The 144,179-nt window shown below is 32.7% G+C and overlaps 11 protein-coding genes across 23 annotated transcripts; 4 read left to right on the top strand and 7 right to left on the bottom strand.

Annotated features, from left to right (window-relative positions):
- Window positions 1-11,571: 11,571 nt before the first annotated feature.
- Window positions 11,572-14,347, bottom strand: LOC105340761 (putative ankyrin repeat protein RF_0381). Its single transcript, XM_011446968.4, has 3 exons — window positions 13,120-14,347; window positions 12,811-13,015; window positions 11,572-12,574 (listed from the first exon to the last, which is right to left on the bottom strand). The coding sequence occupies exons 1-3, from the start codon at window positions 14,171-14,173 to the stop codon at window positions 12,256-12,258; spliced, it is 1,578 nt and encodes a 525-aa protein (XP_011445270.2). The 5' UTR covers window positions 14,174-14,347; the 3' UTR covers window positions 11,572-12,255.
- Window positions 14,348-14,489: 142 nt separating this feature from the next.
- Window positions 14,490-21,523, top strand: LOC105340771 (protein unc-93 homolog A). 5 transcript variants are annotated; one of them, XM_034481753.2, is made up of 6 exons: window positions 14,490-15,107; window positions 16,030-16,094; window positions 17,063-18,501; window positions 18,784-18,919; window positions 20,128-20,259; window positions 20,359-21,523. In XM_034481753.2, exons 1-6 carry the CDS (start codon window positions 15,052-15,054, stop codon window positions 20,586-20,588), a joined length of 2,058 nt encoding a protein of 685 aa, XP_034337644.2. In that variant the 5' UTR covers window positions 14,490-15,051; the 3' UTR covers window positions 20,589-21,523. The 5 variants fall into 5 exon arrangements, 4 of the variants coding, with proteins under 4 accessions (XP_034337644.2, XP_019927890.3, XP_065935156.1 ...); XM_020072331.3 differs by having other exon boundaries at window positions 15,031-15,118; XR_010711982.1 differs by lacking the exons at window positions 14,490-15,107; window positions 20,359-21,523 and adding exons at window positions 15,286-15,821; window positions 19,259-19,496.
- A 4,279-nt stretch (window positions 21,524-25,802) lies between these two features.
- On the bottom strand, window positions 25,803-58,650 carry LOC105340725 (1-phosphatidylinositol 4,5-bisphosphate phosphodiesterase gamma-1). Of its 8 annotated transcripts, XM_066079090.1 has the most exons (36): window positions 58,246-58,650; window positions 55,162-55,311; window positions 51,272-51,365; window positions 50,927-50,974; window positions 50,247-50,328; window positions 49,408-49,485; window positions 49,024-49,073; window positions 48,007-48,055; window positions 46,720-46,821; window positions 46,385-46,500; window positions 45,800-45,885; window positions 44,867-44,987; window positions 44,538-44,623; window positions 44,118-44,200; window positions 43,815-43,875; window positions 43,388-43,458; window positions 43,028-43,135; window positions 42,341-42,355; window positions 40,444-40,619; window positions 39,662-39,982; window positions 38,419-38,596; window positions 38,128-38,190; window positions 37,185-37,268; window positions 36,143-36,246; window positions 35,594-35,736; window positions 35,190-35,338; window positions 34,949-35,045; window positions 34,376-34,475; window positions 33,633-33,906; window positions 33,389-33,500; window positions 32,783-32,950; window positions 32,058-32,146; window positions 31,648-31,832; window positions 31,088-31,113; window positions 30,390-30,418; window positions 25,803-28,963 (listed from the first exon to the last, which is right to left on the bottom strand). In XM_066079090.1, exons 1-34 carry the CDS (start codon window positions 58,412-58,414, stop codon window positions 31,101-31,103), a joined length of 3,825 nt encoding a protein of 1,274 aa, XP_065935162.1. In that variant the 5' UTR covers window positions 58,415-58,650; the 3' UTR covers window positions 25,803-28,963; window positions 30,390-30,418; window positions 31,088-31,100. The 8 variants fall into 8 exon arrangements, with proteins under 8 accessions (XP_065935162.1, XP_065935160.1, XP_065935161.1 ...); XM_066079088.1 differs by lacking the exon at window positions 31,088-31,113; XM_066079089.1 differs by lacking the exon at window positions 30,390-30,418.
- A 154-nt stretch (window positions 58,651-58,804) lies between these two features.
- On the bottom strand, window positions 58,805-66,749 carry LOC105340714 (borealin). Its single transcript, XM_011446892.4, has 10 exons — window positions 66,620-66,749; window positions 65,988-66,125; window positions 65,724-65,821; window positions 65,225-65,255; window positions 64,702-64,819; window positions 64,157-64,244; window positions 63,984-64,069; window positions 63,501-63,608; window positions 61,625-61,754; window positions 58,805-60,654 (listed from the first exon to the last, which is right to left on the bottom strand). The coding sequence occupies exons 2-10, from the start codon at window positions 66,121-66,123 to the stop codon at window positions 60,520-60,522; spliced, it is 930 nt and encodes a 309-aa protein (XP_011445194.2). The 5' UTR covers window positions 66,124-66,125; window positions 66,620-66,749; the 3' UTR covers window positions 58,805-60,519.
- A 3,141-nt stretch (window positions 66,750-69,890) lies between these two features.
- LOC105340704 (15-hydroxyprostaglandin dehydrogenase [NAD(+)]) lies at window positions 69,891-77,619 on the top strand. Its single transcript, XM_011446882.4, has 7 exons — window positions 69,891-70,140; window positions 71,358-71,481; window positions 72,389-72,501; window positions 74,222-74,318; window positions 74,790-74,866; window positions 75,805-75,953; window positions 76,600-77,619. The coding sequence occupies exons 1-7, from the start codon at window positions 70,048-70,050 to the stop codon at window positions 76,724-76,726; spliced, it is 780 nt and encodes a 259-aa protein (XP_011445184.2). The 5' UTR covers window positions 69,891-70,047; the 3' UTR covers window positions 76,727-77,619.
- A 914-nt stretch (window positions 77,620-78,533) lies between these two features.
- LOC105340693 (thrombin inhibitor rhodniin) lies at window positions 78,534-80,236 on the bottom strand. The gene is made up of 4 exons (XM_011446872.4): window positions 80,109-80,236; window positions 79,691-79,811; window positions 78,907-79,113; window positions 78,534-78,693 (listed from the first exon to the last, which is right to left on the bottom strand). The coding sequence occupies exons 1-4, from the start codon at window positions 80,143-80,145 to the stop codon at window positions 78,609-78,611; spliced, it is 450 nt and encodes a 149-aa protein (XP_011445174.3). The 5' UTR covers window positions 80,146-80,236; the 3' UTR covers window positions 78,534-78,608.
- Window positions 80,237-82,645: 2,409 nt separating this feature from the next.
- LOC105340682 (uncharacterized) lies at window positions 82,646-85,258 on the top strand. Its single transcript, XM_011446861.4, has 4 exons — window positions 82,646-83,008; window positions 83,305-83,400; window positions 84,101-84,288; window positions 84,866-85,258. The coding sequence occupies exons 1-4, from the start codon at window positions 82,759-82,761 to the stop codon at window positions 84,944-84,946; spliced, it is 615 nt and encodes a 204-aa protein (XP_011445163.2). The 5' UTR covers window positions 82,646-82,758; the 3' UTR covers window positions 84,947-85,258.
- Window positions 85,259-86,025: 767 nt separating this feature from the next.
- LOC105340661 (uncharacterized) lies at window positions 86,026-89,486 on the top strand. 2 transcript variants are annotated; one of them, XM_066079095.1, is made up of 4 exons: window positions 86,026-86,798; window positions 86,893-86,988; window positions 87,638-87,861; window positions 87,961-87,981. In XM_066079095.1, the coding sequence occupies exons 1-4, from the start codon at window positions 86,459-86,461 to the stop codon at window positions 87,964-87,966; spliced, it is 666 nt and encodes a 221-aa protein (XP_065935167.1). In that variant the 5' UTR covers window positions 86,026-86,458; the 3' UTR covers window positions 87,967-87,981. The 2 variants fall into 2 exon arrangements, with proteins under 2 accessions (XP_065935167.1, XP_065935166.1); XM_066079094.1 differs by lacking the exon at window positions 87,961-87,981 and adding an exon at window positions 88,653-89,486 and having other exon boundaries at window positions 86,056-86,798; window positions 87,638-87,822.
- On the bottom strand, window positions 88,969-91,197 carry LOC136273429 (uncharacterized). Its single transcript, XM_066077833.1, has 5 exons — window positions 91,141-91,197; window positions 90,945-91,019; window positions 90,427-90,546; window positions 90,265-90,300; window positions 88,969-90,137 (listed from the first exon to the last, which is right to left on the bottom strand). Exons 1-5 carry the CDS (start codon window positions 91,195-91,197, stop codon window positions 90,087-90,089), a joined length of 339 nt encoding a protein of 112 aa, XP_065933905.1. The 3' UTR covers window positions 88,969-90,086.
- Window positions 91,198-99,225: 8,028 nt separating this feature from the next.
- On the bottom strand, window positions 99,226-109,343 carry LOC117692774 (uncharacterized). Its single transcript, XM_066077776.1, has 9 exons — window positions 109,235-109,343; window positions 108,978-109,139; window positions 106,745-106,783; window positions 106,526-106,570; window positions 104,334-104,363; window positions 103,972-104,079; window positions 102,950-103,042; window positions 102,498-102,614; window positions 99,226-100,616 (listed from the first exon to the last, which is right to left on the bottom strand). The coding sequence occupies exons 1-9, from the start codon at window positions 109,308-109,310 to the stop codon at window positions 100,291-100,293; spliced, it is 996 nt and encodes a 331-aa protein (XP_065933848.1). The 5' UTR covers window positions 109,311-109,343; the 3' UTR covers window positions 99,226-100,290.
- A 10,130-nt stretch (window positions 109,344-119,473) lies between these two features.
- LOC136273750 (uncharacterized) lies at window positions 119,474-126,561 on the bottom strand. Its single transcript, XM_066079096.1, has 4 exons — window positions 126,538-126,561; window positions 124,665-124,781; window positions 124,387-124,479; window positions 119,474-122,758 (listed from the first exon to the last, which is right to left on the bottom strand). The coding sequence occupies exons 1-4, from the start codon at window positions 126,545-126,547 to the stop codon at window positions 122,430-122,432; spliced, it is 549 nt and encodes a 182-aa protein (XP_065935168.1). The 5' UTR covers window positions 126,548-126,561; the 3' UTR covers window positions 119,474-122,429.
- Window positions 126,562-144,179: the final 17,618 nt, after the last annotated feature.

Consider the following 144,179-nt stretch of genomic DNA (forward strand, 5'->3'; position numbering starts at 1 on the left):
GAAGAAGAAAAGAAGAAAAGGAAATGAATGAAACGATTTCCAATCAATTTTCACCTCAGAATTTTTCCCTACGTGTAGAACAAAGAGAGCCCCTGACATCCAGTCTTGGAGAGGATGAATGACTTCTGGTAGCTGCCAGAAACCCGGGGTCTGTGACTGTGGAGGGCGAGGGACGGCACACTGAACGGCGGATACGTGGGAATAAGGTAAATATTTATTCAGCCCTCTCGTCTGTCGTCGCTCAGATTCTCAGTCTTTGCCGTCTGCTACCGGCAATTTGGCAACGATTCACTTTCAATTTTCTTGGAGGAAATCTCGAGTTAATTTGAGATCAGAATTCCATTTCATTGCATATGGTTTATCCCCTTCACACTCCTGTTGGGGCATAAAAAGTCGCGATGTACGTCATGTTTCTAGGTTCTGAAATATATAAAATTATGAAGGACTTAATGTCAGTTCTGGTCTGAGTGATGGCAAGGCTGGAGTCATGGATTCGAACCGAAGCCTGCAATTTGTCAGTGATCCATGTGTTTCACACGTATTGGGGGGCTTTGCAATCATTTTTTAACTTCGTTAATGGTATCCAGTAATGTCTCTAAATTTCATTGTTGAATTAATAGTTTCAAGATATTTATTTATTTATCTTGATTAAAAATTCAAAAATTTGATAAAATTTGTTTTGATTAATTTTGTAAAAAAAAAAAAAAAACCCTCACATTATCTCAGTTTCAGTTTAGTTTGTTCGTCTTTATACGCGTTAAATACATTGTTAATTTTTGTTTGGCTCAAAATATTGGCTCAAAAGTTATCAGTGATTTGCATGGATTATATCCATACAATCCATGTCTCTAAATCTTTGCAAAATGTCAAAGTACTATTATGCATGGATTATAATTATTCAATTCATGTCCCTGAGTTATTTAGAAAAATGTCAAAATACTATTTCGATCATTTATGTACAATGTAAATTATATGTTAATCTATTGACCAATATTCTGTACGTATATATGAAACATGTTTACTTCATAACACGTATGGAGTGAGCACCTCTTGCAGTAAATATATTTTTAAAACAAAATATGTATGGTTGAGGTTGGTGAAATCTCAGGGTTTTTTAAATTTTTAAATCCATAATAATAAAAGAGTTGATCAGCAATGTAGAATGCGCTACTTAAATATTATTTCAAATAAAGGATACACATTAATTATATATGAGTGAGGCGTTACTAGGATTAGAAAACATGTAGTAAGACTGTCATCCATCCATACGTATTTTGTATAATTAATTTGTAAATATAAGTATGTAAATATATGTATATTAGATATGTTCTTATTCATAACGATTTCCGGAACAGAAGTTGGAAGATACTTCCATTTAAACATTCTGTAGGTTTTGATTCAATAAACACTAATAGGCCTATCAAGCAGAAACATTTTACTGTACAGAGTTTCAGTTTTGATTTTGAGGAGCCTGAGTATATAGGATTATGCATGTAATTATGTATTCAAATACTGTATAAGTATGTTTATTATAGCAAAAATGTTCTCATGACTTGTCATTTGTAACAAACTACAATTCTCTTCAAATTTCTTACAGTGAAAAGATTAATTGTTATCGTTTTATATCAGAAAAATAATGGAAAAATATCTACAGACAGACATGTAACATTGTTTGATGTAAGATCGTTGTTCATTATCGACACTTAACGGTAAATAACGAGGCCAACTCAATGTGATGCAGTGGGTGTGCTTATATCATTAATAACATTTTATTAAAGTCTAGCAACAAAAACTTAAAAGCAAAACATTTCCATGGGTTCGTTATAGTTTAAAAACATGTTTACTTTTAATCAAAATCGTTTTGTTTGTGCATTTGGTTTCTTAATAAAAAATATTTTCTGAAGTGAAGAAAAGCAAATTAAGATACTACACGTAGAGTTCAAAACAAATTCAAATGAAGTAAACGGTTAAGAATTTTGAACATCCTTAGTTACTTAAATCTAACAAATGTTCGATTCAATGTGTGATAAAAACTAAATTTTACTAATAAATGAGGACTACTAGTAGTTGTGAACTTATAATATTAGAATATAGAGCTATTAACCCGTACAAAACTCGAGCCCCCCCCCCAAACAACCCCAAAACAAAACAAACCAAACCAAAAATAAAATGTTTTAGAAGTGTTATACCTCATTTTATTACTCCGCACTTTCTTAAGACAATATCAATGAAATTGATACTTATTTTCAATTTATATTTTCCTCTGATATAATAGTTAGGCGGACAAAAACATTTTTTTTATATTATCAACTAGCGCAGGAATTAACTCTACACATTAATATAGATCAATGCTTCATAAACATGTACATGGACATTGCCTTTATTCTTTTTGTTGCAGCTGACAGGAACAAAACTATGAACATATTATGAAGCGGGTGTATACTGCATCATATCTCTTTTATAAATTTTGTTTTTTAGGCCAAATCTCACTTTTTCACTGTCCAAAATACAATTTCAGATAAAAAAAACCTGTTGCCCCCCCCCCCCCCCATTCAACCTTTCCGTTTTAACCATGCATCATCTATTCATAACGACGTAGATTTGTTAACACAATCTGTTTATGGTTTACAAATTAATGTGTAAGGTTTACTACCAATCTATATTGGTATAAAATGTATGTAATTCAAAGAGGCTAGCATGTACATACTTATTTGCATATCGTTAACCAAACTTGTCAGATCCAAGATAGATGCTTGATGATTAACTTGCCCTGCAATATCCGTCATGACGTTAATTAGTCAACCCGCGTTCTTGGTTACCTCGTTCTGGAAAGTTCTATCCGACAATCAAAACTAAAATCGCGCATTCAAGAAACGAATAGACTCTTTTCATTTTTTTTTTACATTTCTCATATCTTAATTTCTATGGATACCCTAAATAATTTCCTAGTAAATATATTCGCTTTTTACGTAACCATTCACTATAATTTCATTTCAAACATATATTTCAAAGCAAACTGACTTTGATCCGCGAAAGCGTGTCCACCACCTTACTCCCATTTTTGCTATTTCAGACTGGTTTATCGAAAACGAAAAAAGGTCTTTAATTTATTTCTCAATTATTACTTTTCAGGTAAAATTCAATTATAGCTCACGGACATCAACTCATACGTAATGAAATACTAAAGGTGTAAGCATTTACTCTGGTACATACATTTCGTAGTTTATTGGCAAAATGTCTTAATTTATAAGTATAGTTACATTTTGAATGTATCTTAATTTTCAAATACAAAGCAATTCAAATTATTGCTTCAACAGACTCAAGAGAAAATAAAGCAGGTACAGTCATATTTGTTTAAAATTACCTTCACGTCTTTACAATTATCATGAAAACTAGTTTGATTAAAAATCCAACAAATGTATGAAATATGTCTGAAATATGTGTGTATGTGGATTTATGTGTAAACAAAAATATAAAAATTAAAAAAAAATCCAACATTATTAACCATTATCTTACAGTAAAATGACACATTCTTTGTTAGATTTCGAAAGAGTAAGTGTCTCATTTGAAACATCTTCAAATTCAGACATGCCACACGCACTTGTAGTATTGTTTATGCTAGTTATTTTTTTTTTCGATTTGTAAATTAAAATGTTTCAGTTCTTTTATAAGGAATCTTCATTTTCCAAAAAAAAATACGCCATGAAATATTCAATGGATGCACAATCAAACATAACATATTAAAAAGATCTAAGAACTCACTCTGTCAATGTAAATCATATGTAAAACATTCTGTTAAAATAAAATTTCTTATGATATTAAATTTTCATTTAACCGAATACATATAATATCCTTTCCTTCAATTTATTGTTAACGAAAGTGTCAGGAAATATATGTACATTTAAGGAATACGGTATCATTTTTGGATGTATGTTGGGATATATAATTCGGGTTGGTCACGTGATCAAATCCCATATAGCCCGAAGGGCTATTGCTTTGAAGTACTAGTATCATTGAAAGAATTTACATCTTGAATCACGTAAAACTGTAGGCACTTCTCGTTTACAAAATCAGGACCTTAATAATTTTTTTAGATTAAAATTAAAGCAATGAACATTGTTCTTTTAAATGAAAAATATTCTAAATTTAAAATTTGGTGTTACCTAACGCATAATTTGTATGTGCATATACATAAAATGATGAAAGAAGTGTTTGTTTCAAGTTGATTTGGTTGCAGATCAGAAATTCGGTGCCAATTTATACATGGATTGTATATAAATAACAATGTTCAGAAGAGTTTTTTAGACCTTATGTTATTTTGGATAATAAATAATTTGTGAACATCAAATTTACAGTTAAAGTATCTATAAAAATTGACCGCTATCTACCGAATCGGTTCGTTTTAACTATTGCTGTAGGAAATTAGAAAACAGACTGATTTGAAATATTTATTGAGTATGAACAAATTTTAATTTTAGGATTATTGTTATTTTGAATTTGTTTACTCTAAATGTCAAAAGTTATGACATATAAAGACTGAAACAAAGAACAATGACTGAGAGGAAATGGAGAACAGAACACGTGCTCACGTAAACTTGCTCGGATAAAATTATTTAATATAATCCTCAGAATGTCATCTGACTCCCATAAGATGTCAAACGCTCTAAGAAAAACAGTGCAATCCACTCATTGTTTGTATATTCATATGTTCATGCACAAACATATTATTGTAAAAATACATCTGTCATAATTAAACAACAACAACAAAATATATGTATTTGTTCTCTGTCATTAAATAAGAATTGTTAACAACCCCCCCCCCCCCCCCACTACATCTGAGACGCGGTTGACATTACTCTCTTGAACCTATATTTTATAGAGAATGTGATGGTCAAGTAAATGCATTATCATCATAACAAGACAGTTCTCTTCATTGTCAGGAGGAATCAGAAGGAAAATTTGACTTACCGCATGCTTCCAGATTTTTTTATATAGTTCAGTTTTCCATATAAATATAATGTTTGACGCATCAGTGCAATTACAGCAATTATAGAATAAATATTTTGGTTGCTGAAAAACCTGTTTACTGTTGCAAAGTATTTTTATAAACAATAACAAAAATGTGTACAAAAATAACGTTGACCAGGTACTTTCTGTTGCAGATAAGAAACTTTTACAACTTATGAAAGAAGAATATCCATTCTGATATGATTTATTATTAATAATAATAACAATTTACAAATATTGAGATCAATAGTTATGAAAACTTTTGAATCTGTTGTCAATTTTCTTAAAACTATTCTATCCACATTGATCTGTTCGTATTTTAATTACTCAGTATTGGAGAGCGTAATCAACAAATGTTTTAAATATGCTGTGGGTGTTCCTTTGTTGAGTTTTCAGATGGTGATTATTAATGCCTTATTTTTTTTAACTTTGTTTAGAAGCTGGAAGTTTAGACCTTATCTATTTATCTCCTTTAGAAGGAAATTAGTCTATTGTATAAAGGGATAGCAGAATACAGAACGAAAACCTAGTAAGTTGTCTGAAACAACTGTATATTATATATGGCGTAAAATATATATTAAAACCGTAGGAAAACTATTAAAATTTAAAGTTGAACACTAAGTATGTATGTTGTTAATTAAATAAATAATAATTTATGACCACAAAAACATGTCATACATTTTAGGGTGGAATTAGCCTCCTTTAATGTAGGTAATTTATAGAACCGTAACTCAGAGTGAAAACAAGTTAACTATTTATCAACGCTACAAGTTAAAATAATTACAAAAATTGATTTCTATCCACCGAAACAGTTCATTTTAACTATTGGAGGAGGAAATTATAAAACAGGCTGGTTTAAAGTATATATTGAGTATAAACTTGTTTTGATTTTGAGGTTATCGTTATTTTAAAATTGTTCACAAATACATGTATTAGGTTTTACCATAAAGACTGACACATAGGAATGGTGACTGAGGGAAATGAAGAGAACACGTGGTCACGTATACCTCTGGTAAAATCAATTAATATTATCCTCAGATGTCATCTGACTGCTCTATGATATTAAACACTCTATGAAAAACAAAGTGCAATCCACTCATTGTTTGTATACTTATATGTTCATGCACAAACATATTATTGTAAAAATACATCTATCATAATTAAACAAAAACAACAAAATATATGCATCTGTTCTCTGTCATTAAATAAGAATTGTTACCCCCCCCCCCCCCACTACATATGAGACGCGGTTCACATTACTCTATTGGACCTATATTTTATAGAGAATGTGATGGTCAAGTAAATGCATTATCATCATAACAAGACAGTTCTCTTTATTGTCAGGAGGAATCAGAAGGAATATTTAACTTACCGCATGTTTCCAGTGTGATTCTTTTATATAGTTCAGTTTTCCATATAAATATAATGTTTGACGCATCAGTGCAATTAAAGAAATTATAAAATAAATATTTTGGTTGCTAAAAAAACCTGTTCACTGCCGCAAAGTATTTTTCTAAACAATAAATTTTTTTTTTACAAAAGTAACGTTGACCAGGTACTTTTTGTTGCAGATAAGAAACTTTTACAACTTATGAAAGAAGAATATCCATTCTGATATGATTTTTTATTAATAATAATAACAATTTACAAATATTGAGATTATTAGTTATGAAAACTTTTGAATCTATTGTCAATTTTCTTAAAACTATTCTATCCACATTGAACTGTTCGTATTTTAATTACTCAGAATTGGAGAGCGTAATCAACAAATGTTTTAAATATGCTGTGGGTGTTCCCTTGTTGAGTTTTCAGATGATGATTATTAATGCCTTATTTTTTTCAACTTTGTTTAGAAGCTTGAAGTTTAGACTTTATCTGTTTATCTCCTTTAAAAGGAAATTAGTCTATTGTATAAAGAACGAGAACCTAGTAAGTTGTCTGAACCAACTGTATATTATATATGGCGTAAAATATATTAAAACCTTAGAAAAATATTAAAATTTAAAGTTGAATACTAAGTATGTATTTTGTTGATTAAATAAATAATAATTTATGACCACAAAAACATGTCATACATTTTAGGGTGGAATTAGCCTCCTTTAATGTAGGTAATTTATAGAACCGTAACTCAGAGTGAAAACAAGTTAACTATTTATCAACGCTACAAGTTAAAATAATTACAAAAATTGATTTCGATCCACCGAAACAGTTCGTTTTTACTATTGGAGGAGGAAATTATAAAACAGGCTGGTTTAAAGTATATATTGAGTATAAACTTGTTTTGATTTTGAGGTTATTGTTATTTTAAGATTGTTTACAAATATTAAGTTTTACCATAAAGACTGACACATAGGAATAGTGACTGAGGGAAATGAAAAACAGAACACATGGTCACGTATACCTCTGGTAAAATCAATTAATATCATCCTCATGTCATCTGACTGCTATATGTTATTTAACACACTATGAAAAACAAAGTGCAATCCACTCCTTGTTTGTATTTTCATATGTTCATGCCCATTTGTTTGACGCCTTTAGTGCATTAAGGAATCTTTAAAATAATAAATGTTCACTGTCGCAAAGTATACAACAATAAAAAATGTGTACAAAAGAAACATTGACCTTTTTTCGGTTGCCGAAAAGAAACTTTACAACTTATGAAAAAAGAATATCCAATATTTTATACTTTATAATTTTTTTTAAATAATAATTTACAAATACTGATATCATTATTGAAGATAAGACACATTTTTTAAGATATGGATTATTTTCTAAAAACCTTCTATCCATTATGTTTAAGAATGTGGTGCATTACTATCGCTAGGAAAAAAGCTATTTTTAAATAACTTTTATATTCATACCCATATATTTTAAGATTAAGATTACTTATGTCATCATTAATACTGCATCTCCTTGAAAATTATGTCACTTATTAGTATAGGGATGGCAATCGATTGCAGAATTCCTATCGGTTAATTGCAATTCGGTTCGACGATTAACCTGTTACTTTTATAAAAATACGCAGATTTTTGACATATTATTGTTATTTTTAATAATTGTTTTCAATAACACAGAAATCACGTTAGGAATGTTCTGTTTATGTGTATCAAAATATACATTATATCTGATGACAATTATTCAATAAGAAATCTTAGACAGGCAGCATACAGTCATGAAATAGTTTCACCGACTAAGTCGCAATTTTGCAGACAATTTGACTTTTCAAAACAAAGTCTGCATTGGACAAGTTATAAATCTCTGTTTGAAATGATGATGATCCTTTCAGACAGTAGATCATGTTCATGAACCGTATGTACCCGCTATAGACAATTGTATTTTCTATGTAATAATTGATGTCGTATTTAAAAAGGAAAAAAGTAAGCTAAATACATTAAACGGTTAAGTAAATGATAATTGTTACGTTACTCAGCAGTGATTTTAGTATTATTCATTAATGATTTATGAAAAGTTGCACAGGCAAGGCAGTGGCATGTTTAAACAGCCATTATAATTACCATCTATTTACCAAATTTTCCTCCAAGAGCTTACATGTATGATCCGTTCTCGGGTTTTAACGGTCTCAAATTACACTTGATTAGATAAAAGTCTCAAAGGACAAAAAATAAAATGTATTCTATATAACGCGTTAAAATGTTCAGTATTTTTATTTCATATGACTAACCGATTACTGATTTTGTAACCGGTTACCACTGTTTTGAGCGAGAATAATCGGCAAACCGGTCAGAAATTGCCAAAGTAAATTTAAGAATAAATTAGATTTTTGATCTTTTGGGACTATTATCTAATCAATTTAGGTTAAAGACTAGCAAGACCTCGGGTTCGTGGAAGAAAAGTGGTCAGTATGACTGTGTTTATTATAATGACTTTATAATATATGCCATTGCCATGTCTGTTAAGCTTTTCATAAATCATTAATGATGATACTAATATCACTGCTAAGCACAGTCACAATCTAGGTACACGTGTTTCCGTTACGACATCAATTTATTTAAAAAAAAATGCAACTGCTTCAGCAGGCACATACTTATTACAACTATCCAAAGTTCAAATTCATTTCAATCGGAGATCCATGACTTGTCGTTGGCAGACAGTAAGGCCTTGCAACCTAACATGGGCATGAAACTATTTCATGACTATTAGCTCGTTGTTTATTAAAATTTCTTTTTGAGTAATTATTTAGTTTTATCTATTTACATAAAAAAAATATTCTTATCGTGCTTTTTGTGTCATTTGTAACAAGTTATTGAAAATGATAACATGTCAAAAAGCTGTGTATTTTGATACCGCAACGAGTAACCGGTTAATCGGTCGGAGCGAATTGCGATTTACCGATTAGCAATTCTGCAATCGATTGCATCCCTAAAAGATTTACATGTTGTAAATTATAGAATGAGAATCTAGTTAGTTGTCTGAAATTGTGTTCAAACCCACTGTAAATTATACATACAAAAAATATGCTAAAACCGTAGGAAAATACTAGTATTCAAATTTTAAAATTAAAATTTGCATTTAAAAAAATAATTGATGGCTTATGACTAATAAACATATCAAAAATTTTAAGGTAGATCTACTGATCAATTTGTTGACAACCCAGCCTTCTTCAATATCTAAGTTAATCAAAGAACCGTAACTCAGAATGAAAATAAAGAAAAAAACATGGGTTCACGATTTACCTTCCTTTGATTGATACCATTAATTTTCATTAAAATGTCATCTGATTACCTTACCGATATTGAGTGTCATCATAATTAACATTTCAGTGAATACATTTTTCTGTTTGCATGCAAATTAAAAGAAACCCAACAACCAAATGGTTGGGTTTGTTTTCTGTTATTTTATATGTACAGTTGAAAAAAAAATACCCCTCAGATCAAATGTTCAATGCCCATTACATTTCGTGTTCTTTTAATTGAATTGATATATGTGGTGATTAATTTAAAAAATAGAGACCATTCTTCTAGTTGTCAGATTAACTTTTTGACTAACCTTATGGCTATCATTTTCCTAAACCCTTTTTAAAATAGATGATAGAAAGCCCCCTCTCTTATTATTGTGCGAAACAAATGAGTTAAATAATTGTTATATATATAATTAATAAATAGAAGAATTGGTAACAACGAACCATGACTTCGTCCATAGAATAATACACACCGACAGTATAAGTAATACATACATATATACCCATACAAATATATCATTATTTCAATATATACATTTTTTTGAATTGTAAAGAAACGATAAAGTATAACCACATGAAAACTGCCGTTTAAAGACAGACATCCTAAGAACAGTTGTTACTTTTCACATTTTTTGTTGAACAAAGGTGTATGCATAAATGTGAACACAAAGCATCATAAAATTTAAAGACAAATACAATACAAACTACAAGTCTATAAAATATCATTGTTGTTATTTTCAATCAGTTGATACCGTAAACAATAAAATTACCAAAAACGCCGGAATCTATTCACTTCTTCAGCCCGATATTTGTTGCTAGCCAAGGGTTTGCAATCTGTTCATCTTCTTTTAAAGATAGATGGAACAGTCAATAAAGTGGTTTCATTTTCATTTGCTGTACCCTATACAGCTTGTGAGATTTCTATTCTGGGGGCTATTTAAGGAAGCGATATTCTGCAGTTAGTTGGTTTGGTCTCATCGAACCTGTGTTTGTTTTTTCCATTTTGTATAAAAGAAAACTATGACCACGTTTATAACTCAAATAGCACTTTACGTTGTAGCCACACAAGTACGAAAACAAAATTTACGATTCGTTGCATTACAGTAGTGAAATTTTATATTGTTGATCGTTTTCTCAACAAAATGTACAGAATGTAAGGTCAACAAAATATGATGAACTATTGTACTAATTTAGATTTTTAGATTAAATATAAATGATTTAAAGAGCAAATTTAAATCAAAAATGTAATATTTGACAGATGTAAACGTTATCATAATAAACACACACACACAACATCTTGTAAGATAATCATTGCAACATAAATGCAATGTTATTATACACATGTTTTTTGCATATCCTTGGTTTTGCTGACTCATTTTTTATATGTTTTTCAGTGGCCGTGGGGTACGGACAGTCAGGAGCACACACTTAATCACACACCTAATCACACACCAAATCCATGCACCTGGTTCACCACTGGAAGTTCAAGTGTATTTAATGCACAGATGTTAAAAACACTGAACTGCACCCAAAATCATTAAATTTGTACTTGAAACATATTTTTTAAAAACCTTTAGAAATTGCTGTAAAAATATAAACTGTCAAGTGATCTTCACTTGAATGCTATCAGCTTAATGAGGATGAGTAATTGGACAATACTTGGGCGTTCACCAATAATTCTCACTAAATGAGTTTTGTTTAAATTTTTGGTTGCAGATTTTGTGATTGTAAATCAAAAGTTTTATTTTCAGTTGCCTTGACTTTTTATACTTTAATTTGTCGTAATTGCAATATTTTTAAATGATGAAGTGAATGTACGGAAAGGCAGTTGGGATAATGTGTAATAAAAAGAAACAAAATTAGGGTTTCACATTTGGTTTCAATTTAACAAAATATGTAACCTGATGCAGTTATATTTTCAAAAAACACGATTACCAATAATAACGACAGCATGAATTGTAATGGAATAGTATAATTGTTGGTCTGAAACATTTAGTGTACTTTTCACGATCCCATACAGGTCGAAAGTGCCAATGCCAACATACAAGTCAATAACCGCAAAACTAAATAAATGTTAATCGTAACAAAATATCAACATAGAAAAGGTAGATATAATTTTTCGGTATACAAAACGAGATCTAATTTTGGATTCCCCTGACTTAAGTTTAATGGAATTAATTCTTGTCTAAAACATTAAAAAAAATCAAAAGGATAACATAAAAAAAACCACATAACATATATGAAAACGTTCAACGAATGATATGGATATTAACAACACTGTCTTTAAACAAATAAACTATTTCTATAAACAAGAAGTAAATAGATGTTCAGGTATCTCAATTATTGCACTATATTTAAAAACTTTCAAAATGCTTTTATGAATGACTAGCAGTTCTCCAATCATTTTAGTAATGTCATTTGAAATGTCATCAAAACATAGAGAAAACGATAAGCGTCCCACCAAATATAAACAAGCGTCGAAACACACCACCAAATGTAAACAATAGATTTTCACATGGAAATCTTAAATTCCCAAATTAGGATTTTTATCAGTCTTGGAATGAAAGAAAATTCTTAATTGAAGCTGGTAATGGCAAGCTTTGAATGCTTGTTAGAATTTCAGATCCAACAGAGCATTGAAGAAGGTGTTCTCGTATACTTTGCCGGCAGATATTAGTCAGTGGGCGTACTGAGATGGTCAGTTCTTGCATCAGTTGGTGGAATTTTGACTGCTCCGGTGTTTTTCCTGGCAGAAACATCCATGATTCGCTAGATACATCCCAGCCACATTGGATGAGGTACTCGGCAGCCTCGAGAAAGCCACGCCAGACCAGGAAACACAGAGGTGAATTGGGCGAGCCAGGCGTTCTTATGTAAAAACAATATATAAGGTTAGGATAACTGATCACAAGTACATTTTAGGGATAGCTATATAAATTATCTCTTTATACATTTTGGAAATTAAATTCAACCTTTCAATTCGATAAACTCTTTCTACTTATATTTCAAAAATAACATTTTAGAGGTTTACCTCTTAAATTCTACCTTTCAATTCGATAAACTCTTTCTACTTATATTTCAAAAATAACATTTTAGAGGTTTACCTCGATTGATCAGCAGATGATCGTTTTTCCATGCAAAGACTAGATCCTGCTTGAACAAGGATTTTCATGGTGGACAAACTGAAGTTTCCTAAGACAGACTGCATGACGCAGTTATGGAGAGGAGTGTATCCATCTTTATCTGTGACGTTCAGTTTAGCACCCGATTTGATCAACATCAACAATATTGCATCACGTCCATCTTTGTCTGTTGGAAAGAGAGAAAGAGATGTTTTACAAAAAGAAACTCATGCTTGAATTTAACGCCAAATATATTCATAATAACAGTTTTCTTGCAAACTTGTTACTAACTTTTTAGTTTTTGACATTTATGAAGCGCCGTTGCCTTGTTTGCACCAGTAACATTCGGATCTGCTCCAGCATCTAATAAAACTCGTACAATATCAACGTTTCCCAGAGAAACTGCCATTAAAAGTGCGTAATCTTGGCGGGAAACCCGATTGCACTTATTTGGATCTGCTCCAGCTTGCAGTAAGCTCTTCACAATTTCTACATTTTCAACCATAACACCACTGTAGAGAGGCATGTAAGAATTATCGTCTTTGACATTTATATCAGCCCCATGTTTAAGAAGGATTTCAACGTTTTCCTCTTTGTTATTATATATTGCGTAGTGAATAGCTCGTCGTCCACAGTTTTCAGTGACGTCAACGTGTGCACCAAGTCTAATGACGTACTCAAGAACGTGAGGATCGTCTGCTTGCGCAGCGTAATGAATGGCTTGTCTGCCTTCAGAATCTTTGGTTTCAATGCTAGCCCCTTGATTTATGAGCAGCTCTATAATTTTTAAGTGTGATTTCAATACAGCTCTATGTAGGGGTGTTTGTCCACCTTGTCGAAGTTTTGTCTTCATGTTGACTGACACTGTTCGCGACTCAATAAACGCCAACACAGCATCAAAGTGACCATGATCAACAGCAACATGGAATGGAGTTAGTCCTTCTTTATTTGTTCTTGCAGAATAAACATGGGCTCCTTTCTCTATGAGAAAATTTATCATGGCCACGTTTCCAGTCTGAGCAGCAAAGTGCAATGGCTGAAAGCCATTCTCATCTGACCAGTTGACAAAAGATCCAGCTTTTAACAGAAATCGAACGATATCTATATTCCCAGAGATAACAGCGTACTCTAAGGCCCGCTTTTGGTTCTGGTCAATGTACTGCACCGACGGTTGTCTATGTTGACTTTGGAATAACTCTTGAACTATATCATATTGGCCGTTCCTGGCCGCCATACATAGACCCTCATTAACATCGTAATGTTTGTTGTGTTCCTGGTTTCTCAATAAAGTTATAACAGCTTCCAAATCGTCGGATTCAATTGCCTCAAGAAGTCTACTATTCATTTTCCTCGGTTTATGAAAACTTCATACTCTAACTCACGATTGCACGTAAAACATCCAGTTTACTCATGATTAATTCACTCAAGATCTCTTGTTTTGGAACTCTTTAGTGTTAGAGTAAGGAAAGGTGCATCGTATTTTTTTCATTGTTTATTTTCTTCCTTTGTGAATATCCATTTTTATACAATTAACGATACAATAAATACAATTAGATTTATTTCAATAGTCCCTCAATTTTCATGTTTGAATGGACAAAATATTTTTTAACACTTTTCTACACTTTCTGTTTGAAATGTATTTTATCATTGTTTCATTTCAGGTGTAAAGCATGAACAAGCATTCTATAGCTGTGTAAAGTTAGTTTACAGTTCATTTTTTTATTCCTTCAAATTTTATCAGTTTGCTGCAGTTTATGGGGGAAATGAAAGGCGCTTAAATAATATTTATATTTAAAACACACACACACACACAAAAAAGAGTAAAAAGTTATATATTAATTCAGTTGAATTATATATAGGTATTTTTTTGAAATACAAAACCTGCAAAATTTTCTAGGTTCATTTCGAACAAATAATTTGAAACCAGAATAAACTGGATTTTTTCAGATTATATGCAAATTAAGAGGTCGCAGAACTATCGTGGGACTGAATCATTTTTTATAAAGGGGGGAGACAGACATAAAATAGGGAATAAATGGCGGTTAAATCACCTCATTCTTCCTTGAACCTGCTTGGAAAATATTATTTTCCGAGTTTAACAGATCGGAAATAAACTGCCTATCAGCTATTTACAATTATCACCCGGAATCCTAACAATCAATACAACCAGTGCATCCATGAGCGTTTTCAAGTAGAACGCACCACGATACCGAGCATGTGCGCATGTTTGTGGCTTTAAGAATATCATTCCGTCAGCCCGACAAGGGACTGGAAACCCGGTAAGCAATATGTACGTGGTGTATATAATGTAACAATTAATTGAAAGGTAACATTATATCTGTTATACACTTTCTTTTCTGTTAGTGTCTGTACAGAATATATAAGGTATATGACGTCTTGATGTGAAATATGTTAAATTTACTTTACATTTCCTTTATATGTCTGTCCTGCTTCTATTTCCACAGATGTACATGAAGCGGGTTGAAATCTATCCTATTTTTTATCATGTATGATGTATATGAAATATATGAAATGAACTTTTGACCTACTTGTTCTGTCTTTACTTCACTGTACAAAGCCAACGCATATCGATCGTCTGCTAATAAACCCTTCAAGCGATCAGCTGTTCATTCTATTTTTAACTAGGAAAATGTGAACCAACGAACGAAAAATAAAATTCAACCAACCAAAACATTTAGACAAAATAAAATGATAGCCTTGATAAAAATATGGTGAACAGAGGGTATTATAATGTTAAACAATATACAGGTCATTGATTTCTGTACTGCACTGCCGTGCTCCAAATACCCGTCCTTGAACCTCCTAATTGTTATGCATATAATTAACTTGACCGCGCAGTCTCCACAACTGGCTAATAAACGGATATATATTTACGGGAAGCGCGATGATTTCGCTGTGGATTTCTCCCAACAGACGACAACTCTGAACTTGCACTGTATTAGGTACTCAGCATTGATTAAGGATCTTGAAAGGTATTTAGTCGGGGCGTCGTGTGACATAAATCGTTTTTAGAGTACTATGTAATTCGCGCGTGTGCCTATTGAGGGTCGGTCTAGATGGTTTTTTTAGGACAAAATATACTGGTTGTTATGGTGCTAATCTACTTGAGTGTCTTGTGCAGCCAGGAACAACAGTAGATAAATTGATCAGACATTCTCATACTTTCTTCTTTTTCCACAGATCCTTAACTGTACGCGCTTTGTTTGTGTCCAACACAGTGAAAACCATGGAAAACGGCTCCACGGGTAAGGATAAATTGAATTGTTGATTGTCGTTGAGAATTTAACAAAGCTTCCGAGGTCTGTGTGGAGAACTCACTAAAAATGAAATTAAATTAATTATTTCACGTAAAGATGAAATGAGTTAGTAAGTTTAATAAATCAAACATGCCTTGCTCCAGAAAAAAATCTTTTTTCTAAAACGCTGAACTTTACTTCAGAATGATTTTTTCTTCTTAGTTTTAAGTTAAAAATAGATCCAAGGAATAGTAATTTGCAATTGATAAACGGAGTAAATCATTAAAAGTGTAAAAGATTTGGGCATTTTTTAAATTCCTATTTTAAAAAAAAACTGGGTTATCTGGTTGCGTTTGATAAAAGGACTCAACTAAATATAGATATTGTGCGTTTACAGAATATGTCCATTAACTAGAGCAATTTTTTTTCTCGAAGGTTAACTTGTATTTTAATATAGGGAGGAAACGTTTGCCTTTTATTCTTTGTTATGTAATGTTTGGCACATGATTTCTTCCATTACTAACGAAAACTTTCTCTTATAAATTATAGATTAATAGTTTATAACTTGATAACTTGTAATAGTTTCATACCGCATTAATTAATAAACATCAATGCAGGTAACATTAATGCAATAGGATAACATTTAGTATGTGATTAAATTTTAAAAATTAAAGATAGGTGTTTGAAATGTTCGAGCGCTGTTAAATGTATTTGGAATTATCAGATAAGTTGATACCCTAATATACAGTTTATAGAATTAATCAGAAAAGGAGAAGTTAAAAGAGTTTATCAAGTGAAAACAATTTAAGGTAAGCTGTCTCACAGAGTTGCGTTGCAGTACAAGGATACAAGAGATTAATGTAAGTAATGGCAGAAATCATGTGCCTTGAATGTTTGCACGGGTATTTGTCTGGTAGACAATTTACCCAATGGCTATATAGCAAACACTAGGGTCCCTTAAAATAATCCAATTGCAGGCATAATAACAGAGGCTAACGAAGAAACCAAGGAAATGTTGTCGCCTGAAAAAGAAACTGGCACTCCTTTACCAGACGAGAGCGGTATTCCTGATAGTATGAACGACCCTTCTTACACTGATTCAGTCAGTAGCACAAATAGCCGCACGGCGCTCCTACAAAACGACAATTTTAAAGATGACAAAGTCGTAAACAAATCTTTTTCTGAGAACGAACCATCATCCAATCACAGCTCATTTTGGGACATAAGCGATTTTGGTCACGAAATTTCAGGGAAAATTTCGATGAGAGAAAAGAGACGTGAGAGAGAAAAGGGACATGGTCTTTTAGAGAGTATAGCTTATATAGATCCTTTAGTTCCGCCATCCCCTGATGTCAACAGACTCCGAAGTATATGTCGAAATGCAGTGCAGTCGCTCAGTCAGGAAGTGGTGTACAGATCGATGTCTGTTCTTGCTGTGAACGAAAAAGAACAGAATAATTTTGGCGAGAAAGGAACAGTAGAAGCAGTCGAAATAGAGGTAGAAGAAATCGGATTCATCAACAATCACCTCAGAAATCTGATTTTTCTAAGCATTGGTATATCTCTTGTCAGCACTGCCACTGGTTCTCTCCGAAATCTTTTGAGCAGCATGCACCACGAAAGTGGTATTGGGTTATACTCTCTAGCCGCAAGCTATGGAGCATTTACGTTCTTTAGTCTAATTTCTCCATTTGTCGTTCAGAGATTCCGTCCTAAAATTTCTCTTGTTGCAGGAATATTTACACAGCTCATATATGTCACTGCAAATTTACTTCCAACCTTTTATATATTTATACCTGCATCCTTCCTTCAAGGAATGGGAAGCAGTCTATTGTGGAATGCAATGAGTACATACACGAGTTTTCTTGCAAGAGCGTCAGCAATCAAAAACGAAAAGAAAACGGAGGACGTGGCCAGCAAATATTTTGGAATTTTTTTCTTTTTCCATCAATTTTCGTTCGTTGTTGGAAACCTGATCTCCTCAATTGTCCTGCTCTTTGGTCCTGGAAGTCAGGAACAAACTAGCACCATAACTACTCGAAACATCCTCAACATATCTTCATGGAATGAATCTCAGCATGACTTAAACATGCTCCACCAAAACACTGTAAATATATGCGGGTCAAAGTTCTGTAGCCATTATAAAATGGAAAACGCCAACATGAACGTTACTGAAGAAACAACTGGTACCTTACTCGGGGTGTACGGGATGTGTGTCGTTGTTGCACTTGTTGTTTCCCATGTGTTGCTAGACCCTATTGTAACTTACCAAACCTCAGGGTTCCATTGTCATCAGATGTTCAATCAAGTCAGGTCCGTCTTGAAATGCATTATCCACAGAAAATTCCTCCTCATTATACCTATATTGATGTATAGTATGATGCAACTAGGGTTCGCAGCAGCAGAGATGACAAAGGTATACTAAACCGACATGTCACTGATGTAGAATTGTTTTAATTAAAATTCATACAAACATGAAAATGTATCGAGTCTAGATATCAAAACAAAATTCTAATGAGGGTTATGTACAAAGGTCGACGCAAAAACATACTGAGATAAGGTTTTTTTCAGTTCTGAATTTCAATAGTTAATTACAATTGGTTTTTCTCTATTAGTGTGAACAGATCTGTTAAATAATAAAAAAAAATTAACCATTAAAGTTGAATTTAATACACTTTTTTTTTTTTTTATACTTTAGGCGTTTGTGTCTTGTTCACTTGGAATCCACATGGTCGGCTATACAATGATAGCATATGGTGTATTTGGAGGCTTCAGTTCTTGGATTAGTGGTATCCTGTGTGAATATGTCGGAAGAGTTGCGCTTATTTCAGCAGGTAGGTTTTGTTTTTAAAAAAAATAAAAATATGTATACTTACTTCCAGCAGAGCGAAATTAATGCCTTTTTGTTTCCAGAACCCATTTTCTTTTCTATTGTAGATCCACAGTATTTGGGGATTGAGCTTGTTTTCTGTTCCAGATCTTGTACTCATCAGAATGTGTGTAATTGAAGTTGAATGCAAATATGTTTTAGTTAAATTCCAGTACGATTTGTTGGAATCGTTCAACTTCATGTGCAAACATCTGACCAGCAAAGAAAGAAGAACTTGTTATCTAACATGCATGTCTTATTTACAGATCCTTTATTTGTTAAATCAATTACCTTATCCTTGCAGCTCCCGCTCAATTAGTTAAATTAAAAAAGACCCTTAACCCAATAGGGTTTCCAGAGAGAGATATCCAAAGTTCATTTGACCAATTAAAGATGGACTTCTGGGGATGTTTATCTGCGACATAGTTATTTCCTTTTCCATCAAGTGCATTTCACATATTTTGATGACGTCATGGATTAATGATGCTTATGTCATCAGATATACTCATGGATGGTTTAAGAGTTTTAGTTTTGGCAGAGTGGTGAGTATACCTTTCCTTGGTTCTACCCGGTGAAGCCCGAAATTTTGATGTCATTTGTGAGGCGGCTCCATACACTTTAACATCAGTCAAATTTTTCAGCATTTTTTACAAATTACCTCCACAAGCACATACAGAAAAAACACACAGGGAATTATTTTTCAGCGCAAGAGTGAGCACTGGCATCATTAATCAGAAACGTTTAACACAGCATATTTAGCAAAATCAAACAATACTTGCTTATTCACTTATAGTTATAATAAATCACGAAGACGAAAGTTTTGCTTGAAAACATAACAATTTATGAATACAAAAGAAGCCGAGATTCATTTATATACACGAATTGCAAGATAATACATGTACATAACTAAAAACATAAAAAGAATGGTAAAATTTTTTATTATTTTTATTGAGTCTCCATGATATGTTGAGCCAAACTTACTTAATTCAATATAGAAATATAATTGCGTCACTATTTTTTTCCAGGAAGTAAAGAAGATTTTTTAGACTATCAAGTGATGGAACCGCCTCCTTTAATCTTGGGTGGGACCTATAACCTCACTTAGACCCTGAAAATCAGAGAACCCTCTATCATATTCTATGTAGACTAATTTATTTCCGTTTCTTTTGCTAGCCGCCTGTTTGAACCTAGCTCTTCTGCTCTTTATGGTTGTGTGGGAGCCGAATCCAGAATATCCAGTCATATTTATCACCCTTTTAGGAGTGTGGGGTGTGGGTGATGGAATATGGATGTCACAAGTTAACAGTATGTATTTCTCTTTTTAAAATCCGACGGCTTTTAAAATATTATTTTTTAACATTTTAGCTATGTTGCTTAAAATCGGAATTGTTTATTATCATGTAGGTATTGTAAGTGCCCTTTTTCCTGACAAACTCGAGGATGCATTCGCTAGTCTACGAGTTCTACAGGGTTTGGGAGCCACTCTTTTGTTCGCCTATTCGAACAGCCTGTGTGTTCTGGAGAAAATGTACATTCTCGCAGCTGTATGCATCGTCGGTACAGCTCTGTATATTGGTGTGGAGATTACCGAGAAGAAAAAAATGACTAAAAATGAAAAGACCGATACGCCTTAAACAAAATTCCTTCCATAAGCAAGTAAAGATAACGTAATTCACATGTTTTTCAAAGCTTTAACGTCGGCTTTTTGAGGTTGCATTTTATTGATATGAAAAAAATGAGGAAATTTAAGCATTTTGCATACTAAACTATTATATTGTACATATAAGATCAAACGCCAAGTTGTAGCATTAACGTGCATATTTATATGTCTCAGTGTGTTTAATGGTTTCACTATCTCACAGAATCATGCATTGCATAGTTGGTGCCATATCATTGTTTTGCTGATCATGAAAGCAGAACCTTAAGTTTAATTTTTTTGCTATAGAGTGATTGTCTTATTTCACTGGCAAAATTAACTTCGATCTCTGCATTTATCAATGAGAGGTTTCGAAGTACTACATGTAGAATATTATTTCTACGCGAGTGTTTTCGTTGAATATTTTTGGCAGGATACTTTGCAATTATGTTTGTTCAAACAATCAGGAGGTTTTTATCATTGAAAAATTTAACTAGTTTACAAAATTAAAAAAAAAAGAAAAATGTAATATAATATTATGAAAGCTTACGGTTAGAAACTTTCCATTGATTTAAGATTTGTCTTTAAAGATATATCAATTATTTCAAGTTATCCTGTGCCAAAAATGTTCAATAGGGCATTACTATGTAATGTAATTTCAGCATATCCATTTCTGTGAAATATAGAATATGAGAAAGGAAAAGAATGCTGACACGCATTACTGGCTTCTTTAATTAGCTTGAACAAACGAATCGTTTGACAGCATTTGACAGTTGTAATTGCTCGCAGGTTTTTTATTTATCATACTGATATAATGTAGAAAGAGTGTCAAATTATGTGCATTTTATTTTTATACCAGTTTCATGACCTGTAAATATTATCATTTTAAAATGCATTCATCTCGGAAAAAATAAAAAATGTACCTGCACGTGATCACATTTTTGTTGTTTTTATTGTTCCTGTATATATACTGTAAATAAGTGATTCATTATTTTGGCCATGGACTTTTGTGTATACCGCACAGGTTAGAGTCATTTTAAAAAAACAGGCTGATGTCAAATCTACAACCTTTTGTGATTGAGAAAATTAAAAATAGTTAGCAATACATAAGTTGTACACTCATATCTATATATACATTGTTGGCTTTAGATGATAAAGTTGACGATATGCCAAAATTGAAAAATTATATCTATTGTGCAATAAAAACATTTTTTTTGTGTGTGATTTCTTCGTTGGAGTTTCTTGGTGTCATTAAGTATGAGTATTATTATTATGCTTTTGGATAAACCTTCTCTATCTATCAAGACTTTCCGTTTGCATAGCACTACCAATATGGCGGATAAAGTGAATTACAGAGATAAAGATAAATTATGCAGTGTCCGGTTACTGTCGAGAGTCCACGACCGAAGAATGAGTGTAACTAGAGCGAGTAAAGCCTAGACAGGTCAACTTGACAGTCGTAATAATGGTGACTAACCACCGTGTAGGATTTAAAGCTGGTATTCATTTAAGACAATGAAGAGCTGGAATGATTCATGATTCAAACGCGGTTGTTGGGGCTGTATACATGTATATAAACCGCTGGTACACTTTAATTAATATCGTAATCTACACATTTAAGTTTTTGTGTATTACTCTCCAATATTACTTAGATCCAATAAAAAAATTTCATGTATCCATATTGATTATGTCTGGCATATTTTGTATACATATTGACACACATAATGGTACCATATATATGGCACGCCAAATTCACAAAAATGAGCAAAACAGTTTCACAGTCGATAAACTAGGTTCATCGGGTGTAAACTGCAATTTACCGGCAGAAATTGATTTACTACGTAATGTTAAATTGGTCATAGGAAAAACCCTACAGCTTCTTTATTTAAAAGGCTAAAATTGAAAGTCATAATTGCGCACCTTGTACGGTTTTTAAAGTAATGCACAGTTTCTTTTTCCGCTTATTTTAATTTTAATAATTGGGTCAACGATACAATATTATAATCTAAATGCAAAACCATATAAACAGTTGTTAATCTTTTTTATAGCTTTCAAGAATGGCAGAAAGACCAAGCCTTGTATGTATATATATATGTGTGTGTGTGTGTGTGTGTGTGTGTGTGTGTGTATGTATATATATATATATATATATATATATATATATATATATATATATATATATATATATATATATATATATATATATATATATATATATATATATATATATATATATATATATATATATATATATATATTACCTTTTTTGTGAATTTGGCGTGCCCTACATGTAGGTTAAATGATAACAGAGTTTCAATTTTCATTACTTGTCATCTTTTTGTCTGACGAAAACACTTCAAACAGAAATTATACGTTAGCAACCCGTGTTTTGACTCTTTTTTACATATTGATCTTTGCGAATATTTTTTTTCCGATTACCTTACCAATTAGGAATTTATATTTATATTTTCAAATGCAAATTCTTCACCTTGTTTTTGAAGGGCATTTGTAAGAGACTATTATTTTAAAGATTAGCATACATTTCTTTTTAGCAATTAATTGATAATTGACAGGAATGAATTATGTGTACATATAAGGTGTTAAGGTGGCTCGACCCATCAATATATTAGTTTAAGCAGTATTTTAAACAAAAATATACAAATGAGTACTTAATTGAAAACAGGTTTGAACAACGGGCAAAAATAGCCTATATTTGTATATCCATTTTTACAGATCAAAGTTTAAATCTATACTTATACATTTTGTCAATAAACTAAAAATCCTTGAAGCAGAGTAACTGCTTACATTTTTGGTATTTCAACACGTGTGATATGATGTTCTTAAACTACCGGTATAATCAAATCATGGTTGATTACTCCAGACCAATCGGCCGCACGCATGCCAACACCTTCTCAAAAAGTAAAATTCAAAACTGTATAAAATGGTATTGCTGTTGCTTATGTCGTTTCTTTTGTAGTGTTAGTTGTACAGTAGTTCTAGATTTTGTTTTCTTTGATTTTATATATACCGTATATAATCTATTTTTTGCTTGGTCCCAATAAAAAAGGAATTGGTTGTCCCAAAAGTTTGACAATATCATATATATATATATATATATATATATATATATATATATATATATATATATATATATATATATATATATATATATATATATAACACGGACATCCAAAAAGATAGAGGTAGGATAAGGTGCCTAGGAGGAGTGAGCATCCTCTGCTGACCGGTCACACCCGACAATTGCTTTATGTTTGTGATATGATTTTAGGTGTTTTTAAAAACTTAAAAAGCCAAATAACGACTTTCATTTTTATAATTAAAAAAAAAATACTGAAAAGAATATCCAACCCTCTTGATATGCATTATTAAATAATTATATAAAGCATTTACAATCGATTGATAACAAGTTTAAGGAACTTTATAACCTCGTTTTTAGCCGGGCTCTGCTGAAAGCAGAGTCCTGGCTGTGGGCAGGCAAATCGCCAATGTTACTATAAATAGCACAACTTCAAAAGTAAACAAAAAACCAAACAGCGCCAAAGTAAAAGCTTCCGCTATACCAAATAGTTACACAAAGAGCCAAGTTTTGTCAAAAGTGCTTGCATTTTGTTTCTTTTTTTTAATTTTGAGAGAATTGTCTTTCTTTTTTAGTTTTTTTTTTTTTTTATTAATAACGTGTTTTAAAATCAAGACTATGCATTTTGGACACATACAATGCGCATGAATTTCCATGAACTACTTTAGTGTGCGTAGGAGAAATGGGGATTGAATATATAACGCTTGTTGCAAAATTCAAGGCAGCAACTGTAAACTTTTTTCTACTAGACAGGCATATTTTTGTTAATAGTCGCTTACAAAATTTGGTCGCTATCTGACGCTTTGTCGACATTAAAAGCATATGAGAGAGAGAGAGAGAGAGAGAGAGAGAGAGAGAGAGAGAGAGAGAGAGAGAGAGAGATTTTCAGTCTTTCCTACACAATATGCATAAAGACACACCAAAAGAGCCCGGATTCATTACTTTGATTACTCTTTCCCATTTTCCCGGTTTCTCTGAATATAAAGAAAAATCATTTTATCATAACTGAAATCTTACAGTATATAATAGTTCTTTTAATTGTGAAATCCGTGATAGACTTAGTGAATATATATTCCAACTTTAATTAATTTCATGCATGTTGAAAAAAAACCATGTAATCTTCATGACAAACACCCTTTTAAAGTAGATTCTGGTAGTAAAAATACTAAATACATTGTTCAATCGCACTATATAACTTCTTAAACATGAGTGCTGCAAAAGGGAAAACAAACTCAGAATTAGCTGAGATAATGAAAGGGAAAACAAACTCAGAATGGAATAGTTGAGATGAAGATTGGATTACTATTAATAGTAGTTGAGGTGAAGAAAGGGAAAACAAACTCAGAATTATCTGGAAAAAAAGGAAAACAAACTCAGAATGGATAAGTTGAGATGAAGAAACGGAAAACAAACTCAGTATTGTTGAGATGAAGAAACGGAAAACAAACTCAGACTTAGTTAAGAAGAAGAAACGGAAAACAAACTCAGAATTAGTTGAGATGAAGAAAGGAAAAACAAACTCAGAATAGTTTACTAAAGTAGTTGAGATGAAGAAACGGAAAACAAACTCAGAATAAGTTGAGAAGAAGAATGGTAAAACTAACCCAGATTAAGTTGAGACGAAGAAAGGGAAAACAAACTCAGAATTAGTTGAGAAGAAGAAAGGGAAAATTAACCAAGAATAAGTTGAGAAGAAGAAAGGGAAAACAAACTCAGAATTAGATACGTAATGAAGGCTTCATCCATACATCGAGTTCATTTACATTGGTGTTGTTTTTCTATAAACAGTCGCACTAAATTTAGCAAGCGCTGGTATAAACCGGTATATATCTAGCAAATGGAATGTGAAACTCCTCTACCAGTTTGGAATCTGAGTAGGGGTTGGCCTTGAAAACGGACACATGTGGCCGTTCACCTTTGTACAGAGTAATGCAGAATGCTCTATACACGCAAATAACTTTTGGTGTTACCTCAACCATTATTCCTGCAAAAAGAGAAGTTTTTGGCTCTGTGTTCAAAATTGTCTAATAGATTTTGGCTGTTTATGATAACTCAATTTCAAACGGACACAAAACATGGATTATGGTGTTGTATAAATAACAGCCCAACGCATAATCGTTTTTATGTATTTATTGACATCAGAATTAATATACAAACTGACATTATCACCTAACAATGAATTGTTTTATGATATCTTTTTCTTTATCTCTCCTCAACTCTTCAAAAAAAATTATCAACATTTTACATATCGAGTAAATATTAATCAGCAATATAAGGAACAATGAAAAAAAACATTGTAGAACATGAATTCATTAAGTATTGTTTGAGTAAAATAAAGAAAGGACTATAAAGTGTACCGGTGGGATAAAATTATCATAACTTATGTGTTATCATAATTAATATCGGCAATGTGTCTGATTCAGAAAGAAAAAATGAGATGAAGCGTAAGTAACATTACAGTACACGTTTGTAAATAATCTCAAAAACATAACAATAAAATTTGGCCTGGTACTTGCTACAGAGTATGTAAAAAAGAAAAGAAAAAACAACATAAAAACATTTCCGGTTGGCCAATACATACCTTTGGGGCAAACAAAGGGGAGCAACTGTGTGTATGACTGTTTTCTCGTTATATTGCGCTGCTGCTAATCAGTATTTCTTTTGAACGATAAATGAATAAACTTGTATGTATACAGCAGTTTCAGTGCGTGGTGATTTTTTCACAGTATAAATACATAAACATGTCATCAAGTTTTGGGCCATTTTGAATGAATAAGGAGTCGATTAAATATTATTATCGATGTGAACAATGCATTCTAATCTGATGAAGGAATCAGTGTAATGCCACTGCTTATCAATCAAAGTAGCCTTCACAAAGACATCTGCCTGATCTTTCTGAAACGAAATTATAAAAAACAAAATCGACGGCCGTTAATCTATCGTCTGTTCAATGCGGTAATACCGATTACGATATAGTTTCCTTATCAATCTTGAAACTTTTTATAGAACAAGTTCTTCCACCCTTACAGAGTTAAATTTTTTAATCTCATAAAAAAATCAATTACCAACTTCCTGGTTAAGTCTTGCGATGCGTCTAAATTAGGTGAAAAAGTTATGTTAACAAATGATTTCAGAAAAATGAATGCACCAAACAAATTATGTTCCATATTCCAAACATCGATAACTTTAAGACTTTAAATCCAAGCTACAATTAAAAAGTTTTAACCCCTGAACAGTGTATAAACACAACTAAATAAGCTCTGGTCATTTTTTTTTTCTTAAAAAATAAGTTTGTGCCATTTGATGTCACCTGTGGTAATCACGAACACACTGAAAAATACATGCATGCATGCAAGTGGTCTAAAAATGTGGCCCTTGGGGTAGTATATCAGTGACACTGCAGATTTCTTATATATCTATCGATCTGAGAAAGTAAACATTTCAAAAGACAATTCAATTTTCGAAGAAGCAAAAGAGTCAAAACTCCAGAGATATCTTTAGCAGATGTGTCTTGATAATTTTACACTTTGTTTCCCCATGCAGATGGTCCAAATCTATGAAGCCATCCCCCTGTTTCTCTTTGATTTTGTGTCTTCTCTTGCTGCAAGAGAGAAGTGCAGTTTTCTTTTGGAAAAAGAAAATTGTATTGCTACTCAGTGGTAAATTTGACTACCAACACAAATTTCTCAGTTCATAATAATAAGAAATCTACAATTGACATGAAAATACTGTTCCCTGATATGAAAATTAAATACACTACTTCACCGATAATTCACCTAGAAAAAAGGATTTCTTAATAAACATATTTACTGAACAATGTCATATCATTCAAAAAATTTACGAAACTGTAACAAACCATAAATTTGAAATGCTTTTAAAGTAACATACTAATGTATCTTGTCAATTAGGCTATATCTACAATAAACACTGCTATCAGAAAGAAAAAAAAACTTACATAGTTTGACAAACTTAATTCAACATACAATTAAGTTGGCTCAAAATGGACAAGTTTCTTGTATTTACTAAGTAATTATATCATATTCATACCTGTGGAAATTAACCTATCAAGTTTATGGTACTTAGGTAGAACAATGCTGTATATTGCTATTCTATAACAATGCTTAATCAATAATTAAAACAAACATCTTGAACAAAGAGGACATAATTATGTGTAATGTATTACTGTGACAACTTGGTTTTACATTATACTACTGTTGTGGTGACTGAAAACTCTTTTGGATAGTGGGCTTAAATAAAATACATTTTACTAACAATGCTGCATTACACAAAAAAAAAATCATCAATATTTGAATTATTAAATACATGTAAATTACACTCTAGGCTTAGTATTTATAATTATGTACATAAACATCGTCAAATATGAAAAACAAAAATTGAGAATTAATCGGTAAAGATTTATTGATCTACAGGTTCATCATAAATAATCAAAATTGCTTTAATTTCTAATTAGCACTTATATAAAAAAAAAATTATGATGATGATGACCATTTTGACTCGTAAAAGGTCATTTCCAGGACAACAAATACATAAATATTGTTCTCAATTGAGACAATTTTATTTCATACGACCTGGCCCGATTACCAGGTCATTAAACACGGCATAGTGTCATTTAGAGGGGAACTAGTACATGAAGGTACAACTATGAATTCATATACTGTTGAGACAAATAAGTATCTACAATTGTTCGACTATCAACAACAAAATCATGAAATCACTCGCTGGTAATGAAAATGTACAAAGTTATTCCACTCAGCATTAGTGCAAATACATGCATATGCACCAGTATATATACTCATGTACATCCTAAATACAACAATTTGTAAATCACAATTTACTTTAAACATTAAAAAAAAATTCCCGTCATGTTACCCACCCCTATGATACTCCCTCCCTGCACCCAGAATAATTCATAATAATAATAGTAATAAAAACAAACATAAAAAATAAAGAGTCATAAATCAATGCACATTGTTTATCACACAGTTTTGAAGTCTGCACAAAAATGGAGAGAGAGAGAGAGATAGAGAGAGAAAAAACAAGGCAAGGCAATCGGAGCACTAGACAAAAAAATGTCTCAACATCTATAGTACATCAGCAGATACAAGTTAAGAGGTCATTGCTATGGCAACAGAGTGTATCACAGGTTAGATGGTAAGGTCAATAAGGGGATGAGTTGTGTGTGTTTTTGGTCAAGGTCGTGAAATCTCTAACTGTTTGAACTTCTACTGTACACAATGGGTCGTGTGCTGGCGAATCTGAAACCAAGAAAATGTTATAATAACCAAAAAATACTGAATGTTCATATGTACATAAATATATTGTAGAGCAGTAAACATCATGAGGAATAGACAAAATTATTGGGAATAATAATATTTGTAATTTTTTAAAGCATAAGGACTGAGTTATACTTGGGTTGTTAATCATTCAACAAATTTTATCTTTACCATCAACATCAAAGATTTCCAAATATTATTTTTTACAAATTGAATATTATTAATAACACTGTCAATTCAACAAAATATTCATCCTGTTTTTCATAATTAATTTTTTTTTATAATTTGTATGATTGTTGATATCCATATTTTTTTTAAAAATAAATTCTCTCCCTTCTTTCTTTCTTACTTCCATTGCTGTAATATCTTCACTTGTTGGATAAAACATGGAAAGCAATTAAGTAGAGTACTGTTGCTAATGGTGATAATTAAGGAAAGGAAATAGTGGGCAGAGAATGCACAGAGACAGTGAGAAGTAATTACATAAAGATTTTATAACAAAGGAAAAATCTATAAAGGAAGTAGAGAAATTAGTTGATTGATTTTCTCTGGAGATACTTTTAAAATATAAGCTCATATCTAAATTAAAAAAAAACTTCCTAATATACAGGAAAATGATTTTTTCCCCTCTCACTTAAATAGCTGTGAGTTTTTAAAGATATTTATATAACTACCGGGTATGTTATATCTAGTATACTGATATTATAAGCAATTATTCTGTTCTTTGGTGCACACATTTTTACCTGTGATGCAGCTATAGAAGGTATACAGCAAAATTAAGTGCAGAGAAAAAACCATTAAGGTGGGTATATGTACACAGTTGTCTTGGGTTTACCTGTGGTTTAAATGTCTGCCCTCACTGATACTTTGCTCAATGAATGAATGAAAGCTGGAACAATCAAAATTAGAGATGATCTGTGTCCACTGTGTAACAAATTGCTGATTTATGAGTTTATTAAACGAAGATTCACCAGATTTATGGGTTTCTTTGGCATATTTCCTAAGTACTGGAGATGATTTTACCACTATGCCCCTTTTTAATAGTTCCCTTGTGAACCAAATCGTAATTTTTTTTTCATTCATTCAATGAACCCTTTCACATCACAATGTAATGTTTTGATGGCAACAATGTGTCTCTTCAAATATCCTCCATCAAAGACTGTTCATACATGATATTCTGCAAATGCATGATATTTCAAGAAAAGCCCCTGAAAAGCTAAAAACTGACAAGCAGCAAGAGCAAAATGACTTGTTAATTTCAGATTCATTGTGAAATTCTTGCATATGACACAAAGCTAGCAAAGAATACAAATCTATGATTATTCCAAGTATTACAAGCAGAGCAGTGAGAATGTTATAATTCATCTGTAGAAAATACTTCTCTGCACTTTGATAATAACAAACTCACATTAAACAGGGGGCTTCTAATAGTGTGGTCTGAAAAGTGTAGTGGAAACAATTTTTCAAATATCTTAATATCATTTTTTTAAAAATCTAAATGCATATGAAGCAAAACCAATATCTACTAGTTTCCACAACTGTGTCCTTTTGTCCTGAAAGAAATAACTCGATATAGCTCTATAAGGTCAGTCTTTTGTACTTTGAATAAAGTAAATATATTTAAACTTTTTTTTTATTGTAGTTACATGCAAACTGGGTAAAAATCATGATAGAAATGCATTGTTTCTTCAAAACATGTGTGTGATTTTGTTTGATGAAATAAGATACTTATGCATTCCCCAACCCAAATGGAGAAAGCTTGAAAAGGTTTAATGATATCAGTACATATGTTTCATACGAGTTTTTAAAAAATCTGACTGCTTCACATTCATGACTTGATACATGTGCATGCAAATACTCTCTAGGAATCTCTTTGAAGAATCCTTATCCCACCATAAAAAAAGCAGTCTACCGTACTTGAATTCTATGATCATTTAAATGGGTGTATTATGTAAAGCACTATACATTCAATGTTTTGGCAAACTCCATATCATTCAATAACATATTGAGAAGCTTGTCATGTGCACATCAGCCCAACGCAGCATGCCGCTTAAATCCTGGTCTGTAATACGTTTTGTTGATGGAACCAGCCATACATTCACTTACCCACTTTATCTCACTACTTTTTAGCACTAGAATTTTTTAGGTACAAAAAGACATTTTAAAGTAAATTTCATAGGGTATAAAACAGAAAAAAGAAGTATATAAAATATATATAACCAACAATTTTATATCAACTTCACCAATCTATCTATGGTAGAAATACAGTACAATACTCGTGCAAAAATTAAAATTTCTATCCATCTAAAGATCACACTCAAAAGATGAAGACTGAGTAATTTTAACAGATCGTGCAATGTAAAACTCAATACACTTATTTGATACTTCAAGTATTCATGAGATTTTCCATGTTAATGTTATTAACCAACAAACGATGCATACCGGTATATTTTAAACAGTAGTCATTTGTTAAATGGTAGGTTTATATATTCTTTGAATTCGGGTTTCACCATTTGTTTTTTTTTTTTTCATGCAAGATAAAAAAAAAATTTCATCCCAATACATGTAATCCCATGAGTCTTTACTCTGTATCTCAAATAAAAATTAAAACAACTTTACAACAACAATCAACAATTCAAATCTAATCCAATCAGAGGACTGCTTACTTTCTCTGTCGCCTCTCGGCACTCTTCTGGAGCAGGCTCTGTTCCGTCTCGCGGAGGTCCTCCTCCAGTCTGGACACTCGCTCCATGTTCCCTGTTCGCCTCAGCTCATTAATGTTAGTGACCAGATCGTCCTTCCTGTCTCGTAGATCTTGTATGCATGAGTATATATCACTGTCGTCAGACTCCTGTTAAAAAAAAAAAATTCAGCAGATTTAAAACAAAAAATAGGAACTTGCATTATCAGGTGCAGTACATATATATGTACCTGGGCATGAAAAAGATTTTTTTTGCAAATTGTCAATAGCTATGTACATGCTCACATACTGATAGATTTTTTTAAAGTCATTCATTTATTAAATTTTTGGACTAAAATGTATGTCTATATTAAAAAAGTTTTTTATTCATCTAACCTTTGGATTTCTCTTGTCCACATGGATCAATAAAGCTGCCATTTCCATCTCCTCAGAGAAACCATTCTTTAGAGGAACACTGCGGTAACCTTAAACAAACAAAAATAAAATTAGAGTACTGTAAACCAACTTATATTCAAATGAGAGATAAATTTGCAAGGTTTGAGAAAAAAGAAGTACATTTCTTTAAGTTACTATATTAAAGATTTTATACATAGAACAGTTTCTTGAAAACGTGTTGCTTCTACTCAAAATGGTAATAACGCTTTTGAAAAAAATGACTTTTGATGATTGTAAAAAGTTGGAAAATTGACAAAAACAAGATATATCTGAGAAAATGCTCACTAGTAATACCCGCTCTGATGTAAATGTACATAATAAGCAAAGTTGACATTTAACAGGAAGTTGACGTCTGATTGGTACAAAAATATATCCCAACGTATGGCAAAGAGTATTTTAATAAAATTTCAGGCATCTGTGATGAATAGCACTGAGAAAAATTTTACAGAAATTTTTGTTACGGACAGACAGACAGAAGGGTAAAACAGTATACCCCTTTCTCCATCGGAGCAGGGGCATAATTAAAATGATTATAACCCTGAAAATATGGTGTAAATATTCATAAGAAATAAACGATAGGGGCTGCATAAAACAATGGTTAACTTGGATAACAATGGTTAACAAAGTCAGGAATGTACACTTGTACTTAGACACCCAATACGTACCAGATTTGAGACAAGTCACAGGATAGGTGGCCTGACCCACAAAGTTTGGCTCTCCAAATGTGTCCTCATCATACACCACAAACCTGATGAGGGCCATTTCTGGACAAATGAGGTCAAAGATTCCACTGTTGTTGTCCTTCCAAATTGGGTTAAGTCCATTAGAGGGACCTGAATATTGATCAAAATTAAAGTTAATGTGAAATTCATCAGATTTATGTTTTAATATAGACTGAATTAAAATAAGCATCAAGCTCAAGATTTAAAAAAAAAAATCAACATAAGAAAAAGTAAAATTCATCTAAATGATAAAAGGACAAACCATCCTCAGAAACAATGAATAGCTTTTTAGAACAGATGACAAAACCATGAAAAACTCAGGATATCTGCAGCTGAATGTTACAAGCATGTAACATGCAACATGCTTGTAACTTTTAGCTGCAGACATCTTGATGTCAACAATGATAAGATGATACACTTTTGGGTACAAGGTTGTCTTGTACACTTTTATGTAAATAGCTAGGAAGTCAAAACACTTCTACATGTACTTCCACACTAATACCTTAGTAAACCAGATAACAAAAGGAAAGTAAAACGGTCATTTCTTACTTGTTGTAGTTTTGAATTTGCTCTTATCATTGTCAAGTCCAGTAATCTCAATCTCAACAAAAGGGCTTATGATTCCTTTCCCAGACTTCACAAGATGTCTAGCTCCAATTATCTGTCAAAAATAAAGAGAGAGCAACATGATGTCAACAGATCATGTAAAAAAAATCATCCATATTTATATCAACAGAGAATCTCTACTTCTGTAACAGACTCTCCAAAGGCAGTGGATCACTCATACACAAACCTTGACAGATAAGGTTAATGGTTCAACATCTCGTATAGACTGCTTATTGCACGGATCAAACTCGGGTCTCCTCATGATGTCGGGCTGTAGGACGTAGCCACATTTCCCGTTATTCAGGAATCTGCCTTCGTTCAGCTGCATGGAACGGTCTGGAGTCTGGTAGTTCAGGGCGACCATCTGACATCCCACGTTCCACATCGGCATGGGGTCATAGTTCGACGAGTCCACTCGAGCTCCTTTTGGATAGCAGCGACTCAACTGAATTCTGTTATAAGTATCACTGTTAAGGTGTATCATGCGTAAATGATGTTGATGATCTTCAGAATAAGCATTCTAGTAATTGCGCATTAAGCAATATATATTACATGTCATAGAATACTATAGAGGCATTTGTTGTTCAAATGCCATGACCAACATAATCTGTAGATTTTCACTAAGAAGCTTATCAGCAATGTATTCTACAAATTGTCTAATAAACAGATTGCATTTCTTCAAATATTGCATACACATGCATTCAATAGTCAGAATTAAACGTATATGATATGCTTGAGTAAATTACCTCTGCCAGATGCCATTCTAAAATGTATATTATTCACACAAAATCATTGCATTTCTTTTAAGCAATGACCACAGGGTAGACTGAACACAAATTCAACACCAAGAAAACAGTAAACGCTATTCAAATGGCATGTTTTCTATGTATGAAAGTCAAATTGTAAATCAATCACAGGAAAAAAGGATATTGTAGAAAGAAATGGGAATATGTCTGAGAGCAGTATCTTTCTATCTTGATCTCTGAGAAGGACGACATTTCGGCTATGTGTGACATCTTCTTTAACACCTCTACAAAGACAAACAAACAAATTAAATTCAGCATCAATGATTCAAATCAGAATCAAAACCACCAGATTCATTTTAGAAAGTTTCTAACAATTAAAGTGAAAATCAATGTTTGTAATTGAGAATTACATGTACATGGTTTCATTGAACATGAATTTTCCTGGATTTTGAGTCAATTTTTAAAAAAATCAAATTATTCATCAAAGTCAGACAACATACCAGTATATAATTTAGAGGACCAATGTCCATGAAAGAATTATTTTGATCAATGAGAATCCACAAAACTAATGCCACATAATAATAATGAGACCATGCACAATCATTTTTAAAAAACATTTTCAAGTTTTTTCTCTTTAGTTCATTGGGCCATAATTTTAGCAGAAAAAATACCCCAAAACCTCTCTCATTTACATAACCCAAAATATAATGGCCTTCATTAACACCAGTATAAATGATTCATCAGCTTTTGAACCTACTCTCATGATCAAAGGGCACAGCCACAGCGTAAATAATCAGATCGGACAGCTCCCTCGCCAGACACTTTCTCTTTTCCATCATTTTGTCCACAATTTTCTAAAGACCAAAAAAAATTAGAAGATCATATCTTGCACTTAAAAATGTGCTAGAATTTTAAAACCAGTTTTTGGTTTCTCAGTTTTAGACCAAATTTCATTTAAAATCAACTGTCCTTCATTTTTATTGAATGTTAGAGATTACCTCCCCTGCCATTTTGGTGGTGCACTGATCGATACTGTCCAGCCACTGATTGAGCTGTTCCTCTGAGTCCACCGCCACCTCTATCGGGTTAGGCATGGAGCGCGAGAAAATCTTGAACATGTAGGGCTTGTCTGGCCGACCAGTGCGATCTGAAAAGGAAAATACTGAGTGTAAAATATCTTATTAAAAGACTTTTCATACAGTTTAAGTAATAATGAAAAGCTACAATTTGTGTGCAGCAGTAAAGTGAAGTGTTTATCAACTGTTATGGATACCAAGAGATTGGCATTAGGTTGAAAGTTCAGAATCTACGAGACAAAAACAATCATAGAGGAAGTCACAAGGTCACATAGTTTTTTTAATGTGTGTGGGTTGTTGGGCAGCAGTGTTAGGTAGTTCCTTACCTGTACGACAGCCTTGTATGTCCAGGGAGCCCTTCTGGAGGGTACCCAGGGGTTGCTGGTCAGTCTCCTCCTCTACCACCTCCTCTACCAGGTGTCCGGGAAACAACATGGGGCCGCGAGTGGTGGCCGTCTCCCCCCGCCACCTGTGTAATCAAGCGAATACACACTCAATCCCTTTTGTTGTGACACTTCAAAGGACTATATATATTATATTACTTGGGTATCAATTTGGCCCCTATAAAATGACATGTCAATTTTTTCATAACGGGCATGCATGTTTGATTTTTGCATTAGTATGTAGAGGGTTGACATAATATTAAAAGGAGGGGACAATTTTTGCCCTTTTTGTATAAGGTCCTTCATGAAGCTCAAGTTCATGTTCCAACCAAAAATTGGACTTTATGCCAAATGAATACATTTACATGGATTAATTGTAATTTTGTTCAGGACTGTTCCCAGGAATTCTACTGATGCTGGTAATTCAACATTTTTTTCCTATTTGGGTGACTACTGACTTGAATATACATGCAAGAGTTGAACTGTAATTACCATCCATTGTCTGTTTTGGTGACATTGGTGATGATGGTTCCTTTGCTGAATGACAGCTCATCACTGCGACTGGCATTGTAGTCATACATGGCTCTCACTTTCAACTAAAACAAAATCATTCATCTTCAATACAGGCCCATTATCTTGTTTTGAGGAAATTCAATATTCAAAAATTCAATAAAAAAAATTCTTACATACGCCTCTGACAACACTTCAATAATCAAACTTTTATCATCAAATTAAGAAAAGAAGGTTAATATTTTGGAAAATAAAAAAAAGGAAGTTTTTTCATCTTTAATTACCATTGTAATTCATTAGGATTTAAAACTCAACAAAATTGCAAAGAAATTTGCATGTTCTGAAAACACATGTTCTCACCATTAAATATCCTGCAATTAACAGAAGTAAAGAGAAATTTAGAATATATGTAAACAGGCATCTTTAATCATCAAACTAGCACCACGAGAAACAAAACAAAAAGTTATATATATCCCATGTACAGTAATACACGGTTATAGTGAACACTGTTATAATGAATTGATGCTTACAGCGATGTGATTTTCATTCCCTGAGACTAAAATTATTATTTTCTACCGAAGTAAAATCGCCCATCCTTGGCAATTTGTTATAAGCGTGTTTTACTGTACAAGTCTAAAGAACCATGCATCATACATCATATCATCACTCAAACTAGGCCCATCCATGATTACTGTGAATCAATGAAAGAAGGAGAGTATAGATAAACTTACATTCTACAGTGTTGACTAATTATAACAGATAAAGTGTAAAATAAATCTCTGAAACTCTATTTGTTCTCAGTTCCGGTAATTTCAATAAATCAAACACAAAAATTCCAAAATTACTCGACAAACTCAAGCCGATGTCATTTGAATTGAATGATAATAAAAGAGTAAATTTCACTAATGAAGATCAAATTCTTCAAAGATTCCAAATTTTGTGTCATTGGTAATGTTTCCTACATCTGCTACACATCACCGATCGCATTGCAAGCTGAATGAACTCTGACCCCTTCGAGATTTACCTTTGGTGGCTGAATGATCTCATTGGGTTGGTGGTAAATTCCGTCCCCATACAACTGATCATCACCGTTACCATTAAGGAACACCTACAAGACACCAGCATGCACTCAAGCTGTTAGTGGCTGTTGCCATGGAAACATAGACCGGCAGCTGCCATGACATTCAAATGTGGAAAATGTTCAGAAATGAAAGTGATTTTTTGAAATGATACATCACTGTAAAAGTGGTAAAAGAATCAAAACTTAAGTGTGGCAAATCATGCATCTGCGTATTTAATACCCAAGCATATTGTTGAACTCCAGAAAATGCGTACTTTACCACTGTACCAGCATAAATAACCACTTTTACAGTATATCTCTTTATGTATGCTACTCAAGAGAGATTGATTGCATGATACAAACCCATTCTGGTTATGATAGAATGAAAATTAGAAATGAAGATGAAGATGTGTACACATTTATATGAATCAAAAGAATCAATGGTTCCCCTATCAAGTTTGCATAGCTTGTTATTTACATATTCCCTATTAAAAAAATTAAGTGGCCATCTTTTGATATCATCTGTTGATGATAAATCTTAATGCATGATAATCATATCTGATCATTAATTTAATAAATCTGGTTGAGAATAGCTGGCAAAGACACAATAATTACATTTATAACCCCCATTATCATCAATTTTACACCCACATATATTACCCTTTGTTTTATCCTTTAAAGTTTACAGATTTCCATAAAAAGACATACATGTATCATTTATTTCTGGATTTTTCAAAATGTGAATTGACAGTTTATGGGAGGAGCTTAAGATGAAGATGAAATACTACATGCTACAGTCTAGTCCATTCACAATAAAAGTATAAGATCTGTTGATAGTACACACATATTCTGTATCAACCAGCTCATATCCAGATGCCATTGCATGCAGGTTCTCTATGAATTTTACCTTTGACAACTCATTGGGGTTTATATAAGCTGTACAAGAACTTTCATCAATTTGCCGTGGATTCTTTGGGAGAAAAAATTCATTTTTTCACATTGTTGGTCACAAAAAATGCATTTTATCAGAAAATCATATAACTTTTTTCAGTTTTTCTATTAAGAAAAACACCTATTTACCAACCTTTTTCCGTAGTGTTACAAATTAAACAGCTAAATTTCCTTCTTAATGGAAAATCTTTTTATACAAGAGTAAATATTCAATAAATATAAATTAAAATAAGTTAATAGTACTTACAGCTCCTCTTGAGTCCACCAAGCTTTGACTGACCGGGATTTTTAATTTCACTTTATTGTAGAGTGGATTTTTCTCATAATATTTCACCAAATCTATTAAGCTTTCAAACTCAGCTGACCCAATGGCAAAGAGTCTGCCGTCCAGTTCAATTCGACAGTGTTTGATTTTTCCATCAGCCCTGTAACATTACAACAAAGGTACAACTGATGAAAAAGCACCCGACTTCAACATATTTTTATCAACAATTTGAGCATATTTTTATATTTTGAAATCCAGTTGTTTGCAGATTCCCTTATTTCATTTCTGCAAAACTTTGAAAAAAAAATATTCCATACCAGTACTTTCCAACCCAAAGTTTTAACACTGAGTTGGGAAAGAGCAAACAAACAACTTTTACTATGTGGCCACATCATGGCATGTCTGGTATCTCTGTATCTTTAAATGCATGTCCCTCTGTGCACAATATTCTCCCATTTTTCTCCCCCCCCCCCCATCCCCCATTTCTTCATAAGCAAATCTTAAAGTTGTCACATCTAAACCACAAAGTAATAAATCTTTTAAACATAACTTCAATAGGACAAATTTGAAATGATTCAAAATTTTAAATATTACATGTATGAATAAACAAAACATATTTTGTATACAGCATTCAGTATTTAGCAATAAACAACACATTGAGATGCAAAAAAATGACAGTACAAGAAACACAAACAAATCTAGCTTGCTACCAGTGCGTCAAGAAAGAGTTGATCAGACCAGAATTGATCAAGGAATAAGATCAAATTCAGCTGGATTGTAAACTGGTTTTGCTGGACCAGAAATCAATGGAAGAATGGTAAATGCAGATACTTACTCTAAATTACACCTTAAAATTAAAGTAGAATACATGTACCAGCAATCAAACATATAGCCTGTGCGCACATGAATACATACAAGTATATGCACCATCACAGTATAACAAAACAATGTAATTCTAAAATCTCTCTGTTCTCTGTTAGGCAAAAAGAAATAATCTTTTGTTTTCCAGGCACCGCCGATCGAATGCAGCACCAATGACTATTTTTATTGCCATATTATAAGAAAGGAAAAATTTTGAAAGCTTTTTGAAAGAGTACCCTCATTTGCAAATTTATCAATAAAATAAAACATGGTACCTCTGGCATTTGTTAAGAAATTTTTGGCCTGAAAAAAAAAAGATCATGGTGATTATTTGCAGAGCTCTGTCCATGAAAAAATTAAATACCTGAACGAGATAGCATAGCTGTCCCCTGCCTGGCCTCTCCGAATCAAGAAAGCCCCGTCGTTAGGTATCCGCTTCAGCATATCTTCGGCTGCCGCACGACTGAGGTTATCATGGTACCACTCCTTATCTTCATGACTCTTCAACTGAGGCACAGGTTTTGTCAGTTTCATCACAAAACTGGGGCTCCTAAGGGGCACTTGTTGATAATACGTAATTAAATCATATAGACTGTCAAACAAAGTTGTCTCTATTAAGTAATATTTCACTTGGCCCATGTCCTGTTTAGATTTTATTCTACAGTGTTCCACTGCGTTTCTTCTCCTAAAGAACAGAAAATATTTCAAAAAATGCTATATTCCATGATGTCAATGAACAAAAATCATTAATTTCTAAAATAACTTACTTGTTCAATAACAAAAACTATTTTGGTTACAGTAATAAACTTCTTTAAGTCTTTTTTTAACGACAAGATTTTAAAGGCTAAAATTAATCAAAATCACATTTATGAGTTAGTCCATATATCATTCTTTAAAGAAAATTTACCAATTGTTTTAATTACCGTTAAGAACTAAATAATTCAGAGATACTCTTCATGAACATGTATAAATTCTCATTGATTATATATGTATCAATAAAAGAAAATGACAGTTAACCAAAATGACAAGAAGAAAATCTCCAATGAATATGTATTATTTAAACATCAGAAGCTTCACCAAAATGACATACAAAATCCATATTCAAATGTCACAGGATATGCATTCTTTTAACATTGGAAACTTTACCAAAATGAGAGGGAGAAGTCCCCGATGAATGTATCGCTCTCCCTGACCAGGAAAGTGCCGTCCCCTAGGTAACTGTACTCGTTCAAGAGTTCAATGGCTGTCCTCCGACCCCCCTCCAGCTTCCCGTGGAACCACTTCTCTCCAAAGTGCAGCTCATCCTGAGGTCTATCCCCCACCTGCAAAAGATGACCTCAGAAGATGAAAACACTAAAGGACCAATTCAAGTACTGTTATACATAACTTTTGCATAAATTAAAATTGTTGGTGATTTTCTTTTCTACATGCAAACTACCCGTAAACTCGCTTATGTTAATTTATACATGTGTATAAAAAAAGAGCTTCTTTCATTTCAATTCTAAATCTAGCATAAGGAGCTGATAATGTTGTAGAAAACAAGAATTTCAAAGCTTTTTCACAATCATTATTTTGCATGATCAAGTTTGCAAATTTTGGACGTCAAGTTTGTTCTTGAAAAATATCAAAAACATCGTTTAGGTACGGTTTAAGCTCAAGCCAAATCACAACTACATGTACTTAGTGTATAATAAATCTTTTCATTTTTAATACATCATGAAGAAAACTGAAAGATTTGTGGTTTTTAATTACAGTATGACATGTAGGGATTTTAAATGTTGGTGTGTGTGATATGTGAAAACTTTGTGTTGGACAAAAGTGTAAGGTTCATTCGTTGTAAAGAAAGACTTCTACCATTAGTCAGCTTCTTCCATTAGCCAGGACAGAAGTTCAAATTTACAGCAAACACACAAACATTGGTTAGGTTTTCAGCTGTATAGAGTGTAGACAATAGACAAGCTAATTGCATCAGTATGATAGACAGATAGGCCACTATTAATTTGTAACATAATGAAGTATTTGATAACCAATTTCATTCAAAACAGTGAAAATATGTAACTTATTTTTTTAGGTAATAAAATAACAACCCAAATGTTAACTCAATGATTTAAAATACATGAATATAAATAATTTTTTTTTTTTGAAAATCCCTTAAAAACATTGTGATGGCAATCTGTTTACCTTAAAGAAACAATGTCAACAATTACACAGTACAACTACACAGCACAATCAGACACCAGTTCTAGCAGTCATCATACAGTAAAACACGCTTATAACGTAGTCCCAGAGACGGCCAATTTCACTTCGTTATAAGCGTAATTCGTTATATCCGTCAAGTTTACAACATGAAATAGAGACTTGGGGAATGAAATTCACTTCGCTGTAAGCGTCAATTCATTATAAGCGTGTTCGCTATAACCGTGTTTTACTGTATTTGATATATTTCATTTAAAGATATTGCTATATATACGTAAATCAAATATTTATAAACACTGTAAAACAATTTAATTTATAGCAAAACTTTCAAAAATTTGAAAGTTTTGGGTTCTAGTATACTGTAAATTTTTACTATATTCTCCCTATCTGGTGAACCTAGCACTCAGAAATAGCAAAAGGTGTCTGGTTTTTTGATGACTCAGTGCATATTTGATTTTATTTTGATTGACATAACAAACATGATAAAAACCAATCTTGATTTTCCTTGTTTTGATTTATCAGTGTATCATTCCTGTCTTCAATTTTAACAAACTATATTGAAAATCAATGTATCATAGTATTTTATTTTTCATTTTTCAAACAGTTTTGAGAGGGAGGTCCTTATTTCTCAACAAAAATAACCAACTGGAGTGAGTGTATTGATTCCCCTGGGTGAGGGGTTGTGGTGGGGGTTTCAGTGTGCTTATACAATGAAGGGTCTAACGCACCTACAGTAATAGGGAGAATATAATATGTATTTTTCTTTTGTTTGAAATGACTGATTTTAGAACTGGAGTGCTGGTTTTATACATTGTTGTTGGACAAGCAAGAACACACCCAATGTCACCTTCTTTTTCCCTCCCTGAAATGGAATTCATGCAGACAATCTTACAGATAATGATCTTTGTCTGTTTGTTCATTGGAACTGTATGCATATTTGATGATAATAAAACAAAATACAGGTATGCGCTGCACACATACAACAAAGAAATACTAACTACCAGTGCATGCAATCTTTATACAAGGGAATTTTTCTCAACTATCAGTATTGAATATCTAGTTTTCACATGAAAATACAAAACAAGCAAATTCTCACACCTGAAATTCACAGGGATTGAAATTCAAATGAAAAAGATCATACATGTAGTAGAAGAGAGCTTGAGAAAGTGCACATAAATTTACACAAACAGAAAAATAAAATAAATCAATAATAATCTTTTTTATGTACATCTAGAGTGCCTTGTACCTTGAAGTTCATTTACGACGTGTGTATTTCTAAATATAACATTCCATGCAAGATCATTTGATTTTATAAAACCGAGAAATTGTGATATTACAGGTGTTAGTCAATGACAGGTCTAATACTTCCATTGCTGAAGCATTTTACTTAAGTTTAAGTTTTCATACTTTCAATATCCGGTACCTTCCTCACTTTAGATGTTATACAAGAGTTATGCTTCCTTAGTTTTAAACCTCCTATACTTCTATTCCTATGCTGGGGCAGCATGTATGTTTTCCTATTTTATGCTCATACCTCTGGTGGAGCATTGTCATCCGGCTCTTCCTCGTCGTCACTCTGAGTCGTCTCTTTGGTCCAGAACATTCTTATTGGGGTCAGCACAAAGAAATGGGGGTGCCATTGCTACAATACAGAGCCAAATGTATGCATTCGACAGATAGACACCACAAAGAAATCTTATGAATTGTTTAGCTCCTCATTCAAGGTTTTGTTAACACTTCAATTTATCTTCAATTTTTGATTAGTAAAAAAAAGTAAGATGCAGTATTTATTATTAAAATTATTAAAAAAAAACAACTAGTAATAATTGAATTTGGAATAATTATGTACAATGTAATTAATTCTTTGAAGAGAAAATTGCTAAATCTGACTCACATGTTCTATTGGGTCTTCTAAGTACATGACACCAGTCCTGACTGAATTTGACACATCGCCATCTCTTGTCACTGTCATGAAAAGAATTAGGTGTTGATGTAAACAAAATCTCTATCTTACAGTACAATCTCACACAACTCTTCACCTCAGTTTTTATCCAGCCATATAATTCGTAGATATCTGAGTCTGCAATACATGTACTTGAACATGCCATAATGATTTGCAAACTTGCAATTTGATTGGCTATACAGTAGATTTCAAATAGATAATCAAACTTCTCATTCATTTATCACAGGACACCAAAAACATAGGGCTTATAAAACATAACATTACAAGTACTGGCCACAATGGTTCATCAATAATTCCCATGTAACTAACTAATCTAATTAGACAAACATGTATATAAATAAAACAGGAAGTATCTTACCATCATCCACTCTCACCTCCACCAGCTCAGCACTCCTGCCTTCACTCGGAAGCTTCTTGTGCTATAAATTAACAGCCAATTCAACCTCATACTTTCAAGGATAAAATTCATCTTACCTTTATTAATCATAAGAATTTTAGATACATACATTTAGGGACAACAAACAATAGTTTATATACAAAAAATCCTAACTAACGGAAAAAATAATTGTTCTATTCACTTCCCTTCAAAGATTTGAAAATACATTGTATATGTACCTTGACATAGTGACCAAATATTATTTGATTGCACGTATAGTATTACCTTGAGAATGACTTTTCTCCTTAACTGTTCTGGAGATGGCAGCTTTTTAAAATCTCCATCTACTGGCTCAATCAAAAGTTCACCTGCAATCAAGTAAAAAAAATCTTAGAGGCCATTTCAAACAGTCCAATTACATGTAAATTTGCAGGTACATGTACATGTATGTCCTTGAAAACGTATTTTAAAACATTCAGTTGTATAAAACCAATACGGCATTTACTTGAAAGGGAAAATTAACATACATTTCAAAAACAATTATTTTAATCAGAGTTATTTACATAGAAATCACACTGACTCAATTGAGGATATGTAAAAATGCAAAATAAAGTCATCTGATAAACAGGAAAAGTTGTGGAGGGTGTTATGATTTCTTTAACACCAAGGATAAAAACAATTTCCCGATGCTTCCAAAATACTCACTGCCAAATGTATCTCTGAAAGCCATAGCCATGTTTCTTTGCTGTCCTAAGCCACAGTGGTTCTCTAGTGATAAAATCAGGGGGTAGCTGTAAAGTAAACACGCAAAGAATAAAAATCTACATGTATTTAAAAAAAACAACAACAAACAAAATAACATTTTAAACACGTAGTTTCATTACACCATCAATTAAAATGAATAGTCCAAAATTTAGTTGAAGAATAGTCCAAAAATTTAATTTTCAACTAAAAGAAAGGAGTGAATTCACATGGGTACATGTACACATCACCTAGATGCATAAAACATGTACAGTCTGATTTATTGGACTCACTCTGAGGCCACCCAAGCGTGGTCTTTAATGGCACGTAAGACATCAAGGAACTTGATTTTGGAGGTGAGCGTGTGACCGTGGTATATACTGGGGTATCCATCGGGTCCATCCCAACAGTCCACTGGGAAAAAAGGAAGAATGAACAATACATACATTATAAAAGTAACTTCTGACATTAAATATACACAATTGAGGAATTTTTTTGGGGGGATATTGTTCGTCCTATAACACACCAACTGAATACTGAGCCTGCCTGCTTTGTTCATTGCATTGTAAATGTACAGGGTGTCCCAGAATATCTGATAACATTTGAAATTCATATAAATTAAATAATGTTTAGCCAAACCTTGTAAATCGTAACTCGAATAAAAAGTAAAATGGTAAATTCTTTTTCCGAAAAACATTTTTGAAAGAAAAACGTGCTTTTCATGGATTTATGATGTCACAGAGTTGCATCATATTTCTTTGGTTGAATTGAATTTTTTTCAAGATTGCTATATATAGTTGCACGAATAATGAAAAAAGAATATCCTGGGGAAAACAACTCAACAAGTAACATATTCTTTAAATAGTGAGAAGATTTGAGAAAATGGGATATGTACAAAGAGGATGTTGTGAGAAATTTAATTACAACTGACGCTGTTATTGATAAAAAGGATGTCATTTGGACACATTCTCATTCTTGTTGTGGTTTTATAAACAATGCTCAGTTTTTGAAACACTTGTGAATGTTTGTGAATTTTGCTGAGTGAAAATTTATATTCTATACATTTATGAAAATGCGTTTGACTTTTTGTAAGATAAATGTAATCAAAAGTTATTTATAGAGTAAATGGTATCAGATATTCTGGGACACCCTGTACATGCCCAAATCAAGTACAATGATGATTCTTTTTTACATTTTTATTTTTGACCATGAAATTCAACACTTACATTCAATACACCTACAACCCATGCGAAGGACCCGGACGTACGCCTCTACAGAGGACTCGCTAGATATCTGGTCCCCAGTTAGATATCTGAAAATGACATGACACAGTAAATAACAAACCTGACAGTAATATTTATAGATTCATTTCAGTATTCTTTTACATCTTCTATTCATCTAAATATTGTTGTAAACACTTCTGTTTATGCATAATTTACAATTTTCTTTGAACAAGATTAATTTTGCTGAAATGTGATTTTTTTTTTTTTCAAAATGATTATCACCCTACGAGGTATCAATTGGGTAAAATTACTTTGTCTTTCCTATTTTTATTTATAAAACCTTATTGATGGCTGCAAGTATCCATACTACAAGTAAAAATTATGGAAAAAAAAAATCTTTGATTTTAAAACATTGCAAGAACATAGTTTTGAATAAAACTACAATCCCCAAACCAAAATTTTCAATTGAAATATGCGTCCACTAAGAAACATTCTCTGAACTTTCATAGACTAAAACCATACTAAACTTGTCAGTTATTAAAAGGCGAATTGTTCAGTATAATGTACAAGCAGTGACGTGAAACTTACGTATTGTGTGAGGAGGCAATCCAGTAGTGGGCGAGAGGGTGTGCCATGTCCTGATATACCTTGTCATACTGAGTGTCCCAAACCTGGTTGTCTTTAGAAAATAAATAATCCTCAAACTGGAACAAAGAACGAACCCATTAAAAACAACTGAAATATTACAGTACCCTTTGAGAACTCCAATGAAGTTGGGAATTTGCACTCCCATTACCCCCCCCCCCCCCCCTTTCCAAAAAAAATTATATATTAACTTGATAAAAATCAACAAAAACATGTGTTCTTACTGTACATGTAGATGTGGAAAATAAAACATCATGATACAGAAAATGTAATCTAACCTCCATGTCTGTGAAGTACACATTTCCTCTGTGCCTCATGGGGTCCTCAAGGAATTTCACCATTAAGTTTTTCACATTACCCATGTTTTCTGCAACTTTTTCCTACAAATCAACAATTCATAATAAAAAGTCTACCATACTGAACATTTCAATTAAAAAAAAAATCAACAAGGGCACGCGAACGGAGCATCCCTTCGCGACATGACTTGTTGTAGGGGGAAATGCATCATTTAGGAAAATACATGTAAATTTTACAGATCAAATTTTATCAGATCAAAATAATTATGACACAAGTATTTCTGAAAACCACTTTGAATTCATAATATTTATTTTATCCTAATCCCAAAGGTTTGTGGTGTATAATTTTGGTGAGGGGGGGGGGGGTTACATGTACGTGGTTGCACAGTTTTCCTATTCCTAGCAAAAACTCAACGCACGTACACATATACTTTAAAGTTAAATAATTTTGATTCATTAAGTGACATTCATTTTTATAGAAGCATACATAAACGATCTGTATATATTATGAAATGTTGCTGAAGATCTAGCGATCTGTAGTATTGACTAGTTGCTTGTGGTATGTCAACCCATAGCTATTATTAAATTAAATATGAAACAATCTTCGCTTGATAAATGTACGATATCCGTCAATGTCTCCTCTGAATTTTGGACTAGTTCTATTGAAAGTAATATGGGAAAATTTGTCCGAAAGTCGACTGCTTGTTTCAATGTCAATCGCATGACTTCAATTTCTTGCCCGCTTCAGTTTTTACCTATGGGCAATCTTCTAACCCTCCAATACTACAAAACGTTTGGGTTTTTTTTAACCTTGAGAGAATTAAAATCCCAAATATATCAAGTTGTTGATTTGAACAGTATACGGTAGCTATTTACTTAAGGTCGTACATAAAATTATTGTCAAGTCGTACATAAAATTCATGTTTTAACTTCGCTTTTTTATGATAATTAAAAAAATATTGAATCAATTTGACTTGAAAATCAATAGGGGTTGTCCTTTTACCATGCCAAAGAAGTGTACAAAGTTTGATGAATATTCCTTTGAGGGTTTTTCTTGGAATTTTGCTAAAGAGCTGACAATGGAAACACATATTAAATACATACACACACACACGCACAGGAGCGATGCTATATCCCCCTCGCAATAAGTTGTACGAGGGGATAAAAAACCCTTGAGATATAAACGTTAACACACAATTTCTTCATAAGAAATAAAAGGAAAATTAGATGTAACTGAGAAAATACAGATTTTAATGGAGGAATTTATACCTTTTGTTCTTCTAAAAGGAATTTTTTAAACTCGTCTGGCATGATGACTCTGAAATATCAGACATACAAATTTATACATCAAATTATATGTAATTTTCATGAAAGCTTGAATATGAAGCAGTCTTATTGGAACTACTTTTCTTTAACTGAATGATAAAACCACATTCTTAGATTGTTTTAAAGGGGCATGAACCGAAATTTGAGTGTCATTTGGTGAGTTAAAAGCGAGTTACAAGGCTTGAAATTCTTCAGTATGTAAACAAAGCATTTGTTTACATTTTGAACGCTGAAGTAAAAAATTTCAATTTAAAATCTAAAATGAATGTGTTATATGTTAGGAACTGTGTATCAATGCTTAAAATAAATAAAAAGATAGACAAATAAGTTGGAAAAAGATTTTTTACTAGTAAATTGAACCTAATAATGACAAAAACAGCGCACATGTTTGTGTTACATGACAAAGAATTGTGAGCCCTGTATCTTGTTAATAACTCTACGAATGACTCAAATTTTATTTGATCATTAGAAATGCATTTCTAAAGCATTGTAAATGATAAAAACATGAAAATAGAATTTGACCAAAATCGTGACCATGCCCCTTAACAGGATATTAAAGTAGCGGGCATTGCAGAAAAATGGTAACGTAATTTTATTTCTGTACAGAATTGTAACTTTACAACTTGTATGAAAACAGAAATGTAAGAATTTAACAGTTCATATTCATCAATTTAAAATTATGAACACAAAGTAAGTGGCTACCGATTTGAAATGTATATATGTTGAAAAAAAATATGTATTGATTTTATGAATGATTGAAATTTCAACAAAAGCCTAAGATTCTGAAGCCAGTTGATCCTGGTTCAACTTCTACAAAACTGAACTTAAACATGCAGTTCCATCAAACACTGGAACAAAGTGGTTATCTGTGGTAACTTTACTGCTTCCGTGACCTTGACATCAATTAGTTAACAAAATTACCTGCCCACATCATGCACTACATATCTGAATTCTCATTACCTTTCACCACTGTTCTCACCACAGTAATCGACAACATAATTTGTAATAATCTAAAAGAAAAAAAAGAAGATAATTTTCACTCTGAATTTCCAACTGTTTATCAGTATGAACATAAATTTAAAGGTACATGTATAATAAATTATTATAGATAAACTATATGTATTACAATGTACAAGTATTATGCACTTTATGTTACATAATCAAATTAACATGGGTTACAATTTGAAATATTTCATCATACTTAAAGATGACAACTCTAATATAAAATTTGCATGAAAATTTAGTTTTAACTTTCCAAAACAGTAACTGTTATTCTATAACAAGTGCCCATTATTGTATTCTTTAAATAGCTTTGTAAAGATGACCATTGAACAGATCCCTTACCTCGGGGACGTGTACGAGTTTGTGAAACAAAGATGCGAATCCTTCATAGGAAAGCTGATCATCATTTCTGGAAACTTCCTACAAATTCAAAGAAACCAACTAGAAATGTTATACCATGAGTACCGGTATCAGTTTGAACTATTTAATCTTCTTCCTATTCCATTTGTGTGCCTGGCTCCAATGTTGAGCATTTTTTGGACATGAATAATTTATCATAATAATAATAATGCAAGGTACATAATATTAATCACAATATAAATTATAATTATCATCAGCAATGTCATGGAGAAAACTACAAATTGGTCACCCAGAACACAGCCAAAGTATAACTCAACAGATCTAACTTACTTTAGTCAATTTTACTTGTAGGAAACACTGCATTACTTTTTAACTCTAAACAAAAGTATCCCATCCCCAATGGACTCAGTTCCATCAACAAAATAACATACAGAGTTGCTTATTTTTGTCAATGTGAGCTTGCATAGCCTCCACTCCTCTTTCCTTTCCCACCCCACCCCTTCTCAATCCAACCTATACAATGTTTGTTGAACGTCCCTTTCAACACTGTCCGAGAAGAGCTGTTAATTCAGACCATTTTTGATTGCTATTGAATATCTGAATTTGGAGGCTATAATTTTACTATACCAACATCTATTTTTTAATGAAGGGCCAGAAAAGAAGGATCAATTGCAAGTTTCTTGCACAGCAATTTGAAAATGTTGGCAAACCAATTATTTTACCACAGGGGCAAACAGGAGACCTCGTTGTTAGCCATGCTTATATAATGAGTGGACTAGCCAACATCAGACACCCATGGTCCTTAATTCCCACATACTCACCTGAAATTTTTCCCGTAATTTATTAGTTGTTGTTTTGTAGTTTATTCTTGGCATCCACGCCTTGACATTTTTCAGGGTAACCCTATAATGATAAATACATTTTATTTAAGTAAGCATACAGTACTGGTATACTGAATTTGATATTCATACAGATTTATGACTTCTTAGCTACTAGTACTAGGGTTAGGAATTAGTCTTCTCCAATGTACACACTGAAAGACTGCGGAAAACTATGATGACTTATGAGTTCTGCATATAAGTTTGAGCCATGGTCAATACTGCTAATTTGGAATGTCTGACATTAGCTGGTACAATTACTTTTTATATTATTATTTTATATCAGATTAATTCTGCATGTTGATAAGTCAAGACATGAGTGATTTCCTCCTTTAAGTAAAAGTGGACAAGGTTTTCAACATTTATATTTATCACTGCTAAGTGAGAACAATGCCACCATCTTGTAAGTGCCCTCCACTTTAGTTTTATATGCACCTCACAACTTCAGCAGTAAATCGGGCCTCTGTATATATGGGCTTTCTTAAGGGTACTTGATGCAAAGATTTTAAATGTGTACTTCTAATCTTCTACATAGTATTATTATTATAGTTTGTACAGTCTAAAATTGTTGTACTTTCACGTAGCTGAGAACTTAGTTCTGTACAAAGATGATGGGGACTTACGCATCAGCTCCCTGTTTCTCCATGAGGTAAAATTCTCGCCGCAGCCATCTGAAACGACAATATCCAAACATAAGTTTTAATTCTTATGATTACCCTTAAAAAAAAAAACCAACAGCTATATGATAACAAAAAAGCTTTGGAGCTAGTACAAAACATGTAATACCCTTAATGTTATAATTTTTCAAAAAATTCCTTGAGAATGAATTATCTCTACCTCCATTTATTCTATACAAAGGACATGGTATGCACCTTCTTTCTCTCAGATTTTTATCTTTCATTTATACAATTCTCTCTCTCTCTCTCTCTCTCTCTCTCTCTCTCTCTCTCTCTCTCTCTCTCTCTCACCTCTCCAGCTGAAGCTGATATGGAGCCTCTTTAGCACTTCTCTCCAGCTTCTGGAGCCCCAACTTCCAGATCTGGAACTCATCTGCATTTACAGCTGTGAAAAAAATTGATATATTAATACAACAATCAAAATACACTGTACAAGATGAAGTCATTAGTCATTAACAATTGATTACCGTAACTACTTTACGATTGTACTCAACCAAAGTGTCACAAATATCACAAATATGGTTTGTCAGATTATCCACCTAACCAAATTGAATTTTAATGTTTCAGAATTGTAATCAAAATCTGATATCTAGTAGATGTGTCAGTTCCAAATGATTGATACATGTACCGGTACATTGTATTTAGATTTGTTAACTAAGTTTTATCCTAAGTAACCTCTATGTGTTCAATGTTTGTATTCATGCATTTAGAATTTAGAATAGATATATATTACATGTCTATAATGGAAATTTTTTCACCTCTATATCTTTTATCACCCAATAGTAATAGTACAAGTAAAGACCCATATCAAAGCCTGGTTTGAACCCAAAACTTGTAACATAATCTTAAACACCTCGTTTTGATTTTCCAACCAGGATGCCATCATGGGTGGTTAACCCTCAATTTCTGCCTTTGATGGTCTGATCCAAAACAACACAAAACCTGAGAAATGAACTTTTAATGCCTTTCGATTACAAAATTCTACTGGCCAAAGGAAGGAAATCTAATCTAGCTGGTGGAGACTGAGAGGTCTTCAATGACAACATGACAGGTAATTGCAATCCCAATCACTATTTTCCAAGCCCAAAAATTATATAAAAAAAAAAAGAAAAAAAGAAAAGAAGAAAAAAGATTTTTTTTTCACAGCTTTTAATCTCCTGTTTCATGATTATAACACCCTAATCGACCAATTGTTTGGTAAGAGCGCTTGCAAAATCATTACCCAGAATTAGCTTTCATTACAGCATCATAACATTAGAAAATTGAAAGCATAATTGTCACCCACTGGGACCCACATATTTATCCTGTCCTGTTAGAACTACACAAATTTTGTGAGTGCTCTCCAGAAATCTAGGCCACAAGGTGCATTTTTTATTTTATCTCCAATAAACAATCCACAGTTAAGCCAGAAAATCTACCAGAAATCAATAATCCTCCAATATCTGGCAATCAATACTGCCGTCCATAGCATCAATGAAAGACATCACATTCCAATGCTACTGGGTTCCAAACTTTGTTGAATTATGCCTCTAGGCATTAAAGACCACAATGTCCATGCATGCACAGTAACTGGTTAATTTGGATTCACCATCAATCTTTATGGCTAGACTTCAAAAATTTCCATAGTAAATACCTCTGACTCACAAAATCTTTTTTTTTTGTGTGTGTGGTGGTGGTGGTGGGGGGGGGGGGGGGGGGGGGTGCAGATGAGGGACTGAGGGTTGATGTAGGTAGACTGTTCTCCTGGCTCCCTCATCTTTTTTTAAAATTCAAAATTTATCAATGTCCTATATGACACAGGATATATAATGATAATATCTATCAATAGTTACTGACTTGTTGTTATGTATTTTTAACCTGTTTTTTTTTTTAAATTTAAAATCGTATCAATGACATTATAACCTACAGCATATCAATCTTACAACAAACATGCATATCAATTTGTATGTGCAACAGGTGTACTCAAGTTCACATTCTAGTATGCACATCTATATAATATGCAAACAAGAAGCATCTCCTTTTTAAAGTGGGAAACTTTATCAAAGTCAAGCAAATATGTATGTCACTTTGTTTTTCCTCTAACAGGATTTCAATTATCATCAAATTCTTCAAATGCTTTCTTCCATTTAACATGTTTAAATAGAGTCATATCAATTACATCTCTGTTAAAACTATGTCAAACTTGTCGCATCTAGACAAGAGGCATCTTAAATTCTCTTGACGGAGCAATATGATCCTGACAGTAGCTACATGTAGTTGAATCGACATTTAATTATTTTCTCAAAGCAAATTATTCCGACAAGGTACATGGAAGTAAATTTTTCGGTTAAATTTCCCATTTTTGCTTCCTGGTTTCTATACTTTTCACACACACACACATAAAAAAAAAAATGGGCAATTTGACACAAATTTGGCAGATCACAACCTGTTGTCAGTTTGTCTCTAGAGCATGCCTAGATATTTTTCTGTTTTATCTTATTAATAATGATACAGCAAATACAACTATCTCATACTGAAGTGTCCCTATACAGCGAACCCAGATAAACCTTGTACACAGGGAAGATCCATCAAAAGACCAACTTAATATTGTTTCTTGTTTGTTACTTAATGTATGCGCAGTTATTGACCAAGATTTCTGCACTGTAAAGCATTGCATTTCTAAATTAGTGCAGAAGTCTGTTATCAAAGCAATTTTCCCCCTTCTGCCTATCTGCCCAATGATACATGTGCATCTATGATAAATTTCCTAAAAACACCAAAGCCAGGTGGAACATTGCTGCTAAGTAAACTTCTTTTGATGATAAAGTGAAGGTCTGTTTAGTCTAAGTATCATTGCACTTTGATGACTTATAAGACCATATACATAATGTAAACATGGGGTGACATGAAGTCTTCTATTGTAAAATTTATCTTCAATATTTGACAGTATTAAGAGCTAGACTTGACAATTTTAAGGGGCAGAGTAATTACTGATGATAAATTCATATTGGCATAAGTCTGATCTAGGTTCTGTTTAATAATCAACAACAAAAAATATTTTCCATTCACTGACATAATTATTATAATAACTTGGGTGTCCTTCCCTTTGGATTTTTGCTGAAACTAGGTCATATGATTTTCTATCCCCTTGAGTGAAGGAAAACTGGGTCACTAGTAATAAAGTATTAGGACTGCCAGTTGTGGCCCTGGAGACTTGCCTTCACTCGATTCCAGAGGAAATTTTCAATAGAAATGCAAACTCAAAATGTCATCTTTCAGGAAATTAGTCGTGGTTTTATGCAAATGACATATATTGTGACCTTCATTCACAACTAACAACATACATGTATGCATGTGACACAATTCTGTGCATTTAAATCCCTGTGGTTGTCTTTTTTTTAGCTCAGTAAAATGAAATTTTATTAAAACTCAACAACTACCACATCTGACATGATATAAATTCTAAAATCAATACGATTACGGGTAAAATGATAGTCATTCATAATCATGCACTCATCCTGGAATTGAACAATTACATGCACTTGAGTATAAATTGACTCTTTTTGGTCAAAAGCCGTTTTTAATAATATAAAAAAATAATCATAAACATCACAGAACTTTCACAATGGTAATTTCTCTAAACCCAATAGTCTCCAGTAGTTATCTAGCAGATAATCTTCTGGATAACTAAAAGCTATCAGAGGCCACACAATAATCATTAGCATTTAACAATCCCTGCTGCCAAACGCCAAGCCTATCCTAGCCCTGCTTAGTAACAGTGCAGCCAATGTGAGGATGGACCACACTAATAGAACAGTCCCTGAACAGTTGCCACCAACTCATGTGTCAGTTTCCTGTGACATTTATCACATCTACAAGGTCACACATTGTCACATATGCATATTGCAACAAAATACAGTTTCCTTATGATTGGGTGTTCACTTCATGCAATGCATACAAATGAAATGACACACAAAAATTAAACATTCCAAAAGCTATAATATTTCAATAGTTTATTTTGCTTTATCATCAATGTAGTTCATGTGTAAATTAGAAGGTGGAAGGTGGAAGGGGGAAAGGAGGGGGGATGGGAGGGGGTGGGGGAGGGGGGAGAGTGAATAAAAACAAGCTAATGTATTAGTTAAGAACTGAAAACAAAAAATTTATAAGTTTTGATAAATATGATTATGGTGGCGACTTACCAGCAACAGACAAAGTTTTGAGTTTAAAGTCGTTTCCATACAAAATGACAAAGCAGACGGACGGGTCATATTTCCTGGCTTCCTCTGGCCAGCGGTCAAAGTCTTTACTGTTCTTTCCATCTCTCACTTCACGAACTTCTCGAAGGTTCACTGAAAAAAAAAAAAAAAATTCTCTTAAAAGACCATGTTTTCATATTGGTTTCTTCTTTCTGTACATTGCAAGTGCTCCTGAACATAGAGATAGTGAGGTTGTTTTTTCCTCAAGACATTTGTTTGGCACTAAATATTATTTTCTTGGGGGGGGAGGGTAGGGTTTGGGTCAAAATGTGGACAGACATATCTTTGGATGGACAGTCCTTTCATACAAATGGGAATGAACTTTTAACATATATGTATACTTCAATTAGATCAAAGATGTGATGAGGCATTTTGCATATAAAAATTATGTCAATTTTTAATGTCAATGGTTATGGGTTCTGGCCCTGCTGTCACCAAAGTTTTCAAATCATTCAACTCGGTCCTCAACTCAACTACTTTATAAAGAAAAGAGCATTCATCTGAGTTCAAAACTCAGACTTGAGGCTGAGTATTGACTTGAGGAAAGTTGGGGACATTGGAGCCAGATATATTTGTGTATTGCTACATTACTCAACATTAAACACCATTACATTAAGCTGATCAACATGAAATTGCAATACTTTTAATAATTCAACTTTACAGATTACTAACATGTCTAAAGAAATTTTCAAGATGTGTTTCAAAGTTCCTTTTAAATTTGTCAGATTACACTTGGTAACTGTCAAAATATTTTACAGAGTGCCACTTAAAATGTTTGTGAATTATTTGCAGTTGATAGTATATCCCACATTCGGCATACCTTTGGCAACAAATTACAATGCATGAACTGGTAATTCCTTACCAGAAAAACCACACACGTTTTAATTTTATTTCACTATTTAAAATCTTTTCAGTTTGGAATGGGTTTTAATATGTGTTCATGGAGGTGAGAAAATAACTCATCATAAAACTAGCAACTCTCTATCAACCAACCTCCTCCATCTTTGAATTTTTTTTTCAAATTTTAAGAAATTAAAACGAATTTTAAACTTGTTAACTAACTGATGAAAAATTGTTAAAAAAGCATTATTAAATTTAATGGAAAGTTAAAGAAAATCTTTTGACTTTTTACGATTCATTATGTGGACTTAGTCATGTGTATATATAGTGAACGGAAAATGTTACATACTGTATGCATGCATCTGAAGCCAAATGGAAAGCATACATCAAACCCAAGTTTTGGTGGTTCATGCAGAGAACTGTCATCATAAAGACCCATCCATCAGTTCACACCTTACTTTAAGTAATTAAAACTTTAGATAATAAATGCACATCTAATTAAGATGGACTGTCTTGTTCCAGCTAAAAGAATGTCTAGTTTTTTTTAATTCTCAAATTCTGTACACGATAAGTTTAATAAAGTAGATGTACCAGTTAGAACGGCCATCGAGTTACCGGTTTTCACACAAGCCCAGCTGGTACTTATTGTGAAGCATTCAGGCATCTTCTGAATCATTTATAATAGTGTAATAAAAGTACATTGTACACATGTGACACAATTTTGACAGCTGTGGATTGGATGAGGCACAGATTCTTTAAAACTGGGTGCGGAAGGGTAAAATAAATTATGTGATTTATATCAAAAACTTAATTTACTGTACATATTCCGAGGGTTTCAATGTTTACATAGTATTGTCTGTACAAAGTCTGGTGGGTCTATTGCACTGGATACCAATTACAGTAATAATAAAATGATCCCCAAAAAGTATCTGATGGCCATGAAATTTCTACCAGTAAGTACCATGAGTACATCATGTAATGTATTATGTAACATGCTATTTGATTGCAGATCTTTTTTATTTTATATATGCATAGACTTTTTTCCTAAGACACTCTAACATTTTGGTTCAATGATATTTTAATCAAGATCTTAATTCATCTTTATTTTTGGTACTTTAACGTCCACAAAAATTAAACTAGTTTTGATAGCTATCATTACCAAATTGTTACAAATATAAACTGGGTTGGAGCTCCGGGCAGTTAAGGCTTTTTATAAAGGCTTTGAGGTTGTGAGCAGTATGATGTATACTAGCTTTTATTACCAATGAATATGGGTTAATTAGGAGTCATCATGAACAATGTCAAATTCAGAACAAACACACTGAACCGGTATATCTATATATATTTATAAGTGTAAAAATTTTCAAATGAAACATGTGAAAAGCATCAAATTCATTCCACAAGACATCAGGAAGAGATGGTGGGGTTTATGGGGTTTTCCAATACTCTCTATGATTTTGTTAATTTTAAGCAGAAAGAAGTTTAATACTTTTAATTTATGAGATTCTCTCACAACAATTATTCCAACTGAAATATCTGTCCTTTAATTTCCCTTTTTGCCCGAGATGCCAATGCATCTTATGAGCCCCTATTGATATGGGACTCTTACCACCAGGACACAGAGAATATTTGACAATAACAGTTGAGAATCAACCAGGGTGCACTTCATATAAACATCCCTTGACCCTTTCATTATCTTTGATGTTCATGAAACATACTTGTACATGTATTTGGGGGCTAGTGGCAGTGTTAAAGAGGGAGGGGAGCAGATTTCATCATAATAAACCAATGTTGTATCAAATTGGTTTTCCTCACCACAAACCAAATAGCATTGATTTTTGATAACTGGTCATCAAGCTTCAGATGCAAGCACGGCGAAAATAGAAAGTTGTGTAATAGCATGCATTATCAAGAGCTAAGGGAAGAGTCATGTAAATGCAAGGACTGGCCAACATATTTCTTCAAATTTTCCACATTGTTCAATGATGACTCAAAAGAAAATACAATCAGAGAGAAAAAAGTTGACTCGTTTTGTTCAGCTGTAGTTATTCTGTGAACACAATTACACTTGTATGCATGCAATGATAATATAAAATACACGATATATAAGTGTAAATCACCAATAAAGCATTGTTGTACTTTGAGCTGCAGGTTTTGTGATACAAGGAAAAAGCAGAAAAAACTCACGCGTTCCATCGGGTTTAGAACCCATCGCCCGAATCCACACCAGTTGCCTGGTCTCCAACTTGACCTGCATTGTTTTCCTCTCAGGTTTCCTTTTGGAGAAAAAGATGGTGACAACCAGACCTCTTTCGAGGACACGGAATATCTCAACTTCAGACGCCATGGTGGACATCTTTCACTTTTGTTACAACGTTCTTCAATAAATTTCGAAGTTACACGGGTAACATAACAGATACATACGACATATCACTCCAGTGTTTTGCTAAATATTCTGGGTTACTTGTCTAATTAATATCACAGACACAAAGAGGAAGTTGATTAACCCACCATGATTTTCAGTTTTACCCCTTTTTTGCTTCAACCATGTTGACGAGCAACAATCTTCCGGGAATCTGAGATCTTGAACAAAGGGCGGTAATTCAAGTGCATAGTGCAATTCGGAACACCTCGGCTGTCATTATCTTAACTAGCTAATCTATCAGAAATATTGAATTACCAGTATAGGCTTTAGAAGTGTTAGTGATTTAGTTCCAACAAAAACACATAAATGATAATAACAAAAGGAAGTATTGATCTCTATTTATTTTTTATTGTACTAGAACATACTTATATTTCTTTTTTCAATACGTTATACAAATAAGTCATAATATAGTAATTAAATGACCTATAAATAATTATGCTTGCGCAACCAAATGCATATGACCAATTTAATTATTCTAGTCACGTTCAACAGAAAATGATATTCTTTTTTTTTTTACTTTCGAAATTGAGTTTCTTAAAATTCATTTTCACCCATATATTATCTCACTGAATCTCCATGAAATATAATTATAGGAGGGTATCATAAACAAATTGCTACAATGAAACATACAATTCATATTACCTGTATTTAAAAATATCCAACAAAATGAACACAAAAGTTTTCATAAATTTGTTGAATTCAGGAATATTTTGAAAACATCAGTTGATAGAGAAAATCATCTGCACTTCGATGACAACTTTTGATGATTATACTTATTGTCAGAACTACATGTAAAAAGGCTCAAGTCTGTTCATTATTCATATATGTATACTGTTATCACAGATATACATGTAACTATGACATACTAAAAATTATTGGTATGTATTTCCCTATTATTCTCTGAAAAAAAGTATTAAATTTGAGATGTTGAATGATTGAAAATAATTTTAATTAAATGAGTTAAAAATGTTTTCTCATGAAGTGTATCAAGTTTATATAAGAATTGTCCGATTCTTTTGTTACATGTATTACAGCAATTCAAAAATACCCTTTTGCGCATGAAAAATTTGCATATTCATGAACCATTTTGAATTCAAAATAGAAAAAAGTAATCTATTCAAACACTCTTTATAGTAATTTATGGGTACAGCATATTTGTATTGTACGAGTGAAAAAAGATGCATATTAAAAACAGAGTTCATGATAGGAAAAAGAACATTTCCAACAAGAAATAAAACTCAAATTATAAAAAAAACAAACCATTGCAGATGAATTTGCATTTTATTGCATTTCTTATGTGTTAATTGTATTTATTATGAAAAGATGGAGGGTATGGAATTTCCAATCACAACAAGATAAAAATCAACAAATGATCCTCCATTGAAGGCATGTTTAAAAAATGAACCTAAGTAAAAACAACTGCAACTCACAGAGTATATATATAACTGATAATATGTTCATAGTACATGAATGTCCTGCCTACTGGCACATTTTTATTTCAACATAGAAACAGCATGTAGCTTTACACAGTTCCATATTGGTAATAAATTTATGGTGTCAAAATAAATTTATCTTTTATTTCCCGTTTTCCTTAATTAAATAATGTTTGGTAAAAATACCTTTTACACTTTTTACACCTTTCATATAATAGAGTAAAGTCAATGTCGCAAGAAAGGTCAAGGTTAAATTTAATGTCAAGGTTGAACAGCTCTCCAATATAGCTTGGCATGAAGTTTTATTTTAAAAAAAATCATGAAAAGTGTCCTGGAAACTAATCTAAATATGAAATAAGAAAAAGTGAAGCCAATGTCCAATGTCATATATGTATTTTCATATTATGTCCTATTGAAATAAAATCCATAATTCATTTGGATTAGAGCTGTATTCTGTTCTAAATGAAAGGGTGACAGAGAGAGAGAAGACAGATGGATGCAGGACAGACATGACAGACACTAAAACACCATATACCAGGCCATATACACGACCAGGAATAATCATCAAAATGTTTAAAACATCACAGAGTCAGTTTACTAAGTTCACTGGCCGGACTTTGCATCTTTCAATGCTTGTGATAAGACACTTATCATTTTTGTCAATTTTTCTTCATGTGGAAGTGATTCAATTTCTGATTTTTCTGTTTCCTCCGGTAGCTGAATATCCAATGTGACCGTCTGAAAACGAAAATAGATTAGATATTATGAGTTGTCTAATAAAAAAGAAATATAATAAATATATCAACCCATTTACAAAATGGGTATCATGAAGTGTGTACTCCAGCAAGCAAGTTCAAATTAAAATGGTACTATTAAATTTAGAACATTTATACAATGTTCATTAAGAGCACATATTGCATATCTTCATGATTTTTTTTTATCTATTGTTTCATTACTTATATAAAGAAATTACTCAAATTTACTATGCAATGACAATAAACCTGACTCAAACAAGATGTATATACTCTCTTTTTAAAGATAAATAAAGACATTATTTTCTGTACGGCTAATGACAATCCTTGTCACACTGCACATCGGGCTATGTTGTATCAATATTACAAGATAAAAATAAACACTAAGTGTTAAGTTCATCTGATAATCTGCACCGGGCATCAAGACTTGTTCATTGAGTCTCTGTCATTATGATAAATCCATTCTGTATAACGGTAATATATTCTAATATTTACATTTGCAAATATGTTTCCTTATACGAACCTATAGAATAACGAAAATGTTAGATTCTGTATGAACTTTTTCATGACGTCACAATAATCATAGAAAGCACTTATCGCTTCACAGCTTGGATTATGGTAAACATTAAATATTTGGTAAATTTAACAGTTCTGAACGATTTGTCTTATAAGGAATAAACAGTATTGTTAAAAAGTTCAATGGGATATGAAATTGGTTGGTACGTGATCAATATACTGAGAAGCCCTTTGGGCTTCACAGGATTTGATCACGTGACCTACCAACTTCATATCCCAGGGAACTTTTAAAATTGCTAATACACTATGTTTGGTGATATTGATTCAGAAAACCAAAGGTTGTGGTCTGGAACATTATGTCATATTCAGTAAAACTGGTAGCACTGAAATGGAAAAATGAAAGGCACAGAATAATAACTGTGAAGGAGTTAATTTCTTACATTTCTTTTTTGTTTGACATTGAAACTGTAAGCTCTGCTGTGGCTGTTACTGTGCACTGGACTTCCATCCAGGGACATCAGAATTTCTCCAGGTTTGGCTCTCCGGGCGTCTGCTGGGGTCAAAGGGACCCTGTAATAGATACCGGTAGTTGCTTTTAGAACATTTGGGAAATCAATGGACGTTTCAAATTTTATACATTTTAAAATTTTGCTTGTTGGTAAATCGATCTGAAGCTAAAAATTTGCTGTTCTGTAAATATCAAACTAGACATGGCAAAGAGACATTTTGAATGTTGAACAGAAAATCTTAATAAAATTAGATATGTAAAACCACTCCTCTACGATTCGCTATACAAGATCTAACAACATCCTGTACAGCAACTTCCCAAGTCAAAGGTTTCTGATCCGCTCTGCTCTACATAAACCCTTGACTGAATAGGCAGAGTTTGAGGGGTTAGAAACCTTGCACGCTGGTTGTTGTCATACAAGTTTGCATGATCCAATAAGAAACGTTGTTTCAATAATGATGTTAATTGTGAATTGATCAATGTTGAACCGTTGTCAAATAAATTTGAGATGGACTAGTAAGTATTTGACTTACTGATATCGGTTTTTAGTCCGAGTGAATCCATATTTTCTACGAATTAGATTTTGTTCATGGGAGCAGCCATATTGATATACTGTTTCTGTTTATAAAGCATTCTCTGATTGGTCAGAACAAGAGGTCACAAAAGTTTAAAAATGAGTATTCTCACTAGATGGCGTACGCATAAGTGTTGTCTTTTCGGTCAAGGGTTTATGTAGAGCAGAGCGGATCAGAAACCCTTGACTTGGGAAGATGCCTGTACAGGGGCATCTCAGAACCACCTTTCAAATAGCCAATGGAATCAATGCTGTCAAAATCTTGATTGGTAGTTTGAATAAAAGTGTTTCTTTATCAACAATCCTTTTGTGTAATTTACACAATAAAACATATTCAAATCAACAATAAACCTAAATCCCCAAAGTGCTTCATGATCCCTGTAGTTAACAAAGTCATGACAAAGTGCATGTGTTGATTCAAAGTTAGTGTTATTGTTGTTTGCATGATGCATGGAAAAATACCAGATAGTATGGATATCATACACAACCTTGGCAGGAAAAGACGACCGAGCATTAGAGTTGCAAGAGATAAAGCTATCAAACTATTTTAAGACTTTTTAATTGAAGCTTGAATCTGAAATATTTAAGTTTATTCATACTTAAAAGGTTGCGATGGGAGCCTGGGATGACTTCGCATCAGATGTTGTTAAATTTTGTATTGCATATCATAGAGAAGTGGTTTTACAAGCACATGTATCTCCGATCCTCAGCATTGTTTGATAACTCTAAATTATCCGGAATTTGTTTATTTGTACCATAAATCTGCCTTTTATGAATACAAATTTAATAAATCTTGAAGTGTTAATATTACACAAATCCATTCTAAGAACTGCTTGGCTTAGTGGATATGCGGAGACCTACTATTCTACATAGAGGTCAAGGGATTCGAGCCACCGGTACAACCGTTTTTTTTTCTAAATTGATCTCAATTTGTATAAGCTATTTATTCAATTATATCTATCGTGGCCAAAGTTGCAATAACTTCATAAAATGCATGGATACCATCAAAAAAAATCTTTTTATTTTATTTAAATAATAAAGTTTAAAGGATAAATAACATTTTTATGATGAAAAAACCCTTTGAGGCTGAGGATCAGAAAACCGTAATTAGATTGCCAAACAGATATTTTTAAACAAATCATTTTTTAAAGAAATCAAAATGACATTGCAAAATTTAAGTTAATCCCAAACATTAACCAATTCAATTTTTTAAAGCTTTTTTATTTCCTTTTACCTCGGATCAAATTTGGGGGTGACTAGTGGTGTGTTTGACCATCCTGCATCAGCCAAAGTACGATTTGCTGGGGTCTGAAATTTTTTCTGTGCTGATCCCAAGATTCGACTGTATTCAAAAAATACACATGTACATGTATACATAAATACACAGTGAAAATGGAAAAATCCCCACAAAGCATCAACAGCTCATTTTCAATTTACCATTATACAAGTTTTTTGGTTTTTTTTATAAAATGACACCAAATCCTAATATGTGTACATTACATTTATACAAAATCATAATTTTTACTGAGAGACAGTTATTAAACAGAGCTTTCTGAAACATAATAAACTTAATTCTACAGCTACATGTAGCACTGAATTTTCAAAATATATTTTATCAAGCATTACCATATATTGGGAAATTCATTATCATTCTGAATGGTTTTTCAGGGTTTTCCTTGTTAATCATTAATTTATTAAAAATAGTAATGACTGGTACCTTTTGAATGGCATGCTTGGGGATGGGGGAGGCATACACTTTTTGACAGATGCAAATCTCTTATATCCTGAATCTGGTATGGGTTTCTAAAAATTGACAATATACAAAGTCCAATAAAAAACTAGTTACAAAATCAAAAAATGCAAAAATAAATCAAATCTGCAAAATTTTACCTTATTTGTTCTGTTAGCATTTTCTGTGAATACATCATCTTCCATGATGGTATCTTGAACACTCAGATGTGATGTTTTAGCTCGGGAACTACAAAATTGTCATAGCATAATGAACAAATAATTTTAGAAAGGAACCAAACAAAGCGTTTTCCCTATGACATGCAGGAGAACCCTACATCCAGTAGAGAACCAGACAAAATGATTTTATTCTTATTTTTCTATGTAACTAAAATAATAAACTTTGGAAGTAATTTTTCTCTTCTTGCACTGTCTACTGTTAGGTTTTGTGTGAACTGTCATATATTCATAAACTCACAATGATCATTGAATGATGAATGCTATCAGCAAGTTGCTTTATCTCATTAAAGTTTTAATTAAAAAAAACCCAGTTTAAATCCATGTCTAGCCAGGGCACATAGATTTTCTCTGGTATCCATACATCCGTCAACCGCTAGGTATACAAAATACAAACTACAACCTGAGATTAATTTCTTTACTCCTTGAATTGGACAAACAATAAGATATTATTGTCTGCAATGACTTACAAATGTCTTCTGAGATTTGCAGGAACATCAGGAAAAAGCTCATCTTCCTCCTCAACTTCTGCATCATCGGTGTCAACATTTTCTTTTTCTATTTCAGTTTCACATTCTGCTATTTTTGCTAGGAGTAAAAAGTAATTCTAAAGTTAATACCAATCAAATAAGAATATCATACTGTATACAAATTTTAAGTTTATCATTCTTTAAATTTTGTAGATATTAAAGGAAATGTAACATCATATAGTTAGAAGTGCTTTATTTACACTTTGAATATTGATTACCATTTATAATACATGTATAAAAGTGCAAAACATGCATATTAAAAAATTTGAATTCATCAAAAAAATTGATAATTTAACACTTGGCATTATTCTTTTCAAATATAAATAAAACATCAATTAATGACATTCCTATTCCATTAAATAAAAAGAGAAAAATAAACTTGCAACTACAATACAGTTTTTAAAAATAATCATTATGTGATTATCTTAATTCAATAAATAGATTTATAAAGCTTGCATGATACCTGCATAGTCCAGTAGTGTCATTTCCAGAACCTGAAATTGAATTAATCACAATTCATGGTTATTTTGTGAAATATTTCAATTGGCTGTCTTACAGGACATTCAGTCCATACAAAACGTGACCGCAATTAACCATCACGTAATAAGATATATGCATTTTAGAGCACAATTACACTTTTCCAGATATGTATTGGGAGATTTTAATGAAAACACTTTTTTAAGTAGCTATTCAAATGAATTGGAAAAACTGCTAATCATGTATAAAATTTTTACATGAAATAGCAGAAAATTAAAGTAAAAGGAATGAAATCAATAGCTATCATATAAGTGTATATACTTATATAAACTGAGATAAAACAGTTAACACTTTTTTTTAACTCAGGGATTTTAGAGAGTAAACTGCCCCAACCAGTTTACATCCGTATAATTTGGGTCGCTCATGAATTTATTTCTCAAATTTACACGAATTTTACATATTTATACAAGGTTACATATACTTACTGTTTTTCCAAGATTTAGTTTTTCTGTTTGATGTAGTGATCTTAGTTGATGGAATAGATTTGACCGAATCTGCTCAAACTTCTGTAATTTACGTTCAACTGTAACAACAAGACCAAACATCCCACAGTTACATCATATCCTCATGCGATGAAAAAATTTTCATTTAAGTTAAAAAATAAGCAATCCGATGAAGATAAGTGGGTTGTCAAATTGCGGATAGACAACATGATAAGGAATGTTTATGCATTGATTTAAATCCTTTACCCCTTGTGTCAAAGTCTTGAAGGTAAGTCTCTAGCTTTTCTCGCTCTGCTTTATTGGAGATTTCCAAGTCATTGCCATCAGACACCCTTGATGTTTTTCTAGTTTTGGCAGCTCTTGTCACTTTCCGTCGTGGCATTTCTGGAAAAAGATGATGGATTGGGGAATAATCATACATGTTTTAAGGTAATGGGAGTTCTTTTTCCTATGCTTGAAAATGAATTATATTTATATTAAATGAGAAAATGACCCCAAAGAATGTTTGCATTATACTGAAATATACATGGTGCTTATTTCAATTAGACAATGCATTTCAAAACCATCTACTTTTTGCAAACGAAAGTTATGAAATTAATCCACAAAGTGTGCATATTTATTTGTTCAATATTATGGAAACGTACTTTTTCTCTGAAACTATCTATCAAGAGCACATATATATGTTTTAATTTCGATCAAAACATTGAAACATTCGAAATAAATGTCATTCTATCAAACATAAACAAGTTATAAAAAGGCATTCAGCGAGATATCAATGCCTGATTCAAAGCTTATACGCTAAAAATGTAAATCTAACAGGTTTTTTAAATAATGTACATTTGCAATTATTGACATTTAAGATGATTTTGAACACTTACTCAAGTTGTTGGAGATCCCGCTTTCATTTGAATTTTTCCATGTGAATCATATGGTAGTAAATGCAACCAAACACTACATAACAAAAAACGTTTGTAAGACTTTAAGAAAACGACACGTGACCTATATATAAAATTCAGCTATGGACGACCACTTTACTCCGGAAGTGATTTAACTAAAAGTACTGATAAGAGATCTTGCTTAAATTTATATAACACTACCTCATTATTACCAGGGGTAAATTTGCACGTTAAAGAATATTTTTAAAAAGTATAATTTTGATATATTTTTTTTAATTTGTCATTAAAAATGCGTCAAAACACACACAAGGGAATGTTTAATAGTTCCTGTATTTCAAATGATGTGGAATGCGAATTGTTCATGTCTGATATTGAATTTACAGTTAACTTAAGTTTTATCATAAAAATATGGTTTTTTTTGTATGCATGCTTGTTACGGGCATGTTTGTCTGGTTGGTACCACACACACACCAACACATCACATTTTCAACGAGAGTTATCTCCTTCATTGTGACATTTAACATGTTTTGCTTTTGCTTGTTATGCATGGAATTCACACACACACACACACACACACACACATATATATATATATATATATATATATATATATATATATATATATATATATATATATATATATATATATATATATATATATATATATAAAAATGGGGGTGGGGGTGGGGTGGGGAGTGAAGAGAACACATAAAAAAGAATATGCTTATCATTTGTCAATGTTGCCTGCAATCATACAGTTTGTTATTATGCTATATACATGTATAATCATAAATAAGTCGGAGCGGTGAGAATCGAAAGTTGGTGCATGGTTTTCTCCAGAATGGCAATGCTTTTAAATTACAGTTCCAATCGAAAATTAACAGCAAAACTATTTTTGGAGATAAAACTTGGATACATATATATGGCTTTAGACTACATTAAATCTGAATTATTTCACAGTCACTTTATCTTACTAGCCCCCCCCCCCCCCCCCCCCAAAAAAAAAAAAAAAAACAACAACAACAAAAAAACCCCACCAACAACAACAACAAAAAACCAAACAACAACCCTAAAAACTAAAAAAAAAAAAAAAACAGCAACAAAAAAACCGTCAATTTCCTTATCATTTTTTTGATCAGATTGCAAGATTGCTAAGATACAAAACTGTAGTTATCATAACAAATGGGAAACATACAATGATTAGATACATTTAAAACAAACTCACTCCCAATAGATTTGACAAAAAGATAGCTCTCTGGTTTTCTGGCTGTTTTTTATAACGAAGGTTTTTATTTCGCTGATGCTGTTTGGTTTTTATTATTTACTATTGTAATATAGCAACATTGGCGATTTGCCTCCGTACAGCCAAGGCATTGCTTTTAGCAAAGCCAGGCTAAAATTTTAAAAGGGGCATGGTCATGATGTTGGTCAAATTTTAATTTTTTTATTTTTATTGTTTACAGTGCTTTTAGCTGCTTGGTCTGATTCTACATCACTTTGTGTGAACGCTTTAAAACAATGATTATGTAAAGTATGTACACGATGGTTATGTTAAGTATGTGTAATATAAAAAACATTGCAGTAGTTTTCCCGGTAAATTGAGCCATATTTCAATAAAAAAAAAAAAAAATGACGTACAAAATTTGTTTTGAAATCAAATGAAACAAAAAGGTGCCGCGATAATTCGCCTAACATTAAAATTTGCCAATGACTTTGAGCGGAAATGTTGTAATACGGCTTTGACATCGCTATTAAATAAAGGTCATAATGTTTTGGCAAATCAAAAATAAACCTGTTTACATTCTGTTCACGAATATTTGTGCTTTGTTTACAATCGATGCATGCGAGTGTAATAAATCTATAATCATTCGGGGACGATACCAAACGATTCCCTTTTCTATTCATTCCCATAATGCAGTTTAATTTGTTTTGTTTTGGGGGGTTTTTTTTGCCCGTAAAGAAATTATTTTATTTTCTTTGAATATCTCTAACTTTGATAGGAGACAGGAGACCGATCCTGCTTGTGTAAATAGGCAAAAGGATATAACTTTCAAAGATAATTGGTTTGTATGGGAAATTATTTGATGATATATAAAAGCCAAAAATTCAGACCATACTGCTTTTAGTAATGCATTTCTAATGGTCAACTAAAATTTGAGTATCAGTCGTAGAGTTATAAGCAAGAAATAGGACTCACAGACCGCAACATCAGAAGAAGGCCTATAGTAACACCATCTCATAGAGACACAAAGTAGATGCATGTTTTCCTGTGTGTCATTTTCCTTGTTATCCTTGCAAATTAAACAGAATGCCTATTTAAGCTTAACACAGTCTTTGCAAAGAAACTTGCAATGCATGATTTTAATTGATTTTATATGAAATATTTCCATGCAGTCTGTCCCAAGTTATTGTTTTGATTTTAAGTTAAAAAATTTCTAACTGTGAAAGATTTTGGATTTTGACTTGAAGCTTGAAAGTTGCTTATGATCAGATAAGATATAAATGGTACTGTCATCTTGTAAATTGGGTGGATGTAAATACGTACTAAAAATTAATTACAATATGACAACACCCACCCAGTAAATTTAAAAAAAAAACTTACAACATGATAGGTACTGTACAAGTACGTAAACATGGATTGAATGTTCTTAAACTTTTTTGTACATTCAATCCACAAAATGTTTAGTCTAGAAGTGCTAGATGGAGCTATAAGTAAGTGAATGTAAGAACAAACACTTGTGTCTGTAATAAAAAAAAATACCCCCAAAACAATGGCATCACCATTGTATTGGACAGAGTCTTTTCAAAAGGTGTCTGTCGCGTAGAAATTGTGTATGAAAAATGTACGACTCTTCGTTAGGTTACCTATGTAAGCTATCGACTGACATTCTCTAGCAATACAGAGCACACAAAATATGACAATCAATTTATATGGTAACCTAACTTGACATTTGAAATATTTCATGCGATGCGCATTCAGTGGCATTGGAAGTATTTATAATCTTTCTGTTTAAAAAATGTTTTGAATATTTCTCTGTTTTCGTGAGTGAATTGGGATTTATTGAACAAAAGACCATGCAGAAATTGAAACTAAATTTCCGTGATGTCACGATCACGATCTTACATTTACCGTCTGCTGCCAGCAGTCAGAAATTAGTGGGTATTACTCGGGATTTTGACCTAGCGGCATCACAAAATGTCGATCTCTATCTCTTTAGCATAGAGAGAAAAGGGCGAAAGAGAGCAAGCGAAAATTGCTATCCATTCTGCAGTGACTGAGGGATATAGGTGATGGAAGAGAGAGAGAGGAGGAGGGAGAAAACGAGAGCTTCCTCAACGCTCACTCAGAATGCCTCGTTCACTTCGTCGTTTATACTGGCACTGAACTGATAAGCCCTCATTCCGTTACAATGGATCTGGCTGGTAAGGTGGCGCTGGTAACGGGTGGATCCCGTGGTATAGGGAAGGCAATCACAGAGGCGCTTCTGGCACAGAAAGCAAAGGTAGGCTGACCTACTTACGCATATCATCTGTAATTATAAAATACTTATATATTGTAGCTTGTATTGAAACCATAATTTTTTTTTACAAATATAAAATTTTTCATGTAACCTAAAATCGCAATGGAATGTTCATGTATGCATGTGTCAAATCCTCGAAGTTTAGGGGAAACAGGAGAATTTGCCAATTCAGCCTACCTGAGTATTTACAATGCAATTTTTTTATTTAATATTATTTGTTATGGATAAGTTTCTGACCAATATTCTCATCAATATTCTTAAAAATTATTAAGTTTTCAAAATGAAGTGGATGGGGGTGTTTGTATGTTATCTGCTACTTTTGATGGGTTACGACATCCGCTCGAAACGACTTTCTCACAGAAGTTCAAGAGCCCAAAGCACCTATAGAAGTGCGAAACCATTTGAAATTGTATCTGAATCGTGTTAAAACCCCCATCAAAATGTAACTGCACCTCCCATCACGCAGTTAAGATTTTTTGGGATAAGTTCCTATCGACACAAGATAGCGGAAGACTGTGAGGACTCCCCATTATTTTAAAGGTCTGTATGAAATGTATATATCTACAACTAATTTCCATTGATAAATTAGGAAATCTTTTTTTTTTTTTAAATTTGACTTAATCCGAATATATAATGATAAAGGATTTTTAATATATGACGGAAAGGAAAAATGGGCGTCCTTTTTAAAACTAAATGTATATTATAAATTGTATTTCAAACCTTCGTATAGTCGTGTATTTCATTCCAAGTTATTTCCTGAACAAACCACCCTAAGCTCCAATCTATATAACATCAAGCATGGATTAATGAGATCATTTCGTTCTAAATGCAATATTGCATCTCATGAATGAGCGACAGTTTGTAGCGTTTTCATTGATGGAGGACGACGATTTGGCGAAATGAAACGTCTGAAAACTGATTGTACAGTTAGAATGCTACACTATAATAGACAGTGACATTAATGGTGCCCTAAGCCAGCAAAGGCGCCGACTTTCTGAATAAAACGGAGCTAAGAATCGTTATGTGCATTCAAGAAATGCATCAGATACTACATGTAGAAATGCGATCATAATTTTCCATCTTCCATAAAAAAAGAATGAATGAACACCACAACTGCGCTATGCAACAATTACTCTTAAGTTTTTTTTTCTTTTGGAAAAAAGTCCTGTTTTAAAGAAGATTTCCTTTTCGTTCTATAGGTGTGTTTTTGCGACACAAATGGTGAGCTAGGGACAAAGACACTCTTAGAACTTCAATCAAAGTATGGGGAGGGAAATGCAATGTTTCAAACATGTGACGTCAGTCTTCAACAGCCGATGGAAAGTAAGTCAATTCTCTCCATTACCATATAAAACACATTCCACCAACAAAGACCAATACCATTTTATTATTTTTTAATATTCCAATAAAACAATAGCAACATACAAATGAAACAATTAAAGCTTCCTTTGGCCTTTAATTGCTAAAGAAAGAGAATTGGCTAGACTTGATTTTGTGTTATTGAAGGATGAAAGCAAGCAAGCAAAACAACACACATGTATACCCAAAACGACAACACACATACACAAAACAACAATAACAACAACCGCAACAACAATGTCAGTTGACACAGCACAAACTGATTGTATTCACACGGCGTAGTTCATTTTGCCAGATGATAGATAGTAAACGTTCTGACCTAGATTCACAAATTAGATAAAATGACCAAGTATAAACACCACACACCAGCTCAATACAGTCGTGTATGTAAAAGCATTTATCGAATACCGTACGTATCCCGTTACCGAAGTGCTGCCAAATTGCGTTCTGCATGTCTTGCAAACTGTTAGAACATCAAATGACTTCCTATCAGATTTTTATTTTGATTTCCGATTCAACGTGGTGCAATATGGTGTTTGTACTACAGTTTTTATTTAGCTGATTGTGTTTTGTTTCGGCTAACAGAGCTAATAATTTCTTGTTTCAACAAACACATTTATAAACCGTCTAAGTTAATAAATCATTTTTTGATTTGTCAATGGACTTCATTATAGTTGTATATGAACATCATTGTCAATTTTTTGGGGTTTTTTTGTTTGCTAAAAGCGACGTATTCACGCTATACTATTAATTCTGAAAATGGAATTGGTGCTAATTTTGAGATATATAACATTTGGACAACTGTTTTGTGTGCGCAAAAATACGTGTAAAGATCGTATGCATTTTTGATATTTTGTATACTGTCATTTAGATTTGTTTAAAAAAGTCAAAGAGACATTTGGATGTCTGGATATCGTCTGCAACAATGCTGGGATTGGCGGAGAGGTGTATCCATTATGGGAGAAAACGATCGATGTCAATTTGGTAAAGTAGTTACGAACTCTCTTATGAAATGTTCTCTCTTTGAACCTGTTTTGGGTTTATATTCCAGTGGGTTTCCTTGACGGAGGTTGAATGTCGTATACAGATGATTAAAACTTGTACAAAAATCAAATTAATTTGAATAAGAATGATTCCAGACGTTATTAATGTAGCGTTAAACGAGGCAGTAATTCGAGGTAACGGAATTTCGCTCACGGTAAGCCTGAAACTGCAAAGGAAGATATAGGTTGTTGCTAAAACGCGGAACGGAAAACGGAACGGAAAGCGGAACGAAACGGAAAACGGGAAAATATGATGACGTTTATCGCTTAAGGTCAAGATCTAGTATTGTATAGATTGGACACAAACTTTTACTTTAAAACATTTAATCATATTTTATAAATGATTACTATCAAAAGGTTGCGTAATTAATTGATATCATTCCTACGAATGTCTATCAACTAAATCATTGCTTAATAGAGAACGAAACGGAGATATGAAATATACACACATTGTGATTGAATAAGCTCTTAAAATAACTTTTCATTTACTTTCCTTTAGTAATATTATTTGAAAAATAGTGAAGGGCAGTTGGTTGAAGCGTTTGGTTGTGTTTTTCATGACTTCGAAACTTGTTTGGGATTTTATACTTATTTAAAAAAAAATTCAAACATGATGTACCCTCATCCACATTTTATTTTTAGTGATCCATACTATTTTAAAAATTTATTAATAGCATTATTGATATCAATAACGTGACCGACGAACAACATCCACTTTCATTGTTACGATGTTTTGCTGCAACATCTGTTTGATAACCTTTTCGTCGAGCTATTTTAAAGATAATTAATCGAAAACAGATTCATATCATTGGATGACTAACGCTCTAGATGTACTGCAAAGTCTCTTTAAAATTCTTCTAATATCGGCGTTCGTTTACCTATGTGATTGTAAATTCCTGCAACTTAATCCAACTAGAGAGCGGAGTATGTTGTTTAGTTTGATAAACTGGGACTAGTCATCAAAGCATATAATGTTAATTGTAAGAAAATCATACATTTTCTAAAAAAATAAATAAACTTAACTATGGAGAACAGTTTTAACAATATTAAAAAATACATGAATTATATAGTTTTAAGCTTGTTCAACACATCTATAAATTAAATAACATTATATAACATTTTCCGTAATCCATTCCGTTCCGCTTTCCGTTCCGTTTTCCCTTCCGCGTTTTAGCAACACCCGGAAGATACTAGTATATCATTTGGTACATCACATGTCGAAGAAACAGACTATTTGGTTCATCATTCCTATTAATGAACAGAATTGTATAATATTGTAATTCTATGGTAGAAAAATTGATGCATTTTATAGGTTTTGCTTGAGTGTCATATCGCGAAACTTAATTGTAGTGAAAGTTTCCCCGTTTTTTTCTTTGTTGTTTTTGCATGTTGTTGTTGGTAAATAGCAGTAATTAAGAATATAGACTATCAGGATACTTTTTAATTGACAGTTAGATATGTTTTATATGATGTTTAATTTCAAACCAAAAAAAGCTTTAGTTAGTAGTTACATAACTTGAGCTTCAAGCAAAGGAAATCAAGCAATGGCAAACAATTTTTTGAAGAAAAAAAACATCATGCGCATTTAAACGATTACAATGATTTATTGCAGTCATGAGTATGTTTGACTCGATCTCAGTTTATGTTTATATTTATTACAGAAAGGAACAACACGAGGCACGCTGTTGGCGCTGGAGCACATGAGGACAGACAAGGGCGGGAAAGGCGGAGTGATCATCAACATATCGTCTGCTGCAGGTATAGACGCTCCGAATTCTCTCGCATCATTTTTTTTCCCTTTAAGTATTTATCATATCTTGCGAAATGTATTACTGACAAGTTTAAGAAGCTAGCATTTTTACATCTTAGATTTATGTTTCTGGCATAATACCAGACAAGATTGAGGTGTATAGAATTTTTTCACTGACATTTATATCTGTTTTCCTCAATTAAATGTTTACATTTTGGGTTCTGTTTAATATCACGAATTTATCAACCATTTTGAAATTTCTATAAAGTTTAATTAACTATTATAGATCAACACCTTCCTACATATTCACTAACCACTATCGCCCCCTGAAACCCACACCTTGTTCTGATAAGATAAACTTTTGGGATGAAAGTTGGATAAGTAATATCACCAAAGGAAAAAAAGCAACAGCAGATTTGTATCATTTCTTGGAGGGAACACTAGGAGCTTTAGGTTATTTCTCGTCGTTATCTTTGCAGGTCTGAACGTTAACCCATTGAGCCCGGTATACAGCGCTACGAAAGCTGGCATCATAGCTCTGACGCGGAGTCTGGCGGTAAACAAACAGATAATGATGGACACCTGTTCATTGAACCAAAGATATATCTTTGGACTTTGAGATTTGAAGAATATACATGCTTCAATTTCTAAATCAATGCATTTTTAGTTCGCAAAACAAGTTTATCATCAGTGCAAGCTTGTTGGTGCTCTGTTGTGCAAATGCTATCTCAAGCTGTGTTATGCTTTCTTATAACATTCCAGTTTGACGTCTTTAAATAATTCTTTATGACATTTTAGAAAACCGTAATTGACAGTTTATGTACATTAACAAGCAACAGAATATATTTAAGTGACGGATAAGCATAACCCACTTATCGAAACGATTTTTTTTTTTACACAAGTGTCATTCTCTTTTATTTTTTATGGGTTTTTTTTTTTTTGGTTTTTCAACAACAGTTCTTAAGGTGTGTAAAAATTTTCAACCTAAATTTTTATATTTTTAACATCTAAGGAAAAGAACACAGTATCAATTGTTATACCCCTGTAAAACAGTTACTATATAACTCTATACGAAAAAAAGTCCAGCATTTTGACTGTTGGACTCGAACTGTTAGATTGGAACTGTTAAAATCGACTGTTAAAAAAGACTGTTGACCGGTGACGTCACATTCCGCGAAAACGTGTTATTGATTAGAAGGGGTATAACAAAACAGTTGTTGACTGTGTCTCGGGCAACAGTTGATCTGTCGGACCGGCTCGCAAACTGTTGCCCGCGGCCTTCGGCCTTCGGCCTTGGGCAACAGTTTGCGAGCCGGTCCGACAGATCAACTGTTGCCCTCGACCCCAGTCAACAACTGTATACTGTTTCTCACGAAATGTGTAATTTGTAGACTCTTTATAGGAGGATAAACTGAGAGTCGGTATTTAACATAGACACATATAATTCATGTAATTTGATGTCTGACGGGTTATTAATCGGTTTTTCGTAAACAGATGAATTCCGAGGTGAAATCTGCGGGAGTACGATTAAACGTGGTATGTCCGGCATTCGTTGACACAGACCTGATAAAAGAAATCAATGACGACAACTGTTTAGACGTCCAGAAGGCCAGCAAGTTCATAGAAATGATCGGCGTTGTCTCGTAAGTCGGTCATATTGCAGACGAAATAAAGCATCGATTTTTTTATTACCATGTTATTTTATCATTTTTGAATTCTACTTGTTATTTTATATTTAGTTTGGGGATTAAAGAATGGTTATAGATGCTTCATTCTCATTACATTTGGCTTCAAGTTGAATTTAGTTTTGTCAGATTATTAGTAGAAACGACTTAATACATGAATATATGTATTTCTCGCACAAAGCAACATGAAAGTTTTAGTGAATTCATGTTGAGCACATTTTAGCGAAGAAAAAAAAGAACACTGAAGCAAAGAAATGACAAAAAGAAGACGTTACTGAAAGATAAAATATTTGTGACTCCCTCGTCTTCTTTCAAATATCTTAAACCAATAATTGAAAACGTAGCTTGTCAAAGGGGGCGTTGTTTATTGAGAGAGAATTTTTGTACACTGCAGTTGATTATCATTAACATGTGAATTGCTAACAAAGAACAATTTACAACCATAAGCCATTTATTTTTTTCAAAGTAAACAATTTGCCTTGATTTGCTTCTTGATTGGACCACATGGCCAACAGAAATGTGTACATTCACGCCAGAACAGTACCTGCTTTCTTTCCATTTTGAAATGATATCTTGTGTAGTCGGTTTTTCTTTCTTTCCACAGCAAGGAGGTGGTAGTGGATTGTTTCATGGAACTTGTTCGTGACGTGAACCAGAATGGAGCTGTTGTCAAGTGTTCTAAGATGGACGGCACGCAGTACACCTCAATTGAGGTGAAACCCGTCACCTAATGCGCAGGAACCGTGCAGGATAAAGTTTACAGACCCATGATGTAAGGTCACACGGGAGCTTTGAGAAGCAATAAGCATATTGTTCCAATATACAAAGGACAAACGTGTAAAAAGGCTGTGTGAGAACAGGTGTACGACCAGTATAACAACTCACCATTGTATTTATTTAGACAAACAAATGTATATCCGTATATCAAATTGTAAACCTATTTCAATATCCATTACCCATCATGACCTCGGGAAAGCGGGTGTTTTTAGCAAAAGAAACAATGTCGTTTGAGTTCAGTATACAGGTACCGTATGATATGGTACATGTATTTATCTTCACACAATCATATCGAAACACCATTGTATACGAAGTACGCATCTGTCTAGCATATTTTTGTTATCATGTCTATTATTAGCATGCACTGTTCAAAAAAGTTACGATGCCCTACGATCAAAACAAAGGAAAACAATGTATGTATTTGCAATCTCGTTCATTTGCATTGTTCATCTACACAGAATCATTTCTAGAACATAATACTTTGCATTGTTTTAAGTGTTAACTACCTAATTAAGATGAGAAAAACGCTTGAGACAATAATCTTGCATAATGTAGGGTTGCTTTTTTTTCACCCGAACATAAAAAGTAATAAAACGGAACACAACATAGCAAGGTTGTAGAATTTTGTAAATAAAATATGAGTACAGCGGTAATCATCTCGTAGACCACGCCTTTTCAATCACACAACTCATTTACAATATAACCATGTTGTGAAAATAACAATATTACTTTACAGGAACAACAAAACATTTTGTAATGGTTTCATATCAAACATATATTTATTGTAGTGTATGTCATTTGTAACCATACCGTGTTGTAAAAATAAATGTCTCTTAAGAGTATTAAAGCGCTGTGTTGATGGTTTTTATATTAAGGAACAAAATAAGATTTTCTCCACAGCAAACCTTTACTATAAGCAACAATTTAGGTTTAAATAGATAAGTAGCTTTCCTCTTGAGTACGAGAATTGGTTGTAATAGCTGGGATTTGTTTTACGAGGGAGTACAATTTCCCTAAACCACTCTGTGTAATGCAGTATCACTTTGTCTTTTTGTTGAAAAGTATATACCACAATAAAGTTACACCAAAGTCTTTATACGATAACTTCTGGAGACTTCAAGTGACATTGTTTGAAATCTCATAGGAGTATTAAACACTGTTAAAGGGACATGGACACGATCTGAGCTCAAAATTTTAAATTTTTTCTATTTTTAATGTTTGGAAAAGTTATTATGGGTATTTGATATGCTTTGTCAAAATTTAAAGTCAAATATTGAGTTATAAGCAAGATAAAGAGTTTGTTTTGTAAACAAAGATCGAGCCTTGTTATTGTTAACGTATGTGGTTTATTGGTATAAGATTCAAATAAATGTTGCTTTCTTTTGCTGATAATATTATTTATGAACACATTGAATCAGTTTACTTTGTTTGCCATGAGTCATATTGTCATAGAAATGGTTATTCCATACTTAACTTTATTTGTAAACAAATATAAGACTCGAGCTTTGTTTACATAACAATGAATTCTTATCTATGTATCTCACTTAAAACTTACCTTCTAACATTCAAGTTTTGGTCAATTGTTCAAAATGCGCAAGTTAACCATTCTATACATAAAAATTAAAAAATAAAATTTTGATCAAAATTCGTGTCCACTAATGCAGGTCCCTTTAAAATATTTTGACCAATGGTTACAATTAAATGTTTTGCTTAAATTATGACATACTGTGGTCTTCCCTAAAGGTTTACTAGCATACTCAATTTACGTAAATATTCTCTTTTTAATAAATATATTTTTGTATGTACATATCAAAAAAATAGAAGAAATAGGCGTCTCTATCCCACGGGGTTTGTACTGCATGGAGCCTCGTAGTTGATGTACAAGTCGGGGTGGAGGCAGCGGTGGGTCTCAAAGAAACAGCTGAAAAGGTGAACAATCCACATTATTACAGTACTGCGAATGGAAACACTTTAACCGTTTCGGGTTTATTGAAGATGCTTGTTGTACATGTATTTAATTTTAATTTCGAGGTACTGTGGTTACGTCTCTGTTTTCGCGTTTCGAAACACCAGTGAAACAAGTCGACTTAAGTTAATTCTAGTGTTGTTGATATAAAAGAAAACGAAAACTTACTGGTTGATGTACGTGACGCCGTCAGAGCCACACACTTCAGCAAAATCATCCGGACAAGAGTGTGATGTCACCGACTTACAAAAAAGTTCAAACACCAGTTCTTGTCCATGAGTCAGGTTCATGGAGTTGTGACTATCGCCATCACACGGCCCACTATGGGCAAGATGGATGTATGGGTTCTTACAATGAGTCTGTGCAAACTCACATCTTGGAATAAAAGAAGAGTATTGTTTTAAAACTCACTGCGAATGTTAAGGGCTTTAAAATGTGACACAATAGATAAGAAGTTATTTAAATTTGGAATTTCAAAGAGTGAAAAAGAACCTACACGATCGAAGGCTCATTCAATTTGTTGTCGTTATTGTTTTAATTTTACAAGCAGTTCTCGAAGACGTCTGACATAATAATATGTACAGGGTACTCCTACCCAAGATGCACTTGCAAGTACTAGTATCTCGAATATCGATCGTACAAGTATTGGTTGTAAAACGGTAGCTAATCTTTTGCAATTTGCTTAAAAGAAGCTTTTTATGTCAAAGCTTTATAATGATTTATTTATCAAACAATGTCTTGCAAGAAAAGAAACACTTTTGTGCCAATAGTTTTCTATTACCTAAGATTAATTGATAGACTTAATAATAATTCATAAAAGCGGGGGAAAAATATTGAAAATATTGAAAAAATTGTATAACACACACTTGATCTTAACAGGATCGTTGTAGAAATGGACGTGCCAGATTATAAAAATTATGACTCTGATACAAACTCACTAAATATACTTTACTTGTTGTAAAAGGTGAAATTGTTGGTTCCACACTGAGGATCGTGTCCTTGGGTATAACACACCTGTTCCATCAATAGGGAACAGTGGGCGACTCTCCTCTTCATGGCAAAAACAAAGGCGACTAAAAAGGAAAAAAAAAACGAAAATTAACTAATGTTAACTGTGAGGTGAAAATTGAGGAACTGCACAGAGAGAGAGAGAGAGAGAGAGAGAGAGAGAGAGAGAGAGAGAGAAGTGGAGAGAGAGATGGAGAGAGATAAGTACTTTTAAAGAAAAAGAAAAGCTTATATAAACGATTGAATAATTTGGTTTTTTTACATCATATTACATGTTATATATATAATTAAAGACACTAGACACAAAGTAGTATCGTAGTTTTTTCTATTAGTATCTGACTTTAACAATTCAAAATACATACCAGAAGACAATATCGCAAGTAACAAAACAGCTTTCATCTTTCTTGGTTGACTGTATTCCACAGACAAGTACACTGACCCTGTAAATAAGACTGTCACTTACCGGAAACAGAAATGCCCAGGCCACAAAAACCAAAAGTCGGGTTACCTAGTCATTTTACATGCTTCCAGAAAGTTGGGAAAACTGTATCATTGCGTTTTATTTGTCATTTTGTCATGATTTTGATGTTTATTTCTTCCATCCTCATCTTTACTCTATTTTTAAAATTTGATTTAGTATACAGGCAGTCAGCATTATGAGAATTAGATTATATATGAAGAATAAATAGAATACCTTGGCCTATGATTATTACACAAAATGTCAAAGATCAGGCTTATCTCTTTGTTGTAGGAACGAAGAGTTCATATATTTATGTAAGTTCTTATACAATAGAAATGACCAAAATGTCAGAATAAAGGACCCTAAGGTGAAACAGAATACAAGGAGAAACATAACTAAGACAGAATATTTATTAAATACTGTCCAAAGGTATGTTATATCGTATAACATAGGAAGAAATCAAATTCATTCCTTATAATTTAATTTTCTACAACTAAAATCAGAGAAAGGTCCACAGCTAAGAAAAGGGTTTTAATCAAAAAGATTGGAGGACAAGACGTGTAAAATGTCTATATACGGACGGATAAGATACTAAAAAAATGAAAACTATCAATAAATCTGATATTTTTACAACAAAAAAATATTCAAAACAATATATATTTAACATATCATCGATTTTTAACCTTTATATATGTTCAATACTTGGAATATGTTGACTCGAACAAGTGTTTACGCATCCAAACCTCCAAATAGTGTCATTATTAGAACTTCAAGGCCTTTTCTTTTATAGAGTGGGACTATGCTCCATATTTTTCTCATAGTCTAAATAAGGTCTGATGGAAAACAAAAACCGATTTCAATCGACAAAAACGTGGAGAGATGACCCATTATACATTGAAAATGTCATTTTGTATCCCAACAATTAAACGTTTCAAAAAAATAATGCAAGTCTGTGATTATGTGACAAAGTCACACATAGTATTTAAATAGACTATTTTGTTTGTCTGCAATGGCTCAGTGGTTAAAGCACCAGACTTAAGCTTACATTTTATAACTAGACTTTTTATGTTGTTGGTTCGATACCACCAAAATTAAGGCAATATTTTTTTCTTATCGTTTGTTTAATATATTAAAAACTGAATATAGTAAGAAATTGCGCTTTTGCAAACTTGTATTATAATATATTTTGATAGATTTAATTAAAAAACATAAATTTTAATAAAAAATTGTATTTAACGACTAGACTGAATGGACATGCGCGCTATCTTATTCCCCCTCTTCAAATTTGCACAAATTTCAAATGTAACATTAAGTGGATTAATACGTTTTGCACGTAAGTCATACTGTGATAGGCAAGTTATATTATAAAATATAAATAAATTTGTTTAAACAATCAAATGATGTGTTGAAACAACATCTAATAGATATCTCTTTTTTTTCAATCAATATTTGTACGGTGTCTGTCGTCGTCATAAACCGCGCGCAGCGTTGACTTCTTTCTTCTTTAGAACCGCGGACCAATTCCAACTTATCAAAAAAAATCATCCTTCAATAAGAGCTTTCAAGATCTTTCAAGATGATAGTTTATCATAATAAGACGATTGAAATTTGTAATTATTAACTTTCAATGAAAACGCCTTAAATTGCATTTTAATTTAGTCGGTGTTTTCAATCAAGAGATATTAAGACATTGTACAATTTTTGACTTAACTAAGTCTTATATTGCTTCAAGATCATGGGGACTGATGTAAAGGATATTTTTTTTTACTGCACTTAATTTTGTCTGTTGTAGCTAAACTCCTTTAACAACCATAGCATCATTTTTTGTATTGTTTTGTTAGTGTGTTTTTTTTTATAGCTGTCAAAGAATTCTTCAACAGAGACCCCCCCCCATCCCCATACACACAAACTCTTTTAAAATCAAGCTACGGGTTTGTCTTTGAGCACTATTTATTCTAGCTATATGATTGAGAAAGGAAAGAGATATCACCATTGCAGAGATTTACAATGTTCATATATTTAGAATATAATGACTGGTTTGAAGAACTGAACAAGCTATTAATTACTAGTTAGATGTTGGTTGTGTAGTGCGGCAACTCCATGATAATCATGCGCGGATCCAGAAAATTTGTTCAAACGGGGGGGGGGGGGGGTCCGACGGTTATTTGAGTTTACGGAGGGGGGGGGGGGGTCCGAGGCATATTTTTGGTAATTTTATAATGTAATTAAAAAAATGAACTTGGGGGGGGGGGGGGGTCCGGACCCCCTGACCCCACCACCTAAATCCGCGCAAGATAATTGACTGGAAAATTTAAAATTCATCGATACTTTTTCAGTTCTACAATATACAATATGAAGTGATCACGCACTTGACTGCAGTATGCAGCGAGCTGCACCAATATCAACGATATACAACGATATACATACACTGTATGTATAGATGTGTGATGACAGTTAAATCGTTTGAGGTTCAAGGTTCACTTACGGTCGTCTGAAGTCGATAAAAATATTTCGTGTTTAACAACTATGATTTTAAGTAGTATGATTCCAACATGAACTGCCGTAAAACTTCTATTCTGTGCTTGTTTTTCACTTGCGTATTTTTTGTAACTATATATGTGATCTACTTTAACCACGGCCCCCCAGAGAAGATACTATCGGCCAACTCAAAGACCAACGAGTACCTACAGCGGGTGTTAGAAGGCGACGGAGACGAAGAGGTGTTGAAATCGGCTCGGGCTTGGAATTCCTTCATCGAGGCTCATCATTATGTGTCCATCGGGGATATTTATGACAGTTGTGGTAAGTGGAGCAAAATATAAATTATTTTTCCATCGGGTATTGCATTTGTTTTGGTGGGTTTTTTTTATCTAGAAGATTCGCGGAGGTAATGTATGAATTAGATACGGATATCTAGTATTTTAAAGGATTTATCAAATATTTTATCTGATATTAAAAGGAATGAATTAAGGAAGGATTTAAGCTATGAATTTGAATCAAAACAACTTTACTGCTAGAAAGACTAGTTCCAAAAATGAAATTCAGCAAGCACTGAAAACATTATGCATATAAGTGAGAAGTGGTTTTGATTTTTACAGAGGAAGATGGCAGAAAGTGGCTCGGTAAAACTGTACTTTTACCCGATAAAGAGAGAGGAGGGGTGACATCCAAGACGTTTTTAAATGTAACATTTGGTAAGTGTAAAAAAAAAACCCTAAGCTTTACAAGCTTGAAAATACAAGTGAAGTAGACACACGCAGTTTATTATATACTTGAATTCAAGAGGCTGGATTAGCAGAGCGTGTGTACAATCACCGAAAATAATGTACAGAAATACCGTCAACATAATTCTTTACATACATGTAGCAAATCACTTGTGTGAATTTGCATGTCATGATTGAGCTTTATGGTATGTTCTATGTGCACTTATATGTGTATATATCTAAATACAGGTGTCTTAATAGTTTGAACGAGCGATTTGTCATACATGTATATCATCATAACAGTATTAAGACAATGGATTGAGAAGTCAAGGTTCTCAAAATTTTATGTTATTGAATTCAAAACTAAGTTTAATATGTTTAAAAGGAATAAAGATTTTCATTTAAGAAAGTAATGAAGCAACATATGCAAGAAATTCAATAATATTTAATTATTTTGTAAGTGACAAAGTCAAGAGGCATGATGACTCACTCCAATAGTTTGTCCTTCCAAATTACAAATGACTTACATGTATTCCTTCCAAATCTCTAATCTCTATACTGGCAGCAACTTCTGCGTTAAGAACTAAAGAATTCATTTACATAATAGTGATAAAATGTCATACTTTATTCAAAATCGATAGTTTACAATAAATTATATATAATGAAGAAAAAATTAATTTTCTTGCTTTAGAGGAAACTTTAGCAGACGGCGAATTTTTCCTGAGCGTTAGTTATGGCGGTAAAGATCTGTACGAGAACCAATGGAAGTTTTGTGAAATGGAAGAAGAAGATGAAGAAGACCGATGGATATTCTGCCCTTACAAGCCCGGAAGCTATTCTTGGGTCATATCTAGAAAAATACCTAATTATTTACCAAAGGTATTCTTAAATAAACACTTGCCCACATCTGATTGTACAAATAAAAAATGTGCGTCATCTAGATAACAACGTTAACGATATTACATCAGTATGCTTTTTACTATTGTTACACTTAGAAACTTATCTGCCCACGATAAGATATCAAATAAATATCTATTCATGAGCTATAGCTGAAGAGGAAAGTTACATGCAACTCCTACTCCTATGATAACTATTACATATACATGATTTCATACTTGTCAAACAAAAATGCAAAAAAGTGGTAAAATACGACCATTTTAATTTCCAAAGAAAGACGTTTTTTACTTGATATTGTTTCAATAGCATAGAATGATAAATGGAAGAGCATGCCCCAATGAGGGTTGAGATTTTCGGAAGTGGGGGGGGGGTGTTGTTGTTTTGTCACCCCCCCCCCCCCCCACCGAAAAAATTAAAAATTAAGGTTATCTTTTTCATTAATAATAAATTCAACTTTTAAATTCATTTTCATGTAGTTGACCATAAAATACTGGTTTAGAACTTGGAGGTTAATAAATAAGATTTCTTGATTTTAGATGTGTTTTTTTTTATCTTTTAGGGCACGTACAAAGCTACAGCAAGGTTAACCAATGAAAACGAGGACGTGATTTTGTGTGGGTTTGCGGAATTTGTTTTGTAGATCTGACGGTGCCAAATTGTTTGATATTGCTTTCCTATGTTGTATTGTTAAAGCGTGGTAAGATTTGCATAAAAGAGACATTAAATGTTTTTTTTTATTTTGCAAGATTGAAACATTGAATTATTTCAATGTTAAACTTATATCATATTCATATGCATGTATGTATATTAAATTCTTGTTAACCAAACTGAGAGATAGAGTGGATTTGGTATTTTATATTCGTGTATTATGTGAACTTTTGTATTTCCAATATCTCGAATTATAATACTAAGTACTGCAGTATTAGAAAATAAAGTTTTAATTTAATTAAGATTTGTGGATTTGAAATGATTTATTCATTTTTTTTCTTTACATACTTAACTTATGACCACAATAATGATCTGACCTATATTGTGGACATAGCTATAATCATTTAGTATAGAATTAAATAAATTAAATGATCGAGACTAATAATATTTTTTTATATTATTACTACAAACATGAAAATATTTAATAAGCTGTGGATTTTCAATAAAAATTAATAAGTATTTCGCTAACATGTTTTTAAAATTATTTTTTTAAAACTATAATCGAAAATAAATGATGGAGAATTGTTCAATTATTCTAAAGCTGAACATTTCTTTGAGATGATTCGTCTTCTTTATCCTTTAGATAGTTACAAACTGTAAACATGTTCGATAAGTGCAAATGTTCGGAGACACCTCGTTCCACGATACACTAGGAGAAGTGTGGGGTGTTTTATTTAAAGAAATCAATTAACAATTTATTTAACAAAAAAATAGCTTAAAGAATCAATCTAAATAAGAATAAAAACAAACCACCGCTCTTGAAATTTAATGTTTCCTTTTTTTATGGTAATATGTTATATAAATCAACAGGCTGAAGTGACAGTTACATCACGGATTAACTGATGTATATCAGCTAATCGGTTCTGCCATAAACAACAACTTAAGTATATTTTGTTATATCATAAGCTTAACATTTATGACACACTTGTATTTTCTCCTAATTGTGATAAAAAAAAGTATGTTAATAGAACAATTATAAACAAAAGTACTTATCAAAAGCCACTTCAACACTACAAGTTCACTGAAACACATAGTTAAACCTTGGCCAATATTCTATCCTTTGCACTCATTATCACATGTCAGTAGTTTAAACTGAGGGATCAGGGACAACCATTGCGCCAGATAACTGCAACACAAACACCTCAGAGGATAAGCGTTATCAATGGGTGCTGCAGATTAAACAGCGCTGTACAGATAAAGGATTGTCCATTTGGCTTCCTCACCCAGCAGCTGACTCGGAGCCAACTGTCCACTTTTATCCGGGTGGGCAGTGACATGTGACTTGTATTCTTTGTGTTTTTATCCATCATTAGGACGGACGACTGTTCTGGGCACTCTTCATTCCGTTGGAAATCATTGTTGCTGAGGATTTTTTTTTTAATTTCTGAAAAGGACGGAGAAATTTAAAAGATAACGACTAGGAATATGACATAGTTGATGGTTGATGGTCTATATGAATTTCAAAGGGATCTGTAAACGTCGTACCGTCAATATGATGAACGTTAGGAAGGTTCCGTTAATCATTTTTCTGACATGTTTAACGCTCTTTTTCTCTATGTTCACTCTTTACATGACCATGTTCAATCATGGACCACCTTCAGAGATTTTAGAAGCTAACAGGCAAATAGTATTGAAGCCCAAAAATGACATAGACTTATCTTTAAATGGTGAGGAAGCAGACGAAGATGAGGAAGTGTCTGAGAGTGTAGAGTCTGCCAAACGTTGGCAAAAATTCGTTGACGATAACAAATATGTCGCCATCGGGGATGTTTACAATTCTTGCGGTGAGTTTTGACATGATGGCAATACTGTTGTTTTAAAATTGTTCTGATTTAACATTTCATTGTTTTGAAATGGTTTGATTTATATCATTTTTAGATGATAAAGATAGGATAACATTGGGCAAAGCAATACTACTTCCTAATGAAGAAACAGGTGGACTGAAAGTTCGAACGTTCATCAATATCACTCTAGGTAAGAATGTACATCTACAATGCTCCTTTAATAAGCCTTCATAGAAACATTCATTTGTTTGTAAAATATGAAATTTAGGGTCCCAAACTTCTATATTCCTTACGAGAAATAGATTTCTATCATTCGTTCGACTTGAAAATGACAAAAAGTTCGATTTTGAGGCGGACAAAATCTACTTTTAATGCTAATAAAAACAAAAGGCCCATACGGTTTTCGAACTTTGTGTTGATAGACCGAAGCTATCACCATTGCGCTAAAAATTAAACCCATATTTGACGATATAAACAGTTTCACAATTATGGATTGAAATCCCCGTGTTGTGTCATGCTGTCATAAAAAGTAAAAGTCACGGGGTGTCGAGGATCCAATATGTTCATGACTGCTTTCAATTTTGTCTATGGAATTTGTACTTGTAATTTTGACAAACTGACATAATAATTTTGACACAGGATTTGGTATATAGAAATACCTACTTAACAGCTTTTGACACAATGAAAGGATGAATTCAGTCAGAAATGATTTGAGATTATATGTCACTATACGTGTCTTTTGATGCCCTATCACTCTTCCACATTTCTCCTCCAAATTAAGTGTACTGATTCGATTTTATAAAATTGTAAATGTTTAATAAACTCGTTTTTATATCCAGAGAAGCCTCTCACAGAAGGCGAATTTCTCGTCGATGTCAAATATAACGGAAAAGATCTGTACGATAACCACTGGGAATTTTGTACGATTGACGAAAACCAGGAGGTGAAACAAGTATTTTGTCCATACAAACCAGGGTTTTACACTTGGGCAACGGACAAAAAGATCCCAAAGTTCATCCCAAAGGTAAGAACGGACAAAAAGATCCCAAAGTTCATCCCAAAGGTAAGAACGGACAACCCAAAGGTAAGAACGGACAAAAAGATCCCAAAGTTCATCCCAATGGTAAGAACGGACAAAAAGATCCCAAAGTTCATCCCAAAGGTATGAACGGAAAAAGGAGCTCTAAAGTGCAGTATAACTTTTTAATAAAAAAATTACAGATTAAGGAATAAACATTTTAAAACAAACACTATAAAATCAATGAACGATTCAACGAAGAGACTTTATTTATTAACTTAATTTCAACACCAAACTCCAACAGCAATTTTAAGAAAAAGTAAGCAACCGACTGCCAATCTTGCATGGACCATATCGTAAAAACTTTTGTCGTTTTCATGAACATTTATTATTTATTATTCTCAATTCAACAAAGCGAAAAGGAAAATTATTTAGTATTTAGATGTACATGTGTATAATAACGACGATGGATATTCCATTGTTGATAAAAGTATGCGTAAGCATCAATACTATTTGGCGAGATTTCAATCACAAAAGTGAGAGGAAGCCAATCACTAAAGGTCATAAGATATACATAAAACGACAAAGGTTGAATGAGTTGGCCCACGGTCAGCTGTAAGCGAATGCGAGGTTGGCTGTAGGTTTCCGACGATGGAGGTTTCAAATACAAACTCTACTGACTAGCAAGGATGCAATGACACTTTGCTACCAGTACCGTGTACGGTAGTTTTTAGGATATTTTATGAATGTTACGGTGTATCTAGCAACAAAATAGTTACATGCTCATGTTTTTAAAACCTAAAAAATAACGTGTTTTTTCTGTGGTGTTTTTCCAGGGTAAGTACCATACACGAGCCTGGTTGAACGGGGATGATGGAAAACTGCTGACTTGTGGTCTGACAACATTCGTTCTCTAGACGTGTCTCTCATGTTGATATTTAACGACGCTTTAACAATGCAAGGAACTGTATTACCATTGATAATTATATTTATTGTTAATATTTTCAGTGTCATCGTGTACTTAAAAATCGTTTTTCATGGATACATATTTTCCATTTTGTTTTGTTGAGTACACGATACTTTTTTTTGTTATGTGCGTTTATGTACATTCTTAAACGTATATATCTTTTTTTTTTGTCCTTGAACTATTTATGATACATATTATTGATGTTAGCCAAGGATATTGCATTTATCAAATAAAAACTCATCAATTTGTTATAAATGATGTGAGCTATACATGTTATATCATGCGTCTGTAATAAGTTTGAAAATGTCACAATTTATATATATCCATAAATATTTATTTATATTGTCATGTATATAATTATAAATCCTACATATAATTATCCTCATATTGAACAACAAAGTATATTAACCTAATTAATCTTTACTACATGTGCATGTATATATTGAATGATAAGATAATACATTAGTTATCATATAATATAAATATATAGATACTAGTTGAAACTGTTATCAGTCAAATATTGTTCATAAAATTGCCTCAGTGATAAAAATGTGTTTTCAAGTGCACTCTAGTGTTAAACCTTTTGAAACACTTTGCTGATATCGCTGATGTAAAACTCGGTGTCTATACGTGTAACGCAAAGCAGCGAAAGTTTTTCGTAATAAAACGATTGTACATTATGTTTTGAACTTTATGAAATATGGATGTTTTTCCTAATAAAAAAATACATAATTTTGATTGTTGTTTCCAAAAATATAACAAAACGATAGCCTTCTTGTGATATTTTTAAAAAAAAATTATTTCGTAAAAATAAACAGCACAAACAATTTCTTTTTGATAAAAGGCAATTATAAAAGCACAATAAATTACCACAGCTATGAATTGTAAACTTTATAAACAGTAAATTTGAAAAACTATGAAAAGGTAATTGAAATATAAATACAGAAGATTTTGGCACATTGTCGTCATCGTAATTTGCAAGAGACATCAACCAGTATCTATGTCCTGTAATACTTGCCATCATATTTTTAAAAAATGATCAATGTCAGCTGCCTTGCTGCACTTGACTAACAGAGCTTCCATACAGTTCACTAACGTATCATCATCATCATCATCATCATCATCATCTACATGGAATGGCGGTATTAAAATATTTAGTAGCTTGATTTAGGAGATATTCGATTGTATAAACGGTATTTTATCAGATCAAAACCCTCAGTTTGCACCGACAACAGAATATCAGCAACAGGATATCATAATTTTAGTTTGATCGTAGCACCACCAGCGTCAGGAATATTCCGCTTCATAAATGCAGGCGCATGAAAATGGAAACAATGTCTTGTTCAACGTCTACCTTAAATTTGTATAAACAAAAAAAAAGTTCACATTAAGCATCTAAGCATGATAAATTTCATATTTGGATACGAATTTTATTCTGAAAGTTTACTGAATGATATATGACAATTCGAGAAATAACTTACTGAAATTGCGGCATTTCCTTGTTTGATGGTTTTAATCTAAAACGTAAATGTGTAAATTTAATATTAATACAAGACCTTTTATTCATCTCTATATTTTTTTAATTTTCAAATAGTGATATATTTTAAACCGATACCAAACGGTCATAAAAAGACCTTTTATACCTTCTTGAGCTGTGGTCTTTCATCAATATTGGTTAAAGGTCCTCGTTTTTTAATCCATGAACTCAATGGCATTATGGGATTTGAGGTAATTTTCAAGCGCTTGTTTGAATGACCTGTTGTCTGCAAAAAAAATTGACAATGATTTATTTCCGTCACTTTATGTAAGTCATAGATAGGAAACAATGTACATATCGATACTGCCTCTCCTAAGGGTTAATGTTTTTTGTCGCCAGAAATTTGAAAAGATGCACGTGCAGAACAACAAGGCAAGAATTAACAGCTTCAATATTGATTGTGCTATTGGGGTTTTCACTGTATGCATAATTAAAAGTTTCAAGGTAGGCGATGATGGTGGGGGTTTACTAACACATGTAATGCGTAGAGAAGCAACCTTAATTATTCCAGATGTTTAATTGACTTAAATTTAAGAAGAAAAAAAACTGGACCCCCCCCCCCCCCCCAAATAACCACACCCTCCAAAAATAAACACGCAAGTTTACAAGAGACCAACTACTAACTGCTTTAAGGAAGGGTCTTGTGGCTGAACTTGATTTTCTGAACAAGTAACAAAATAAGTCCTCCTCAACGTCCATCTATAAAATGAATGTTTATACGCATATTTTAAAATACAACACTATACAGATACAATAAGTGACAGAAATTACAGTACATGAACCTACTCTCTTCTTGCACAAAGCGAGCAAAATAACTTACCGACTCAACGGTTCTTCCGTAGTTATCGGAGATCTTTGCCTGAATAAAATATTGCATAACATGGAATGAAATATACTTAAAGATTGATGAAATAAACTACAATTAACAAAAGTTAAGTTTTATTTGAAACTGGGTACTCAATCTGTTTTAAAGTATTGTAAGCATTATCTCAATGATTTGTTTTTATTTAAAAAGTTGTTTTAATGTCAGGTAGTACGATTTCTATCTATCTGCGTATGTATAAAAATACCTTTTTTGCTGAAGGTTGGTAAATTGTTGTCTCAAATTGTCGCTTCATTCTTACTTTTGATTCTCTATAACTTTCTCTCTTTCTTATCGGTTGCTAGCGGCAAAATCGATTATTAACAATCGTTGTAAACGTCATATAGTTATGACGTCACAATAACTATCGCCCCAGCATAAAGACATAACGTCATATAGTGCAAAGAAAAACGCCACAAACGTCATAAGCATGGGGCGTTGTCTGAATTTTCAGTGACGCCTCATTTTATTTTAAACTTGCATCTTGCGAACTTAACGTACACTGCTACATATACAACTTTAACGGGTTAATAAACTATAAACGGATAAAATAAATACAATACAATAAGTTGTCATACTAAATTGCATTAAAGAACAAACACATGAATAGTAAATTCTTGTAATTTATTTCTTGATATTCACACTTGCAAATGTTAACTCCCTTAAAAAAAAAAAGAAAATCGTTATATCTGAAAAACAGCAAGAGGTTAAGAGTTTACAATGATGCTTGGGTTATCTTAGTCACTTCTGTTCTACTTACACAAACCAATCGACTGATGTTAAAACAAATCTAGTATTGCAATGAAAACACATTAAATGCGTTAAAATACATATATATTTTAATCAAGATTTTTCACAAAGCCCATAAAAATAATACGGTGACGAAATTAGTTCTATTTTTGCCAAGACGTAACAAAACGTTTTCTTTAACACTACATTGAATGTTAATAATTTTGAGTTATATGCCAGACCTGCCATAATTGAGGACAACTGTGTTGTGTGCATCATTTTGGGATTGTTCGACAAACAAGAGAGAGTGCTAGCGATCTATAACCACTTGTAAGAACTGAACAAAGCATATTGGAATATATTACTGTGTCTTTGAGTTTGTGTTCACTTGAATATAAGTCCTGTATAAGGCATTGCAAGTAGAGCACAGTCATAGGCGCACCATAGGCAGAAGTGGAGGAAGCGCATGGTTTACACAGTAATTTAATTATTGTTTGGAAGGCAGGACAGCAGCGATTTTTCTTTGAGGGAGGTACCCGTCGGCCACATCTAGTGGTTATCCAATCAATAGGAAATTGTTCTTATTATTCCCGTGGTCAACAAAAAGTTACAGGTTAACGGAACCAATGCAACGCTTGGGTGTATGACATACATGTACACCAATAAAACACACAACTTGGCCGCGTTGCACTTAACAATACTCCTTCCTACTTAATCTGAATTATTATATTGCACATATCTGGTAAAAAGAACAAAATGTCTAAGAATTGAAAATCTACATGAGTTGGGCATTTCAAACGACATGAAAATGTTGAACAGTGTGCGAGGTGTTTCGAAAACTTTTGAATGGATAAAAGATGCCACAATTTTCATGATGATACTAGGAAATCCATACTAGAATATTTTTTTCACAGTTCTCAATGTCCCGGGGTAAACAGAGGGGAAAATGTGGTGGATTATTTTCATCATATCTTTTTAACTGATTATAAGCCCATGCGCAGATCAAGAGGGTATCAGGGAAACCAAACCCCCATTGGAAAATACAAAACTTGTAAAATTAACATTGTAAGCTCACCGAAAATATTGTCTGTATAGATTGATATGGGCCGGGCAGACATGAGTTGGGAAAAACTGTTTTATTTTAGGACGAAATTATTTTTGGATTGCAACTTCAAAATATTTGTTATAGCAGTGCTCTGCAATGAACCAAATAGATATCCGCGGCGAGATGTTGCCAAGGCGCAGATGGTAATTTGGTGCGCTTCATTGGCTCGGTTTTACTAGATTGATTTACTGACGCCCCTAACAACTTTTGCAAAATTTTTCAAAACATTTGTCAATCCATGACCACCAAACTTTACTCCTTAATCGCGATTTCGTTGCCACGATGCCGGGATGTTCTTCGTGCGCAGGTTAAAGCACTTTATTGCACGCAATATATTTGTGCTGGAATTACGATTCGCGTACCCCGTATTACTAACTTTCCGATCGAATATAATTCGGCCCGTATTTGCAAATATTGCTTGAACTCGATACTATACCACTGCTGATTAAGGTGGTATGGGATACCCCCATGTTGTGACCTACTTCATATCGAAATAAACAATAAAATCAAATATTATCTTAAATTTCTCTTTCTTTCAGTATTATGATACCCAACAGTGTAGCGTAATGGTTTAGAGCGTTAATTACGAAAATATAAGTCATTCGTTGGAATCCCCCTTAGGCTTTTATGATTTTTACCTTTCCAAAAATTTAAAGATATTCTTTGGTCAAATATTGTTGAATTCGAAAATTCAAATTCTAAACCGATGAAAGTGTTTTGATTATAATGTATTTTTAATCCACAGTAATACCGACAGGTGTCCCATACCTATACCCATACAAGACATTGTCTAACCCAACAAAGTTCTGGATCTTGTAATTCCGCTATACAAGCGTATCGTAGAGGAGCGTAATTACAGATTGGCTTGAGACTGCTATGTCGCTTGCTATTGTACAACAGCAAATGTTCAAGTTTTTTGTGGTCTGTCTGACAACGCACTAGAAACAAGCGCCTTACAAACGCTAATGAACGAGGGAGAAACACCAAGAGAACGCTATAATCCCAGCAACAGCTTTTTGAGGTCGCTGTGTAAACAAAGCGAAATGAAAACAAGAGGCCCATGGGCCACATCGCTCACCTGAGGAACAATAGGTATGATAAAGTCAGCTTAATGGAGTCATAATACAAACAATCTGGACAATGTACAATAATACATGTAGATCCTGTATAAATAAAATCCATTATGCCGCACACTGCGCTAGAGAGGCCAGAACACCAGCAGATGACCACACACTAGTGCTATGCCGCAACCACCACCATTACAAGCAGGGATGACCACACACTTGTATTAATGCGATACAGGGCAGGGATGACCGCATACTCTGTATCGTAGGTTAGAAAACACGAAATTAGATAGAGCAGGGATGTCCACACACTCAATCTATCCCAACCTGTTCAAGTTTAACCCCAAACAGTCGCTCAATGTAACTCAGTAGACACTGTCCCTATACATGTGCCGGCCTAAAATAATTCATAGTATCTAAAATTGGAAATCAAAAATAAACAAAATAATCCGTCCTAAACCAAAACTACTTATGCAGAACAACTTATAAACATTGAATATTAATTATTGTATAAAAATAATCATCACAATAATTGGATAACAGTGGATGCATTAATTAAAATAATCAAGAATCAAATAATCAAGGGCAATAACTCAATACAGTAATACAAAAAGATTCTAATGAAAAAATAACTGCCTGCTTCAATTGTATAGTCATATCACATGTTGAGTATTGAAGTTCTCAAAAAGATCCTTTACAATTGTTTATATATGGGATATTTAGCTACATCAAACTCTGAACCTTCTTGTGGGACCAAAGAATTGTCCTGGAGCCAAAGTCTTAACAATTACAAAGAATCATCTTGCTGATTAGTTTCTGAGAAGAAGATTCTTAAAGATGTAAAGATGTAAAAGATGTAAAACTTTAACACAACACCCCCCAATGTGGCCTCACCCTACCCACAGGGATCATGATTTTCACAACTTTCAATCTACACTACCTGAGAATACTTCCACACAAGTTTCAGCTTTCCTGGCTGATTAGTTTCTGAGGAGAAGATTTTAAGATATATTTACTCTATATATTCCTATGTAAAACTTTGACCCCCCATTGTGCCCCACCCTACCCCAGGGATCATGATTTTCACAACTTTCAATCTACACTACCTGATAATACTTCCACACAAGTTTCAGCTTTCCTGGCTGATTAGTTTCTGAGAAGAAGATTTTTAAAGATTTACTCTATATATTCCTATGTAAAACTTTACCCCCCCCCCCCCCGCCCAATGTGGCCTCACCCTACCACCAGGGATCATGATTTTCACAAATTGGAATCTACACTACCTGAGGATGCCTCCACACAAATTTCAGCTATCCTGGCTGATTAGTTTCTGAGAAGAAGATTTTTAAAGATTTACTCTATATATTCCTATGTTAAACTTCGACCCCCCATTGTGGCCCCACCCTACCCCCGGGGATCATGATTTTCACAAATTGGAATCTACACTACCTGAGGATGTTTCCACAAAAGTTTCAGCTTTCCTGGCTGATTAGTTTCTGAGAAGAAGATTTTTAAAGATTTACTCTATATATTCCTATGTTAAACTTCAACCCCCCATTGTGGCCCCATCCTACACCCAGGGGTCATGATTTTCACAACTTTGAATCTACATTACCTGAGGATGCTTCCACACAAGTTTCAGCTTTCCTGGCTGAATATTTCTGAGAAGAAGATATTTAAAGATTTACTCTATATATTCCTATGTTAAACTTCAACCAAGTTTGAATTTTCAAAGGTGGTGGGGTGACTGGACCCCCCTCTTAAAATAAAATAAAATTCTAAGTCTGCACATCAGTTATTATATGAGACGATATAATCTTACAGTTCTCATAATTAGACACGTATCATAATTATCATCATCCCAAGCTTATGGAAGTCGGTCAATTCAACTATTCATTTAATCAAGACGACATGTATGAGGTTTATGTCTCTAAGTTACATGTATCATAGCTTAAACACCTTCAAATCTAAATATGGACATTCAGTTACATGTACATGATTTATATTAAAATAAACAAACCTACAATAAGCATGGCTGTGAGTGATACATACACATTTTTATCACTTCAAAAATCTGTGTAAATAACTTTGAATCTACACTATCTGAGGATGTTTCCACATAAGTTTCAGCTTTCCTGGCTGATTAGTTTCTAAAAAGAAGATTTTAAACATTTACTCTATATATAAATTATGTAAAACTTCCACCCCCGATTGTGGCCCCATCCTACCCCTGGGGGTCATGATTTTTACAAATTTGAATCTACATTACCTGAGGATGCCCCCACACAAGTTTCAGCTTTCCTGGCTGATTAGTTTCTGAGAAGAAGATTTTTAAAGATTTACTCTATATATTCCTATGTTAAACTTCGACCCTCCATTGTGGCCCCACCCTACCCCGGGAGTCATGATTTTCACAAATTTGAATCTACATTACCTGAGGATGCTTCCACACAAGTTTCAACTTTCCTGGCTGATTAGTTTCTGAGAAGAAGATTTTTAAAGATTTACTCTATATATTCCTATGTTAAACTTCGACCCTCCATTGTGGCCCCACCCTACCACCGGGGGTCATGATTTTCACAAATTGAAATTTACACTACCTGAGGATGCCTCCACACAAGTTTCAGCTTTCCTGGCTGATTGGTTTCTGAGAAGAAGATTTTTAAAGATTTACTCTATATATTCCTATGTTAAACTTCGACCCTCCATTGTGGCCCCACCTTACCCCCGGGGGTCATGATTTTCACAAATTTGAATCTACATTACCTGAGGATGCTTCCACACAAGTTTCATCTTTCCTGGCTGATTAGTTTCTGAGAAGAAGATTTTAAAAGATTTACTCTATATATTCCTATTTTAAACTTCGACCCCCCATTGTGGCCCCACCCTACCCCCGGGGGTCATAATTTTCACAAATTGGAATCTACACTACCTGAGGATGCTTTCACATAAGTTTCATCTTTCCTGGTCTTATGGTTCATGAGAAGAAGATTTTTGAAAATTTCTCGAAAATTTTCATAAATTCCTAATTATCTCCCTTTGCAAAAGGGCGTGATCCTTAATTTTCACAACTTTGAATCCCCTTAGGCTAAGGATGCTTTGTGCCAAGTTTGGTTAAAATTGGCCCAGTGGTTCTTGAGAAGATGTTGAAAATGTGAAAAGTTTACAGACAGACGGACAGACGGACAGACGGACGGACAGACAGACAGACAGACGGACGACAGACAAAATGTGATCAGAATAGCTCACTTGAGCTTTCAGCTCGGTGAGCTAAAAAACAACACGTTCAAACGCTGTGGATGCGCTGTGAGAGCATGATAGAGAAGCAGTGACATCACAAAGAACTCCGAGAGGTCTATGTGCAAGCACAATAGAATTATCACTGCGTCTATACTGCAATTATGCGTTACTAGTACTTGAGGACGCCAATGGAGCTCTAGTGGCGATGTTAAAGACCTTATGGCGCCGTCACGGCGACCCCATTTCGTTTCTACTGTGTGTTTATCAGAACGCAGAGCGTGCCATGTGCATGCTCAAAGTGCGCGCCGTCCCATGGCGTTCTAGGCGATCCACCGCGACAAAGAGGACGCCACTGCGTTGTAGGACTCTTCTGCGTGAACCTTGGCGTTTTCCATTTTTTAGGACGCAGCAGGAATGCCTTGGGGATGCAGCCCCGGTTTGACAGAGGTTTTATTTAGTGGGGTTTCTCAATTCAAAACTGACCGGTTATTAGGGAACTTGACTTGACATGCTTATGCTTAATTGATATAGTTTTATATCTTATTAATACTTGTTCCGATTATGCCGATCTGCAATATATTCTAAGCTTTGTATCACGCTTGTGACTCGAGTTATGACAGTCAAATTTTGGCAAACGACAAATGCCTATGCCAACCATTATCGACGTTACAAATGATAAAAAAAACGAAATTTTTTAACTTAAAATCGTGCAATTTCACTTAAAATAATTTGATAAAAAATCCCCAAAACTCTGGTAAAACATACCACCAATTTGTTTTTTTAATATAATGGTTTATATACATGTACGCAGTATGACGAAGAATGCAGGTTTTTTCGTTAGCATTTCAAATAAAAAATACAGCTTTCGAAAGATAACCAAAACAGAGGATCTAAGATGTTTAATGAACATAACATGAATAAAACATAACACAAAAATATTACACACCGGTTAAATCCTGTAAACCAACTTTTATTCGCGACGACTTTATTTCGCGATTAACCTGAAATAAACTGGATCACGGCGACTTATTTTCGCGATCAAGCCTTATGTACAATCGTGTTGTTATTACAGCTTTAGATAGAGGACTGGTCGCGCAAGAAATATTCGCGACAAAAAGGATCTCGTGAACCTCGCAACAATTTCTCGCGGGCAAATAAAAGTTGGTTTTTAGTTTACTTTGTTCTAGATTATTTCAAATACCAACATGATTATTCTGTATTCAATGCGTAATAAAAACAACAATTGTTTTCTTTTTGGGACATATTCTATATGTATTTGGAAATGCATGTGTTTCAAAGTGCATGCAAAATACCAACACTTAATATTTTACTTGCAAATTTTTATCAATTGAAATAATTTTAACAAGACTTAGGATTCTCTCTCTCTCTTTTCTCTCTCTCTCTCCTCAGTGTGTGTGTGTGTGTGTGTGTGTGTGTGTGTGTGTGTGTGTGTGTGTGTGCACAAATCTTCAAAGCATCGCATATGCACAGCGAACAGGGTTTGTTACATATTGTTACATATACATCATTACATATTCTGCATTCATAAAAGCGTCTCTATCACCTATTAAATAATTAAAGAGAAGTATTGAAGAAAAAGTTTGAAAATATTTTGTCTAGAGTAAGATATGAAAGTTTCGTCGAACGGCTGAAGCGTTTTTGAGAAAACGTTACAGAAAAAGTAGTTGGGGAAAAGAAACAAAAGCAAAAACAAGAAGGTCTTCTGTTGGAAACGGAAGAAAAATATTGCTTTTAACTATTTCTACCGAAAATTTAAAGCATCTTTTAATTTTTTTTCTGTATTTTTTTTTTCGTTTTTTCTCTTTAAAGAATTGGAAATCACAGAAAATCTTTAAATAGTAAGTAGAATAGATCAAATATCTGTCATAGCCTAGAACAGCCTTTTAAACGAGAAAATAAACATTTTCATATCATAATTATATTTTCTACAACTAAGAAAGAAAGCGAATTACCCGAATATTGTGAATTATTTCAACTCTGTACACCGTCATTAAAAGAAGATCGCCCTCTGGTGGCTGGTTAGTCAACAAACAGTCTGCATGACTTTTCAACTTATTTTAGCGTAGGTAAGACAAAGAAAGCATTAAACGTCAACATCAGACATGCAATCATTTATCATTTTTTCCCAAAAAATAAAACCAACTGTCAGAATAAAATGAAATGTTTCAAACACAACTTTTCACAAATGACTAGGTTCTTACCATGAAAAATTTACATTTTTGTCCTGATGTATCAGACTTGAAAGTTCTGAGATAAGCATTTGATAATTATAATCAGATAAGAGAATATGTTTATATAAACAATTCTGTTTGAATTTTGTTCTAGGCAGTATTAATTGTTGAACAGATCAAAGGTACATTAATTAATTCTGACTTAGAGTGTTTTATCTCCCAATAAAAGGGAATTGGCAATCAATGATGTTAATTAGTGTTAACCTTAAAGGGTTTTCAAACAATTCATAAATACAATGATATATTGTTTGCATACAAATATTAAAAGGTTATTGGCATCTTCAGAATCCTCTAGTTATCCTCATGAATTTTATCAAAACAATTTGATTACTGAGTAGTTTTCTTTACACATATTTTTTTAGCAGGAAGTTTGATAAAGTTTAAAAAATGGTGGGCAACGACCTTTAGGCCCTGTGAATTTAATACTGCTTTTAAAGGGTCATTTCTAATGAACGCTTAAATAAACGCATACACTTCGATAAATGTGTATATTTCAGTTAATTACAGGTATTTCATATCGACACCTTTATGTTCTTTAATCAAAGAAAACTTGTACAATATAACCTAAAGAAAAAACTCAATAGCCTTTGCCTCTGTGAGTTATTGAACGCACTTGCAGAGAGCTAGAGCAATGTAAACTATTATTCGTTAGAAAAATGGTGACTTTTAAATAATATGTTGTTTTGGTGTTCGATTCATCAACGTAGAAACTTAATTATTATCCTCTAGCGCACAGTCTTTGGATGTCCCAAAATAACAACCTTGCATGTTGAATAATCACAGGAAGATCAAACAAGACTATGCCAGCCAGCACAAGGATTATGATGCCAGCCCCCAAGAACCCGGTGGCAACCGCAGACGGACGATCATCGGCAGCGCTTATCTTCTTATTAATAAAGGAGCTTAGGTTTTTTGTTTCCATTTTCAGGATATCTTTGATTTCAGCCAGTTTCTTGCTCAGTTCTTCATACTGTTTGCGTTGGTTATTTTCCTGGGCCCAATACTCGATCTTATCAAAGTATTCACATTGACAAGGACACATAGCTGAAATAGTGCAAAATATACATTGTATAAGTATGATATTATCGGAAGTTTTGAAAAATTAATATAAATCAAGAATTCTTTACACAAACAGTATCTCTCCTTCAGTCTTTATGGAATGAGCAAATACTAGTACATTGAAACATCAATAAAGTCCTATGGGAAACTGAATCATTATTTCCCCAAAGGATAATGTTTCATACAAGTAAGAATTCATGTTGGCATAATTGCTACAATTTTAAATTGTCTTACGACATTTTAGTTTTTTGAAACTTCGCCATTGAATTGAAACTACGCCATTGACTTGTATGAAACAACCCTAACACTGCTATACATATATGAAATGGTGTTTGATATTTTGTGTGTGCAATGTATAATAAGCTGAATAAATTTGTCCATTATTAAAACTGGAATATTTGCATTAAACAAGAGGCCCACGGGCCACATCGCTCACCTAAGAAACAATAGGCATGATAAAATCAACTCCATGGAGTCATAATACAAAATATCTGGACAATCTGGTAAAATACATGTAGATCCTATACAAAAAATCTGTTTCCCCCTGGATATTCTTATATATATAATCAAGTCCCTTTTCTAACTGGATGATTTTATAGTCATATCACATTCAGCATTGCAGTTCTCAAAAAGACCCTTAACAAATGTTTATATACAGGATATAAACCTACACCAAACTCTGAACCCCTTGTGAGGCCCAATAATCGTCCAGGGACCAAAGTTTAAACAATTTTAAAGAATCAGCAATACATAAAAATGCTTGCATATAAGTAAAAGGATATATAATAACATTCCAGTTTTTGTGAATATTTAAAATGTTTTCCTTTGTACAACTGAATCCCCAGTGTACATGTGGTCCCACACTAATCCTAAAGATTGTGATTGGAACAAATTTGAATCTACACTATCTGAAGTTGCTTTCATTAAAGTTACAACTTTTCTAGGCAAATGTTTTTAAAGAAAAAGATTTAAAGATATTTTTCTATATGTTCCTATGTAAAAATTATGTCCCCCCCCCCCTTGTGACCCCATCCTACCCCCCGGAAATCATGATTTGAATAAACTTGAAATCTCACTACCTGACAATGCTTCCAAACAAGTTACAGCTTTCCTGCCCTGGCTCTTGAGAAATGATTTTTAAAGATTTACTAAATTTATTCCCATGTAAAAAGTCGACCCCCCCCCCCAATTGTGGGCCCACCGAACCCTTGAGGGTCATGATTTTCACAACTTTAAAGCAATATGATCTGTATTTTTTAGAATTTTATTTTGTTGCAAAAACCTGCTTGTATGATAAGTCTGCATTTAACTTAAACTTTTATGATAAATAATATTTGAAAAAAACATTAATTTTTGTCAAAGGAAATATTTCTCCTCTAAGGAATATATAGCAAATCAATTTTTGTACAGGACGACAATAATTGAATTTTGCTCCAAAAAAGGCTTCTTAACAGCCTTTTCCAGAAAAATATGACTGACAGAAATTTATAAACCATGATATTTTTGTCATTTTAGTAGAAAAAAACATTTTAGTAAAAAAAAAAATTCAACATGAAAAATGCAGCTCATATTGCTTTAAATCTACACTACCTGAGGATGCTCCCATACAAGTTTCAGTTTGCGATTATTTTTTCTAATATTCAATTTGCTGGCTTAGTATTTATATATATATGTATAACGCACACTTTTAGGATGCTTAGTCTTGTTGATTTTTTTTAAATAGTGCTTTATACAGGTATATGTATAATAAAATAATTTTAGACGATTCTTTAAAACTTTTGAATACCCTGGATTAGCTTAATGTACCATTTAATTTATATGATAAGAAAACTATTCACAGGTTCCTTAATGCTATACAAATCATACCGCTGGTCGTATATGCTTCAGAACGTATTGTTTGCTCGTTAATTGACGTTGTCGTATATGCGGTTGACGTCATGTCCTGTCCCCCGGTTGTCGCAGATATTGTAGTTGTTTGACTAACTAACGAAGTAAAAGAAAGAAAAAAAAACCATTGATGTTACCATCCATTGTCGCCCAAAAATATCATCTTTATATGATAATATTTATTTCAATATTTAATTAATAACACTTTGAGCATAAAAATCTATAATCTTAAAAAGTTGGTAGAATTTTTTAAGCCTGAAAAGAATCTACATACAGCTTGTTTCTAAAGATACAAACCATTTTAAGTAGCATAATGCTAAATCTATCTATCTGGTTAGAAAACAAATTGGTTGGCTCTTATTAAAAACTTACCATTTAAAAATCTTGATAAAAGAAAAAAACCAGGTTCTGAAATATAATACAAATCATACCGTCTGTCGAAGATGCCTCAGAACGTGTTGTTTGTTCATTGGTTGATGTTGTCGTGTATGCAGTTGACGTCGTGTCCTGTCCCCCGGTTGTCGCTGTTGATATTATAGTTGTTTAAATACTAGTAACTAACAAAGTCAAACTGGTACAGTGTTTGATATTTTTTATATACAATGTTATATCATATACTGAATAGATATTATAATAAACGACTTAACAACGTTTTGACGGTTATACATGTAGAAAACGGATTAACTTTTCGCCAAATAATTATCATTGTCCTGTCCCGATTTTGTTGTTTACCTTTAAGTAGGAAAATCCAGTTTCTTTCTTCCATTATATTTATAACTTGATTAAACTTATTAGCCTAAAAATATATCTACAATTAACTTGTTTCCAAGAATTTTTTTGATAGTAGCATTATGATACTAAGCCTAATATAAAATTCAGACTGGAAATATATATATATATATATATATATATATATATATATATATACTTTGAACTCGGGACCTCTGAAACCCATTCTCCTAGCAGTGAGCGGCCACCGCGCTTACCATTCGGCCATCTAGGCAAGACAAAAGACAGGTATATGTCAAATTGAGAGTTATTGCACTGTCTGTGCTTATTATGTGTCTATATCTATACAATGTGTATCGTCCCGATCCTCTCAAATTGTCGTTTACCTGTATTCCACCTGTATCTCAAACGACCATGTAGTGAGCGACCAGCGTGCTAGGTTCCGTTCGTCAACGAAAGCAAGATTTTTGACTTGCCTAGATAACCGAATGGTTAGCGCTAGCTGCTAGGCTAAAATATGGGTTCCAGAGGTCGTGAGTTCAAGCTCCGCCGGGGCGGAGGTGGAGCTGTAAAAAGATAGATATATATATATATATATATATATATATATATATATATATATATATATATATATATAAATTATATATATATATATATATATATATATATATAAATATATATATATATAAATATATATATATATATATATATATATATATCATACCGCTTGTCGTATATGCTTCGGAACGTGTTGTTTGCTCATTGGTTGATGCTGTCGTGTATGCAGTTGACGTCAAGTCCTGTTCCCTGGTTGTCGCTGTTGATATTGTATCTGTTAAAATTTGAAAAAAAAGCCAAAAAAAAAAAAGAAAGAAAAAATACAGAAAAAACCAAACACTAATGTTGTTATCCATTGTCATATTTTAATATAAGTTTTCAACATATACAAGATGCAAGTTACTGACAGACACAGCTGTAATTATATTGCGCTTTAATGGTGGTATTCCTAATGCTGTTCATTTATCCGAATACGTTTTTGGCGTCAAAAACAAAACATCCTTAAAATGAGAGGTGTTTTCAAAATACCTGTCAACATCTGCGAACATTCTGTTTCGGCTGAAAAAGAAATAATTGAAACTCAGATTATTGTGAGAGTAGCTAAGATGATGCTCTTACCTTGTTAAAAAGCTTAGAATAGCCCGTAACGTAATGAAGACAAATAAAGCAAATTCCACACGTTGAACCGACGACCAAATTTTTTTAAACAATGTTTTTTTGACGCCAGGGTGAAAAAATCTCTTAACTCACTAAAGGACTATATATGGTATGGGCCTAAAATGGCCCCCTAAAAGGAATATCATTATTTTACTGTAATTCTTTGTTTTCTTTGTACAGATATATATGTGATGTTTTAACTTAATGTTCATTTTGATTCAAGTGCCCACAATTTAGAAATACGGCATTGTAAAGACAGCTGTTTCCCGCCATTTTTGCATTTTAGCATAAAAAAGCTTGTTTTCAAGAAGTTTTTCTTTCAGGAAACATGGAGCGCATGCTTGAACCAACAAAATATTTTAATCAGAGATGTATCTAGCCAAGACTAATAAGTGACAAAAAATTTGTCCTGGTTCAAGCATGCGCTCTATATTTCCCATTCGTAAAAAGATGAGAAAAATGTCCATTTCGACTGATTTTGATTGAATTTTTGAAATAGCGTCACTTCTGACGTCATATACTGCAAGTGAGTGCAAATAAATCAAACAAATATGTGAAAAATATATTTTATATGAACTCTTCTAAATTATAACATAACATTTTATTGTAACCGAAACACTTTAAAAAATGGTGAATTATGGGGGCCAAATTTAACTCTTATCATATATAGTTCTTTATAGTTTACTAACAATCAAATACATAAAGCATTGACAATAGTTTCCACAATATTTTAATATCCCCCTCAAGCCGTCTAGCTGCACCCTCCTCATACCTTTAGAGGTGTTTCTTAAGGATAAACTACCAAACTTCCTAGAAAAGAGTTCACAATGCAATCTGCTATTGACGAGATAACCAAAAGACCCTTTACCAAATACAAAGAGAACAGAGACAATAGTAGAGTTCAACTTGTCACATTCTATTTTCCTGTCCTTCAAGAACGAAGGAAAAATCTTTCAATTCTTTATTCTAACGAAAGAGTGACCGACCCTTTTCAAGGAAAAAATAGTTAGATAACCCATTGCCTTATGGCTTAAAACTTATTCCAATGCCAGATGTCTTTTGTGAAAGTACACAATGACACTGAGAGATGTCCTCGTCCCTTTACGGGTTGCAACTACGTATTTACGTATTTTCTCATCTGCTGTAAGGATTGCTCAAAACAATAATTATAAGTTGGAAAACAAATTACCACCATAAAGACAAAAATCCAGACTCCTACGGGAAACATTTCAACCTCAGTGGTCACGGATGAAAAATGTGATTGTAAACCTGGTGGTTACTGACCATAATCCTCACTGGACGGACACAGAGAGGAAAAGTTTTAAATGCACAGCCTTGCTCGCGGGCTGATCCCCGACTTTCAAGTAGTTAAAGTTATCGTGGTAACCTTCACCTATATGCAGAATCAGCTATTCCTTCTGTGTAAAGTTCTGAATGATATTGACCATTTAGTATTTTTTTTAAAATAACTTTTTATGGATAATTCATTTCATGATTTAGAGATGGATGTGAAAATAAACAGCTTTCTTCGGTGTTTCATAAAGGCTATGCAGTTAATTAGCATTGATGGGGGAAAAAGATTTTTTCTGCAATGTTAGGTTCATTTCGTTACACGCGCATTAATTAACACCAACAAAGCATTTAGTTGTTGTAACTTTTTTCAGTTATTCTTGTAGTTTTTCACTTTATTATTGTCCTCGGGGTTACTAGTATTCATTTTTTTTCTCTCCAGAAGTATCTCCCCTAATTTCTTGTTGAAACGATAATTAGTCTTATACTGCAAAACGTTTTTCCTCTGCCTAAATGGAAGAGGGGTGCTTACGCCGTGAGCTTAAAACTTAAAAATATTAATGAAATCTGATTGCTTTCCATGTTTTTAAACGAGTTAAACTATATAGACGACTTCAAGGTAATGTTAGTGCTCAATACCTTGTCTCACAAGATGTGATATATACAAACATTAGAATTTTAAGACGAAACACAAACAAGTTTAGTTCGGTTTTTTTAATGTATTAAACGCTAAATTTTCTGTTTTAGAATAAAAGTTAAATCGATGTACTTACTGGTCTGACGTATTAGGTTTAATGTGCTAAGCCCTGTTATAATCCCTACAAAGAATGAAATAGTTTACAAAACTTCGTAAAACAATTGAATCATATTTATTTGAAATATAGTTTTCCATAACAAGTTTTCGTCTCATTGTTTAATGAGGAATACCTTTAATGGCGCCGCCAATACAAATTTAAATGATACTAGTATATGTACAAATTACATGTACTTACGCGAATATACGCTTCCATTTATACACTTTATTGGCTGAGCTGTAATATTGGTAATAGGAATAACGTTATTGTATGATATGTAATTTTTTGTAAGGGTTAAACTCTATAGAAAGAGTTTGAACTTTTCACAACAGAAACCACCGATTTTATTCATTAATATATTTTATCGTTTTGTTGTTGTTTTAAAACTTAAAACTGATGTAATATCCATCCGACTATCAAAGTTAATTACCCAAGGAACTTTCTTTACTCTATGCTTGTATAAATATTTGTATTTAAATTTCAGTTTGATAGATTTACATACATCCACTATGAATGATTCCCTCTATTTCTTACGGAAATATATTGTACATTAATAACTTTTTTCTTTTTTTTTCTTTTTGTTTACACATAAATCCAAATACACACATATTTCATACATTACAAGATTCTACATATTGTTATATCTTATAAGATTATCCGTATAGTATGAAAACGTGTTTTTCTTGCAAAAAAATAAAAATAAATAATAGCAGTAAATGAATAGAGAAAAAGGGAGATAAAGTAGAAGATAAAAAAAAATGGGGGGGGGGGGGGTTGGGGTTGGGGTTGGGTTACATGTATCAAAGTATATGTTCACAAGTCAATATAATTTAAAAAAAAAGAATATTTTAAGCAATCAAAAATGTCATAAAACTTGTTACAAATTGTTTGCCAGTGGTTTTTATAATCTGAGTATCTACATTTTTTTAATAACATATATTTTTCAAGCAGAATCCTGTTTTTTATTATTTGTTTTACTAATTCAAAACTTAGATATGGGTTTTTGTTATATTTGGTTGCAAAAATATACCATTTAATAACCACTGATATTAAATTATGCAGTTTATAGATGCTTGGTTTTAGAAATTTACCAAATAAAACAGATTTCTTTCAAAAACTATGGAAATATTAAATTCAGTTAAAAACCATTCCTCAATATCACACCATAGTTCTTTTACATAAAACACATTCATAAAAAAGATGATCAATTGTTTCAATATTTGTCTTACAGAAGCTACATAAGGAAGAATCAATTAATTTCAGTTTGTGCAGATAAAAATGTGCAGGTATAATTCTATGTAAAATTTCATATTGAAGCCAGTTGAGGTTGGTTTCTTGAACCGCTTTAAAGCAAAGACAGTAGATTTTATTCCATTCTAAATCGGTGAAATTTTATCAAAGATCTCTCCATCTAATTGATGATGTTATCGGTTTATTTTTATTTTCAATTAAAATGGTATACATTTCCTTACATCCTTTTGTATCCTTATAAAAAAGATAAATAGAGTTTGGAATTTTAGGTTCATGTTCTTTGCTCATATCTGTATTATCTATGTGTTTTTATTGCCTTTTTTAAAACCTGCATATTCAATAAAATTTGTATTCACTTTCATGTCATTTAAAGCTAAAAAAATCCCCATTATGTACAGTCAAACAGATCACTAAATAATTAGCGTAAATCCTACTCTAAAATAATTTTTTAGAAATACGGAGGAATTTCCTATCAGAATGTCTGGGTTGTCCCAAATTAATAACTTTGTAAAAACTGACAGGACTGAAATCTATAAGCCCAGTATAAAGATTGGTCGAAACTTTCAGCGACCTGAGGAAAATCACGGACTGAATAAAATAATCATAATGTTGACTCGAATTCCCATAAAAGACGATTTAGCTGTTTCTTTTATCGAACGTACTGATGTACATTAAGATTAATTTAGTCATTTTTTCTTAAGTTTTACGACAAAATACTTATTTGGTAAAAGAACGCTGTAAATATAAACAATTAAATGCTTTCTTTGATGAGGCATGCGGGCTATGCAGCTTAAGGTAGTGATCATTGCAGAAAAAAATTATATAACCCGCGTTAGCTGGTTAGGAATTTTTTCAGCTATGTCGCCACCTTCATATCCCGTATTAATCACAAAAGAAAGTATTTCACTGTTTAAATTAAAGCAAACATTTATAGTAAGGAGTCACCGACAAGGCAACATAACAATTTCTCATGGCGGTGTCGTAGATACATGCATTTACAGAAAAATTCAATATACAACAAAGACACAACTTGTCTTTAGCATGTTAAAAAAATATTGAACAGTAAACTTGTGCCAAATTATATTCGACAGTATTAAGCTGCAGCTGTTTTAATACTATACTATACTTATTCATAAGATAAACGGGGAATGCAATTATTTTCATAGTTATGTTAACTTACGGCTAGAGCAGGAATCGCAGATATCCGAAAAGGCGTTGATTTCAGAGCTGACACTTCTTATATCACCAAACGAGGTATTGTACCAATCGTTTCGATAGCACAAACATAATTTATCCTTGATGCAATTTCCATAGAATTGGAATTCTTCACAGATTACAATAGCTACAAAAACAATTTGTGAAATTTTAAGTAGTTTAATATCAAAGGATTCTTTTTTAGAAATGAGGAAAAATACAAGTAGAAAGGCGTTATCTTACTTGATCCCCAAGCACTGATCACATCAAATTTTGTAACAGACAGAAGTATAAATAAGATTTGCAAATTGCTCCTCATTTTTGTCTTAAGTCGACAAACAGTGATTATCAAATGCTGTTAAACCCAGCTCAGATAATCTGTAAATCAATATCAACACCATTCCGCAACCGATGAATGAATTATGCAAATGCCATAAGCATACAAGGTACATGTATGTATCGTCTGGGGGAAGAGTAAGGAACAACATGAAAATTCGTATGCGACATCCTACATGTATCTGTTTTCGCCAATCATTGTATATATTTAAAATTTGTTTTTAGATTCTTTTTAAAAAACTTCTTGGACAATCTTGACCAACTATAGTATAAAACGTATGAAAAAGAAGAAACCATCAATTGTAAAAGTCATGATCCACAAACCGAAGAGGTCAAACATCTGGATATGAAAAGCATGAATGCACTTAAGGACATGAGATATTTGCAAAAACAAATTAGCTTTTAAAACAAGCATTTTTCTTTTAATTGCAGTAATGGTCAGCATCCAAACTGCAAATTTACGTAATTACGTTAAATAAAGTATGATTTTACTAAGTACGAATCTGTTTTAATAGGCGGGGTTTATCACGATTTCTTGAATCTCCACACGATAATGAAGATGCACACTTATACACTTACTTCATACATAGTCAGCGCATGTTTTTCTATTGTTCTCCGTTTAACTGTAATTGTACATTTGCATTATCTAAGTTATGTCAAAGGGAGATTAATAGACAAACGTGCGCTCATGGTTTAAATGAGAAAAAAATGATTCTTCTTACTTTCGTTTTCTCTATTGTGGCCACGGGTTGACACATATTGAATATTATAATTCACCAAGTGATAAACTTACGAAAATCGATCACGTGACGTGTAAGTTAGCACTCTATGTACTAACTAGGACAATGTTTTCGAACACGCTTAATTGTCGACCACTGATTTAAAGTCTTCTGTATACGTACTTATTGTCAAAACCGTAAAAAGTAGTATTCTTGTGCCGTATAGAATAGAAAGTGCTACGGTGAAAGAGTGATCACATATTTTTTTTTTATAATACACGGCATTGTTATCCACGCTAGTCTAATTTTAGTCCCATTTTGATAATGTGACCTCCTCCTATCATGCATATTGATATCAATCTTATGGGAGATAAGCGAAAATTCTCTTTCTTTGTGTAAACTTTCTCCGATGCCGATCTTTTTTTTTTTTTTTTGTTAAAAAAAAGCTATTTGACCAATTCTAAGCAAACTATCAAGTTTGTTTATCTGAATGATGAAAAATGATAAAAAAAAAAGGGACGATGATATAAACATTTTTTCCCTACAAAAACAAGATATGTGTGAGCCAATGCTTGCTTGTAATATCCCCGCTCTGATGTAAATATGTAAAGTAAGCGAAGTCGACATTTAACTTGAATCTGAAATCCGATTGGTACAAAAATATATTCCACCATATGCCATGCCTAAACAAATAGTGTTTTAAAATTTCAAGCAAATGCAATAAATGGTTACTGAAAAAATCTTTGACGAAAATTTGTTTGAAAATTTCGGCTAAAAATAAACAAAGTCGTCATTTCAGAGAAAGTTGACATTCGATTGGTACAAAAATTTATTTTACTATATGGCATGGCTAAACAAACAGTGTGTTAAAATTTCAAGCATCTGCGATAAAATGTTGCTGAGAAAAATGCGACAGAATTTTTTTACGGACAGACAGACACACACGAAGGTAAAAAAGCATCCTTTCTCCTTCGGAGCTGGGGTATAAAAATAACATGTATGCCAAAGTTTTTGCCTTGTACATTTTTAAGCTTATTGAATTACAGAAGTTCGTTGGCTACTTGTGTTAACTATTTACCATTGGCTAATAACTTTGTTTTTGCCACGAATCCCTGAGCCCGACCGAACCAACATGCATTCTAAGAGTATTGCATAAACAAATTTATTGTCAATGTCTTATAAAGACTTAACCAATTTGTTGGAAGCCTGTTGTTTACATGTTTGGTTTTAAGGAAATTAGGAAAGGGGATATTAGTAAATCATTTTAAAATATCAGAGAAATTATACCGAATTATTATCACTATAATGAAGAAAGGAAATTGTTTCCTGGGGTAGGAACTGAAAAATCACTCGTAAGAAGTTAAAAATCATTAACGAGAAGGCTTACATGGGCATTGCCTGCTGTCTAGTATATACTAGTATTTGCATAATAAAGGTGCCCATTTTTATGCTATAATCTCCCTCACAAGAAGGGCTCAAATTAAAACAATATCATTATGTCTGTGAAACACTTATGCCCCCTACCTTGGATATACAAGTACATTATAGGGTGCATAAGCCTCTATTGTATGTGTACGTTATGAGCAGTATACATGGAAATGAAATTGATCTTTTGAACTTAAACCTCTGCAAAGAGAATAACGGAAACTGCAATTTTTTTGGTTTTTTTTTCTTAAATCCAAGGGGCATAAGTCTGTCAAAATTGTTCGATTGTAATATAACCAGAACTTCTTATGGTAAATCTTATTTCATTTCAGTATGTGCAGCTGCGCAGAAAATGAACAGAATCTGCAAATAATAGTAGTTTTTTGTTATGTCCAAAGAGCATAACATGTCAAAACTGCTCGATTGAACCCAAAACCGAATTGGACGTATAGTCTGTCCCAAGATATTTATGCTGCATATTTGAACGATTTTTAATAAAAATACACATACCTGTGACTGAAGTGCAATTAAAATCGATGAAAGGGAAAATTCCCAAGATAACTTCATTCACACATTATCATTTTTCCCTCGTAAAAATTCACAGGAACGAAAACAGATTTCCTACGGAGATTTATAATGGGGAATGTTGACATCTTTTCTCCATTCGGAAATACTCGGGACCCCCCGCGCAATTTTTCAACGTTATCATCCGGGCGTCTTCATCTCCTTGACAATGGAAAAACCTCGTAGACTTTTTATTTTTAGCCGTGTACTGATACCCGACAAGCTAGAGGGGGCGTTTCAAAGGGGAAATCTTTTTTTCATACTATTGAATGAACATCGTCTGAACCAAGAGGTATTTATAAATATTGAATAATTTAAGAAAATATGCGGCAAAAATATCTTGGGACAGACTATAGATATTATATTCTTAATTTTATGATAAAATCTGCACACCAAATTTCATTTCAGTATGTGTAATTCTGCGGAGAAAATGAACGAAAACTGCAAATAGTTGGAATTTTTCTAAGTCCAAGGGGGCTAACTGTCAAAAATTGCTCGACCATACCCAAATTCAAACTTGACCTAAATATTCTTATAATTAATATGTATACCAAATTTCATTTAAGTGTGTACAGCATCTGCGAAGAAAATGAAAAAAAAACTGTCGGTGGACCGATAAACCGACCGACAGAGAGACAGATAGACAGCAGCAATATGCACTCCCTTCTTCAAACAGGGCATACAGGGAAATAGTCATTTTAAGGCTAAACATATGGAGTTTCTGTTATCTTGAAAGAATACACAGAAGATGAATGGCTGTACTATCATGGCTTTTTTATTAATACTCATGATAAAATTATTCCATAATTAAGCACAGTTAATTAAGTACCGGTCTCACTAAGTTAATTCTGATATAGGCGCGATGTCATTTTATCACCTAATCCGAATTAATTTTAAGCAAACGAATGAGAATCTAAGTTTATCGGTCTGCAAATAACATTTACGATAGATTTTGCTGATAAATATAGATTCATATCTGTAAACTATAATGTACATTCGTTAACTATAGTTAAGTGTTGTTAGTCATAGTTTCACAATCGTGAAACTATATATATCAGATAAATTATGTTTTGCAATCGCAAATGGTTGTTTTCAGTGTTAATTATAGTTTTACATTTCTGAAACATAGATGATCGCGTTAACTATGGTTTACAGATGTGAAATATAGATGAACGGCGTTAAATAAAGTTTCACAGATGTTGACTGTTAACTATAGTTTACGGACGCTAAACTATAGTTAACAATAGTTGTCGATTCGTTAACTATAATTATCGATCCGTTAACTATAGTTTTCATCTGCAAAACTATATTTAACGGTTGTTAACTATAGTAAACGAATGAGAATCTAAGTTTAAATGTCTGCAAATAACATTAACAATAGATTTTGCTGATAAATACAGATTCACATCTATAAACTATAATTTGCATTCGTTAACTATAGTTAAGAGTTGTTAATCATAGTTTCACACTCGTGAAACTATATTCATCAGATAAACTATGTTTTGCAATCGCAAATGGTTGTTTTCAGTGTTAATTATAGTTTTACACTTTTGAAACATAGATGATCGCGTTAACTATGGTTTACAGATGTAAAATATAGATTATTGTCGTTAACTATAGTTTTCTGTCCGTAAAGTTTACAACCGTTAAACCTAGTTTATCGACTGTGAAACTATGATTGGCTCATTTTTTTGGATTTGGCGTACCATATTTGACAGCTAACAGTTCAATTCAATGTCAATGAGCCATAAATTGCTGGTAACCCTGGAAGGAGGACAGCAGTTAACCAGCGATGGCGTGTATAGCTATTCTGTATCACTCGCAAGGAGATAAAGCCATTACAATGAGGAGACTGAATTCTCAGCTGAAAGCATACACGTAAATCAGCAGCAGAAAGGAAACAAAATTAGTTAAAAATTCAGATGACAATAATACTTGAGGCAACCTAACCTAAATAGAAAAAATTAACATTAACCATCTAATCTAAGAGAATAAAGGGCAGGGAGGGTGGGTGTTGTCTTGGTGAAAAAAAGGAAGATGCTATTTCTGACATGCGCAAGAGCGCTAGGATTGGGTAAAGCATGATTACTAGAGTCGGGGAAGTTATCTCGCTTGCCACCAAATGTGCATTCTTCGATAAATGGAACTTACCTCGCGGGGTAGTAAGTTCACTTAACTAAGTGTAACAAGAAGCCATCAGGCCTTAAAGGTTATCTGAGTACCATAGGGTAAACACAAACTTGTCGAGGAGTTCTCATCTATGCATTTAAATAAGTTTCATTCTAGAGTGTTAAAAATAAGTTATAATAAAAATTCTTGTTAAATTTGATTAATCATTAAATTATACTGTTTACAATGATTAATTATTAAATGCAAACAAGCATAGATAACTCTATTAACTGGTGCAACCCCCCCCCCTTCTCAAAGAACTTTTGCCAAAGGATTTCACAATATCTAACTTTAAATATACAGCTTCATTCACCTCTCCACCGACATTGTAGATCCCCTGTCATGGATGTCATGAAATGAAATTACAGATGACAGCTTTCTGAATATGCAGTCATCAGTTTTTTATGTGAAGTATGGGGCTTTGAAAACATAGAAATTATAGAACGTATTCATTTGAAATTTTTGAAACATATACTGAATTTAAAAAGCTACACCCCATCATACATGGTTTATGGAGAAACCGGAAGGTTTCCGTTATCTGTTAATATATATACTAGAATGGTTTCATACTGGGCAAAATTGTTCACCGGGCCAGAAAATAAAATTGTTCATATACTTGACAAATACTTATTGATTCAATGTAATAATGACTTTCCTAAGAACCCATGGATTGTTTGTATACATTCTATTTTTGATACATGTAAGGGTGGTTTTTCAAACATTGGAATGAACAATGTACTGTAAATGTTAATTGGATTACAAATGCTGTCAAGCGAAGGCTTAAAGACCAGTTTGTGCGGAAATAGTCGGCTGATACTGCAAATTCTTCAAAAGGTCATATATATAAAACTTTCAAATTAACTTTTGGATATGAAAAATATCTGAGTATTCTACCATCAAAACTTCGAAAAATACTTGTTAAATTTCGTACGTCGAATCACCGACTTCCTGTAGAAACTGGTAGATGGTTAGGTATTCATCTAAGTGAAAGATGTTGCACATTATGTAATAACAATCAAATAGCTGATGAAATGCACTTTATATTAGAATGTAATGCTCTTTCATGTATTAGACAAAAATACTTGGAACCTAGATTTTGTGAAAAACCAAACACTTTTTTGTGAATTATTGTCTACTTTAAAACTTAAAAAACTCCAAAAACTCTGTTTATAATATTTATACATGAAATTTTTGAATCAGTCTGTCCTTCTTGAACATTTGTACTTTTTCTCATATTTTTTTCTCTATTTTGTACTGTACATGTACCTCTGACTCTATACTTACATTTAAGAAATAAACAACGTTATTTAGTGAACATGCATGGCATTATATTTGCATATCCATTGTTCTTTCCCACTGTACGCCTATACAGAGGAGCTGCAATTATTTTTCTATAATCGCTCTGTCTGTATACTATATGACGTCATAAAGGATACATTAAAGTCTGAATGTTTATTTTTGATCCAATACCTAAATGTTTAGGTCTAGGCTAATACAGGGTATTTGCGAGTGGTAAAATGCAAATAGTATACAGACAGAGCAATTGCGATTATAGAAAAATAATTGCAGCTCCTCTGTATAGGCTTACAGTTGAGCAATCTTTGACAAGAGTTATGTAACTTGGACTTCCAAAAATTCCAATTATTTGCAGTCCCCCCTCAATTTCTTCGCACAGGTCTTCAAGGGAGGGGGCATAAGTGTTCCACAAACATCTCTTATTAAACATTGTATATATACACACTGCACAACCCTTTTTGGCCTCGCCCTTGACTCAGAACCCCTACTACGAGGGACAAAATTTAAAATCTAGTAAAGAAGAATTTAAGAATTCGTATTATTATATACATTTAAACTATATGACTGTTGTTGTCCCGCCCTAAAAGCAGTACCTCTACCTTGGGAGATATAATTGGTAGAAGGCTTCCCGTTTTTATTTTATTTTTATTCGGACAGAATGTGCTTCGTCTTACCGCAAAAAATTAATCAATTGAATATTCAATAAATGTTAGAAACGACCCACAACATTGATTTCATTGATTTCGTGATAGACAAACCCGTAACAATTTTGTCATTGATCCGCTATTTTACATATTGTGAAGCTACACGGCAAGTTCTAAACCCTAACAAAACAAAAGATCCATGGGCCACTTATCTCATCATTGAAACAGTGTCTAGTTTAACGAAATATCGTTACAGTATTTTACTGAGGCTGATTTAGCATTATACAAAAGTTTACTTAACTAAACGTCACTTTTTACGATTTGTCATAGATGCATGTCAAAACATACGGGTGACAGACAAAAGACGGAGGAATGCACGCAGCTTAACAAAATAGCGACTGTATTACTTCTTTGACGAGCATCCTGAGGAGTACGCTTATTTCGATGATTGATGATTGATTGATGTTGTCGTGCCGACGCCACATTAAAACCGACAACGAATAAGTCATACTTAATTCACACTTACAATTACAGATACTTGCATCACTAATGTAAACAACATAAAATATTCGACATATATCTCCCCTGTGGAGGATACCCAACAAAAATGTGCACTTGCTCATGAAATTTATTCTTTCTCATCCATGTAGTTGGGTAACTTTTAAAAACACGTATGAAATCATGGAATGTGTAATCAAAATTTCCAGAGAGAAATTTAATTTCGTTAAAAACAAAAATATTATTTTTTTAAAATTGAAACGCACTATTGAAATATATATGTTTTTAAAATTGATTAATGTAGTCATTTTCCATCATGTTTTTAACGGATTGTTTTCGTTTACTTTTTCCTTCAAAGATTTTATATTAATTTTAGGTAATTTTACCCCTAATTGTACTTACAGAGCAGATACATTCGCGTTCATTCATCCAACATTAGTGTTGGCAAAGTTGGTGTAAAGATGATTTAAAGCAAAATGAACAATAAGATTGGGTGCGTTGGATTGCAAAGCTCTCTCTCTCTCTCTCTCTCTCTCTCTCTCTCTCGTTTTCAAATCCAATGTTGATTTATGATTCTTTTTTTAAAATAAAAAACATGTGAATCAAACGTTGACTGTGTTTTCAAGCAAAATTGATTACATGTATATTAGTCCTTCGAAACACATCCAAAATATCCCCCCCCCCCGGAATGCTAATTAAATCAATTTTGCCATCTAACCCAATTAATATTTGTAAATTAATATGTATTTGATAAGCTAAAAGGCCAAATATTTGTCATTCTTGCATAGTAACTCTTTTTATCTGATTAACATCTATTTTACATTTTTAAAAATTAGTAGAAGTCGGTTACTGATTTTTAACCACCATCATCTCATTCATGTTTCATTTAATCAATTATATGAACAAATGGAATATTGAATTGTCTTCAATCTGTAACTCGATGTAAAATTCAATGATGAACTTTACTGTATCTCCCTTGATATTTTAATAAAGGTGAATTTTTTTTCTTCTCAGAAGCGGAGGATAAACATTGGATATCTCTGTTCCCCTTTCTAGTGTCTCTCCTGGGGGTTTTTATGATGAGAAATGTCTTATTTATAAAATTTTAGAGACCTGATTAATTGGCCTATGTATTGATCAAAAAGAGAATCTCAATCTGATATATAATTCCAATCTTTGAAATATTATCAAAAGGTTGCGGGACTAGAACCTCAAGTCGATATCTACCATATCGTACAATATTTATCTAACAAAATGATACACAAATTTTATTATTATCATCTACTATAGTTCATTCGTTGACATCAACAACATTTTTCCAGGGAGTACCATTGTTTCCTATATAATCGAAAATTCTAGTGTTTCTGCCATCTTGGATACTTTATCCGGTGGATGGTGGTTGCTAAGAGATTCCGGTTATCATTTAGAAGATAACCTAATAACAATACTCCATTTTCAACCATGAAATCTACACAAATTTTTTGATAGTTTTTTGAACACAAGTAAAGGAAAACAACGCCTTTTAAACAGTTTCCATAGGCCTGACACATTATTATTATGAGGATAAAAGCATTATCGGTGTTCTTAAAAAAATATTGCAATGGAAAATCATCTTTGTTTATACACATTTGTTGTTTTTTAATAAAGATGAAAATAATGGATGGGCCTTGGTACAATAGAGCGACATGCCTGCCAATACATTAATTTGAATTATAGCTCTTTAACATATGTGACAACATTTTCAGTTAAGTTTATTTTCTTCAATCAAGTGAGTATGGATATGAAAGGTCATACGAAATGAATTCATGCCTGGTAAATAACATTCGTCTATAATGGAGAAGGCCAATTAAATTTTTCAATGTTTTTAATTTGAGGAATTTAGCGCATTCATTCTGGTGCAGTGGGGTACACTTTTCTTCTTTCACATATAGAATTTTTTAAAATACAATAAGTAAGCAAGTAGTGGAGGGAGAAAATGTACCTTTATGCTCTCATGTATTTTAATCGTTTTATAAAGTGATGGGGGATAAAATAAGGGGAACTGGAAGTTAACCGTGAACACCAACTGAAAATTTAGTTATTTATATTGCATATGATTTTTTTTCGGTAAAAATGGTATTCCATGAAGGTAAATATGTCAAAGATTAAGTATATGCAAAAATAAGTGACAATATCCTTTGAACGCCCATATAAAGCCAGTGTTGCTCATTGGGCCTCCTGTTTATCTGTATTTTCTTTGTACCTGTATGTTAATAAATTGCCTGGGTAACAGGTTCTAGTACTTTTTTAAAGGTCTCAGTTTTCTCACAATCGGGATCACAAATGGAAAATAAATATGTATTGTAAGAAGTTGAAAATGATTGCTCCTGTCCTTCAATTCTGAATTGTGGTCCACAGGACGATGTTAAACTGAATAAGTTGAGAGTGATAAATGCATGGAAACATTTTGCCCTTTCCAATTTAATATTCATAAATAAAATTGGAAACATTCTGCTATAACTACATTTTATAATCAACACTGAAACAATAAGGTGTCCGATACTTTATGCCTTCGCCCAAAAATATCCGTCTCGTCATTTCCTTTTCAAACATAAATAATGTTTTTAATTCAACGTTGATATATTACGACGTCATAAACAAATAATATGTGACTCATTCAGTACAAATTCTCTGAATATTTTTTTTTTATTGAAAATAAAACTTTTAATTAAATTTAACGCGCTCTATTTTACGATTCTATTGAAATTTAATGCTCTTTAATAAAATGCCTTTTTAATTCCAAAATTCATAATACAAACATATTAATGTGCTAATTGCTTCTGCATAAACCATTAATTTTTACGGATTATGTTAAACAGTGCAAAATTAGTGGATTATTCTTCCATCAAGATGCTACTACATGTAAATATACTTTGTATTCTGATGTACCACATTTCCAAAGGCAAAATGAATCACCTGGTGTGAATATTTTTAACCTACAAAATCTTCAAGTGTGTGCAGTGACCTTAAACCATGTTTCTATGTCTAAATTTACAGCAGAATTATCTGAAAAATCCTTCTCGGGATAATATGTTCTCTCTTCTTGGTCCAATCTGGCTCATTCTTCACCCATAGATTGTCTTTGGTCAAAGGGTGTGCAGTGACCTTGAATAATTGAATGAGCGTTTTAGGTCAAGGGTCAATGTCATATCAGAATACGTTAAGAAATTTCAAAGCATATTTACTCTCCCTATCTTGCTCATACTTCACCGTGTCAACATGCAGCATAACATTTTGCTGTTTATTGACAATGAGATTAGCTGATGATTTTCTCAGTTGTTTTAAGTGAAATAAAACCAGAGAGCTGGCGATTTTCGATAATTTTATATATTTCATCAATAAGCAAAAGCTGCAGAATCTGGTGGTTATGTCTCCGTTTTATGCATTTCTAAAGTATTGTAAATAATAAAAACAGAAAAATAGAATTTGACCGAAATAGAAATGGTCACGATTTGAAATGGTCAAAATTTATGTTTCCCTTTTAAATGTTTACAGTGCTTCAGTAAGGCATTTGTAATAGTCAACTAAAATTTGAGTGTCATTTGTCGTGTTTTAAGCGACAAACAAAGCTCATAATTCTATTGATCTGTCAGGTAAACAAAGCTTTTGTTAAAGTTTTAAAAGTTGAAGTAAACAGTTTTCAACACAATGAAGTATTTATTTATGCTTAAAAAGAATTTGAAAAGAGACAAATTAGCTTAAAAAACACGTTTAATGGTTTGTTGAACCAATTTAAACAAAAACAACGCACGAGGCTTGTTAAACATGTAAGATAATTGTGAGCTCTGTAGCTTGCTTATTACTCTCCGACGGATTCTCAAATTTTTGTTGATCATTGGAATTGCATTTCTAAAGCATTGTTAGCAACAAAAATACAAAATATTACCAAAATCTTGACCATGCCTCTTTAAAGACATCGGTACAAAATTGCTGCAAATCTTACTTTTTCATTATTCTGGTAATGCCGATCTGCAATATTTGAATTGTAAACTATGAATTTCGTTTGAAACTCGATTCACATTCAACATTTGGTGAATTTTGACAAACGTCTACACTTTCCCTTAACATCCAAACATTCCCTTTAAAGAAATAATCGGCATGTGAAATCAGTTGTCAGCATAAACTGGTTTTTTCCCCAAAAGTACAACAAGCATTAGATAGGATAAATCGCGCGGTTTTGTTGCTTTCCGAAATGGCAAGGAACGAAGTATCTTTCATTAAGTAGACAAGGTGTACTTGCGAACAAAAGTATTACCCATTTAAAGAAACACAAAACATGCTTTAATCATTTTGTATACATTTTCAAATCTCAAGTCAAATACATTTGAATATTTTTCCTTAGTTATTAATGATACTATAATTAAATTTTTACATTAACAAGCCGTCACATTAAAGTTAGCAAAGCATGAAAAGCATAATGTGTGCGCAAATAGTGAAGTTTGCCGGATGCCTCATCCGGACAAAACTGATCAGACAAAACTGTGATCGGCAAAAGCTGATCACCAAAATAAATAACAATTTTCACATTATGAAATTTCTAGCAGTTAAAAGAAGAAGGGCCTTATAATTGAATATTCCTTTAACTCTGTATGCGTCATCCAAATATGGTCTACTTGCGACCGGTTATCGATAAATAGTTAAAAAAAACACTTTGTATTCTCATACATTTAAAAACAAAGGTATTGCGCATTTTCCTGTAATGTCTGTATGCCTATTCAAATAATTTTGATTTTTTTAAGCACAGCGCACGCATTCAACATCAGGCAGGTACAAATAAAGAAGGATTGCCTATTGCAAGTAGGGAGGGATTGAAAGACAAGCCTACCCTAATAAGCAAATTACATACAAGCAAACATACAAACAAATTGATATACAAACGGCCCGGATGCCAGTTGTAACAACTCACTAGTATTTTACCGTGAAAATTTAAACAGTGTGTCAATAAATCAATATTGAACATTAAAAGTACAAAGATCAACGGATACACGTAATGGTATGGGAGTACAATCGTATATATAAATATATTAAGCAATTCTGTTTGAATCTTGTTAGAGGCACTAGTTATAAAGAAAATCTATCGTGCAGTCTTTGTAAATTGATAAGCTGATGAAAAATACATTGGTTAATGACAACGTTCAGTTATGGCAATCAATAATGTTAATTTAATTTAAAATGGTCGAAAATAATTTTAACGATTATTGATATAATTGAGGATTCCTCTGGTACTCAACTTTGATAGTCAATAATAGTAGATAACCTTGACGACATTTTTTAGCAACTCTGTTATTTCGTAAAGAATAAAATTCAATTAAGAGTAATTTAAATAATTCTTTCCTGTATTTTTATACATATCTGTTTTTATGAAGGAGTTTGAAAATTGCTTTGTCCATCCAGCTCTATGAATTAAACATTACGTTTAAAACTTGTAAAGTGAGACTCGTTTCTAATGACTATCCTTAAACTACACTCGCACAGTTCGATCAATGTGTACCATTGATAGAATGAGATGGCAGGTATTTTATGTCGACACCTTTATGTTCTATATCAAAGAAAACTAATACAATTTTACCAAAAGAAAATATCCAATTAGCTTTTGCCTCTAAGTTTTTGAAGTTTTTGAACGCACTAAGAGATTGGGCACTGCAAACAATTATTCATTACCATATAGAAGACATAATTATATAGAAAAATGATGGCTTTTAAACAACATTATGCTTAAGGGTTAGGCTCATCAACGTAGAAATTTAGTTATTGTGTGCGAACGCACATTCGTTTGATGTCCCTGAATAAGAACCTAGCTTGCTGAATAATCACAGGAAGATCAAGCAAGACTATGCCAGCCAGCACAATGGTGATGATGCCAGCCCCTAAGTACCCGGTGGCAACCGCAGACGGACGATCATCGGCCGCGCTTATCTTCTTATTAACAAAGGAGCTTAGGTTTTTTGTTTCCATTTTCAGGATATCTTTGATTTCAGCCAGTTTCTTGCTCAGTTCTTCATACTGTTTTAGCTGGTTACTTTCCTGGGCCCAGTACTCGATCTTATCAAAATACTCACATTGACAAGGACACATAGCTGCAATGAAAAGAATATTACGTTGGATAAGTATGATGATATCGGGAGTTTTAAATTAGCAAAATTAATAATAAATTCCTAGCACAAAAAATACCGGTACTTTTATTGTTATTGAATACATGCATATATCGATACATTTAAAAAATTGTCTTGGAAAATTCAATACTTCCCTTCCCCTCCCAATAGAAAAGTTTGCACAATATGCACAATTGTCACCAACTCGTTACGTTATTGTTTGTCTTACGATATTTGAGTTTTTTGGACATGCTACAGTATATTTGATGTTTTACATTTATTATTGTTTTCAACTGTATCGTAGATGTGTAAGAAACTGTCAACTAAGTAGTGGCATAATTATCTAGAACGGTGTTTGATAATTCACATGTACGATGTGTAATTATCTTAAAACATTTTATTGAATATAAAAATGGAATGTTTGGCGAGGCGAAAGGGCGAAAATTAAACGGACGAATATACAATAAATTGTGCTTATAACAAAAACAGCGAAAAAGGAAATTATGTACATTGAAATATATCCGTATGTGCTTTGACGTCGATAAGAAATAAATTTTAAATCAAAGTACTGAAGTACTAACGGGAGTTGATTTTATCGATTATCATTTATTTTAAAATCAACTTATCTTGCGTGGCAATTACTTTCTAGTCTGTATTTAAATTACACACTTTTTTAAAATATGAATTTTAATTAGACTTTTCAAACAAGAATTTAGAGAAACCCCATATGAATTATGTTGTGTTATATTTAAAGAAAGATTTCAAACTATGTATTAGTAATCGAAAAAGTTCTAAAAATTGTATGGATCCAAGCACTATTGATATTGAACTCCAGTCTCGTTCAACCAGACGCTCAGCTGTCTCTGTTAATATCCGACAAGCAAGAGAGCCTCTATGTTTGTCGGAGATTTACGGAGACAGCCGAGCGTTTGGTTGAAAGAAACAATATTAAACTCTGACGTAGCAATACATGAGAGTACAAAAATATCTAAATTGTTCGTATTAATTTATATAAAATCTGACTATTTTCAAAGTATTTAAAAATTAGTTTCCTTGAAAAACAATGCTTCAGCATACATTACATCAAATTTTTCTATTATGTTCAAGAACTAAGACTTGACAGTGGTGATGATTTGTGCTTAGGTCCAAATACTGTTTCAGTTTCGGTTTGCCAGAGTAACTGCGTAGGAGAGTTGATTAAAATCAACTCCCAAATATGGCATGTTTACATTAAAAGATCTTAACCACTTAATTATAACAATTTGTCTATTGTCCCCTCCCGGATTGATTAAATACAATTAAATACAAATTCACTATCTTTTAAAGTTATTAAAAGCTTATAAGCCTGAAAAGAATCTACATACAACTTGTTTATAAAGATACAAACCATTTTAAGTAGCATAACGCTAAATAAATAAATATATCCATCTTTTTTCTATCTATCTAACTATTTATCTATCTATCTATCTATCTATCTATCTATCTATCTATCTGTTTGTCTGTCTGTCTGTCTGGTAAGAAAACAAATTGGTTTTTTCTCATTTAAACACTTACCATTTTAAAAGCTTGATAAAAAAATTAAAACCAGTTCTGAAATATTATACAAAACATACCGTCTGACGAAGATGCCCCAGAACGTGTTGTTTGCTCATTGGTTGACGTTGTCGTGTATGCAGTTGACGTCATGTCCTGTCCCCCGGTTGTCGCTGTTAATAGTGTAGTTGTTTGACTAACTAACAAAGTTAAACTGGTATGGTGTTTGATATTTTATGTGTACAATGTGTATATTATATACAGAATGAAAATTAAAATAAACGTCTTCAAAACGTTTTGTTGGTTATAGAAAACAATATAACTATTTACATGCTCCTTAATACTATACAAATCATACCCCCTGTCACGGATGCTTCGGTACGTGTTGTTTGTTCATTGATTGATGTTGTCGTGTATGCGGTTGACGTCATGTCCTGTCCCCCAGTCGTCGTAGATATTGTAGTTGTTTGACCAACTGACATAGTAAACAAGAGAAAAAACATTGATGTGGCCATTCATTGTCGCCCCCCCCCCAAAAAAAAAAATCATCTTTACAGTTTAATATAATAATATTTTATTTCAATATTATTGCCGGGGATTAGTATTATGCCACAGGGGCCAAGCTCTTTTTGACATTAATATCAATGCAACAACAAATCTTTATTATGGAAACATTGAAATTAATGTCAAAACGGGTCTGGCTCCTGTGTATTGTGCGACAACACAAGAAGATAAAATAAGCACATTTAGCCTATTTGAATAGGATTAATAAACACTATCCACAAAACCTCAATACCTGTATCAAGGGAGAGGGAAGAATTCAGGTGGAAGAGGGGCAACATGTTGATAAACACGACCAAATTTTTGAATTATATATATATATATATATATATATATATATATATATATATATATATATATATATATATATATATATATATATATATATATATATATATATATATATATACATAGAGTTAAATCCAAAAAATATCGCATTGTCCGGTTTTATATAAAGGAAATTTTAAAAATGTTAACACACAGACACATTTTAAAATTTAATTTTGAATTTTAATTAAAACTTAAAAATGTTGACACACAGACAAATGTTTAGAATTTTAAAAATGTGCTTATTTTACTCTGTGTTGTCTTTATATATATACATATATATATATATATACATATATATATATATATATATATATATATATATATATATATATATATATATGTGTGTGTGTGTGTGTGTGTGTGTGTGTGTGTGTGTGTGTGTGTGGATTTTAAAGGTTTATTTTTGCATGCTCCCAAGTCTGAAATAAATGTCATTTGTGAAAAAATGGGGATGATGAAGCCACCCATTCCCGTGGTGCTACGTGCCTGAATTTTTTTTATTTTAAAATAAAATGTCTTAAACCGATGGTCGCTGTAATTTTTTTTAGAGTATTTTAATCTTATTAAAAGAAGAGCTCTGTATAAAAGTATAGAAAAATTATTATATTATTAATATTATTATTATTATTATTATTATAATATATTTTGTAAAACTAAAATATTGGCATTTCTTCTCTACTAAATCGTAGTTTATGGCCAAAGTTTTCATATTTCAGAGTTTAAGAAAAATCTGATTAATTTGTTGACCCTCCAGCCTCCTTCAATAGATGGAGAAGTCAACTGACTTATTAGACAATTAATTCTGTTTATGTTGTTCTAAAAAGAACTTGTTTGGTCTAAAGATCCACGCCTGGCAACGAAACATTGTTCCACTCTTCGGAACATGTCACAATCTGTGAGAGACTAATTAAATACAAAATTAAGAACCTCTATCTGATGAATTCTATTGATTAAACCAAGGTATACAACGTGTTATGAGTTAAAAGAAAATTGCTTATCGATAAACCATAACCCAAATGAATTGAAATGAAAATGAGCATGTTTAAAAAACGTATATTTAAATGAAGATTATTCAGGCAGTAGTCACAAAAGATAACAATTTTTGAAGCAAACGTTATTTAAAGATGCCTTTATTTATAATTTACATCTTGAACTAAGAGACTGCATTACGCCAGATGAGAATTTTTCGTTGATTATATTTTGCCACATAAAAAATACAAGTTACCGTAATTAGTAATTATATTTCCCTTTGATAATGGGATTTCAAAAAGTGCTCTTTTGTTCGATTATTTTGTACGTGGCGGTTAAAATAAGATAAAAAAAGCAGTTTAAAAAAATACCTGTCAACATCTGCAAACATTCTGTTTCGGCTGAAAAAAGATATTTCTAATATTATTGTGATAGGAGCTAAGATGATAGTCTTAAATTTCTTTACAGGCTTAGAGCGTATAAACTTGTCAATGAAATAAATATGCTTAGATAAAAAGGTAAAATCGTTGTACTTACTGATTTGATATATTACATTTAAAAGATCGTCAATAACCACTACAAAAGATGAAAAAGTAATTAAAACCTTTCAAAACAAATTATACCATTTTATTTTGCATCTTTTGTTTTCATTATAAATATTCATCATATGTTAAAGGGGCATGGTCACGATTTTGGTCAATTTTGTTTTTGTTTTTATTATCTACAACTAGACTTTGACCCGTGCGTGCACGGGTTGACATTGCATAGCGGCATTTACAAAATAAATACATCCACTGGGGCCAAGCCTGTTTTAACATTAATTTCAATGTAACCATTTATCATTAATGCCTCACATATACCCGTAATGTAACAAAAAATTGCAGAATCGCCCCGCAACGATTTTGGAGAAAATTAATGAAGAAGCATTGAAAATAACAGTCAAATTAATAATAATAAACCATTTTGAGACTGACTGTAAATACCTTTCATCTAAACATTTAATCTATGGATTAAATATTTAGATGAAAGGTATTTACAAGGTGTGTAAAAATTCTACACCTTTTCAACAACGTACACGTATTTTCTTTGCTACAGAGACAATACACGGAACGCATTATATCGTAAAACCGGGTCCGTAGGGCATAAATATATTTTTTTCATTTTAACGATAAAACAATCTATACATTATATCTTCACTCTCCTAAGAGATACAGGAACACAAAAGTAGGCTAAGTACTAAGTAAATATGTATATTTGTTATTCTATAATTTCTCTCATAAGGAATCATAAAATAAGTATATATATATGAACAGAATATATTGCAATTAAATTTCCAATGAAAATTTACACGTATTTGTACTATCGTTTCTGATTTTTTTAATGCAAATATGATTTTGTGGAAACATAAACTAAAGATCCCGTCAGCGTGAATGTATTGCGCATTCCCTAGATTGTAAAAACTAAAAAATCCAGATGATTTCCGGAATTTTTTGAGGAATTTTCACTGATTATTTATAAGCTAAGCTTGATTGAGAAAAAATAAAAACAAATTGGTAATCTTCAAGTACCAATGAATGATGTTTAAAATATATAAAACAAAAGGCAATACTCTTCCGATTTATCGGTATTAAAGCTTAAAAATTCGAGTCTATTATTTTAATACAGTAGTATACATGTAAATGCTTTAGGAATGCATTTTTAATGATCAAATGAAATTTGGGTTCCAGTCGATGAGTTTTAAGCAATATACAGGGCACACAACTCTTCGTCATGTAAACAAGGCTGTAAACGTGTCCTGTTTTTGTTCATCGATTTCAAACAGATTTCTCTTCTGGATGAAAAGTTTACGCCTGTCATTAAACAATAGCATTGCAAAAGGTAACGCCCACCGATCCCGAAGAAAGCAAAAACGATTGACTGTGTTTACCCACTGGAACGTATAAGGAACTGATGACGTCTTCTAGTCCACTCAGTGTATAAAATTGAGAGGAAGCCAAGTACACGGAGAAAACCCACGTGTCCGAGCGGGCGACCACTATATCCTCTCACATGCAACCACTACTGATCACGAGGATCGTACTTGGATCGCAGCGGTGAAATGCGAATGCGCTTACCACAGCGCTACCTGGACATTATATCTTTTCCCATATGTCAATTCTAAATTAATGTGTAATCGCGCTTCCTTAATTTGTTGCTGATAAATGGACATGTCTCATTCAATTTTATAAAATTAAGAAAAAAATGAATCCCCTTAAAAATAATGAAAAATCTTGGCAAAAGTAAAATTCAAAGTCGTACATTTTATTTTTAGGCATTGCTTTTTGTGCAAAGCAAATATTTTACATTTGAGTAAAATAGGTGATTAGGTGATTTACGTAAAACTTGCAATTTTATACTGAATAAAACAAAATTCGTATAGTATATAAGTAACTACCTGTTAGTTTATTGAAATTAAATGTCTAGACTAAGTGTCTTACATGATACACACACGTCTTTTTTTTAATCAACCAGAAAAGTAATAACGAAGAATATCGAAGTCTTAAAGTTTTCTTTTCTTCAGGGGAAGATCATCTCGATCGGTTACGTGGCTGACGGGATTTTGGGTGCAATTATGACATTCAGACGTAATTCGAATTCCAGAATCTAGTGGTACAAGTAGTTTTTCGCCTTTACGGGTATCCTGTGGAAAAGATGGAAAATTAACACCTTTTTTCTCCATGAAACTTCTTACAGGGTCTTTGAAATTTTTAAGATCAGTTTCTGTTTGATTATCTTTGATAATATTTTGAAAACGCCCACACTCCACTTCTAGATTTCCAGGTACTTTTCCGCGGTAATGTTTTACTAAAATTGCCATGTCTGGCTGAACAGCCGTCATATTTAAGGCCCGTAGGCCAAAGGATCCCACAGGATAATATTTGTCGATATTGGTATTGGCAAGGAATAACTTGACTAAAAAAAGACTGACAGGTTTCTCTGTGTATTTCTTTTTTTGATACAAGACTTTGTTTCAACTTTTCTAAGTCTCTGTTAATTGTTTTGACATTTTGCGACGCGTCTTACAATTGCTTTTTCTCAATATCATGTTTATCTATGTCACCAGATATGTGTGGTCCTTCACATACTCCGTAATCACAATTTCTCTTGGTGTGTCCAAGCTTAAGGCGCAAATGGCACTGAGACATCATCTTCGCTAGCCAAGGGTTTTCGGTCCACTTTGCTCCCCATAAACCCTTGGCGGATTTCATTACGAAAACTCGGTGACAAGCTCCGTTTTATGATTGGCTGCAGCTGCGAGTAGCTGATCCAATCGCAGTGCTTGTAAATATAAACTTTAAAAGAAAACACATGTGTGATCTTTGGTAAAACATTCGGTGCTTTTAACAAGTTGAGGCACAAGTTCTCGCGTACAGTGCCTCCCCAACGATGGTCTAACCAGATCGCTTTAAAAACCTATATATTTTACTGGGATTATACATAGTTCTGCAAACTTGTCAATGCTCGCGTGAATGCATGGGAAGTAAACATGGCGAATGTAGAAGTTGCCTATCCTGTTAGTATATTCGTTCCTGCTTATGGTTATTGCTTTTAAAGGTTCAATGAGCTCTGTTTTATTTTATTTTTTTGGTTCGCATTATTCACGACAAAGATACCGGGTTTTATGGCATGAAAGCTTTCATATAGGAAATCAGCGACTTTTTCACTCCCGGTACAGATCCTTACAAAACACTACGAATAAAACATTCCGTGCTTTCCCTAGGTTATAACTTAATTCGTATTTAATAGCATCGTTAATTATGTTCCGATATTCGGTAGTCAACATGTTTTCAAGTTGTATTAATGCCATAGTGTATAAAAAAACCCGTTGTTTAATTCGATTAAAATGTAAATATGCAAGGGGCACAACTCAAGTTGCTCGCTAGATAGCGCCACCACATCACCGAGTTTTCGTAATGAAATCCGCCAAGGGTTTATGGGGAGCAAAGTGGACCGAAAACCCTTGGCTAGCGAAGATGCTGAGACATTGACCCTTTGGTTTATCGGGCTTTAAACCAGGATTTGAGTATTTTAGTTCTTATTGAGCAAGATGTTCGTGTGCACTCTCTAATTCTACCTGCATGGGGGTCATATTATAAATACATGTAGGGGGCATGGACTGCTTACTGTCGCTGATTTATTTGCAATGTTTTTAACCAATTCTTTCTGTGTCTCCTCTTTTTTAGTGTCGACAGGTGGCTGGTTTTCTACGTATGTCTGTATTTTTAACCTCCTAAAATTGGTCGCAGCGATTGGTCTGGCACTCCTGAATACCTCCTCCACGCACATGTCACTGTACATTATAATCCACGTATCCTCGTCGTCAAGGTATTTAACCCCAAAGTCAATGTTTCTTAGAAAAGGAATCCGGCACTGTATGTCACAAATGAATTCGTGATGTGTGCATGGTACATCGGATATTTTGAATTTTTATACCCGTCCAGGACCGTATTCAATTTGTACTTCTTTATCCATGTTCTGCGTTTTATGTTTTGCCAATAAATTCACGGGTTTCTTTTTAAAATTGGGATAGTTCATGAACAACAGTCAAAATAGGACAAACCATTAACCAAAAATAGGGGGTTGCTACATGTACATGTATATTGTTATTTAAATTTAGGTTTCTTTGTAATTCACGATAACTACATGTACCAGAAGAATCGGAGATTTACTCAGAATTTGGACATCATTGGATATTCATTAATTTTACAGTTGGTGCCAACTGGTTGATATATCATTTTTTATTTCTTTGGTGAACATTTTAAATATCACACTATGTGCACGAAAAGGAACATGTATGGAAGAGAGTACCAACAAGGCATTGGACTAAGTACTGACTTAAGATCTTTGCTAATTCAGGATATAATTGACCGTGGATGTGACAGTGCAAGTGGTAAGGTACCCTGGGGAGCATTAAGTGCCACTGCAAAAAAATTTAAAGTTTCGGTGAAAACGGTAAATAAAATCTGGCGACGTTTTGTTGAGCACGGAACATGCACCGAAAAAATGCGAAACAAAAGCGGACCACGTAAACTTACGGAACCAGACCAAAGATTTATTGAATGTTTAAAGCGAGAAACTCCGTCCATGTCATGCAAAGAAATTCAAGAAAAACTAAGAAGATATTACCCCGTGTCTGGAGAGGTATCTCTACCAACTATAAACCGTTGTATATTGAAAAACCTAAAATTCACATACAAAAGGCTAAAGTACTCTCGCAGTGAAAGGTTTACAAATGATAGCATGATTTATAGTCAAGCTTACATTGACATTTGCCAAACAAAAAACACACACCAAATTAAATTTATGGACGAAATTGTTTTCTTAAACTTAAAAAATATTGTCGCAAGAAAAATATTTACCATATTTACACGTAAGTCTAAAATTTGCCATAACACAAGCCTTGAAGGATATTTTATCAAATGATATCAGGCAGTTTTACCGACAAACAGGATATCTCAATGTATGACAATGCAATTTGAATGTGTAATTCGTGTACATGTACAGTCAGGTATATCGGTATATCAATATTTTTCATGAAAGTGCACTGAAAAAAATGAAACCTAAGAATTGTTTATTTGTACTTGTTATTATCAATTTATTCATTAACTTCGAAAACTTGTACTTGTTCATGTTTTTGAGAATTGTCTTTAACACACACACATGAACGCACGCGCGCGCGTGCGTGTGTGTGTGTGAAAATGTATTACAGGAGTTTGTGTATTGAACACGTTCAAGTGGGTGTATGCAGTCAATCGTTTTTGCTTTCTTCGGGATCGGTGGGCGTTACCTTTTGCAATGCTATTGTTCAATGACTGGCCTAAAACTTTACATCCAGAAGAGAAATATTACCACCTGTTTGAAATCGATTGTACCAGTAAAAAATCTTTTTCAAGCTTATTCGTTTGAAGCATAAATAAACAGTTACTAACGATTAACACATTCATTTTAGGTCTAAAACTGGAATTTTTACGTCAACATTCAAAATGTAAACAAAAGCTTTGATTACATAGTGAAGAATTCTAAGCTCTGTATTTCGCTTAGTACTCAACAAATGTCAATCAAATTTTGGTTGCTTATTAAAAATACCTCACTGTTAAAAAAATTGTAAACATTAAAATTGAAAAAACAATTTTTGACAAAAATCATGACCATGCCCCTTGAAAGGGGCATGGTCACGATTTTGGTCAAAATCTTTTTTTCTGTTTCATTATTTACAATGCTTTAGAAATGCATTTCTATTGATCATATGAAATTTGAGAGTCAGTCGTTGAGTTATAAGCAAGATACAGGGCTCACAATTCTTTGTAATGTAAACAAGGCTCGTATCCTGTTTTTGTTTACATAGGTTCAATATACCACTAAAATCTTTTTCAAGCTGATTTTTCTATCTCTTATTCATGTAAAGCATAAGGAAACGGTTTCTAACGTTTAACACAATCATTTTAGGTCTAAAACCGGAATTTTTACTTCAACATTTAAAATGTAAACAAAAGCGTTGTTAACATGGCAAAGAATTGTAAGCTCTGTAACTCGCTTATAACTCAACAATTGACGCTCAAATTTTGGTTGCCCATTAAAAATGCCTCACTGAAGCATTGTAAACATAAAAATCGAAAAAATAATTTTTTAATCAAAATCGTCACCATGCCCCTATGAATACGAATTTAATTTTCTAATCGCGTGGTCAATATGAATGAATGAAAATAAAATTACGTACAGACTACTTACGCGAATAAGCGGTTTGATTTATACACGTTCCTGGTTCAACTGTAAAATTTGTATAAAAATTAACGATAATGTATATCCTGTCAATTTATAAACTATATAGACTACACAAACGAAACGAGCTTTAAGAGCCAGTGCGCGGGATATCAAGAAAATTTTTGGCGGCATCCCATCATTCTTTTGTGCTCTCGTAGTACAATGCCAAAAATGGCTGACCTTACATTCAAAAGTTGCGGTTTCGTGAGGTTTGTCGACTCGTTTTGAGTAAATCACACGCTTTGGTGAGAACCAAAAGAACTTTTACAAAACTCGAGAAACGTAAACAAAATTTATGTGTTACATCACAATGAGCTCAATATATTTCCCACCACAAATGTAGAGTTGGATCAGCTGTTTCTCGCTTTTTCAGTTTTAAGAGCGATCGCTTGACTGATTAGTTTCTGTTTTAAACCTTTTATGGCTTAGATAAGGGGATGGTTTACATGCTAGTTCCATGCTTGTTTTTCATATGAATGATAATCACAAAGGGGTGAGGAATAAAAAACAATTAATATGTTTAGAATTATAGCCACGTCCTGTAATAAATAAAAAGAAAGGAAGACAAGTAAAAAGCTGTCAATGTGACAGCAAACCGGGTTTTCTTTTATGTAAACTATATCCATAATCCATGTCAACCCTGAATTAATAAACAGTACCTATCGTATCCAGTGAAATGGAGTACCCTGTATGCAATATTTTGCCAAAAAATACTAATCACTTATCAGAAATTAAAATCCTAGCAATACGCACAACTCTGATATATGTACAATTGATCTGCAAAAGAACAAACTTCCTATCTTTAAAACTGTAGGAGGAGTTATCCGCACAATAAGGGTACCCTATATGCAATATTTCCCCAAAAAATGACTAAGTTCAAAAGCTGGTATTTTTTTTCATCAATTATCAGATTTCAAAATCCTAGTCATATGCACACCTCTGATATATGTACAATTGATCTGCAAAAGACCAACTTCCTATCTTGAAAACTGTAGGAGGAGTTATCCGCACAATAAGGGTACCGCCATTTTCACCATTTTAATAACCGGATTTTTCCGTTGAAAACTCCGGTTAAAAAATTAAACAGTTAAAATATCTATGTAAAAGTTTAATATCGTCAAACCTTTAGATGGCAATGGGTAATTAATTAAACGCCTCAAAAGGAAAAGGGAATAAGCATACAACGTATACAAAATTACACAAAGTAAAAAATTATGAAACAGGTAAATAAAAATTAAAACTCCAATAACAACAAGGATATAAAGATAAATAATTCTGGAAAGCAATTCATTGTTTACGGAATTTCATTAACAAATTCTCTCCAAGCTTAAACACGTTTTTAGCTATGTGGGGTGTTGTTCCTGCTGCACTCGACCAACGGTGACACGGTAATACATATTACTGGTGTGTATTATAGCATTGAATCATGATTTTTTGAAGTATACAATCTCATAACTGCAGCGGTGTGTGCATACAAATTGAGTAACGCGTGTTAGCGCGTTATGAAAATTTGTATGCAAACATCGCTGCAGTTATGAGACTGTATACTTCAAAAAATCATGATTTAATGCTTATATTTACATTATTTTAACTTCATTCCTTGTCTGCAAATGTGATTTATACTTTAAAATTCCTATCTTATCCTAAGGGTAAGTTCATATTAATAGAAGAGCCACAGTAACAGCCGCAAGCGTGAACTTTGATTTTCGCTTGTGACGTTGCAGTTAACAGAGTTCAACGTTTGTGACGTCATAATGAAACTCGTCATTTTAACCTTTGAGTACCCTGTGTGCATTACAGTGTTATAACTGTCGTAGCTTTCAACACACTTTACAAGCAAAAATATGTGGAATGTAAATATTATAAATTATTATGTTTATGTAGAGTCTAATTAAGATAATAATAATTTGACACTTTTGTTATTAGATACATTACTATTTCTACTGCAAAATCCAAATATTATCAAAATTGACCACTTTAGGCGTTTTCATTACTCTATGATTACATACAATGTAATCACTGACACGTTAACTTATTATTCATTTTTAAAGGTTCTTGTTTGACTCAAATACCACATAGAATTTTTTTAACACACATTTTGCAATGTGAGGCGATTTCAAATATTCATTTTGTAGCTCGTTGAGATATTTTATTAAAGTGCAATCTGAATACATATAAAATGATAATATGAATAATATAAATTCATTAGTATGTAAACTCGATTTTTCTCTGGACGTGAGCATTAAACGAATCAAATAAATGTCATGGAGTCATCTGGTATAGAAAATCAATCAATGTATCAATTAACCTGTGTGAGAATTTAAAATTTTTTTAACGTCATTCTACTGAATTTAAATATGTTAACCATACGTTGAATAAAACGGGGGTAAAGAAATGAGAATATAAGTAAGGACCTATTGCAAATGACAACTGAATTGATCTGTAGGGGATTTCCCAGAAAAAAAATCACTTTTGAAAATCAAATTTAAAAAAAATATATTTTCTATAGTACATTTTTCGAATTTGCATTTTGAACCTATATATCGTATTGCTCTTGCAATTTTATTATTAATCTTCAAAGTTGGAAAAAACAAGTATATTTCTGCATGGTTTATGGCCTGGATATCCTTCAGGACCGGCCTGCCCCTAAAAAGGTCTAAAATATTTTGATAGGTTTTGTTCAAAGGAATAAATTGAGATAGAGTTTTTTTGGGGGGGGGGCACCCTGGCCCTGGGGTCGAATTTTGCAAACCGACAAAAATTTCAGAAACTGATTTCTATAATATTAGTTTATATTCACACCGGAGAATGTAAGTTCTGGATAGCTCAGTAGGTTGAACCGCTAGCTATATTTCTCAGGATGTTTTTGTGCCCTTGTTCGATTTCATATGTGGGCGTACTTTTTTTTTTTTAATTAACAGCATTTGTAAACATCTTTTTCTTTTTCGTACAAAATATTATGCATTTTGTATATTTAACTTCGATCTTCTTCCTTAACGTAGTCCATCCATAACTATCATATTTCATATCTAATAGATTGCAAGTTTGATCACTAAAATATTAGTGTGATTTTAAGGAGTTTATTAAATAATAAAGTTTCACCTTTGAAATCTTTAAAAAAAATTAATTTTAATAAATTCATCATATGTTGAAGTTAATATTGAAGTCTATGAGAAAAATGCATTTTTAAAAATATTTCTTTAGTGCAAGTAGTTTTCTCACATTTCTCTTGGTAAAAAGTTGCAAAAGCTTTCTCCGCCTTTGAATATGCTAAAATAATTCACAGTTTACCATACATATTTTCAGAAAATGATTTTTGTTAATTTTCCTAAAGGGCAGACAACTCTTTAAAAAAGTTTTAAGTGCAAAAAGTTCAATTAATTGACTACATACACACACCCAAGTTTGGTTTATGTCAGCCACATAATAGCTTCAAAATATGTATTTGATGTAGTATAGATCAATTAAAATTGTTAAATTCACCTTAGTTATGGATGGACAACCTTAAATGCATATCGATGGTAAATGTATATATTCTGATTACTTTCTGAAAACACCAAAGACTTCAATTTGAAATTTTGTTTTTTATGTTTCATCTCAAATCGTAGCCTGACATACTCATATCCAGGTCATTCCGTACCCAGAATTCAAATTGATCATCAAAATATAAAAAAACTAAGTTACCACCAATAACTAATTCAATAAAAACAAATTTAAAGCTAATCAAAACTTAATTTTGTAGACATCATAATCTTTGACAGACACATTGTAAAATATTTCCCCATTCTAATTTCCCCTCACCCCCACCCACCCCCAAAAGAAAAATATGTGTAAATCATTCGAATATGCATTATAAATACTTTAAATGTATGCATAATAGGAAGTACTGATCTGCACTCACAATCATAGATATGATGCATTGGACACTAAATGTGCGACATTTGTCAGACAAACTCAGATATATACCCTGGTATGTACAATATAAATGAAGGACATAATTTGCAACTTATGATGTGAATTAGCCAGCCTGAGGGTAGTTTTAATGCACAAATCAATCATTGAATGTTTAATAATTCGGTGTTTGAATGACAAATTTTAGTGAATTTAGGGACCAAAAATAATCTCATTATTTGTCCATACAAGTGAAATATTCTCGAGATATATTGATTTTCTTACTTAAGATAATATGTATACATTACTCTTTATTTAATGTTTTTTGCATACATTTAAAATAAGGGAGTAAAACGTTAAAATACTTCATGCTGAGAAATTATCCAGAGATCTGCAATGTAGGTACTACATGTAGCTGCAGCCAGGTATTATCCCATCTATGTATAAATTACTTCAGACTAGACAGTAAGACATTAAAATAATATACATGTATATTGATAGAATCAAAATAACAACAACAACAACAACAAAAATGCAGCTAAATTCTGTCCTAAGATTTTTTGCTTAGTTATGAGTTATTCATAAATACCCCTACCTTCGCTAGCCATTGGTGTGTGATCTGCAAGAGCGGCGCGGATCAGAAACCCTTGGCTTGCGAAGATGAAATATTTCAGGGTTTAAACAATATTGATTTACATACCAGAATGAAAATTTGTTTACAGGTTTTTGTATTTGAATTCCCCCCCTCTCTCTCTCTCTCTCTCTCTCTCTCTCTCTCTCTCTCTCTCTCTCTCTCTCTCTCTCTCTCTCTCTCTCTCTCTGACTTGTTCGGCTAAAAGAGCGGCTGTTAAATAAAAATCTATGGATATTTGTATAGCAAATTATATAAAATAAGATCTGGATTAAAGCATTTGAAAATTGTGTGAGGTGTTCCAAGAAACTTCCGAATGAAAAAAAGATAAATCTCCATAAGAAATCTGTTTTTCGTTCCTGTGAAAATCTCTGAGTAAAACAAAGGGATGAGGTTTTAATGAAGGATTTCAATTGTATTTCTTTTAGCTGTATATGTTTCTAAATCGTCAAAATGTGATGGAAACATTAGCTTGGGACAGACTATAGTCTATGGCATATTAGGGCTTGAACAAATTTAACAAGCAATAAGATTAGAGTCCAAACAAAACAATATATGAAATGACAGGCCAGAGATGATGAAAGGGCATCTACTGATCTATAGCCCCATTTATATTGGCTTCGCCCTCCAAACGGTTACACCGTAAAACATATTACTGAAAAGAGTTCAGCTGAATATACGATGAATGATAAAGAACGCCTCATAAAATCCTTCTACATCTACAAAAATCATTCTTCCTGTTATTTTTGTTCAAAAACTAAGGCGACGTGCATTATTTGTAGCAAAGGGTCAAAGGGTTTGTAACCTTTTAAATCGCGTCACGCGATACTTACGATAGTTACTAATATGTCCCTGGTTATAAATAAACGCATATCAAGAACATGTATCGTACATGTATCATAAAAAGTAAACTGAAAATAAAATTTAAAGATATATATAATCAAGTTAAAAAAGCGACCATAATTCATACTCTTCGGACAACGATTGTGAAACATTCTTTTCAATCACTATACATTATGAGAACTAGAACCTAAGAGTGTATGGCCATAAATCAAGAAGTGGAACGGAAATCGATATGTTTTTTGTAAAGACAGAAACCAATACCGGTCCTATAGGTCAATATAATTTTTTTTCGCAATAGATCCTTTTATCTTACTTCTATAAAGAATAAAATAACAAATTCGACATAAATTCAACTATTTACACTAGAGTCGTTGACATGGTAACAACTCTAATTGGCCGATTTATGTATCGGTTAAGGAGCATTTCGTACATATTTCAGCTACGTATATGTAAAAAAAAATTTACAACTTGTGCCATATCTTTAGGTTATATCAGACCCGTTTAATTTCAAAAAGTTTCACAACAATTAACAAGAACCCCCCCCCCCCCTTTACAGTTTTCACTTACGACTAGAACAGGCACCACAGATATCCGAAAAGGATTGGACCTCAGAATTAAAACGTCTTATATCAGCAAACGAGGTACGATACCATTTCAATTGGCTGCTATAGCACAAACATAAGTCTTCCTTGATGCAATTTCCAAAAAATTCATAACTTTCACAGTCTGGTTGAGCTACAAAAATGATTGGTTAATTGTAATTAAATATAAAACAAATCCTTTCTTAAAAATTAAATTTGGAAAAATATATGTATTAAAGCTTTATCTTACCCGATCCCCATGCACTAATTACATCAAATTTTGTAACAGACAGCAGTATACTTATGATCCGCAAATTGCTTCCCATTGTCGTCTTGAGTCGGCTAACACTATTTCACAAATATTTTACGAAGCAATGTGATATATTCAGCTGAGATAACTGGTATTGATTTATTTCACAATGGATGAATGAACAATGCAAATGCAATAAAGATGCATGCTTAAACAAAAGAGTAACGTAAGCCAAGTGTAAAGAACAACATGTTATATTGTCAATGTATCGCATGACACATCTATATATTTTGTCGAGCATTAATGTTTTTAAACAATAAAATGCTTTCTTTGGGGATTCATTGGGGATATGAAGGTAGCGACATTGCAGAAAAAATACATAACCCGCGTTAGCGGGTTATGTAATTTTTTCCTGCAATGATCGCTACCTTCATAACCCGCATGAATCATCAAAGAAAGCAACGTATCATTTTTAGGGCTGTCAATGTTTACACATCTTTCAGTCGGTTTTCGGGGTTTTATTCAGTTCGTTCCTTTTAAGGACATAACCAATAAAAAACAAAAAACAAAATATTCAAATAATGTACACGTCACGTTATTCAACCCCCCTCCCCCAAGACATAGTATTCCACATTACAACCAATAAGGGATATAAACCAATAAACAACTTGTTCTATTGTTTGGTAAAATGACAAAAATATAGTTAATTTGAACTAAACATTTACATATTAGATTCACAAATAAAAAATAAATGACTGCTGCAATTACCTAAGTATGTCATTCTGCACTCCAAAAAATGGAAGGCAAACGCGCTCTGGAAGTAAAAACTACATACAAAGAGGAATTCGGAGAAAAGGAAAAGAAATTTAATGATAGATTGTAAGAGGATTATAGCAGGAGACGGTGTTCCTTTCTACAATTCTAAAGGAATGACCCCAGAGTTATCGCAAACAAGGGAAAGATACATGTAGATATTCTAAAAAGCATACATTCTCGAACACATGGAGGCCACCTTGGAATCGACAAGAGATTAGTTACTAGATGGATAAACAGGCACGTAGCAACATTTAGGGGGGGGGGAGACTGATCAAAAAAAAAAAAAGAAGGTAAAAGTACAGACTTGTTCCGAAAATCTATAATTTACAATTTCACTGTTCATTTCCTCTTTCACATTTTTAATGTAGTTCTAAAAAAGGGGAGGGGGGGGGGGGGGGGCTCTTACATGTAAACTTTGCTGCGCCGAAACGTGGGGGAAGGGGGCAGCAATTTGGAGAAAATATGAATAGGCTGCAGTGGTATATATGGGATGTTTCGTTTACCCTCACTTGCGTTAAAGGTGTAGTGTTTGTCAAACATATTGCGCTCGATTCTCAAGTACGGATCAACCTTTTTAAAGGGAGAGTAAACATGGATGACGTTCTTCACAGATTTCCATACGTTATCGCTCCAGCTGAGCCGTCAGAAAACGCTATCTCTTCAGATTATACTTTTCGTCAAAGCTGTACGCCGTACAAAGACTTGACATGCCCTAATCCTGACGAGAAATAACCAACTCCGTTGTTATTTTGTGTATTGTAAGATGAATTAACGTGTAAATACGTTAAAATTCACATTTTAAACTTTATTGGAAGAAATCTAATCGTTATAATTATTTACGATGCTTTTCAGGTGGGTTTTTTTTTGGGAAAACGCAAAAACCCTAGATATCGTTTCTCTGGTACCTCAGTTAGGGGAGATAAATTAAATGCATTATTATATTTAAAATTATGAAGCTCTCTACCAAAATTGTGAAATTCATGGCCCCTTGGTCAGAAATTGAATTTAGTCTTAGAAATATTTTCCCTTCTTCTGTAGTGGTAAATAAATTGAATGCATGATTACGATGTTCATGTAGCTCTCCACCAAAATTGTTATACAGTACTGATCAGACCCAACCTAACACCAGAGCTGACCCTATCTAAACCCAGGGTTTACTTTCGGGTTTTACTCTGGATTAATTTTGCTTTTTGTAAATTTGCGTCTACTTTGGGTTCACTTTGGGTCCACTCGGGGTTTCTTTGGGTTTACTCGAGGTTTGCCTTTGGGATCCGTTTTACCTACTGGGAGTGTAGCAGACACGTCTTTTATCTTACAATCAAACTGCCTGTAATTCCAAATACAACATGCAGCGTCTGCTTTCATGGGTTTATTTCTGATCGGAGTTTACTCTCTGTGTCCACTCTGGGTTTACGTTGGGTTTACTCTGGGTCTACTCTAGTAGACCGAAAAAGTAATCCGAGGGTTTAGTCGCGGTTTACTTTCCGAGTCGGGTCTGCACGGTAGCTCGAAGGTTCATTAGGCCGAAGGCCAAGTAGTTCGAAGGTTCATTAGTCTGAAAGTCCCCCCCCCCCCCCGATACTACGTGCCTGTCATTTTAAAGCTGGTGGCTCAAAGATGTCCAAAATTTCTAAATTTTGATATTTTAATTTTCACCCTGTATTTTTAAAAGGCTCTCAAAAATTGCAGGCAAAGAAAAAATAAATCAAATGTAAAAATTTTAAAACATCATATTAATATATTAAAATATTATTTACAAAAACTAGAGCAAGTATCTTTTTCGTTTTTGTTTATTTTACTTCCAAAATTTGTTAATTTGACACCTTCCCTACCCAATCGCAACTTAATTCTCGGGCCTTTCCGGCAGGCTCGGAAAAACACCTCGAATGTATTACCTCAGCGTCCATGACAATCCCCTTTTTGTAAAACTTGAAATAAATAGAACACATTTTACGATCTGTTAAGATGTGAGCTATACTTCATTAAAGTAAACGATATACCCTAAAATATAACACAGAAGCGACATACAGGACTGTCTAGCCGATACTTATTTTACTGGGAAGCGACTCCATTTTGTATAAAATTCTAACATCCGGTGATGTTAATACATTCGAGGTGTTTTTCCGAGCCTGCCGGTAAGACCCGAGAAGTTGCGATTGCTTCCCTACCCCCTAAAAATTTTATCAAATATTTTTTAAACAATAAGTTGATCATAAAACTCCTTAAAAATACTTTTTTTGCTAAAATAAATTAGAAACTGATTAAATATTTCAAAATATTTAAAATTCAATGTATCAGGATAATTTAATTTGGCTTTATAAGATTTGTTTCTATATATTTTTTGCAAAGGGCAGATAACTCCAAGCAAGAAAGCCTATTAATTGAGTCTTAAAAAATAATAATAGCATAAACTTCTGTTTTTAGATATTTTCCATCAATGAAATTGGTTAACTGCTTGAATAGATAACAATATTTATGATTTTAACCACTTTAAGAAGGCTTAAATTGATTTTTTTGTATGATAAAGGGCAGATAACTCCAAATATCAGCACAAGGGGAAAATGATATATATCTTTTCAATGCAACTCCAGAAATAAAAAACACTTACTTAAAAACTAATAAATAATTCTTCAAATTAATATTCAAAATATATTCCAAATCATGAAAATAAAATAAAAATACACAACACTGTGACAATAATTTAATGTTGAATTGCTCAATATTTTAGCGAGTTCAGTTTGTTTATTATTTGTTCATCTAGCATTGTATGTCTGACTGTCTTGCTGGTCTGGGTATTCACTGGACTATTCTTTTTAGATGATATCCGCGCAAGCGCGGAAATTAACACTTTACACATTAAAATTAAACAATGCTTTTTATGTAAAACCGTATTTTTTTTTCATTTTTGCATTTTATACTGTATACAATTTTTTTAAAACTATTGCTTTTAAACATATTTTGAAATAAAAAATCAGCTAGCTGCATTGCTGGGCATTTAGAGGAGCAGGGATGAAGACTCTTCTTTAAAAAGGATGATTTGTACATGTACGTAGCCTTAATCATTGTTGCTGCAGCTGTCTGGGAAAAATAACAACATTTTTATTTTATTTCAAGTATTAAGTGCGTTGTAGCAACCTGTAATGATACAACGTCCACTAATGATATAATGTTGCATTAGTGGTCTGGATATTGACCACTAATGATATAATTTTATCATTAACGAACAACCTAACCGTCTGCTAATGATATAATTTCAGATTTATATCATTAGCGGTCAAAAACCGTAACCTCTAATGATATAGAAAAAAAATGAGAAATAAGTACTATCTTGACCACTAATGATACACATTTGCATACATTTTCAATTGCATTGGTGGATGGATTTGCAACCTTTAATGATATAATATAATTATATAATTTGATATAAAATTATATATATATATATATATATATATATATATATATATATATATATATATATATATATATATATATATATATATATATATATATATATATATATATATATATATATATTCGAAATATTAAATCGTATTTGAGTATACCTGCGCTCTATACTTACAAAGGAAAAGTATCAAGAAAAAATGACGATATTTACATTTGGAAAAAAAAATGCATAAGTGACGTCATAGATGGACAGGTCAGGGACGATGGTGACTAATGTTGGGTCTAATGTTAGATAACCTCTATATCACGTTGGATAAAGATTTGATTTTGATACGATACTATGTAAGAATTGGTTAATTTTTATTTATTTATTTTTTTTTTTGGGGGGGGGGGTGGCGCAGTGATTTGATCATATATATAGTCCTTCATTGTAAAATACATTCTGACATTTCCCCTGACATTTTTGCCTTTTTACTTGAACTGAAATAGTCCCATACAGACAAAATAAATACAATTTATGACTTCGTCTGTTTACTTGAAGATTCAAATTGATTATCATTTATCAAAAAGGAGTTGTGCTAAATATTTTTAGTTTAAGAAAAATTGAAGAAAAGCAATTTTACGATATTAAAAAATTATTGTTAAACTTTCAGCGGGATTTTATAAGTATAAAAAAGGTCCAATTCATAAGATTATTTGCTATTGTGGTCTGTAGCACAATTGAATCACTAATCTGTTGTTAAGTTGAATATGTGGGTTTGTTAATTATATATTAGAACAACAAAGCATATT

The sequence above is a fragment of the Magallana gigas genome, chromosome 3 (assembly GCF_963853765.1).
Source record: "Magallana gigas chromosome 3, xbMagGiga1.1, whole genome shotgun sequence".
Classification (NCBI taxonomy): Eukaryota; Metazoa; Mollusca; class Bivalvia; order Ostreida; family Ostreidae; genus Magallana; species Magallana gigas.

What these genes read in the sequence shown, in the direction of transcription:
- LOC105340771 (XM_011446978.4), top strand. Translation starts at nt 15,580, where the DNA reads ATGTTAAACAATATACAGGTCATTGATTTCTGTACTGCACTGCCGTGC. An exon ending in TTGATTAAGGATCTTGAAAG is followed by an intron (nt 15,822 to 16,029) that starts GTATTTAGTCGG and finishes CTTTTTCCACAG; the next exon opens with ATCCTTAACTGTACGCGCTT. An exon ending in AGTTGCGCTTATTTCAGCAG is followed by an intron (nt 18,920 to 20,127) that starts GTAGGTTTTGTT and finishes TTCTTTTGCTAG; the next exon opens with CCGCCTGTTTGAACCTAGCT.
- LOC105340704 (XM_011446882.4), top strand. Translation starts at nt 70,048, where the DNA reads ATGGATCTGGCTGGTAAGGTGGCGCTGGTAACGGGTGGATCCCGTGGT. An exon ending in TTCTGGCACAGAAAGCAAAG is followed by an intron (nt 70,141 to 71,357) that starts GTAGGCTGACCT and finishes TTCGTTCTATAG; the next exon opens with GTGTGTTTTTGCGACACAAA. An exon ending in AAACGATCGATGTCAATTTG is followed by an intron (nt 72,502 to 74,221) that starts GTAAAGTAGTTA and finishes TATTTATTACAG; the next exon opens with AAAGGAACAACACGAGGCAC.
- LOC105340682 (XM_011446861.4), top strand. Translation starts at nt 82,759, where the DNA reads ATGAACTGCCGTAAAACTTCTATTCTGTGCTTGTTTTTCACTTGCGTA. An exon ending in GGATATTTATGACAGTTGTG is followed by an intron (nt 83,009 to 83,304) that starts GTAAGTGGAGCA and finishes TGATTTTTACAG; the next exon opens with AGGAAGATGGCAGAAAGTGG. An exon ending in TACCTAATTATTTACCAAAG is followed by an intron (nt 84,289 to 84,865) that starts GTATTCTTAAAT and finishes TTTATCTTTTAG; the next exon opens with GGCACGTACAAAGCTACAGC.
- LOC105340725 (XM_066079085.1), bottom strand. Translation starts at nt 58,414, where the DNA reads ATGTCCACCATGGCGTCTGAAGTTGAGATATTCCGTGTCCTCGAAAGA. An exon ending in AACTCGTACACGTCCCCGAG is followed by an intron (nt 49,074 to 49,407) that starts GTAAGGGATCTG and finishes TTTTTCTTTTAG; the next exon opens with ATTATTACAAATTATGTTGT. An exon ending in GGAGAAAAGTCATTCTCAAG is followed by an intron (nt 43,876 to 44,117) that starts GTAATACTATAC and finishes GTTAATTTATAG; the next exon opens with CACAAGAAGCTTCCGAGTGA.
- LOC117692774 (XM_066077776.1), bottom strand. Translation starts at nt 109,310, where the DNA reads ATGAGGAGCAATTTGCAAATCTTATTTATACTTCTGTCTGTTACAAAA. An exon ending in GATCAGTGCTTGGGGATCAA is followed by an intron (nt 109,140 to 109,234) that starts GTAAGATAACGC and finishes TTGTTTTTGTAG; the next exon opens with CTATTGTAATCTGTGAAGAA. An exon ending in CGAAGCATATACGACAAGCG is followed by an intron (nt 103,043 to 103,971) that starts GTATGATATATA and finishes TAATATCAACAG; the next exon opens with CGACAACCGGGGGACAGGAC.
- LOC105340693 (XM_011446872.4), bottom strand. Translation starts at nt 80,145, where the DNA reads ATGAAAGCTGTTTTGTTACTTGCGATATTGTCTTCTG. An exon ending in ACTTGCGATATTGTCTTCTG is followed by an intron (nt 79,812 to 80,108) that starts GTATGTATTTTG and finishes TTTCCTTTTTAG; the next exon opens with TCGCCTTTGTTTTTGCCATG. An exon ending in GGCGTCACGTACATCAACCA is followed by an intron (nt 78,694 to 78,906) that starts GTAAGTTTTCGT and finishes TCACCTTTTCAG; the next exon opens with CTGTTTCTTTGAGACCCACC.
- LOC105340761 (XM_011446968.4), bottom strand. Translation starts at nt 14,173, where the DNA reads ATGAATAGTAGACTTCTTGAGGCAATTGAATCCGACGATTTGGAAGCT. An exon ending in TAAATGTCAAAAACTAAAAA is followed by an intron (nt 13,016 to 13,119) that starts GTTAGTAACAAG and finishes TCTTTCCAACAG; the next exon opens with ACAAAGATGGACGTGATGCA. An exon ending in TCATCTGCTGATCAATCGAG is followed by an intron (nt 12,575 to 12,810) that starts GTAAACCTCTAA and finishes TTTTTACATAAG; the next exon opens with AACGCCTGGCTCGCCCAATT.
- LOC136273429 (XM_066077833.1), bottom strand. Translation starts at nt 91,197, where the DNA reads ATGCAATATTTTATTCAGGCAAAGATCTCCGATAACTACGGAAGAACC. An exon ending in CAAGACCCTTCCTTAAAGCA is followed by an intron (nt 90,547 to 90,944) that starts GTTAGTAGTTGG and finishes TTTTTTTTGCAG; the next exon opens with ACAACAGGTCATTCAAACAA. An exon ending in AAGGAAATGCCGCAATTTCA is followed by an intron (nt 90,138 to 90,264) that starts GTAAGTTATTTC and finishes TACAAATTTAAG; the next exon opens with GTAGACGTTGAACAAGACAT.
- LOC105340714 (XM_011446892.4), bottom strand. Translation starts at nt 66,123, where the DNA reads ATGCCACGACGGAAAGTGACAAGAGCTGCCAAAACTAGAAAAACATCA. An exon ending in GACACTACTGGACTATGCAG is followed by an intron (nt 64,820 to 65,224) that starts GTATCATGCAAG and finishes TTTTACTCCTAG; the next exon opens with CAAAAATAGCAGAATGTGAA. An exon ending in ACCCCCAAATTTGATCCGAG is followed by an intron (nt 61,755 to 63,500) that starts GTAAAAGGAAAT and finishes TATCTATTACAG; the next exon opens with GGTCCCTTTGACCCCAGCAG.
- LOC105340661 (XM_066079094.1), top strand. Translation starts at nt 86,459, where the DNA reads ATGGTCTATATGAATTTCAAAGGGATCTGTAAACGTCGTACCGTCAAT. An exon ending in GTTCATCAATATCACTCTAG is followed by an intron (nt 86,989 to 87,637) that starts GTAAGAATGTAC and finishes TTTTATATCCAG; the next exon opens with AGAAGCCTCTCACAGAAGGC. An exon ending in TCCCAAAGTTCATCCCAAAG is followed by an intron (nt 87,823 to 88,652) that starts GTAAGAACGGAC and finishes GTGTTTTTCCAG; the next exon opens with GGTAAGTACCATACACGAGC.
- LOC136273750 (XM_066079096.1), bottom strand. An exon ending in CGAAGCATCCGTGACAGGGG is followed by an intron (nt 124,480 to 124,664) that starts GTATGATTTGTA and finishes CACTATTAACAG; the next exon opens with CGACAACCGGGGGACAGGAC. An exon ending in TGGGGCATCTTCGTCAGACG is followed by an intron (nt 122,759 to 124,386) that starts GTATGTTTTGTA and finishes TTTTCATTGCAG; the next exon opens with CTATGTGTCCTTGTCAATGT.